This window comes from Mytilus edulis, chromosome 1 (genome assembly GCF_963676685.1).
Source record: "Mytilus edulis chromosome 1, xbMytEdul2.2, whole genome shotgun sequence".
Classification (NCBI taxonomy): Eukaryota; Metazoa; Mollusca; class Bivalvia; order Mytilida; family Mytilidae; genus Mytilus; species Mytilus edulis.
The window spans coordinates 33,742,498-33,862,895 of record NC_092344.1 but is presented as its reverse complement, the minus strand read 5'-3'; the positions used below and the strand labels follow the sequence as shown (position 1 = coordinate 33,862,895).

The window sequence follows — 120,398 nt, the reverse complement described above, 5'->3', positions numbered from 1 at the left end:
TCATCTGATGCGTATTACGAATTTGCATTTTCCTGATTATCTGTTGTAGTTTCAGAAAAAGCATTCACTTGCATTTAACTTTAAGATGCCATTTCAGCTATGGTCGTTTCCGAGCTTCTTGTTTTTTCCAATAATATTTGTCTATCCATCATGGTTACTTAACTATTTGGCCATTACTTTCAAATACATGGTATGATTGCCAATGAGACAACTCCACAAGAGACCAAATGACACAGACATAAACATTAATATATCACCGTACGGCCTTCAATATCAAATCCCATACCGCATAGTCAGCTATAAAAGGCCCCAAGATGACAAATGTAAAACAAACGAGAAACTCAAGGCCTAATTTATGTACAAAAAATGAACGAAACACAAAAATGTAACACATCAACAAAGACTGAATAGCAGCCACAGGCTCCTTACTCGGGACAGGCACATATATACAGAAAGTGTTGGGGTTTTACATGTTAGTGGGATATCAACCCTCCTCTAACATCGTACAGTGGTGTAACAGTACAACATAAGAACGAACTATAGAAATCAGTTGAAAAAGGCTTAACTCATCTGATGGATACAAATAGAAATACATCTAACAAAAAAAAAACCAGAGTGAACGTGGCTGGGTATTTATTTATCCAAACAGCAAAAATGTTAAAGTGCACGCCAGATATACACAACAATTTATACATAAAAAAGTAAAATAACACAAATACAGAAATGCAAGGAAACTTCAAATTGGAAAGTCCCTTATCAATTTTCAAAATCAAAAACTCAACCACACCAAACTACTAGTAATGAAAAACAACTGTCATGTTCCTTAATTGGTACAGACATTCCTTATGATGTAAATGGTGGATTAACTCTGGTTTTATAGCCAGCATAATCTCTCATTTATATGTCAGTAGCATAAAATTCCATATATTGACACAACAATGTGTGAACTAAACAAACAAACCTAATTGATAAAAATGTCAAAAATGGGTTTGAGCAGTGAACATTGTGTTAATCACAATAAACAAAAATAAGTCAACAATGAAATACAAAAAGGCATAAAGACAAAGCACATAAGCAAAAACGAAAGACAAGAATACAAAACTGACCACAACATAACAGCAATTTGCAGGATGCACAAGTACCGATCTACGGCAAAAGGATATAACAAACTGGACTAAACAGTAAAGTTCAATAATTTACAAAGACATATATAAGAACACTATTACATGCATGTTATTAAAAGGATAAACAACGCAGTGCATTGACTATTTACTTCAAGACCATCATGTTTCAGTTGTGAAGTTGATACGGAATATATATTAACAAAGTCTTAGTATTTTCCGATGATCTTTTTAGAAAGAAGACAATATGTTCTTTGACACACTCCTGGTTCATCAACGTTCTGCTCAGACAATATAGGGACGTTTTATAAAGTCTGGATAGCATACCGAATGGGTTGGGAAATGTATATCCAATATACAGGTGAAGTGCGTATATTGCGACTAAGGTGGGGGAATTTGATAAGTTTTAAAATCGAAATCATCTCGTTTGTCATAGATTTTGGTACTGAGATGACTGAATGCCACTGTCAAATGCGAGGTATATAAATGTTAAATGAAGCGGTGTCTACTATTTCTTTTATTTCTGGTTCTGGAGAATACATTAATGGAAACCAATCAGAAAAAAATGGATTGTTAGTAACAAGATGCACTTCGAGATGTATATACCCAAATTAATGGACACCTTAAATTAGTAATGTAACCTCGGTGGCCGCGTGTTTCAAACTAGCCGGTCAGCTCAGATGTTGTGAGTCGAATCAACCGCGACGAGATGTGTTTTCTCCTGTCTTTATTCAAAAGGAGTCGAGTATTGTCAAATTTCGGAGGTGTCCTAGGCGATCCTGCTTCCTTAAACAATAGATATATTGATATAGCAGAAGTAACTGAAAGTAGAATTAAATCGCCAAAAAATAAAAACACATAATCCTTTGAACTACAATTTAAAAGAACCGTTTTGTGCAAACTATCGAACAATTCTAAATTCCATAAATGATCTTACGAACTCAAAGATTGCCCTAATAGTATCGAATAACTTTTACTTTATTATCAAATCTTATTATATACCATCTTGAATTAACTTCATTGTTCAATGCAGTTCGTCACTAATGATTTTTCTAAATAGGAAGGCGATAATGATCGACTCATCGTGCATTTCAGCATATCCGATTATGTCATTGAATGATTACTAGAGTTACGAATGTTGAAAATACAAGACAAGTATTTAACCCCAAAATTTTTTTTGATCAGTGCATAAGGTTCGCAAGACAAAACTCCAAAAGAGCTCCTGTATTGTGAGATTCCGAGGTTTACATAGACACATAACAGATTTGATTTCTACATGAATGGTAAGCTAAAAAGTGTCAAAATCATGTACTCAAATAAGCTAGCAGTCATAAAAATTGAAGTTCGATTTCAATAGGCAAGAAAATCGCAGCAATACATAGTTGAAACACAGTGGGTTTTTTTTTAACTCTTTTTGAAATTCAAAGGCAGCAATTCGCTCATAATTTCGCATCTTTTTGTTTAAAATGCTTCTCGGAAGTTAATCTAAAGTTTAGAATACATTTACTCTAATTTTAAAATTTGGTTCATAACTTTCATCAAATGGCTTTTATTCAATTAACCATTACTTACTTTTGAGCACTAAAGGTTTAATCATCACTTTGATGAAGTTACTTATAAACCCAACTCATTTTATTGAGCTTGATACAACTAAATTCTTGGGACCTTCAATATAAGATTTCATTACACATGTTGGCAATACGTGCAAGGGTGAGATTACAAAAAAAACCTACTCTGTACAATTCAATTTAAAGTAGGCATCTGAAAAATTAATTCTTTTGTTTATGTCACAAGTATAATTTTACTTATATGACAAATAAAGATTATTATTAAAACATGAAAATGTACAAACTTAAAGCAGTCAAATGCCAAAACCACTGTTGCTGTAATTTTTATGGTTATAACAATAATACCCTTCAGTAAAATAACAAAAATACCGAAATCTGAGGAAAATTCAAAAGGAAGAGCTCCATAATATAATGGCAACATCAAAGGCTCACTCTCATCGAACGAATGTATAAAAACTGGCATATTCCTGACTTGGTACAAGCTATAAAGGCTTAAAACTTAAAAACAATGATATCTTAATAATAACAAGGTATTAAAGAAAACTAGAAATCAATATCAAGTTAAAAAAAATACTGCATCACTCCTTACTTAAAATTTATTATTCAAAGGCCTATTGTGCATTATAATTTACATTATTAAATAGATTACAAACACCTGATAGTATGACTGAAACTATATTATGTAAACATGAAAACTTGAAAACTAAGTTTATTCCATGCAGGCATGGACGAAGGCAACAAACGTGAACTTGGTCTATACTTGCAAAGACTAAGTCTGATTGACAAATAGAATAAATTTAAATGTTTATGTAAAAAACTGTTGTGTTAGTCCATGCACGTATGTTAGCATGCAATTATAGGCAATTGTAATGCATTCAAAAATGAGAAAAACCCAAACCTTTAAGTCGGCTTGAAAAGGCCCCGACATAAAAAAAAATATGAAACATTTCAATAAAGAATATTAATAGCCTTAATAATAACAAAACAAAAATGACAATCAATGAACTGCTCCTGACTTGGGACAGGTACATACAGAATATGGCTGGGTTGAAATGTTTGAAGAACAACCCTCAACATAAGTACAAAATTTAAGAAGATTGCACACGCTGAAGTGTACCGTTAAGTCATTCCACACATCACATATTTTGACCTCCTGCTTAGTGTTTGAGAAATGGACCAAATCACGTAACTTTAACCTTGTAGATAACTGATGCATGAAATGAGGTTGAGGTCCGAAAAACCCTGTCTAACGGAAATGAAGACGTCAAAAGGAACCCATACACCAAACACCAAATATGGTTATCCAGTTACTACTGATACGTCAGAACTTATGACAGACGAAAACTTCGTAAAATAAGGTATATGTATATGTTGTGTACAAGTTATCATTTTGTACAAATTATAATTTGTACAAAAATATTGTACAAATTATAATTTGTATTTTTACTTTGTACAAATTGTAATTTGTACAAAAAGTGCTTGTACAAATTACAATTTGTACAAAAATGGACAAAAATTCACTTATAACTTGTACAATTATTTATCATATGGATTTTGGTGAAAAAAGCATCGATACACATTATTGAAATGCTATTAAATGACCACACAATACACCTAAGTTACAAAATCAAACATTAGTTCTTTATCATTCGTTTGAGCAGTTGATCTAGTGATTTATGGAATCAGGTATTACAAACCATCTTTTGTCTCTCAAATCGATGACGTATGTTTTACTGGCATTTTAACTGCTTCACATAGCGAACGTTGAAGCTCAAGAACCGTTCCTGTGAATAAACATGTGTATTTCACTGCTTCAGTTGGACTTTTAGACAAATAAATATCCAAGAAAGAAAGCGAGATTAAACACCCCATTTGGTTAAGGAATATGACTATGCTAAAGTCAGGAATATGTCAGTTGTTTTTCTGCCTTTTTTTTTATCAATGTTTTTTTTTTCAACAAGGATCTTTGTTTTATAAATATCAAACTTAACGGAAATCAGTTGAGACAATCTAAGCTTGAAAAAACAACAGTAAACGTATGCAGAACAGACAGACAGACTTTTATTTTATAGTTGGTGTAGTATTATAAAATCATCAGACCCAATGGCATTGAACAATCAATCTTTTCACAAACAAAAGTGAAGCTGAATAAGTCATATAAATCCAATCTTTTGATGTACCAATTACAAATATAAACTATAACTTGTTTAAAGAAAGATTTGATTGTTTTCATGGACTTTTTGAAATAACGAATAAGTGGCAACATATCTTTTGAGATCCTTTTCACGATCATCAAAATGCTATACACGATCTTTCACGATACAAAATATCAAATTTTACAACTATAATCGTTTTTGCAAACTTTCTAAATAAAACAAAAATCCTCAAAATAACGATAAGAACTAATCAAGCAGTACTATTGAATGATATCTTTTTTTTTTAAGAAAAAGTAGTTTATGTATTAAAAATTTGTATAAAAATCCTATTTGTTTACTTTTTTTCTCTCAAAAATTTCGAAGATCAATCTGCCTTTTGCAGTTGTGAAAAAACGGTGTATTTTGTTAATTGAATTTAGTGTGTGGTCAGTTAATTACAATTCTATCGTGTGAATCAATGCATTTTTCACCAAACTTCATATTTAAAACTGTTGTACAAGTTATAAGTGAATTTTGGTCAAATTTTGTACAAATTGTAATTTGTACAGGCACGTTTTGTACAAATTTAATTTGTACAAAGTCATAATACAAATTATAATTTGTACAATATTTTTGTACACATTATAATTTGTACAAAATGATAACTTGTACACAACATATACAAGATTCGCAGCATTTAGGTATTTTACCTTCTAAGTATAAAGCTTTATACAAGTAGTCTACGCCGCAGCCGCCAAATAGTAATACATGTCTCCTTGCTGCGACAAAATTTGCAAGCGTGACAAAAATCAGTTAAAAAGGGTTCGACTTATCGGATCGATATAAAGCAGAAAATAAGGCAAACAAAAACACAGACCGGACGTCGAAGATTATTAATATACATCCCTAAATAACAAACAGACACAACTACAGATGTAAGATAATTCCAGCATAGCCCAGTTTTGACCCAAAAGTGATACTACAGTGTGTCCATTAAAAATAGCAACTCTAGTTTGGTATTCCATGATTATTTCTCATGTTGTATATATACCGAAATTCTTCTTTAAAACTTTTAGCTTGTGTATTCGGTCAGTGATTGTGTCGGTTTTGTTTATGAGGGGGATCATACATTATACTACGTTTGTGTTAATATTTCTCTATACGTGTATAAGGCAATTATGTCCAGCTTTAACGTTGAGCCAAGGTGTATAATGTATATCGTCTGCGTTAAAATTTCTAGTACTGCAGACGGTATACAAAATCTGAATTTGCATTTTTCTGTTTTTTGAATTCATGATGAACTTCCTTTTGGAAACTATTCAATTCGTGTAGAATCTATAGAACAAATGTATTGTGTTTCATCATCCTCTATAAATTTGAAGTCGCCTCCAAAACTGTTGAAATTCTTATATAGGTCCTCGTATTTGTTAATAGTTTGAATTATTCGAAATACTAAGGATTTTCGTATCAAACGCATAGATAACCTTAGTCGTATTTGGCGCAACATTTTGGAATTTTGGGTCATCGATGCTTTTCAACTTTGTACTTGTTTGTCTTTCTATTTTTATCTGAGCGTCACTGATGAGTTTTATGTAGACGAAACGCGCGACTAGCGTATTAAATTAAAAGCCTGGTACCTTTGATAACGATTTGACATGCTTCTTTCATGCCGGTACATATTATCTTTTACTTCCATTCCATGTTGAATTAAAATCATGTCCGTCACGAAACCGTAAGAAGAGAAAATGTCTTATATTCAACTTTTCTATTCAAAGTCTTGATATTAATTTACCTAGATATCAGGATTATAACTTGGTATGCAAGACGCACATTTCGCCTGCATAAGACTTAGTAAAGGGATCATGAATTTAAGAGTAAAGTGGTGCCAATTTTAGCCTAGGTAATCTATGTCTTGGGGAGGGGGGGGTAGAAAAACCTAAGTGTTTCGAATGATTGCAATATTTTATAAGCACTAAATTAAAAGAAAATATATCAATAATATTTTACGTCATGTGCTGATTTCTTATCTGGTAAAGTACTATCGTCCACCAGCATTGGCTTCGATCCAGTGATTGTAAAATATCACGAAAGCAATTGATAGGCGATATTCTCGATCCACTCCCTAAATAAAATACCATCAGGCTTTACCGAGGTAATTCAAGGAATGAACATATAGTATAACATTTAAATTCAATTGGAACAGTAAAGGGTGTTTTTTTTTCCTTCTTCTTCAAAAATAGATATCCTTAAATGAATCATTTATGAAAAAACGAGTAACAAACTGTACAAAAATAGTTGTTTTATATTAAATTTCGATGAAAGTGATACTAATTCGAAGTGGAAAATGTAAAAAGCGTTAGATTTCTTTAAACATAACTCTTGTTTCAATTCTAAATTAAAACGGATGAAATTGTATGTCGCGAAGTTTCAAAAAACATCTTCCTTTTAGAAATATCTTCCTGTTAATACTCGCATTGTGGTGATACTGACCATACATTAGTATCCATAAATAATTTCAGCTTAATGGCAAAGGGATACAATTGCGAATAACTTAATTGGATCAGTTTAAAATTTAAAGATATATGTAGTAACACATAGGTTGTTATGCCTTCAAACAAAGTTGTGTTGCTATTAAGTCTGAAGATGCATGTATTATATCTCGATAGAACAGGTTCTAGTCTTAAAACAGTGTTGGTCATTTTTATGGCACTTTGTCATACGCGACTTATTTAAACAGGACTGGATTAATACCTTTGCTGCTGGACTAAGTCTGCGAGGGTCTCATCAGCTCAGTAGAAGATTATTCGACACTGGTATGATTTGTGACAAACATTTCTAAGATTTCCTATTTATCAATGAATTATTAGAAGCTAAGGTTCCAACATTCACCAGCAAAGTTGTTATTGATTGTTTTTGGTTATTATTTTGAGCAAGTATTTATACGTAGACCAAGAACGCCTCATTCAGACGCGCGGATTGTATCGTGAAATTTCCATTAATAAGAAACTTTCGACTTAAATGAATCTCGAAATCCTATTTGAATTACATTGTTATGTACATGTAATGTCACGGACTTTTGTTACTACTATAATAGTTTTAAGACTCTTTGTGGGCAGCTGCTCCGTTTGAGATTTTATATTAACTTTTTCCTTATGATTATATTAAGGAATTCACTTTTGTCATAGCCTCACAATGGCGACGTGTATACAACGTGTACAATGTCGTAAAATACAAAACGATTCGTACGAGTTAGCTTTAGAAACTGAACGTTGGTTCGCTGTAAGATCAGATTTTACTATGAGATTTCAGTTGAATATACCTTTTAAAGATGGCCTCATGATATTGAACAATCAACACAAAAAAATAAAATAATAATCTTTTTTCATTCATTTAAAAAATAAAACAATTTAAAAAATTAACAAAGAAAGTTGTCCGTACGGAAACTTTTTCATTCATTAAACAATATGTTTGCTTTTAATACAGTTTGTGTTTCTTGTTTTGGCTGTAAACAATTATCAAAGCAACAATGACAAGATTGAGTGATCCACTTGTAATGTAATTGATAAGAACTGCAACATCAGCTGTTTGCAAGGCTGTTGTAACCACACGAGCTAAAGATATAAAAAGTAAAATAATACATATTTTGGGGGTGTAAAAAGTACGAAAATGTAAACAAAACTATGTTTGCTTCAAAAGCAAATTTTAATATGAAAATATATCAAAATTATTTGCAGAAACTATTTTTTACCTATGACCCTCTCATGGGTGTGATTTTTGCTTAATAAAGAATATTTAAACAAGAGTGCACACGCTGAAATGTCTCGCTTTCTTTACAAACCATTGATATTATGTCGATAGTCCTACATATCAAGCTTACTTCAACTTTAAAATAAACATAACACGATTCAAGAAAATGAAATCAAGGTCAGATAAATTAAACGAGAAATTCATGTACACCTAATAATAATCATGCATTACACTAAATATAGTTGACCTTTTGCTTATAGTTTCTTAGAAACAGATTTAACCAAGAAAACCAAACATTGACCCATAAACCATGAAAATGAGGTCAAGGTCAGATGAACTATGTCAAGCAGACGTCATGTACACTTTACAATCAATCTATGCATTAAAAATAGTTGACATAATGATTATAGTATTTAAGAAACAAACTTAACCATGAAAATTAAACATTGACAAATGAACTACCAAAATGAGGTCAAGGACGTCAGATGATAGCCGCCGGACATACATATACAGCTTACATTCCTTCCATATAACAAATATAATTGAACTATTGTGTATAGTTTAAGACAAACAGACCAAAACACAAAAAAACTTAACACTGAGAAATGAACCGTGAAAACGAGGTCAAGGTCAAATAATACTTGGAAGACTGACATATACATCATAAAATATGTCCATACACCAAATACAGTTGACCTATTGCATATAGTGTTGGAAAAAAGACCAAAACTCAAACACTTAACTTTGACTATTGAACCATGGAAATGACATCAAGGTCAGATGACACCTGTCCGTTGAACATGAACACCTTACAATCATTCCATAAACCACATATAGTAGACCTATTGCACACAGTATAAGAAAAACAGACCAAAACACAAAAAATTAACTTCATCCACTGAACCAAGAAAACGAGATCAAGGTCAGATGACACCTGTCAGTTGGACATGTACACCTTACAATCCTTCCATACACCAAATATACTAGACCTATTGCTTATAATATCTGAGATATGAACTTGACCACAAACACTTAACCTTGTTTCCTGATCCATGAATTGAGGTAATGGTCAAGTGAAAACTGTGTTACGGCCATGTAGACCTTGAAAGTTACGCAAATACAAAATATAGTTATACTATTACTCATAATAAGAGAGAAATAAACATTACAAAACTCTTTTCAAGTAGTCACTGAACCATGAAAATGAGGTCAAGGACAATGGACATGTATCATACAGAAACTTCGTAACATAAGACATCTATATACAAATTATGAAGCATCCATGTCTTCTTGGTGACTATGTGGAACGCATCTATCCCATCGAATTGGAGATAAAGGATACTACAGATACAGTTAAGTCGGCTTCATATCTTGACTTACATCTAGAAATTGACAATGAGGGTCGGTTGAAAACAAAACTTTACGACAAAAGAGATTATTTCAGCTATCTAATTGTGAACTTTCCATTTCTAAGTAGCAACATTCCAGCAGCACCTGCATACGGGGTATATATCTCCCAATTGATACGATATTCCCGTGCTTGCATTTCCTATCATGATTTTCTTGATAGAGGGTTACTGCTTTAGCCTTACAAGGAGGCTATTAAACCAAGAGTTCCAAATGGTGAAGTTGAAATCATCCCTTCGTAAATTTTACGGACGCCATCACGAGTTGGTTGACCGTTATGGAATAACCGTTTCACAAATGATATCGGATATGTTCCTTATGTCGTAACTACAATCCCCTTCCCTTTCATGAATGTGACCTACCGAATTAGACTATTTACCGGATTTGTAATCACATAAGCAACACGACGGGTGCCACATGTGGAGCAGGATCTGCTTACCCTTCCGGAGCACCTGAGATCACCCCTAGTTTTTGGTGGGGTTCGTGTTGTTTATTCTTTAGTTTTCTATGTTGTGTCATGTGTACTATAGTTTTTCTGTTTGTCTTTTTCATTTTTAGCCATGGCGTTGTCAGTTTGTTTTAGATTTATGAGTTTGACTGTCCCTTTGGTATCTTTCGTCCCTCTTTTCTAAAAGCTAAACTACCTAATTTTGGTTATGAATGAAATTATAAAACACATGTGATTTATTTTAATAATGTACAAAACCTCTATATACAAGCACAGATAAACATTTGGACTGTATGGGTACATGTGAAGATGTAGACAAATCTATATATGTATAACATTTAGAATTTCCATTTTTTTTCGGAAAATAAATTAAGAATACCAATTTGTGCCATCTTTAAAATCTACGTGAGTTAATTATGTAAAGTTCCTTGTATAATATCATATATACAATAAACAGGAGTACACTTGCTGAAATGTCTCCCCGTTTACTAATCATTGATATCATATTGATAGTCCTACAAATAAAACTTTACAACTGTCACATAAACTTAATATTTACCAAGAAAACTAAACATTGACCAATGAACCATGAAAATGAGGTCAAGGTCAGATGAACCATGCCAGACAGGCATATACAGCTAACAATTCTTCCATACAACAAATATAGTTGACATATTGCTTATAGTTTTAGAAAAACAGACCAGAACACGAAAACGTAACACTGAGCAATGAACCGTGAAAATTAGGTCAAGGTCAAATAAAAACTCTGCGCGACTGACATATAGATCATAAAATATTTCTATACACGGACACCAAATATAGTTGACCTATTGCATATAGAATAAGAAAAAAAGACCAGAAATCAAAAACTTAATTTTGACCACTGAACCTTGAAAATGAGGTCATGGTCAGATGACACCTGCCAGCTAGAAATACACCTTACAATCATTCCTGGCACCAAATATAGTAGACCCATTGCATACGATATAAGAAAAACATACCAAAACACAAAAAACTTAACTATAACTACTGAACCATCAAAATGAGGTCAAGGTCAGATGACACCTGCCAGTTTTACATATACACCTTACAGTCCTTCCATACACCGAATATACTAGACCTATTGCTTATAAATCTGAGATATGCACTTGGCAACCAAAACTTAACCGTGTTCACTGATACGTGAAACGAGGTCGGGGTCAAGTGAAAACTGTCTGACGGGCATGATGACCTTGCAAGGTACGCACATACCAAATATAGTTATCTATTACTTATAACACGAGAGAATTCAACATTACAAAAAATCTTAACTTTTTTTCAAGTAGTCACTGAACCATGAAAATGAGGTCAAGGACATTGGACATGTGACTGACGGAAACTTCGTAACATGAGGCATCCACATACAAAGTATGAAGCATCCAGGTATTCCACCTTCTAAAATATAAAGCTTTTAAGAAGTTAGCTAACGCCACCGATGCCGCCGGATCACTATCCCTATGTGGATCTTTCTGCGACAAAAGTCGAAGGCTCGACAAAAAGTATATAGGATGGCTGGGTGTGAGGCTCATTGTCAAGTCCAAGATAACAAAAAACGAACTGCACTTTTATTGCTTTCTAGTTTTCAGGTCGATAGTATACACATAAATAATATTTTTCTTTGCTAACTTTGTTTGTTGGAGAACGTTAACATCTGCTTTATTTATGCGTGTATAACTTGTACTTTTCATTAATCCCTATCTATTTTAACCTATTTTGACGACCCTCGAGCCGATTAGCGTCGGCTTAATGAAATCATCCTCTTGAAATAAGATTATTTATTTACTTAACATACAAAACGAAGGTCAAATCCCTCAACCAGTGTTTGATGTGTCTTTCGGTTTCATTTACTTTTAATTTGTTTAGTTTCTTACCTATGCATCCGTATGCTGCTATGGAGTATGTAGTAAGACTAACATGTCCCGAGTCTTTCTTTTCCCATAAGGTTTTGATCTGGGCTGCCTTACTAAATACAGATAACGGTGTTACCAAATTCTGAAACAATTGAATAAAAAGCAAGGTTTACTTGTGAATATGTCTATCTTCTAAAATTTAATTCTATCTTTAGTGGTAAGTTTTCTTCATGCTAAATTTTATTTTATACATACCCGAATACCGAAAAATATATTCAAACATTGACAACAATGACTACCAGGACAACGTACTGGTATGTTGCATATCTATTTTTATTATTCAATGGAGTAAAAGAAGAAGATACAGAAGGCCGCCAAAGGAATATTCAAACACAGTCTAAAACAAACTGACAATACCATGGCAAACTACGAAAACCAACAAAAATACCTTATTTTTTCACAGGACATCATCTATATCGAGGAACCTGAAGTTATAGTATAATGCTTTCTCTTTTCATTTTTCATAAGAAGCAACAGTATGCAGTATGCATGCCTCTTGTGAATAAAGGAACAAGTCGGCAAAAAAAATGGGCACAGTTGGTTTCCAAAACGTCCTCAAAACGTAACAAGTAACAAATATTTGACAATTAAAAAGTCAAACATCTTGGCAATATCGGTTCCAGAGAATTTTTGTTTGTTTGAATTCGTGCGTTCTTCTTCTTTTTTTTGCGGGGGGGGAGGGGGGTAGAATGATTTAATCCTCACTTAAACAAGATTTGTATTGACGTTGGTCATTATCTTTTCTGTGTTTAGGTCAGAAGTGGTGGATCCTTGTATATAGGGTAGAATATATAAATTTCTAAAAACTATTGAAAGCTAAAAGAGACTTAGATTGTATGTTCTCTAACAGATCTTTTATCTTTTATATTTTCAGATCGGAATTACCCCGCCCCTAGTGCAGATAGTTTCATACTGGCTTTTATGGCTGATAAAATGTATGTTAATAGTTTGGAAAGAGGTTTCGTGGAGCACTTCGTCGACTCAACAATATAACGTTGTTTATAATAACACTTAGAACCATAGTATTCAATACAGTGAAGGACGATCAATTTCTAAATCTTTGGTTGAAATTCCAAGGGAAAATAGAACAGACCTATGATTATTCAGGATTTCCTCTGTTGTAAGTGTCTTGGGGATATATGCTGAGTTTCCAAGTGAATATGTCAATGCCAAATTCTTTTATCAAGATGTGTGATGTAATTTGCGTTTTTAATTTCATGTATGAGATAACCGAGTAACATCTTCTTTTCCTAAATTATCGTGGTACGATGTCAGATTTAATTTTCCAAAATTTAGCAATGTCTATGAGGATGAACTACGCATTTTGCTGTCGGGGTAGTTTTTTTTTTTTTTTTTGTTAGTTTGCTTCTATCTATCTCTTTTTAAAGCGCTCTGCAATTATTCCAAGAATGTAAGTGCTTTTTTTCATTTGCGGATTGTTTATGCGTTGTCCGACCATTGCAAACAATTTCAATATTCTATTTTCTTCATTCGAACTTCGATATGCAGTAGATAATTAATCAACTACACATATACAGGATTATGAGGGATGACCATTTGATTGATTTTCGCCACGATTTTAATTGATCTGCATTAACCTGTAATATTCCAGATAGGTCAGAAACGGCTTATTTAAAACATTTTGCTACCAGATATTGTTTTACAAAATTTATTAACTTATTAAAAAGAGTGTGTGCACTGCATGGGTAAATAAAAATAGAGTACGTATTTATATTTTTTTCATACATATGGTTTTAAAATAATTTTTAAACTAAAGTGAAAACTATGTTTATTCAGTATCAATGTGTGTTATAAGACCCTGTTCAGTCAAAAGTTAACAAATACCAGTATTTGATATGGGAAAAAAAAAGTTCCAACGTTAACAGGTTGTTCATTAATTAAATTTAAATATTATTGTGACATTCAAAATCTCATAAACATATTTATAATCTATTGAAATCAATAACTCAAAAATATATATGATAACATTAAAAACGGACATTAATTGCTACAAACTTATGTAATATGATGCTACTAAGCAGATGTAACATACATGCACGTGTGGTTACAAAAACATATCATAGTTAAGTTAATGATTAATTGCTTCCATTATATTTTGTCATTTTTCTTTTACCTTATGGTAAGTTTAAAATTATTTGGATCTATGTTTCTCTTTATATTACGGGACTCAAAACAAGAGTACACCTTCACTATATATATATATGTCCATATCCTGGATCCTTTCACGTTACCAAGAGACGATTTATTCGATATATCGTTTTAAAAAAAATCATGTTTGTTATTATTTATGTTGTAAAGTTTCAGTACTTGTTTCTCCAGTAGGAATTAAATATAAGAGTATGAGGAAAGGCTGGTCATGTTGGGCGTTTTAATTGTCAACGATTATATGGTACCTGCACAATGGCATTTTGAAATATCAGCTAACAAGAATGTGTCCAAAGTACACGGATGCCCCACTCAATCATTTTCCATGTTCCATGGACCGTGAAATAGGGTAAAAATCTAATTTGGCATTAAAATTAGAAGGATTATACTATAGGGAACATGTGTACTAAGTTTCAAGTTGATTTGACTTCAATTTCATCAAAAACTACCTTGACCAAAAACGTTAACCTGAAACTTCCATTTTCATTTTCTATGTTAAGTCGACCGTGAAATTGGGGTCAAAAGTCTAATTTGGCTTTAAAATTAGAAAGATCATACCATAAGCAACAAGTGTACTAAGTTTCAAGTTGATTGGACTTCAGCTTCATCAAAAACTACCTTGACCAAAAACTTTAACCTGAAAGTCCCACTTTCTATTTCTATGTTCAATGGACCGTGAAATTGGGGTCAAAAGTATAATTTGGCTTTAAAATTAGAAAGATCATATCATAAGCAACAGGTGTACCAAGTTATAAGTTGATTGGACTTCAGCTTCATCACAAACTACCTTGACCAAAAACTTTAACCTGAAGCAGGACGAACGAACGAACGAACGGAGCCACAGACCAGAAACCATAATGCTCCTCTACTATCGTAGGTGGGGCATAAAAAGTTTCATTTTTTTTTGTCGAGCGACCGATATATTCTATAATATTTTGAGTACCCTGTAAAATCTTTTCCACGGGTATTGTTTGTAAAGAACAATATACCAGATAATGTCAGTTTTCGAAACCATTTAAATGTTCTAGTTCTGGATATGTCTGACACGTATGCGAGCGGATAATACGCTACCACTATAAATGCATCGCGCACTTTCAGACTGTAATTTACTTTCACATGAAGTTATGTGACGATTAAGACTTTGACAAATTGAGTACTTTCAAATCGTTGTATGAAAAAAAAATCATAATTGAAAGGGTTAGTGAGTTTAGATTAATGGCTTTTGAATTTCTTTCCATCAATGATATGCTTTAATAGAGAAAGATAAACCGAGGAAGATGTTATATTACCTAAATTTTACGTTTCTCTTTCCAATCTTTTGCTCCTCCTCCCCAAAATTTATTTGTATCTACGTATACTGTATTAATTTTTAAGACACGTCCATCGAAATGAAGTCTGATTGATCTCCAGCTAATCTCCCTGTTTTAAAACAAACTTAAATATGACCCCCTTTAAATTCGATTAAAAAATATGGGGAATAGATATTCAAAAAGTCGTTATAAATTCCATTGAGTCTAAAACTAATCAAAATCAGATTGCTTTTATTCGGATATTCTTAGATACATTTCTTTTTTGGCGGAAATTACTAAAAATTGTTTTAACTATATTTCTGACTTTAAAATACTGATTTAAGATTTATGTTGTACGCAAAATATAATAACATTTTATGTTCAAGCTAAGATGGAAAAAAGGAATGAGAAACCTTTCTTTTTTCCTATTTTGAAACTACGATATTTGTACAAAGTTCAATTTTGTCGTAATTTCAAGGCAGATGGTGGATTCGGGGTGGGGATAAACATGTCGTTCACCCTAGGATATGGACAAAGTATCGTGTTTTGCCTTAAAATCGTCAATATCGTTTTAAGTCTCGCTACACTCGGTTATATATTTTTTTAATTTGATAGAATAACGCCCCTTTCAAAAGCTAGGAACCGCCCCTAAAGGTAAAAATTGATTTGAACTGTGCAGTATATCTGAGGTAGTTAATGCACACCTTTGCGGTGCATTATCCAGATTATAGCACAGTAAGAACAAAGAGATTTTACCCATGTCATGTGTTAATATAGCGTTATTTATACACGTAATTAGTATTGAATTTGTTTAAACACTGAACTTACTATAGATGCGTTCACAATGAAGTCTGGAAAAATTCGGAAAGCAATGCAGTTATATACAGCAAAATATCTGTTATGTGTTCAGGATATGTCGTTCTTTTGATTATATTTTTCTTACTGAAATTATTCAAAACCTCATCATAGATTTCATCCTATATGAAAATATCTCAACATGAAGGCAACAGAAAATATCTTAGCATAAGGGCAATAGAAATAGCTTTGCAAAGAAACAACAGAATATACTAACGTTGAGACAACAACATAAAAATAGTTTGACTTGCTCGTTTTATAGAATTTGTATGGCAACAAGTCAAAATTTCAGGGACTGGTTTTAAAAGAGATGCAGATCCCTTCCTAAAATAGTAAAAATCCTATTTTTCAGCATTTGGAACGTTTAAAAAAATAGCCTTACTCCTCTAACCATTACTAGGAATGCGTTGATCCTAGCCTGAAATCCAGATCCGTCCCTGAATTATACAGAAAGATAAACTCTTTGTCAAAGGATACACTACAAACCAAATAATTGACATCAAACTAAATTGGTCGTTATAATGCAAGATAAGCATAATCAGCATAAGATCTGGAAATTAGAAGAAAAAAAAACAATGATAATTCATGAACATAGTTAATATGAGATGTAACAATAGAACTTTCACATTAAAATGCTCCTGATTGTTATTTTTATTTACAAAAATCTTTTGAAAGAGTGCTGCGTCTCTTACAATGTGCAGTTATCAGTCAATTTCTTTTTACTTTTGTTCGTGTATAGACATTTATCAACGCTGTTTCAATACCGGGTGTAAAACAAAACAAAACTACTAATACTAAAATCAAGAGTAAAAGAGAGGCGTAATATGGCAAAGGGACATTCAAACTCATAATTTAGAGTAAGTTATTTCTTAAAATTACACAACGATATGATATGACATTTCTTTCATTTTCTCTACAAGAAGATGTTCACACATACCTTGCAGCACACACACCGTGTACTCTAAGTATGTCATGAGAGGGTAACCAGACGCAAAATGGTATGTCAGCATTATAGAATACCTGCAAATAATTACGTCAACATTATAAAATACCTGTAAATAATTACGTAATAATCATTGAACATATGCAAATAATTAAGTCAGCTTTATAGAACACATGCATATAATTTAAACTAAAATAAAGAATATAATTTATTAATTGCAAACTATCAAAACTTGAAAACCATGCATCTTTCACTACTTTATTTGTCCAGACCATACCTGGTTAACATAGAAACGTGTCGGGGATGCCAACTGGTGCTAACCGAACTGCATGTACAATTATTGAGATAAAACATGTTTGTCTCAAGGGGCAAACAATATTAAAGAACCTTTGTGAGCACGCTCACTAACTGTCAAAGGACACTGAAACAAAAACTCAACAGATGCATAGCTCATACAATACATATTATGTCCTTATTATTTATAAAGTTTCATGAAATTATGTTGTGTGGTTAAACATCCAACCCCCCCCCCCCCCCCCCCCCCCCCCCCGCTGACCTGTTATCTCTGGTGCAAATACAAAATCGCAATCCTGCCGCATCTATGATGAGTTTCACAGGGCCGTAAATTGCCTCCACCGAAAATATTTTTGGACCCTTTTTAGACAAAAAATTTTTCCCGGTTTTTTTCCCTGTATGCAATGTACCTCCCCAGAATCCACCACTTGTTAGAATTTTGTTACATTTGAATACAGTCGTCTGTTCTATGGTCGGGTTGTTGTTGTCTCTTTGACACATTAATAAGTATTATTTTTTTACGCTTTATACTGCTTTTTGACTTCACAAGCCATTTTTACAAAGTTTTAGTGAAAAAATGAAAGACTCCCTGACATTGCCAACTTGAGCATTTTTTTTTTGTGGTTTATCCTGCTTTTTTGTCTGTTCCAATCGAGCTATTTTAACTTCGCTTCACAGACACAATTTACAAATCTTAAACTGAAAATTCATATGTAATTTATTACTCATAAGTTTGATCATAAAATTCAAATTAATATAAAGTAACACTGTTTGTTTATACTGAAAGTTTTATTTGGTTAAGCTTTATCAAATGCCAAGGCGATTTTTCTGTGACCGGATGAATCCCATCTCTTGAGCACTTCTATACCTTCAATATTGCCAACATTGTCACTTCTATGTTTGTGTAGCATAAGCATGACCACACAGTCTGTTTTCCGTCATTGTTGACCTATTCCATGTTTTGAGGCGCCGTAGCGCAGAAAACGATCTTTCACAACTGCAAGACCCAACTGGCAAGGCTAACAGAAGCAGTAGTATTTGCCTTATATTTGGGTAAAACTGCGTGTGTTTGATTGCTTGCTCTATTGTACATTTTGACCCAGTCTCCTTAATCGACGTAAAAGTTTTCCATCTGTGAACTTCTTGTGGCAAGTCATCAGGGTATGGAATATCATTTATATACTCATTAGCAATAGAGCCTATAATGTCATCCGTCAACTTACAAAAGTACCGTGGTAGCAAGTAAAATCCTTCAAGCATTGGCTTAATATCGTCCGGAAATCTGTTATTGAGACGTTTAATTTATTTATGAAATGCACATTTATACCCCTGGGGGTTGAAGGCATATACATTGATGTGATCAATCAGAGGTATAAAAATGTTGATCAAATAATCATTGATAATGCTGTTCTAACTTTTTTTTCAACAAATGATTTGATACCGGGAAATTGGTCAGTGGTCTTACTTTAATTTAAACCATGTCAGCTATCTAGTTTTATTCACAGGCGCTTGAATATATGATACAGTTATTTTTTTTAATTTTGTTGTTGATTAAGATATTCAATTTTCTATATTTATAATACATATCTATCACTTCTGTGCATATCTCACCTACAGAAAATATCTAATTTTGCAATCCATACTAAGAAAAATTGGGTATGGTTTTATATACAAGAAAGGCAGTTTCGTATTCTTTGATATCAATTCTCCATGCAGAAACGACTACTTTTTTCTGTGTCCAGTAGCATTGTATATTCTTAAAATATTTTCTCGCATAATCTTGGACATCGGTGGACATGCAACATTACACAGTGTGACACGTTTACAAATCAACACTCAGACTAGTCATTAAGTAGGACAATAAATGAACAAAAGACAAACCCGGGACACAGAAGTACAAACAATAGACCATCAACTCTGAAAACCAAAAGTAAAATAGAAACATGGATTACGAAAAATATGCAGGGGCGCGTCAGAGAGTGAAGAGAACTTGCTTCTTGCAAGACACTTTAAGTGAAAACAATTTGATATGAAGACAATCATATGAAGACAATGATCTTTTGTTTTAGTTTTTTTTTTTTTTTTTTTAAATTTAAAACATGAGGCATTTGCCTCATTTGCCTCAATGTAGTTACGGCCCTGATATATGTGTCAAAACTGTCCTAGTTTCTTTGATAAGGCCTGAGTAAGGGGGTTAACTATAAGTACTAAACAGGGTTCATAGTCTGTATATCTTATTGTCCTTATTAAAGCAATGAAGGTCATGAATACAAAACATGACAGTACTGTATTCAGTAAGAGATCATAGTCACCAATGTGAACATTTTAGGAAACCCTTTTATGCATTTTTTCTTTTCAGTTATTCGTTATTAAAAAATATTTAAAACAAAAATAATACCGAACTCCAAGGAAAATTCAAAACGGAAAGTCCTTTAACAAAATCATTTGCTAAAACTCATGGAAGAATGGATAAAAACTGCCATATTCCTAAATTAACCTTAAGAATATTTCCAGTTCACAAAACCAATCGATTTAATTTTAACTGGAGATGTTTGACAAATGTTTTGTTTTCTAAACTTTATTTTCGTGACTCGAATCCGGATTATTTTCGTTTCGTTTCCGATTCGTATCTATTTTTACACATTCACAGGGACCGTTTCAAAACACAAAATGCCCACTTACGCACATTCCTCCAGAATTACACCACTGAAACTAAGCCCTCTTGTACTACTGGCTTTCACCACTGAAATGATTTGAGGTATCTTCAACGACAGTCCACCAATGATGACAGTAGTACTCAAAATATTACAAAATATCTCCACCCCACTTGATAAAGTCATGTTGATAACTTCCCTGTAGATCTGTTTATCTAATTAACATCGGAACTAATAATTCTAGAAAATTAAAAATCAACAAAAAGAGGCTATATCATATGAAGGAATTAATTTTAAAAACAATCTAAATTTGCTAAGTATTTTCTCTTTCTAAAAATATTAGTTTCATCCTTAACTGCGTAACTTATGTGTTTACCTTGCCACTTCCGATCAACATGTCAACGAAAGATTCAAAGACAAAAAAGGGGAAAGATGGGGAGAAGAGAAGCGCAAAAAAGAGCGAAGACTGTCTATCTGAACCAGAAAACAAAGCTGAATCCACCATAAATGGAACTGAATCAACACCTTTTGAAGAACAGCTCCAGGAACCTCCTCCAAAAGAGCCTACCCCCGAACCTGTTTATGACGAACCAGTCTTGTCAGAACTAATTATTGAAAGGTTATTGATTTGTAGTATATGGAAGCTTCGCTTTATAAGTCTATTAACTGTTTATGCAACAATTTTATTCGGTTGTAATGTGAAAGTCATTTAAAATATGATTTACAATGTAATATTTCTGGTTACTAAGCAAATTATCTCCCCTTGGCTACAAGTAAAAAGTTTTCCTGTATTAAAAAACCCTGATAAAAATACACTAACAGATCCATTTCATTATTGATGAAGTTATTTGCGGTTTTTTTTTCAATCTTAACACATGACAGAGGCAAAATCCCTTTGATCTTACTGTGGTATAATCTGGATAATGCACGGGTCAGGTGTGCATTAACTACTTCAATTATTGCACAGGTCACGTCCTTGACAGATGTTTATTGTACAGTACTTTACGTTTATTGATTCCATTGCTACTACAGATATTTGTTTTTCTCCATTTTGTAAGAAATATCAAGTGGATACATGTATCTATACTCGGACATAAAAATTACCGTAGTCACTTGATAAAACATCAGAATAGAAAACATACAAAACAAATGTAGTAGCATTACAATCAACAAAATACAAATCTAAATAAGATAAAGAACACAGTTTGATTTAATACTAAAATTATTTTTCCATCAATAAAAAAAAATTGTCATTAAAAAAAAATGAAAATAAATTATCATCGACATCTTCCTATTGTAGTCTTGATATGTAAGTTATCAGTGTCACAACCTGACACAGTGAAAATTACCCGCTTTTCATACATTTCTATGTACGGCTTAAAAACAACTTAAATTAACAATTCAGTGTTAAACATTGAAAAAAAAATCTGTGAGGTTCACATCTTCGTAACAAAATTGAACACACAGTTTTGAAAAGAGCTGTTACTTGGCAGTCCTCGATATTTTCCTTCTGGTTTTGAAACATTAAATGCATTTTCTGTATTTTCAATATCAACTTGTTCAGGAAGGATTGCACGAGTATCGGTTAATGGTTTGGGATCCTCAAGTTTTATCTGCTTATTAGATGGATTCAAAATGTTAGAGACATCTTTTAGCATAGAATCCGCAGGTCTTTTGTAGGTACGAACAGCCTTTTCACTCCTGTGACCTGTTCTATCCATTATCATCTGCTCACTGACTCCTGCTTGGTACAATCTAGTTGCAAGTGTTCTTTTCCCAGAGTGGTTACTAAAATTCCCCTTTAATTCTCCCTTTTGGCATATTGTCTTCATGAGTGACCCTAATCTATTAGCGCCCAGTATGTGGTCAAACTTAACAGAACCATCTGATAAAACAGGTCTTCGATAAAAAGGACTGCTAACAGATTTATCAATTTCGTATATTGCATTCATATAAATCTGATACGATTGAAGGGTCTGACAATCCTTCTCTAAATATTGTCTGACAGATTTTGGTGCAATATAGCGATGGCGTAGCCCTCCATTATACGTTTTATTATCCTTACCCCGGAATTCTATATAGTTTCCGTTATCATCTTCTCCTAACTGTATTTGTGAAATTTGCAGATTACGGTGCTCGTCACGACCACGTAGACCAAAATATTTACAGTTGTAGAAAAAAACAGTATGCAATAAACTTTCGGATGAATGATTACCAAACACAGACTTGTCCCACAAAATTTCTTCCTGTTCAACTGAAATTGGATCTGCTTGTTTAACATTTATACCATACCCATCTGATGTTAATTTTTTCATCTGTGCGTCAAGTATTTGTCTAAACCTCAGAAATCTGTCATCAGACTCGTTCAAAAAGTTAAGATTAGAAACACCTTGTGACCGCATTCCTCTTAGAAGTCCAGTTACAAGAAGATAAAGTGTTTTCGCTGGATATTTCTCTCCATTCTTTTTTCGAACTTCTACTACAAATTTTCCTAAAAAGCTGTTAATATCTTGAACAGACAAATCCTTCAGGTTTGGTATAATTAAACCACTACCAATTTTAGAATTCTTCCAGTCTTCATAGACATTAACTGCCCATTTTGTGGCTTTCTTTGTGTTTTTGTTCTCAGCATCTTCAATAAGTGTATCAATTTCATTGTCTGTCATTTCTGCAAACCTTGATTCGACTCCTAGTTCCTGATCTTTAGGTTCTTCATCCTAAAATGAGATAATATCACATAATTTAACACATGGCAGAGGCAAAATCCGGCAGTGGCAAATATTTCATGAATGTTCCGGATGAGAACAATTAAACAATAAAACTAGTCGGTAGTTTCCGAAAATGATTATATCAAGGGCCTAAGTAGCGGGCCAGAACTTTTTATTAAAGGGGGAGGGCTGACTGACCTAAAAGGAGGGGGCGCGCGTCATGCTTCAGTGATTCCCTATATAATTAACCATTTTTTTCCACAAAAGAGAGACCCGGGACTCCATCCCTTGGATCTGTCTATAGGTCCACACCTCAAATCATGAAATAATGGGAACTTTTTATTAAAGGGGGAGGGCTGACCGACCTAAAAGGAGGGGGCGCGCGTCATGCTTCAATGATTCTCTATATAATTAACCATTTTTTTCCACAAAAGAGGGACCCGTCTATGGGTCCACACCTCAAATCAGATAAATCATGCAATATAATGGGTCTGCGCGAGGCAGATAATTCTAAAAAAAAGACGTACCTTGACATTTTGGATCTTTCCGTTTTCCGAAGGAACTTGCAACCATAGATCTAAGTCTAGTCCTAGGTCAAATGAAACAGCTGAGGTGTTGATTAAATCTCCAGATGCATTCTCATCCATCACATTACTAGGAAACTCTCCAAAAAAGTCCTCTATATTTACATTTCTCAGTTCCATTTCATCCTCCAATGTTTCTAATACTTGTGATAAGATCATATCATCCTCCGATAATTCATGATGAAATCCATCCATTGCAACGTCTTGTTGGGCGAATGTGATTTATGCGGGAAAATTGTTGACGTCGTTGACGTCATGTGTTAAAACAGTTATTGGCCAATCAAATCGGTATATGTTTTAATTTGCACAGCACGAGATGACCCAATAACCCGAACTCCTTCGTCGTTCGGGTTAAACAGGGTCACTCGAGCTGTGCAAATTAAATCCCATATACCGACTTGCTTGGTCAATAACTATAACATATTTTTTCAAATGTCACGAATCAGAATTTGGAACTTCAAAAAATTACATTGGTTCGATCATCATGTTCTGACTAATACAGTTTAAATGTCACTGTCAATCACCGGGTACAAATAATGGTCATATGGAACATTACCTTACTTAAATCCACATAGTCTTATGAATTAACACAAAAGATATATATGACTCATTCAAAGCATATATATGATGCATGAACATGTACCTAATAATTACATATATATATTCAGTTTAAACGCAATTCTGCAACAATTGGCAAATTGATTTTTTTTTAATAAAATTAATCCTTTTAAAGCTATACACAGCATATGCTGTGATGACGTACATGGTCCAACACTGCTTTTTGCGGCATATGCCGCAATGACAATGTTTTTTTCATCAGGACTCTTAAACCATTCGATTTTCATTCGGGTACTCTCTAATTTTTCCCGTATGAATCGATGATATACAAGGTCTCATTTGCGCTTGAAATCCTGGCAATTTTTATTGTAAAATCATGCAGTAGAAGAAAACTGGAAGGAAAATAAAAACAAATATTTTGACAAATGCAAATGGCAGAAATCGGAAACGAAGCTGTAAATATGGAAATATTTCAGCATTTCTATGGGAAAACTGACAACAAGGACTAGTTAAAAAGTTTCTTGTTAACTCAATGTGTTTAATACATGTAATTCGTGCAGGAAATATGATTTTAGCGATCATTACGAGACGTATATAAGGGGAAAAACAGAGGTTGACTGAAAATTTTGAGGACGGCGCAACTTGTTTGTGCCAGGATTACATAATACGTTGTGTATTGTGCAATACGCTACGGAATCGAGCAACTGGTGTCTTCTTTATTATATGGCAGATAAAACAACAAAATAAATGCAGTCGCGTAGCTACGTTTACGTCAAAACGCCCGGGCGTACACTTGAATTTTGATATTAAAAATAAAAATTTTATCTTAAGAAAATTAAAAGAACTTGTTAAAAGCACATTATCCTGGCAATTCTTCTTTCAGTGACTTGTAATAGGGAATAAAAGTTACGAAATTTACATTTTTTAATCAAATGGTATCAAGTTATATTTGTACATTTTTCGTCATAGTCTGAATCTACTGCGAATTCTACTCACTTTCCTTTACTTTAAAGAAATTTTTTATTCCTTATCTGCTGAGACTCAATGTACTTCTTGCATTTTTTTTGAGTCTGTGACATATGAGTTGCAAAAGCAAGACATAAATTTCGTTGGCGACGTAAATAATAAGGTTCAGTATGCACTTAAAAATTCAAATACTAGTATCAATTGCTTTGTCAAATCTTCGTGAAATTATATACGATAGTTGAACAGAAACTGTTTTTTGATCAAAAGAGTATCCAGAGCATAATGATAAAATTATCTGTTTACTTTTCACGAATTTTACAGAAAATGATTTTCTTTTTGCAATTAACTAGTTGATACAGAGAGGGGTTAGTTTGTAACGCATCAATTTCTTTGTCAAAACTTCATTGAATTTTATCAAAGTTTGGGCAGAAGCTTTTTTATGATTAATGTCTGAAGCAAAAAAAAATCAGTATTATATTGACAGAAATTAACAAACAGTCTGTGTTTTTTGTTACATGGAATTTTTTAAAACCTTTATTGATAATGTTGATTGTCATGAAACTTTGACAAAAGTAAACATTACAGCTCAAGAAAGATTATCGAAATAAAATGATTTGATTTTTTTAAATGCTGTAAAGAACTGATAACTTCCAGATTCAGCTATTGCAAAAACGAATACTCGTATTACACCTTAACAACGTTTTTAATGATAGGAATACTATTTCTTTCTCAATAATTCGTTAATATTTCCAGGGTGAATGCTATGAAATAGACCCCCTTGGGACCATTAGAACCCCTCACTGAGGTTTCGGGCGTACAGGTAAAAAAGACCCTAGCTACGCCACTGAAATGAAGACTAAAAGTAGTTTTTACTCAAAATTCAACACAAATGTAATAAATTACATCTTTTACCTGTTAATTGCCTGAAAATGCAGGTAACCTGATAAAAAATTTACTGAAGTAATTGCCTAACATTACAGTTTGTGCTCTTTTGAGCATTTTTCATTCAATACATTTCTCTGTATCTCTTATAATAAAAAAAAAGATACAGCAGTCTGAAAACGAATATACTGTTTTAATGAATGAACACACAAAAAAATGCAGCAGCAGCAGCCATTTTTCATTTTTTTTGTGTAGTGTTGAAAGGGTTAAGGTAAAAAATGACAATTAGTTTTCATCCTACGTATCGATGTCTTGACAGCTCCTATAAATATTGTTGTATGACGTCAGGGGAGTGAAAAAAAAAACATGTTTATTTCACATGTGAAATTATAGGTTTTTATTTCACTGGTGAAAATATGTAATTCGTTGCAACCAATGTAAAAAGTACATAAAATATATTTTTGTTTTCAGTTTTGATGGAGAGAAGGTAAAGGGAATGTACCATGGAGAAGCAGTAGCTTACTACACTGGTGGACATGTTTATAAGGTACTAAAAACAGAAATTAGATTCTAATGTGATAATTAGCAACCTGATGTATAATAGGAGGTAACTTTACAAGACATGTTTATATGGGTTTTAGCAAAATTTCAAAATAATGGCAAAACAAGAATTGGTATCAAACAAACCAGACGTCACGAAAAAAAAAAGTTGATTAAGAAAATAATAAAGTGGTGAAATAATATATAGAAAACAGGATATTCTTTCCCATCTATATAGTATATATACATATCATGATGTAGATAAATCAGTTTATCAATTATTGATTTTGATCTTCCTTCAAAGCAGATGAATGTTGTTGTGTGTAGTTTTAGTGTCTCGCTTGACGGAGTCAAAAAGCGAGACATAGGTATGCTGTTTCCGGCGCCGTCAACAATGTATTAGTTTGTGATTATATTTTTAGGTCTCGTTTATGGTGAACCACTAGTGGTAGGTCAAAGATATTTGGTATGCAGTTGTATTTATTAGTATTGGCAAATCTCATTACTATGGAGATTATTTGGCCTGCCCCCTCAGTTATGGTCTATTGACTGTGAAATTTTAATTGTTTTTCATGTATTAGTTTGTGATTAGGTCACTTTATAAGGAACCATTAGTGGTAGGTAAATGATAATTGGTATGCAGTTGCATAAGCATTGGCATATCTCATTTCCATGAAGATTATTTGGCCCTGTCCCCTCTGTCATGGTTTATTGACTTTGAAATTTTTGCGTAGTTTTCGTGTATTAGTTTGTGATTAGGTCAGTTTATGGAGAACCACTAGTGGTAGGTCAATGATATTTGGTATGCAGTTGTATTAGCATTGGCACATCTCGTTTCCATGGAGATTATTTGGACCCGCTCCCTCAGTTATGGTCTATTGAATTTGAAATTTAATTTTTTTTTGTGTATGTATTAGTTTGTGATTAGTTCACTTTATAAGGAACCACTAGTGGTAGGTCAGTGATAATTGGTATGCAGTTGCATAAGCATTGGCATATCTCGTTTCCATGGAGATTTTTTAGCCATGCACCTTCAGTCATGGTTCATTGACTTTGAATATTTGTAAAACTTTACATGTGTAAATGTTGCTATCTAATTTCAACATTTGCATTATCGAAATTACAAAAAAGCGAGACATATCTCTGTGATAACAGTTTATATTTATCACTTTCTCATTTACAGGGTCAATTTGTTGAAGGTTGTATGCATGGAAAAGGTACTTATACATGGAGTGATGGACTTGAATATGATGTGAGTAGCTAAGTTTAATTTTTATGTTGTGATTGTATGTCATGATTAAAAAAATACAAAAATACAAAAGAACAAAAAAACAAAAAATATTTTTGTGCATTAAGAATTTTCTAGTGTGTTCATTATTAACATTCACATTGACATTCAACACATACAAAGTTGTCCTTCAATTTATTTCTTCAGCTTTGTTTGCATGTTTTTTTATAGAAATGAATGCCTTTTTTTCATCCTTGAATAATTATACAATAATAGAAATATTTCAGTTGTGACATTTTTATTTGAACAGAATAATTTCATACCAATTTTAAAGATGTTAAACATTACGATTTCTAAGAGTACTTCCAGGTTTTTTTTTTTTTTAAATTTGATTTTATGATTTAAAAAATCACTGGCAACAAAACAATATTTTTTAAAATTATTTTTTCATGTTTCTGGAATTTATAATGATAAAATTTGTTACAGGGAGAATTCACACACAACCAAGTTACTGGTAAAGGTCTATACAGATGGAAAGATGGAAGGTATGAAGTCTTCATGATCTTTTCTGTATGCAAAACTGTCATATTTGATGATTTTTCTTTGAGTTAATTGAAAATGCATATTTAGCTTAACCTGTAAATCGTTACTTATTCAGAATCAATTTCATTTTATAGTAGATGCAACTTTGTTGTGAAAGGAGTAGGTTCGATAAGGCCCTAAATTGGCCCCCTTTTTAGGCTAAATTTCAAATTTGGATTTATTGACCAATATCACAATGAATAATAGCTAATATAGTGACAAAATAGAAAATAATAAAATTGAGAATGGAAATGGGGAATGTGTCAAAGAGACAACAACCCAACCAAATAAAAAACAACAGCAGAGGGTCATATAATTATGAATAAAAAATAACAAGATTATCAATAAATGATTAATTCAATCAAATACGAACAAGTTTTTTCATAGATTCATCCAAGAATAGAAGATACGGTTTTGCTCGATAAGGCCCTAAATTGGCCCCCTTTTTTAGGCTAAATTTCAAATTTGGATTTATCGACCAATATCACAATGAATAATAGCTAATATAGTGACAAAATAGAAAATAAGTCTTTTTGTTGCAAAATTATGTTCCAGCGTATTATTCATGATGTCACAAATAGTACTCATTTTGTTTTTCCACGAAAAAACAAGGAAAATGGGTAAATTTCCATTGAATATTTGGACAGGAAACATAGAGCGCATACGTCGACAAAAAAGATCTTTGACAAGAATGTTTGTAAAGACATTTTACATAACTAGCTTGAATATTAAAGTGGTCGACGGCTGCGCTCTATGTTTCCTGATCTTAAATTTGGCTGAAATCCTGCCGATTTTGTAATATTTCACCAAAATCCCTTATTTTGACCTAACTTGGATGTAAAATTCAAGGCTTTAGAATAAAACTATGACAGAAATTGTTCTATAACACTTTCTCACATGTATTTAGGTCAACTTAAAACATTTTTAACCAGATTTTTGTGACAAAAATGTCGGTTATTGATTTGGGGATGTACGGCGGGCGGTCGGGCAGCAATCAAATGTTGTCCGTGCATTAACTCATGAACCATTCAATCAAAGCTATTAAAATTTAAATATGTTATTACTGACAACTATACGAAGGTCAAGTTCAATAATGGCTATTTTGACTTTTACCGTTCAGGAGTTATGGTTCTTGAAAGATTGAAAAATGGAGTTTCCAGTTATGTCCGTGCATTTACGCATGAACTGTTCAACCAAAGCTTCCCAAATTTTAATATGTTGTTACTGATGACAGAATGGAGGTCAAGTTCAATAATGACGGTTTTGACTTTTACCGATCAGGAGTTATGGTTCTTGAAAGATTGAAAAATGGAGTTTCCAGTCGTGTCCGTGCATTTATGCATGAACTGTTCTACCAAAGCTTCCGAAATTTTAATATAAAATATTAAATTCTAAAATTGAGTTATCGTCCTTTTCGCGCCAGACGACTATTAAAAAGGCTACATTATACAGAGTTTTTTTCAAAACCGCTTCAGATATTGGGCTGATCTTTGGAATGTAAGTTCACCATGATGAGTTACAGATCAAGTTTTGAAGTTTTGTTCTGCTCAGCTAATTTTTGCCGAAAATTACGGGCTTTGGACTTTGATAAATTGTTGAAAATCACAGGTATACAGACTTTTTTTCTAAACGCTTTCAGATATTGGGCTGATTTTTGGTTTGTAAGTTACTCATGATGAGTTGTAGATCAAGTGTAAGTTTCTTCCCGCTTGGCCAATTTTTGCTGTAATTTCGGGCTTTGGACTTTGATAAGTTTTTGAAAATCACAGTTATACAGACCTTTTTTCTAATATGCTGTTACTGATGACAAAATGGAGGTCAAGTTCAATAATGACAATTTTGACTTTTACCGTTCAGGAGTTATGGTTCTTGAAAGATTGAAAAATGGTGTTTCCCGTCGTGTCCGTGCATTTTCTCCTGAACCATTCAACCAAAGCTTTTGAAATTTTAATATGTTGTTACTGATGACAAAATAGAGGTCAAGTTCAATAATGACGATTTTGACTTTTACCGTTCAGGAGTTATGGTTCTTGAAAGATCGTAAAATGGTGTTTCCATTCACGTTGTTGCATTTACTCATGAACCATTCAATCTAAGCTTTTCAAATTTTAATATGTTGATACTGATGACAAAATGGAGGTCAAATTTGATATTGACGATTTTCACTTTCACCATTCATCAGTAATGGTTCTTGTGATATTGCCAGGACACAGAAATGTTAATAAATCCGGTTTGCTGTTGTTGTGACAGCCTCTTGTTCATCTTGTAGTAATGAACTTTATAATTGGGGCCAAATATGACCCTTACCGAACTTACTCCTTTAATCTTTAGGAAAGGAAGAGTAGAAAGTCTATTGCAAAATGTCAATTTGTCTTCAATCTACACATATCGCCCATTATAGAATGTTATTTTGTTTGAGACTTTTTAAAGAAAGTTATCATGTATTTTCTCCACCTTTGGTAAATACACAACTAAATTCATAACCATTGAATAGACAAAAACTAAAACTAAATGTCAAAAAATAGAGTGATATAATTATGAATAAAAAATAACATGATTATCAATAAATGATTAATTCAATCAAATACGAACAAGTTTTTTCATAGATTCATCCAAGAATTATAGAAGATACGGTTTTGCTTCCAGTTTTGTATGTCCCATTTATTTAATACAAACAAATCTAAATTGAAAACAACATTCAAACTTGTGATTGCATTGTATATAAATCACAATTTTTATACATGTGTATGCAAAACAAATTTCTAGGTAGAGGGGTCTAAATACAGCACAAACAACATTTCCAAAAGACCAAAAAATTGAAAAAGTATCTTTTTACAAAACTCATTTGACTAGCAGGTCGAACAAAAGATGTTCTCAAACACTGCTAACTGATCACCGGATGTAACCAAATAGTTCTTTTAAATTATTAATTTGTACCAAACAGAAAACAACAAACTTGCAGAAAAGATAGTAAACTGCAAATATGAGATGCAAAAATTGGTACACCATATCTGGATTTTGACAATTCATGTCTCTTCAGTGATGTTGGGAATCAAAATGGTATTTGGAAAGCCATAAATTTATTTATATGATATATTCATTGCTTTATGTTTTATTATTTCAGTACATATGAAGGAGATGTATTAAATGGTAAAAGACATGGAACTGGAACTTTCAGGGCTAAAAATAACAAGATGTCCTACACTGGTGAATGGTGTCTGGGTCAACGGCATGGCAAGGTAGGCTGACAGTAAAACATCTTTTGTTGGACACCAGTGAAGGAAATTGTGTCACATTATCAACTTTATTTTCTCTAACATTCAAAAATAAGTTTGAAGTATTAAAAAGTTTTTAAAAATTCCACACAGAATTTTAAATCAAGATTTGTCCTCCAAAATATGCATTTGTTCTTGCTTGCTTTTTAGCGATCAACAATATTAATATGACTGGATCTAGATATGAAGCATTTATTATATGACTTCAGTTCAAAACTTCCTTGTGCAAGTCCTTTTGTGTATGTCAAGCATTTGTATTGATAACAAACTATAGCAAAACAGGCATTAAAAGTAACCAAGCCTGGTGACTAGAGAAATACAAACAGTTTTTGAACAAGGGCAAACACATCATCAGGAAAGAAAAAAAATTATCATAGAAACAATTTAAAATCAATATCATGTCTTTTATATATATATAATATATATATACGAGTCTAAATTGAAAACTACGTTCAAACCTATGATTGCGTTGGATAAAAACCGCAATTTTTATACGTGTGCATGTAAAACAAATTTCGTTGAAGAAGGGTCTAAATACAGTACAATCAACATTTTCCAAAAGACCAAAAAAGTGAAAAAGTATATTTAAACAAAACACATTTGACTAATTATATATAACAGGTCCAACAACTGATGTTCTTTAACCCTGCTGACTGCCATTGGCGATTGCCAAATAAAATTGATCACAAGAAGTAACAAAATGGATCTTAATATAAATTTGATACTTAACAGAAAACAATTAACTTGTGGCCACGATGTTATGCCACAAACATAAGGTGTCAATATATTTTTTGTACACCAGATCCGGATTTCGACAATAAATGTCTCTTCAGTGATGTTAGGGATCGAAACGGTATTGTTTTAAATTTAGACTCGTTTATATATATATATATATATTACGGATTACAAATGTGTCGAGGTTTGTGATTGGATTACAACACAGAGATGTCAGTATATATTCTGGAAACTGCCGGGGTATATACAACGTTTTTATCCCCAATTGGAACCTCAAAAACGTCATCATAACACCAGTTACTATGTGACGTAGTCTAAAGCTATGGGACTGTCAGAGGCTCACAGAGGGAAACTAATGACATGCTTCAGTCAATAATACATGTTCAATACAAAATAACGCAATTTACACTTTTAATACTTAAATTTAATGTTAAAAGTGTTATTATAAATTATTACACACACGATAAAATTAAGTTCACAGCAAATTAGAAAATCCTTCACTTATGCCAAACATATCAGGTTGGGTTTTTCAAAATATATGTGTTGTCAACAAATACTTGCACTGGAAAATAACATTAAGTCAGGGGTAATCCGTAATATATGTGTAATTCAGGTCTCAGACACGGTATATACTGTGACATTCCCGGCTTAGGTCTTATATCCCCTTCGCCTTCGGCTCAGGGGATATAAACTCTCAGCCGGGAATGTCACAGTATATACCCTGTCTGAGACCTGAATAACATATAATATATATATATATAGATTTCACAATTTCACAATATTTTTGGCAGGGCAAAATGGATTATGATTCTGAAGGCAAATCTTTTTACGATGGTGATTGGGTGAACAATGTAAAACATGGATGGGGAGCAAGACAGTATGCATCTGGAAATGCTTACCAAGGAATGTGGTTTAACAATTGTCGTCATGGAGAAGGTACCATGAAATGGATAGATAAAGATCAGATTTACACAGGAAACTGGGAGAATGGTATACAGGTATACAAATAGAAATAGAGTTATCTCCCTTTTGCCATGAATGGTTCGAATAAAGTCATTAGTTTTGTAATTTTTGTTTTGTTGATAAAGACATAATGATAAGGCAACAAGAGAAAGAACGTTATTATACAACAAGTACATAAATATCCCAATTTCTAATCATTTAGAAAATATGAAAATCAATTATAATACAAAAAGTTGATATGATTTTAAATAGAAATTCCTATAAGCTTAGTTTGAGATTTAATTCCTAATTAGTGATTTATATACATTTAGGATCATTTAGTATCCAAGTATACAAATAGAAAAAGAATTGTCTCCCTTTTGTCTAGAATTTATTTTTTAGATTTACTGTTATTGGTTGCTTAAAATTAAGTCTTTTTTGTGTTTTATTGATAAATACATAATGATGGAGCAACAAGAGAAAGAAATTTGTTATTCAATAAATATATTTATATCCCAATTTGTAACAATTTAGAAAATATGAAAATTAATTAGAATATGAAAGTAGATATGATTTTAGATAAATTATATATCCTATATTATTACATTGGTTGCAATAAATTACATTGATTTCCCAGTTAAATAAAAACCGATAATTTCACATGTGAAATAAACTTGGTTATTTCACTCTCTGACGTCATACAACAATAGGCGTTGTCAAGACATAGATAACGTCGGATCAAAACAAATTGTAAATGCGTAGGAAAAACATATAGTCCCTTACATTTTCTACATTAATTTCATTAAAAAAGCCATTTGACAATGTAATAAAAAGTATAACTAATCGCCGTATTTGAATATAAAAAATAAGACAACTTGTAACCGAACGCCGCTATGGATTAAATTCGTGCTGCGCACTCGTTTAATCCATGCGTCGTTCGGTCACGCGTTGTCTTATTTTTTTATATTCAAATACGGCGATTAGTTATACTATAAAGATTAGTTTCTGATAGGTTAAACCTACTCAGTGATTACTATTATACAATTGGAAAAATGTCTATTATTTTTTTTGTTTAGCATGGTATGGGACAGCATATTTGGATGTTGAGAAGGAAGTTTGGATCACAGTATCCACTACGTAACATGTATGATGGAGAGTTTGTCAATGGCCTCAGACATGGATTTGGAATCTTTTTCTATGCTAATGGAGCTAAGTTTGAGGGAGGATGGAAAAACAACATGAAGCATGGAAAGGTATGATATAAAAGTTATTTATTCTACTGAAGAGCAAAATCTTAATATTATAAGTGTGAGGCTGAAACAATGAAAACTATATTTTTAGGCTGTTAAACAGTGAAGATATAAAAAAATTCAGTGGGACATACTAATTGACTCAAAAGTATGCTAAATTTATGACATATATTTTCTGGCATGATTAAATATATTTCTAGCATTAGATATTCAAAATCTGAAGAGAGGGATTTATGTCAAAGTTTTTTGTAGTAGTTTTTTTTTATTATTTGATTTGTGTTTATTTTTTACAACCATAAAGTAAATAAATTGCAGGGTGAGATTCAAGCATATTGATTCTTTCAGGGAAAATTCACATTTAAGAATGGTAGAATATATGAAGGAATGTTTGAGAGAGACCACATCGTAGAATATCCAGACTTTACTATGGATGGTACTACTACACCAGATATATCAATGATTAGAACTAGAACACCACTACCTAATGGTAAGTTTTATTGTGAATGATCAGTTTAATTTGAGTTTGGACATGACTTTGTGCTCTAAAAGAAATCTACAAGGGGAGACAATTCAGTAAATATTATTTAAATTTTACTAAAAATAAATATTTTGTAGAAAAATAAGTTAGATTTCAATGCTATCAAAATGAAATACCTACCAAATGGTTAGATTTATTGTACCTTGTCAGTTTGATTTGAATTTTACATAAATCTAATAGGACATGTGCTCTGTAAGAAATCTATAAGGGGGAGATAATTCAGTAAATATTATTTAAATTTTACTGAAATGAATATTTCATAGAAAAATTAGTGCGGTTTCAAGGTCAACAATTTGGATACCTAAAATAAATATTTATGAAAGAAAAGACAAAAACAGAATCTTAAGCTCTGTGGTCTCTTGCTTTCAGCCATGATTTCAGATTTTTATTGCCCTGCCACTAAGTGGTCGGGGACATATAGTTTGACCCTTGTCCGAAATTCCGTAATTCCGTCATTCCGCAACAAACCATTATACAGAGTTTTTTTCAAAATTGCTTTAGATTTTGGGCTGATCTTGATGAGTTACAGATCAAGTTTAAGTTTCGTCCCGCTCGGTCAATTTTTGATGTAATTTCGGGTTTTGGACTTTGATAAATTTTTGAAAATCACAGTTATACAGACCTTTTTTCTAAATGCTTTCAGATATTCGGCTGATTTTTGGTATGTGAGCTAACAATGATGAGTTATAGATCAAGTTTAAGTTTCATTCCGCTCCAATAATTTTTTCTAAAATTTAGGGTTTACAACTTTGAAAATTGTTGAAAATGACAGTTATACGGACATTTTTCTATTTTTCCAGATTTTGAGCTGATGTTTTATATGTGAGACTACCATCATGCTTGTGTCCACATGTGTTATTGAAATTGCAAATTTTTCAACTTTTGGAGACGGGGCCATTTGTCTCAATTTGAAACATCTAGTTTTTTTAAATTTCCAAAACTTTCAAACACTTTCAAACACTAATAAAAAATTATGGAAAATATGTTCTTATGATATGATTATATTGTTTATCAGTTAAATAGTTTGTAGTTTCTTCATGAAAAAATTGAGTGATACAATTTATTACTATGGATTTAGGAATTGAAACTTTATCCTTTCAAAACAGAGTTATTTCTCTTTGTATAGTTAAGATATGCACATATCTTGATAGCTTTAAACATTTGATGATGACCAATTTTAAATTTATGTTTTTAGATAATGTGTCGGTGCATAGTAATGAGAGTAGAAATACTGCTACTCCTAGTTTCCAGTTAGATATAGAACATTTGTTGAGTGAGTTTACTGAAACAGACAGAGAGGAGGAAGGGAACCAGGTGAGCTACAAAACAAAAACTAATTCAATCATTTACTAAATCAACGATACTATTATATTACCATATTTCAGTCTTCTTTGGTTGATTTTACATTTAATAAGTGTAACCAATGAACTTGTTTGAAGTCACACACTCATTGCTAGCCTATCAATATCGGGTAATCTAGCTTCAATCATCAATTAAAACTTGCCGCCATGATTTTAGATTTTCTAAACTTTCCTTTACACAACAAAGGTATATTACATTAGAATAAATATCAAAGTTAAGTATTTGCATCTGTGGTCGTATTACTCTTGTAGCTCATCTACAATAAACAGTAGTCTGTTAACATTAATGTGCTCTACTCTAACAGCTCATCTACAATAAACAGTAGTCTGTTAACATTAATGTACTCTACTCTAGCAGCTCATCTACAATAAACAGTAGTCTGTTAACATTAATGTGCTCTACTCTAACAGCTCATCTACAATAAACAGTAGTCTGTTAACATTAATGTACTCTACTCTAGCGGCTCATCTACAATAAACAGTAGTCTGTTAACATTAATGTACTCTTGTAGCTCATCTACAACAAACAGTAGTCTGTTAACATTAATGTACTCTACTGTAGCAGCTCATCTACAACAAACAGTAGTCTGTTAACATTAATGTACTCTACTGTAGCTATTATCATCTACAACAAACAGTAGTCTGTTAACATTAATGTACTCTACTCTAGCAGCTCATCTACAATAAACAGTAGTCTGTTAACATTAATGTACTCTACTCTAGCAGCTCATCTACAATAAACAGTAGTCTGTTAGCATTATTGTACTCTACTCTAGCTAATATCATCAATTAAAACTTGACGCCATGATATAACCAAGTGTGTTGAATATGTTGTTAAACAATAACAATCAATTAATCAAATAGTTGCTTCTGTTACCTGAAAGAAGATAGTTTTAAAATGTGATGTGTTACATATTTCAGGTGTTATTTGTAATAATGAGGCACATCACTCACCTGAGGAAGATTTACAATTATTATAGCTGTCTAGGCCATGATGACAACTCAGATAATACTTACATCATGAACAAGATGCAGTTGTGGAGACTATTGAAGGACTGTAAACTTCATCATCTAGAGAAGACTCTGATGGATATGGATAGATGGCTAGGTACTTAATTAGATTTATTTTATCATTTCAAGTATTGTATAATAACAAGAATTTTTGCACTTTTAAGAAGTCTAGACATTTGGACAAAAAAAATTAAGTGCAGACAAAATAAAAGAAAAGTTTGTATACTTCATCAATTTATTCTGTAGAAAATATAAACAAAACGCTATATATAATTTCATGCGTCAGAAACGGTTTTCTGGATTTACCTTCATCAGGAATGCTCAAAGCCAAATATTTGAAAGCAAAGGATTTATACGAACTGAAACAATTGGAGAGCATCATGACCAAAAATAACCTAATGAAATAGCCAAATCCAACCAAGGCCATCTTTGCCAGAGGGAGTTGAAACCCAAGTTTCTTTATAATTTCAAAATGTATATATTGTTTGTATATAGCAGCATATGAGTAAAGAAACCAATAATCACTACAGCAAAAAATAAAATCATGAATTTCTTATATATTTTGTATTGACATGATTTTTTTATTTTTTTTTACAGCAAACGACAAAGCTATTTACACAATACATAATCCTTATGAGAGAATACTTCAGAGACAGTTCTTCAATGATCTAATTGTGATAGCATTTCATTTGTATCAAGAAGAACATGAGTAAGTATGCAATATTTATGTAAAACATGATATAGGTTTTGATAGGGTCAACTCAACATGGTTAAGATGTGCTTTGATCTTCCTTATGATTTTTTCCATTCATTCCTCTTCAAGTGATAGTTTAATTAAATTTTCTATTTGATATATCTAGAATGAAAATTATTAAACTTTCTATTTGATATATCTAGAATGATAAAAAAGCAAACATAAAATACCGGTTCTGGTTAGTTTTGTTGAAGGCCTATGTTTATGAGGAGAAGATATGTGGGAGGTAGAGATTACATCACTTGTGTAATATTCTATCTAACATGGTTGAAGGTATATCAAATTCATTAATCCATCAATTAAGTATTTTTTTATTCTGCTTGTTCCACTTTTCAAAGTTCTTTTCAATCTTATTGACCAGTGCATGCTAGATTTGTGTTCATATTTTCTATTCTCTAAACTGTATCTTATGTTACCAAGTTGGGTGTTAGGGAATTGTATTTGTATATTCAATCATGGCATTATTTGAGGTTATTATATAATGTTGAACCTGTCCTGGTCTTTCATTTGTAAAAAAATGTGTTTCAGGCATGTGTTTCAAAAATATTTTGCTGCTAAAATTGATCCTATTTATTGTGTAAACCCCTGAGGGTTTACGCAGTATATATTGGACGATGTTCGGTATAAATTGAAGATCATTGGACATTGGGGTCTACCAGTACTACTGAATATGTTTGTCCCGTATTCAGAGAAGGATTCCATTAACATATACCCATCACAGAAGTGAGGTCCAGGACAATTCAAGTATATCTTATGATTATCCTTTGTAATAAATTCCATTTTTGTATGAATGTGTATTTAGAATTATGTTAATTTTTTCTATGAGAATAATGTTCCTTGTTTCCCCTATGAACATATTAAATCAAAACAATTCTTAATACGACAAAAAGGAAAACATATGGCCAGGAATGTCTGACAAGGATCTCAATTAGGGACTAGGTCCTAACAACCACTTAACCTTTTATATAATATGGTACATAGACTCAGCTCTGTGATTCTTTTCAAAGCAAAACCAAATGCATTGTACAATGAAAGTTCCAACCATGTACTTGGGTCCAAAGCTGCACATAACTCATTACAAACAAAGATGTATTTCGTTTCAAGCCATTGTTTCCCAACTAAACTATGTATTCTATTTACTAGTACACTTGGTACAATCAAAAACCTGATAAAAAATTGTTCAAATAAGGCCTTTGAAAATAGCTTTTGGAGTGTAAAAATACGTTCGAAGTACAATGTACTTGATAAATTGCATGCTTACAATTGGTGCTTTTGATTTTTCTACCCTATATAGCACTTTACCTCATAGTCTTATTAAGAAAAATTCACACACCTCATTAGATGGTCATTTAGAAAAAGTCAGAATATTCAAACTCTTTTAGGTCATTTTTTTATTAGCAACATAGAGAGCTTCGGTCAATATATATAAACAATACACCAACGTTTCATGAGAACTGCTGAAAGCATTTCTGAGTTATTTTTGAAAACTAGAAAATACCACCTTTTTCTTATGAATAAAATCCCTTAACCCAATAACATAAAATCTAAAATTAATAAAAATAAAGGGAGTTTACAACAATAGATATAAACATTTCAGCAAAGTTTCATGAGAACTGTTGAAAACATTTTTGTGTTAATGTCTGAAAACTGGAAAATCCCCCCTTTTAATTAATAAAACCTGTTAACTCGGAAACGTAAAATCTAAACTTTATAAAAATTGAAAGTGACCTCATGTTAATAGATATAAACAATTCACCAAAATTCCTTGCTTTGTGAAAGCATTTTTGAGATATTATCAGAAAACTGAAAAAACACCAATTTTATTGAATAAAAACCCAGAAACTTAAAATCTAAAATTTTAAAAAAAAAAGAAAAAAATAAGGAGCTCACGTCAATAGATATAAACAATTTCCAAAAGTTTAATGCAAATTGGTTAAAGAGTTTTTGAGTTAATGTCCGACATGTTGACAACAGACGGACAACAGTATACCATATAATACCTTCCGTTAACAAGCGTATATAAAATATTATAATATATTGAGTAGTAATTTAAACACATTCTAGATACATAAATTAATACTAAAAACATAGTCATAGAAAATGGAATGCATTACAAAGGATTATATCCGTAATAAGAAATACTGATTTGTCAAAGACCATATTATTTTAATATTTCATTTACTGTTATCTGTTTTTGTCCATTTTAATTCCTTGTTATCTGTTATGAGCCAAATCAATTTGCTGTTTTGCTGTTATTGGGACCCCCCTTGCCCCCTTCAAGCAATGACATAACGAATTAAATGTGCCGCTTTAATTACGATTGAACAGCATCCTGCTAAGGGCACCAAAACACTGTTATAAAACAATTTAAACAGGAAAAACAAATATAACTTAACTTCAAACCAGAAACAAAAAGCAAATGTGAACTGCACCAAAAAAAGACAACCACCAAACAACATGCTTCTTACTTGGAAACATTCAGAAAATATCTTCAAAGCGAGTTAAAATTTTTAATAAGTTTTTGTTTTTAACAAAAGCGTTTTGCCATCTAGACTTTTAAGAGCACAAAGGAAACAACTTAAAATTGCCAATGCTTACTACCCTAAGCATCACAAAAACCTTGCAGAGCAGGTGTAGAGATATTAATAATGATCAAAATCAAGCCATTGTTCAAATAACCATAAACATATCAAATTTCATTTAAAAAAAAACCACAGCTATTCACTGGTTCACATACTGCATTTCTTGAACACAAGTAATCATCAATAAATTAAATTTTTTCACATTTGTATTTGAACTTTAGCCTAAAAAAATAACTCTTATAAAAACATCCAGTGGTTGACTCAGCATATTGTCTTTCGGGAGAGAGGAGAAACAAATATTCCTTGGTTGTGGGCAATGATTCCTTAATACGGGGATCACACATTGCCAATTATTGCTCCCGTTTGAGATCAGATGTAGCGATAAGACACGACAAGTGAAAAAGTCGGATTACTATCCTCAATTTTCTGGAATGTCCTATCAATGTTTGAACGCAGTCGTTTAAATTCGTAACAGATACCTACGGGTCGGGAATGGTCTTGATTGTTCGGCAAAGCACCCCGACATTTAGGTGCGTCTCGTAACATTCGGGGAAACTCAGCTGATTTTGTCTAGTCGGATGACAAGCGTGACTATATCGTGACAGATTCTGCTGTATCGGATCAAAATCCTAACATTGTTCTGTGTTTTCTGGACGGTGTCCTGTGGAACGGGGATGATCTGGAAAAATTTTTCATTGATGTTTTTCTGCCGATTGAGTCCAGATTGCATCCAGATCTAGTCGATTTAAAACCGTCTTTGCCGAAATCGTTCCGGAAAAAGTCCTGTTATTAATACGAAATTTGTCAATGATACCCACGTCAGAGTCCCGACAATTACAGAATACAATACGACTGAGACCAGACAAAGACATTTGCAATTGCGATAGAGAGGATCGTTATAGGATTACATTCTGACAGTAACTGATCATCCCGAATATGTCGACAGTTTTCGAACGGATAACTTCCGTCAGCGTAGGTTCACTGTCTGATCTCTGTCGTATTAGATTCGGTAGAATCGGGATGCAGTTGTGACAAATTCGGTCGAATTTTACCATGCGAAAGATACAAATTGGATTAGAAGCGGATTGAGAAGGGGATTATCGTGAAAAAATTCTCTTGGAAACGGTTGAATATCGACTCTTCCTTAACAATATCTGATTGTTGTCGTTTGAATTTCCATCCACGATTCACAGGATCTTGATCAGATTTTGTCAAATTTTAATTGCGAATGGTCCTGTTAAGGACGGCAGTGAAAATCGTGAATGTGTGATCCCAGCTTAAGCGAGAATATATCAACCCACATTGAATTGTAATTTCATTAAGTAAACAATCAATGTCAGTTTTTAATTCTTATACATACCACAATAATTATATAAAACAATACATCTTTATTAAACAATTATCTAATATTTAATACCAAACAAGCATTTGGGTTTACGATTGCATTTCTTTTTTTAAAGAAAGCAACTTGTATTGATCATTGTTCATGACTGACATTCAATTTTAGTCGTAAAATTTTTGTGAAACCCTGAAAGAATACCTGGAGAAATTGAATAATTGTATTAAAATATGGAATCATGAATTTTTTCTACAGTAGATTGTTTTTCTTTAATTTCAGAGGAACAACTCCAATTTTAGCTTGGTGCATGTCCAAATTGATATCAGATATGATGCTTAGAAATGCTTGTAATGTTCAAGGTATGTTCATGCACGATTTGAAAAATAATTTTTTCAGTTTTGAATGATTTAAAGTCATATGAAACCTCAAATTAAAAAAAAATATGCATATGTTTTTTTAAAACTAAATGGATAGTTTTCATTATACAACTTATGTATACTTTTTTCTGAGGAAAATTCTTTAATTTGTCCACATTTCGAAGAAGTTTACTCATTTTTAATTGCTTGCTGCCAGGAAGCAATTCGCCGACATATTTTCCGTATGCATAGTGACCTGAGCGTGACCCTCCTCGTAAAAATCTGGTGATAGCAATACGCATGAATCTATCATTAAAATAAACAATTACCTGATTGTATATGTTAAACACGTGCTAAATACCCATGCTTTTGTTGATTATTTACTATAAGGTGACAATCGGTAAACTTTGGCTTCAAAACACGGCATTTAATGAGTAGCCGTATTTGTTAAATCATAATGGACAGATAGAAAAAAAAATTGACGATTATACGATATATTTGTGTAAAAAATGATAAATTGTGCACAGAGGCCTAAGTTTATGATATATACATGCATTGGTTCAAGAAATGGATAAACATTATTTTTCACCGGTCACTTGTTTCTTATGACTTTAAGTCATGAAAATATATAACCCCTTTTTGTGAAGATCTTTGAGTGTTTGTGGACACAACTATTTGAATTTCTGTGTGTGATAGGGCATTTAAAAAAATGGATATCTATAGAATAAAGTGTAAAAGGACATGTTATATTCAAAGATCTTCAAAGATTATTTTCTGAAACCTCTCATGTAAGAAAGCTTCAGAAGAGAATATACAGTCTTCATATATATCGATTGACTGTTGTTTGATTATTGTCAAACTTTATACATAAGATCACCATTGTAAACAATATTTTGTATTTAAGGCAAACAATTGCAAAGTTGGTATACAATACACCTTATCGCTATTTGTCCGCCATTACTGGATATCACACAGGTTCTCGTAAATTTTTGACGTCACAAAACATAATGTCTGACACCACAATGGAAAAGTGATTGTTGTATGCATAGAAAGTTCAAGCGGCCAGGTCAGCAGGGATTAGCGATAAGGTGTATAAGGTATTGATGATGCATAAGTACCTCCATCACTTTCCAATGTCAAGGTCATCTGAAAATTAGGGTTTCTTGGAAAAACTTTGTGAAGTTAGTACAGACTTATTCTGTTATGAATTATAATTTTGTTCCTTTTTAGGTCAGTTTTATTATGAGACCAGAAGAGCTACAAATGCCTTAGTACATATGGACCAAGCTTATGAGGTGTATCAGTCTATATCTGAACCAAGAAAGGTAAGTATTAAGATAATTCTCAGTGCAAGAACACTTAAGTGTAATTATATTATATTTCATATGTTCTAAACACTGATGCTTCTATATTTCTCAGTAGGAACTCCACAATACATTTGATATTTTAATTAAAATGGAAGGAAGAATCCATTTTTAGGTGTCAGATTTGACCTAGTGAATGATTACATTATAATTTTAATTCTTTCAGAAATTATCTAATAAGTTTGCATATTTATTAATATTTATTTTTTTCCGAAATTTGCTCTTTTTTGCATTGGAAGTCTTGGCCTCTCATGTATCAAACTTATATAAATCAGTTGATTTCAGTAAAAAAAAAAAAAGAGATTGCATAAAGTAGAATTTACTACTATGGGGGTGTTTAACGACCTTGACTGGCTATGAAAAGCTTGCTTGGTTGGTAATAAAATTTAAAATTATCTCACCACCATGTGTGGAATTTAAAAGTATATAAAAAATTATCATATTAATGTAAAAATGTTATTGCAGTCTTTAAACACACTAATAAATCAAATTAACAGAATATTATTTTTTATTATATGAAATTGATAAAACATGATGGCCTGGTGAATTTTAAAGCCACTGACTCATATACAAAAAAAAATCAATTTAGAAAATTTTTAATAATGTGAATGTACAAATGCACCAACATTCATGGGATACCAACTTTTGTTGATTTCATGGGTTCAAGTACACCTGAATTGAGATGTTTAAGTTTAAGGAGGCTTGCGGGTATAAGATTTTCAGAAAAAAAATAAAAATTAATTTTTCATTACAAATTTTATTGATTACCTTGAGTAGCTGTTACTTTATCATATGGTACAAAAATCATTCCAAAAAATCAATTCGTGTTGGCCCCAGCGGACTTTTAAAATGTAGATGTCATTGAAAAAGCTTCAAATTATCTCCCTTTGGTGCAAAAATGCCATTTTTTGGCATAAAAATTGAAATATCTTTTTTAACTCATCGGTGACCTATATTTTTTATTGTTGTTTTCGAATAAGCTGTACATACACTAAATAATTGTAAAATTTTAGCGATTTCTGTAATTTAGTTCTTTTTTTATTTCGATATTGCCGCTATTTCTCCTATTAGTTCAACAAAAAAAAAGGACATTAACAAAAATGTATGCTCCTCTCGAAGGCAGATTGTGAGCGTAAATGAACGGTGACCCCATTTTTTTATTTCATTTTTCTATTAAGTATAAGATAAAGTTCATTTATAGAAAAATATAGAGAAATCCTATATTAAATAAAAAAATTCATTTAGACCCGCGAGCCCCCTTAAATTATCTAAAGATTTTCAGACTTCTGAAAACTGCAAAAACAATATTCAAACATACAAATTTTCTTCAATTCACGAAATATAGGTATCCACTTAAAACGAATCTATAGTATTTCAAACACTTATGATTTTCGACTTTGATTCATATAGAAATTTGTATATTTTTGATAATCCTATGCATATAAATGCCATTGTATTTATTAACAATATTAATATCATTGTAGTATGCTCCTAAGGAACCAGTTTTAAAGATGAGACAGTTTTTGTACATGTTAAAGGTGAGATATTCAGATATATTAAACGAGAATTGAAGACACCTGACCAACTTTTACATACAATGTGTTATTTCATTCAAGAGTATTTTTCTATTAGAGTTTGTATCTTGATATGATGTAATAGTCTATTTATAAGACAGTTCATCACTCTATTAAAGTTTTGAAATAAAATACTTTAAGTATCTAACTTTGACAGGTTCTGTTTAGAATCTACCTAATTAAATTTAATCTTTTTGCGGTATCCATTGATGTATAATCATATTGAATTATTATGCAGTTAAATGCGAGGGACAAATAAATTGCTTATTACATAACTGAAATTGTGCCGTTACCAAAAATTTTCTATATTTAATTGGTAATTAAGATGATATTAAACAGCCAACAGTAAATTATATCAGTTTTTACTTGTTTACACTTTTCAGAAATTTAACTTGATAAACAATGATTTGACACCTACAGTAAAGCTATAATACCAATATTTACTTGTTTACAATTTTCAGGAATTTAAGTTGATAAACAATGATTTGACACCTAAAGCCATTATACAAGTATTAACATCAGATGATCCAAATGTTAGTGATGAAGAAGGCTGCTGTAATCTAGAGCTTGAGGTTTGTTTTCACATTTATGATTTAGGGTTTGTGGTTTAAATCCAAATTACTTTAAACACAGCTAGGTTACTTTTGAAATGATTAGCACAAAACTATGTATGTAGTTTTTAACATATTTTGAAAGAAGAAATGACCAAAAAAATCACCAAGAACAAATGCTTGATCAAACAATAATATTTCCCTACACCTTTTAAAGAAAATATCCATTAGAATTATGAAGTGTTCATACATTATAAAGAAACATATATGAAAATGAATGGGAATGGGCTATAGAAATGAATGAAATAAGAGGTTAGACTAAACTTTTGAAGCATTCTTTAGATCTGTAGCTTTTTAAATAAAATCCTGAATAAAAGTAAATTGGCTTTATGCTCTACTGCATTGTTCATTGCTTACAACAGACTACTCTTATATATAACAAATTTATATTAAGGGGACATATTAAATTTGTAAAGCAATTCTTAATTTTCTTGAACTGATGACAGTATTATTGACTCTTTCTGAATCTACAAACTTTTCTTTTTTCAGATGACCTTTTTAGAGTTTTTTGAAGCTTTGATTGGTTGTGCTGTAGTATTTAGTACTGAAGCTGTTGTAAAGGATCCCACAACGCCTAGACCAAGTACAGCCATAACACCAGACCAGAGTATGTACTCTATACCTCAGTCTCCATCAAGAATGACCAGTCAGGTTGGTTTAGATGGGGGTGAGTCACAGGCTCCAGGAACACCCCACCAGGGGACAGGATCCCCAGAATCAGTCTCACCAACCAGAGCTGTATCCTCTGTTGATGGAACAACAAAAACACTTGATCCTAAACCAGATGGGGTAAGCCATATTAAGCTATATATTTGTGGTTAGTTTCTAATTCATTTTTAGCTTACCTGTCTCAAAAGTCCAAATCAGCTTTTGCCAGCACTTGGTGTCTGTCATTATAAACTATTGCAACGGTCTCCTACTCTGAAAATACTGGATTAATTTAAACTAACTGTATAATCCTTTAATAGGAAATCTAGTATAAAGATTGTGTTTTTTTTTTCTTTCTAGTCAGTCAAAAAAATGGCTGCAATGGCTAAAAATAAAACATAGGGTTAGAATGTATATGATAACCATATAATAGGGGGAAATTATCAGAATGTCCAGATCTACTTCCATAGAGTTTCACTTAAATTCTCAAGACTTTTGGAGTTATTGCCCTTTTCATGTTTTATCTGTTATCTCAGATAGGTAGAACATATTTGGCTATTTAATACAAGGCAAAAATGATAAGTGAAACTATATGTACAAAAACTGCAATATATAAGAAATTACTTATGTTTTGTTATAAGTTTGACATCATTGTGGACTTTTTTATTGATAGTGTTGCAGGATTATAGAATTTCCCTTTTAATATTTTAAGATAAACTTTTAAATGAAGAAAAAAGTTATACTTGTAGATCCCACCATCTTCTCTGGAAATATAAGTTTAATTGTAATTAATAAGGTATGCCATATGTTTGATTCTTGTGAAAATTACATACTTTATGATGTCAGATGTTATATTAAATGATTGTATCTTTAGTGATGTTTCATTAAGATAAAGTAATAAAAATATAATGAAAGGGTATACATAGTAATATTCTGGTAATAGGATTGAAAAGTATATTTTAGTATATCATTATAGATAGGAACAGCAGTATGTGGGTACCCCTTGACATTGTATATATATATGTACAAATGTCTGTCTTAGAACAGCAGTATGTGGGTACCCCTTGACATTGTATATATATATATGTTCTAATGTAATTTACTTTTATGTACAAATGTCTGTCTTTGCAGATTGATATTGGGAAAATAAAAGAATGAAAATCCCTTTTTAAAATTGTTTAACTTTAATTTTCTCAGAAAATGAATTATTTGCGACTTAGAAAAACATATACATCTGCCAACAAAACAAGTTGTTTACAAATAGTAATTTGATTCAAACATTGATAACAATTTCATAAAATCATAAATCATCCTAAATAAATTATTTTCTTTGCTTGCTTTGTGAAATGTGTTTTATTTTAAGGTACAACAGTCGTTGTCTAATGTCACAGGTGTGTCAGAAAATGGAGGAGGGGCTACCAGTAGACAGTCAGTCAAAGGTTAGATTATTTAAACATTAATAAGTTTTAATTTCAATTCCTTAAATTATGTGGGAGGGAGGCATAGTTTTTTACGCATTTATTTATTCCTGCATACTTTAGCTAATTTTCTTTTCTGTGCTACTTACACTTATTGTTTTAAAAAATAGTTTTGACATTGTTAATGGCAGAAGGCAAAACTTCAAGCAAATGAATAAAGTAGTTTGTGTGCAAGTATATATATGTACCAGTTAGTCTGCATGTCAAAAAATAGACATAACCTATTCTGAAACTACTAGAAAGACGTTTGTTTGGAGATGATGTGCGTTATCTTAAATGTGTTTTTTTTCATACAGGTGAACCTTCAATGGACCCACAGAAGAATGGTTCATTTATGAGTACCAACAACACAGAGGATGGATTAGTTCTGATGCAGAGCAGCGTCTCTATGGGTGCTCATACTATTGGAGGTCAGACTGAGGCAGATGAAGAAGGCGATTTAAAAACAGGTATTTGATTGATTTTTGTCAAAAAGTATGTCTTTTATACAGCATAATTTACTATTTAAAGTTGTCAGTTTCTTGAGAAATCAAAAATTTGTAGGATATAAGTCTTTAAACTTATTATACTTAATTTTGCCTAAAGAGAGTTAACAGTGTTTTACTTTATAATTGATTTTAAGAATATACGGTGGATTTTATTTATTTTCATGGGCACAAATTTTCGTTGATTGAGTAATACTGACACCTTTGTGGATATTTGATTTCGTAGTTTTTCTAAAATGAACATTCAACCCTTATAGAAAATTTGCAATTTATTGAACATTTAATTTTGTCGTTCACCTTTAGGCAGCAACCATTTGATTTTCTGGGGGGGGCTATGGTTTTTTTTGGAAAAAAAAGTTTGTTTCCAGGTTTTGGTGAAAAAAATAATTTGTTTTGGACCCTGAGTAAAAAAAATTGTTTGTTTCACCCTCAGCTGCCACTATATGTAATGCTAAAATTGAAAGAAAAAAATTGTCTTCGGTTGGTCGCTAAAAAAATAGATTGTTCTTCGCCGAAGGCGAAAAAAAAAGTTTGCACAGAAAAAAAAACCATAGCCCCCCCCCCCCCCCCCCCCAGAAAATCAAATGGTTGCTGCCTTACCCATTAAATCCATGAAAATTGTTATCCAATGAATACTAATGAATCCACAGTATGTCACTGAACGTTTTTCCGAAGAATTATTTCTAAATTAATTAATTTTGGATTGTTTTTCAGGAATAGTTGACATTATAGAACCACCAGAAGAAGAAGAGGATGAATTAGATGAGGCTACAAGACAATTCAATTTTTGGACACATCAGATACACATATTTTTTGTCAGAAAATTCTTCCCTGCTGCTGAAAAGTTTAACCTTCTGAAACAGATGTCAGAAACTAGGAGAATAAATGAGGCAAGGGAAAGGATTAAAGCTGAACAGTTAGAGGCTGAAGCTTAACTTCTCATCAAATGTCTGCTTTGTCTGTGATAATACTTTTTTTTTTATTTTGAAAACTGAATGTACATGAGAGTGAACTGACAATTTTCCAAGAAAAATTGATATATTGATAAATATGGTATAAAACAAATAGAATGTATTAATTATTTTTCCTTTTATTGCCCTCTCCAGACATGTTGTATAGTTCTGAGTCTAGGTCAGTGGATTCAAGATTCAAAATTTTATTTAGAGTCGATATTCAATAAACTACATAAACACAAGCTCTAGTGAGCTTTTCAAATCAACTTAATAACAAAATACAATACACACATACAAAAGTCATGAAAACAACACAATATTAAACATTTAATGCATAGTAAGATACCATAAATGACATATATAAGTTAAAAGCATATAGTACAATTAAAACATAACACAAGTTAATAATAAGATTGCACAAATCATATAGTCACACAAAAAATAAAAGTAAAATAAAACAGGCATAAACACTATATGCATGCACTGCACTGGTGTGAGCTGTTACTTGGATCCCATGTTTGTACCAATTTTTTTGAATTATCTGAAAAAGCGTTGTAACTTTCTTCAAGGAGAACCACTAGATGCCGTCAGACTTCTTAAAAATTTATATTTATCCCAAGTCAGAATCTATGTTGATGTTGTTTCCTGGTATATCTTATTTTTTTTTAGTTGCTCACCTCACAATTATTTAATGCTTGGAATGAATGACATAAGCACCACAATGTGGTAGTTTTGGGATTCAGTTTTTTTACGAATCTGTCATGTGACTATTCATCACATGACCAAAACTTGGGCATCATCACTTCCAACACATGTTGAGCAAACAGGTAAAAAACTTTGATTTTATACTGCACAAAATATTTTGGAAATTAAAATCTAATAACATGGTCACACTCCCTCAGTCGTACGGGAATCAAGATAACTTCCTTACAGAAAATAAATTATTTCTATACTACCCTACAGAATGACGATTATGACAGTGTTGGAAACTTTTGATAGATCAGGGATACAGTTAAGCCTTCTATCTGATAAATGACGTCATAAAGGTGAAATTGACAATCTTTTCCGTTGAGAGACATGATTCCAGAAATGACATATTCTAGTCGAGTTTGATGCTTCTTTACAAAAATGAATTGATATACACATGTAGTTGTTGAGAAATCCCCTATAAAATAGCAACTGATTGACACAATAACAAAAAGAAAACTGGAAGGAAACCAAGTCTTTAACAAAAGACAGATGTGGATACACTATGTCAAGATCTTATTCATCTCAAGTATCAACAAAAATGTAAAAAAATAAATTTTTGCCATCAACACAAAATCATTAAAATAGCATTGACAAGTTATCTCAACTCTATACATCCTGTATTCATATACTTATCATGAGCAATGCTTGAAAGGTATGATTTTTTATTCAAGCTTAGACTTATATAATATTTAACATTGCCATAACATTCAAGGTTTGTAGCCACAATGTACTGTACCAAGTAAAGAATATGGCAGTTGTTATCTAATAGTTCATTTCTATGTATGTTGCATTGTGGTTTGTTTTTGTTGCTCTTCAGTGTTTCTATTTCATTGTTCTCCTCTTAAAGTTGTTGTATTTCCCTCCGCTTTAGTTTGTAACCCAGGATTATTTTCTCTCAATCAATTTATGACTTTTGAACAGTGATACAGTCAGGATTCTACTTCGTCAAAATTATCTCCCCATTATGCCAGTTCATTTTCATAATCGTAGAACTGGAAGCCATTGTAGGGATGACGCGCTGCCAATTTTGCTCTTGAAAACCGATAAATTTATCCACATAGCAGCGTTACAATCCTAATATGTCAGTTGTATTTTAAAAGACAAATGTATCTACTAGCTAATGAGCATCAGTTAATGATATTGTCTGCATTGATTCAACTTAAAACTATTGTCTGATCGATTGTCAAGTGGAATTTTCGAAAATTCGTAAACATTTAAAAAAAATTGTAATTAAATATTTTATGGAAGGGCAGACTAAAAATTTTCAGTGTTTGAAGATTATCAACGCTAGTAATCACACACAAAAAAAATTATATTTTTTCGAAGATATGCATTTTCATCATCCAACTTAAAAGACTGTCGTCAAGTACTTTTAGTAAAAACAATAGCTATTCGAACTCTGTTTTTGTGATTCATCAGATAGGTATTTCACTTGACCCATATATTTTCGTACTGTGATTTGTTTATGTTATAAAGTAAACCTGTAGCTTTGATATATAATAATGATAGAATCTGAAGCGAGATGATATATCAAATACTCTTGCTTTGTACGTTTTAAAGACAAAATATACACTTCAAACACGCTTTAAAATAAAAAGGTGCACTCGATTTTCTCTTTTCGATACAATTGTTACCCATTTTTGGGATTTTTTTCTTGAGTCGCATAATGGAAGGGCAGACACAAAAATTACTGAACTAATAGATTGATGTGTTCTCCGTCCGTGGTATATTTTTTTTAATCGGAGGTTATGCATTTTCTACATCCAACTTGATAGATACCCATGTCTTTGACTTGATATCTAATTGTTCTGCATAACTATGTAATAGATGAATTGAAAACTTATGGATATGGTGTTTTTAAAATAAAACACTTCGTAATTGAGAAGAAAATTGTCGTTTTATTTGTTTCTATTAACTTTTATAATTTTTGTTACTATAGTAAACATTACAGTAAGCATTTATCGCCTTCTCTAACAAAGAGCTTCGATTCTTTTGTTCTATTTCAACCGGGTTTCCGACTGGATATACTACTGTTGCCTTTATTTACTCATTGAAAATCTTACTCAGTATGATGGTCCAGTACAAAAAAAATCAAATAATATAAACATGGTTTTGTCCATATAATATTTGCAGTAGGACATCCATTAATTATAAAAGTATTTATTTCAGTTGAATGAACACAAACTCTATCTTGTATATTTTATTTAACATCTAATAAGTGACCAGCACTTTATTTATATTTACAAATATTTTACATAAAGTAACAAAACAAGATATGGCAACAATAAAACTAGAATGTGTAAAATATACAATAACATATTTAAACAATAATTAAATACTAAATATACAATAAATATGATTATTAAATACTAAGCAATTAATATTTTTTATGATAACAAACATGATCCAAAGCATGACATCTGTTATAATTGCAAATGATATACCAGTAGTATATTTCTTAATTTTTGAGGTATTTTCTGTAATAGAACACGCAGATATCGCTTTAGACTAACACTATTTCTTCAAAGTTGCATACAAGCTAGAATAGATGTACATCAAAATGATCAAATCAGATTTCGTAATTAGAGTTATTGTATTTTTAACAAATGAAATCTGAAGTTCTGAAAAATATTAAATAATTTCCCATATTTCATGACTTTTATTATAAATAGCTTGTTGATAGCAATCAGTGGCTGAGTGGTCAAAGTAGTTGAATTACTGTATCACTAGCCTGTCAACACTGAGGTTGTGAGTTGAATCGCGCTTCACTACAATTTTAATTACAGAAGGTTGGTGGTTTACTCCAGCTTCCAACATCAATCAAAACTGACTGCTACGAAATAGCCCAAGAGTGTTGAAAGTGGTGTTACACACAAATCAATAATATTGAGCACATAGAGAAGATCTTAACAAAATTGTAAAAATTGTGTCTGATCAATTTTTCTCAACAATACAATACTAATAGCCAGGGAGTTGAGGGGTTTGTAGACCCCTTTAATGGCAAAAAAGACAATTAACGTTGAGATTCAATTAGAAGTTGGACTATCAAATTTAGACTTCATGAATCTTAAACCAAAATAACCCCTCAGAGACCTGGCTAAGGGTCTGATTGCAATATATTTTACTAAAAAATAAAAATGTAAAGGAAAAATAAGTAATATTTTAGCAGAACACAATAGGAAGATTGTTAAATTTCTAGAAAGGATAATGATGGAACTGTTATAGAATGAGATAAACATAATGTTAGTCTTTCTTTGTGAAGAGAAATGATTAACAATGAAAATACTAGTAGAACGAAAATGTTTGCAAAGCTCATAAATATTCTAAATAAGAAATTCTATACAAGCAGTAAATAAATGAATGTCAGAAATTTCAATCAGAAATCTCCATTGTAACATACAATGGTGTCCAGGTTTTAGATTTCTATAATACATTTTGTATAAGATATTAGGTCTATTTTGATGGTCATGTTGAAATACTTGATTCCTTACAGCCAATCCTTGAACAGTCGGACAACTTTGACGCATTCTTTGAACTGTTTATGTGTTGGGTTGTTAACAAAGCTGTATTTCATGTTACTACAGTCGGTCCTGCACTGTTTCATGTACAGCCTGGATGGTAATATTGGTCCATCTATGATAATTGATTTGATAAGCTAGTTTGCTGGACTGTTGTTATTTTATTTCGGCATAATGATTTCCTTCATTTATTTCAATATTCATGTAAACCTTCAAACAGAAATAGACGAAATTAGTCATATTACACAATACAAAAGTCAAAACATACAAAGTAGCATGCCCTTTGTATGTTAAACCAGATATAATCAATGGAGCATTATTTGTTAAGTTGGAAGGCACCAAAGTGTCAATAAGTTTTTTCTACCCATTAAAGCAATTTTGAAATAAGTTTTAACTGGATTACAACCAATATCATACAATTAAACAGAAACAACAAGGAGCATACATAAAATGTTTCACATTCTTTTACCTAATAGGTTTATAAAAAGTAAAATATCAAAAATACCGAACTCAGAGGAGAGTTGTAGAAGTGAAAGTACGTAAACAAATGACAAAATCAAAAGCTCAAACACATCAAGCAAATGGATAATAACTGTCATATTCCTGACACGTGGTGCAGACATTTTCTTATGTAAAAAATTGAGGATTTAAATTGGTTCTATAGCAAGCGAAACCTTTCACTTGTATGACAGTCACTTAAAATTCCATTATAAAGACAACGATGTGTGAACATAATAAACAAACATAATAGGTAAAATGTCAAAAATAGGCGGTGCAGCAGTCGACATTGTGTTATAATACCAATCACTATAAAAACAAACTAAGTATGTAAAAAAATAAAAACACCAAACTTACTTGGCTGTCATCTAACATTCGTTGAAGTCTCATCATTAATTCAGAAAAGCATGGTCGACATTCTGGTTTTTCATTCCAACACTGTAGCATCATGGCATACCTGTTCAAATATATAATGTGAAAATTATTTTCCAGAATTATTGTGTGCAAAACTATTTAAGTACTATAATATTGGCTTTATCTGATGTCATTCCACGATTTCAAAGTTCTGCCAGTTCAAATCTTGGAAGTAGCCACTTGCAAAGTCAAGTGCAATTTCGAATTTGAAAAAATATAAAGGCATATAATTATGTATAAAATATAATGCATAAACATGATTTAAAGTCAGGGTACGTAATGTTATTGTTAAATTTCGATTGAGGTTCTAAATGAAACTATTCCCAAAACTTACAAAATGAGCATATGGCAGTGCCCGAATCTTAAATTGTGTTCAACAATTTAATGGGCTGTTAAACCAGTTCACAACAGTTCAAGCTCATATTGGTCGACATCCATGTTAAGCTTTTGTAAATATGAAATAATGATAGATAGCTTACAATGAAGGATCACAATTTTCTGGTCGTCTCATTCTAAATCCTTGCTTTAACAGGTTACACATTTGTTGTGTATCAAGTCCATGGTATGGTGTTCCTCCCAAAGTAGCTATTTCCCACAATAAAATACCAAAGCCCCAACTGAAAGATAATATGATGCAGTTGTTACCTATGGTAATCAGTTACAATGTACAAGTTACAAATAATATTGGCAATTTCACTTTACAACATGACAGCCGGCGTCTGCATGTGCAACTGTTTAAACAAAAGTTGACGATGTTATGTACTAAGACAGAAAAACGGTAATTGTAATCTTATAGTTCGTTTCTGTGTGTGTTGCATTGTTTGCTGGTGTTTTTTTGCATTTAGTTTTTCTGTTGTTTCGTTGTTTTCTTCTTATATTTGAGATATATATATACCTATTGTATTTATTGTGAACTAGTTGTCGTCCTGAATATGCATGAAATATTTGCCACTGGACGTTAAGCAACCAACAATTAATCAATCAATCTTATATTTGATGTTTCCCTCAGTTTTAGTTTTAACACCGTTTCGACCCTAGTTGTCTCTCAATCGATTAATGACTTCAAACAGCGGTATACTGCTGCTGCCTTTATTTATTATTGATTAAAAACTTTGCTTTTCTTACTGTTCGAAGGACGTTGATCACTATAAGAAAACCAATGTATACAAACAGAAAAATCACTAGCACACATTTTTGAAATATTTGTCAACTTGGTTTAAGAAAAACAGTGGCAATTAAACTTACACATCACTCTGTGTTGTATACAACGCATTGAACAAAGATTCCGGTGCCATCCATCGTACTGGAACTCGTGTCTGAAATATTTAAATATATATCCAGTTTATTGGTTATGATTAATAGAAAACTATATCAAACGAATCTTTGTACATTTCATTTGGTTTGGAAGCTCATTGTATTTTTGTTCATGTTTAGACCTTAGATATGCAGACTTAATTCGACAGTTGTAAGCGTGTCCATATGTTGTTTGTAACAAATCAAGTCAATAGCTCATATCCTCGTCAAAAGCACATGCAAACAGAAAATGCGTTTGAAGAATTTTGGAAAAAGTGAGATCACAAAAATACCAAACTCTGAGGAACTTTCAAAACGGAAAGTCCTTATAATCAAATGACAAAATCAAAAGCTTAAATACATCAAACAAATGGATAGCAACTCATATTTATTAGTTTCTACAAAAAAGTTTGAATTTTAACTATAATAGAAACACTAGAAGTATGCAACCTTTCAATTGCGAGCTGTTACTGTAAATATAACGGAATTTGATGAGACTGTCATCAAAGTGAGAGGGTTAGCCCTATAACACCAGGTTTAATCCACTATTTTCTACAATTGAAAATGCCTGTACCAAGTCAGGAATATGACAGTTCTTGTCCATTCGTTTTTTATGTGTATTGTTATTTGATTTTGTCATGTGATTATAAACTTTCCGAATAAAAATTCTTCTTAGTTCAGTATTTTTTTGATTTTACTTTTTACTATGTAACTGAAAGTTATGTACAAAACGAAAGGTTACATTTCATCTATAAAATCTTTATTCGTTATAACCACATTGCATATGAATTAAACAAGATGTAAGGCATACTTACATTTGAAGTCTTTACATATGTGTCTTCATGTTTGGACAAACCAAAGTCAGCAACCTTTGCAGTCAGGTTTTCATCAAGTAAAACGTTTCGAGCTGCTAGATCTCTATGAATAATCTGCAACAAAAATCAAGGCTTAAAAATACATGTTTAAGTTTTCAGAAGAGAGTACTGGAAAGTTAATACATCAAACTTAAGCGATTGAAGATAAACATGCACGATTTTTAAAATATTAAAATATTTTACTGGCTTGGTGTTGAAGAAAAAGTATGATTTTACTAATTGACATTTGAAATTTAAAGAACAGTACTTTGTTCATATAACCAAATGATACAACGCTTGCTCAGATATATAGTTTGATTGTGTATAGTTTACTACGGTCATTAAGTTCAAAATACTTAAAGCTTTTAAGATAAATATAAAATTGAGAATGGAAAATGAGGAATGTGTCAAAGAGACAACAAGCCGACCAAAGAGCACAAATATACCTGTTTGTCAGCCAAATGATTGAGACCTGATGATACATCTAAAGCGAATTTAAGGAGCATAGTTTGTTGTACTGGAGAAATAATCTTCGTATTAGCATACAGGTTATGTTTAGCTTTTCTTTGTTTCCTCAAGTAGGATCGTAGGTCTCCATTCTTAACAAATTCCATGGCTAAGTACATCGTGCCTGATAAGTAAATTGTTATGTCATTACAAAGGCATTTGATGCTCTTCAAAATCTTAAGCATGAATTTCAATAAAAGTTACCAAGTCTTACTTTTATTAACCAAGGCCAATTATTTTCATATTTTGCCAGTACATGCGCCTTAAATGTACCAAAATGGCCTTTGATTTGTAGGAGATCGCAGTGACATTGTTCAGCTATATTCGCAAAAAGCTCTATTTTTGATTCAGGCCATTATCTTACCAACAGGAATGCTGTTTTAGTTGCATATTTGCTGTTTAAGGTACACATGAAAGCAACTGTAAGTAGTTGGTGCAATAATATTTTGTCAAATAAATGCCAAATGTACTTAACCACCATGTTTACCTTGAGTTTCATAAATTGAAGTACTGAATAACTGTTAGAAATAAGAGTAATAAAAAAAGATAATTTCTTAACTGATAAACTGATTTAAAAAAAAGTAATAATAATGTAATATCACAAAAATGAAACACATACATATGTACTAGAGCACTTTTATCGAATAAAGAGGGAACAAAATTACTTCCTTCATGAAAGTACAAAATATTAAAGCTTTTTATTATAAACCCAGCTGTAATTTCAATTATTAATACCTTGTATATGACAAGCACCAACCAAACAAACGACATTAGGATGTTGTCCAACTTTCTTTAAGATGTTCAATTCATTCATGAAATCGTTTTTGTCTTTCTCCGAGGCATTATCTACAAAGTAACAAAAATATTCATTCACATATGATTATATTTTTCTTATTTGTTACATTTAAAAACAAAATTAAGATCCATTTAAATTTATGACTTAAAAATATTGAATCAAATCGAACAATAACTAACCAAATTAATCAAATACAAATATTTAATAAACATAGAAAATAAGACGGCATCGTGGTTCTTTAAAACCAACTCACCTCTCAAAGATTTGACAGCTACAGGTAATCTGTGCTCTCGATCTTTCTTGAAATAGCCTTTCTTAACCATTCCAAACTGTCCTGTTCCTAGTTTCTCATTGGTCAATACAAGATTATATTTATTAAGTTCCCATGGCCCACATACTACTTGCTCATAAATGTGGCTTTCTGGATCCTGATAGCTTCTCTGTAAAACATGTACGAAAATAAGGTTAGAAATATGAAGGGAAATGTATTGTATACACCACTTTAACTCTTATAACGCAAGTGCTGTGTAAATCTATATTCAAGGTCCTAATATCCTTAAGCTTTTCATATGCGTCTGGCAACAAAACCTATTTCTGTTAGTTACGGCGATATAGAACTGCAGATGATTCAGTAGATAGTTTAGTCTAACGAATATGATGTATGATTAAAAATGTTGGCTCCATATTACTAATAGATGTTTGATTTCACAAAAATATTACTCAATTCAATCTCATTTTATGCACTAATTTAAAGCCTGTTAATATAGGAAAATTTTATAAAACACTGTTAGATATTAACTCTTTTCTTCTGAAAGTTTTTGTTATTCTTTTTAAATGTTTTTTTTTTTTTATTGAAAAAATGAAAATTTTGTGTTTTTAATGAAAAGTGCAAAATTCAAACTATAATAATTTCTTGTAAAGGGAAGGACTAAGAGTTCACACAAATGATAATGGTCCAGTTTAAAAAGAAAAACACTATTTGTTCAAGTACGTTAGTATATGCTTTAAACCATATATATCACTTTAGAAATGAGGGAAGTGGACCCCGGCTCCTCTAAATCCGCATTTGTTGGTGGTAAAACATATTCAAGTTACTGCATTTTTGGTAACCTCTTTTATAAAGTCATCTGGTTAATTTTTGCTTTTATAATTGAAAAATTGTGACGGCTGGCAAATACAGCAATCAATTATCATAAGTAATGTGGAGAAAAAGCGTAATTTTAATGCTTCAATAACAGCACAACTTATCAAAACTTCAAAGACTTTTTAACACTCTTGAAATAGTAACTGCCGTTTACATAAATGTTATTACAAAAATTAATTATACAAACACTTTAACACTTGTAAAAAGCAAAATAAAGATTAAAAGTGGAATTTATGTATATATTATCTTCCTTTTTCGCACATCCATATAATGGTATGGTATTTTTCAATTATTAAAACTTTTAGAACAAAGATACATTTTAAGTATCCATTTGAAGTAAATGAAAGTTTAATTAATTTATGTTTGATATTTTTGACAAAAACATTATGGAATCACGAAAAGGATAACAATAAAATCGTGTCTAATCCTACTTAATAATACAAGACGTTTGGTAGTAGATTTTAATTTATTTATTACTAACCAGGGTCGAAGTTCAAGATGTTAACATATTAACGGATTTTTTTTGCATTGCGATTACATCATTGAGACCATCTATTTGTATTGCGGGGTTTCACATATTTAAATCGGAATTATAGAAAAATGCAATATTGTTAGCAGAATCAAAACAGAAAATGATGAACACTCGATTATTTTCAGCAATACATAAATTGGATTTAGGGTCTGTGTATTCACATTATTTGTAAAACTCTCCTTATTCCTGTGAAGCGTGTGCTTTACATTGAGGCTTGCTATATATATGCTTTACATCGAAGCCACAGTACTTCAACCAATCAGGGAATGTCTATTTGGGGCATTCGACCTATTTTAACTCAGATTTTGGAACATTTGAATCGAAACTATAGAAAAATGGAATATTGTTAGAACATATAAAATAGAAAATGATGAATACTTTTTGCTAAAGATAAATTGGATGGGGGTTCTGTGTATTCACACTATTGGTACAACTCTCCTTACTGAAGCCATATTTTGGAATTTCCGTGACCTAAATGGTTCGCGAAAATTAATATTTTCATATATAGTATAGCAACTACACTATAAGGTCTAAGAATTTTTGGTTACCTCTTTTATAAAGTCATCTGGTTAATTTTTGCTTTTTATAATTGAAAAATTGTGACGGCTGGCAAATACAGCAATCAATTATTATAAGTAATGTGGAGAAAAAGCGTAATTTTAATGCTTCAATAACAGCACAACTTATCAAAACTTCAAAGACTTTTTAACACTCTTGAAATAGTAACTGCCGTTTACATAAATGTTATTACAAAAATTAATTATGCAAACACTTTAACACTTCTAAAAAGCAAAATAAAGATTACAAGTGGAATTTATGTATATATTATCTCCCTTTTTCGCACATCTATATAATGGTATGGTATTTTTCAATTATTAAAACTTTTAGAACAAAGATACATTTTAAGTATCCATTTGAAGTAAATGAAAGTTTAATTAATTTATGTTTGATATTTTTGACAAAAACATTATGGAATCACGAAAAGGATAACAATAAAATCGTGTCTAATCCTATTTAATAATACAAGACGTTTGGTAGTAGATTTTAATTTATTTATTACAAACTAGACTATAAGGTCTAAGAATTTAATAAGCAAACCACTTGTAATTTGATAACATAAAAGTAACAGCAGAATATCATGCATAGTCTATTATAACCCGTTGCAGTCGTCTTGAATCTATTATACATTTTGAGAAAGTACTCTCGCTCTTATACAGGAACAAAACAATTTTCTCTAGTAGAAAGTTTCCCATAGGCAATCAAATCTCTAGTTTGATCAGCACAGTACAAAAACACAGAAAACACGGTTTCAGGTAGTCATTTTGAAAGGTTAATTGTATGTCACCATTCGTCTTTTGATCTCGTCTTAAGATCCATATACATTCTTAAACAACAGACAAGATTTAACACTATGTGTCAAGCTCTTAAATATCCCGAAACCTAAAGACAAACTGTAAATAAGTTAAACAAAATGTACCAAAGGTTGGTCATCAACACAAAATTTAAAAAAATCAAAAATCAAAAAACAACAAGAATGTGTCTAAAGTACACGGATGCCCCACTCGTACTATCCTTTACCATGTTCCATGGACTGTGATATTGGGTAATAATCTAATCTGGCATTAAAATTAGAAAGATTATACTATAGGGAACTTATGTACTTAGTTTCAAGTTGATTGGACTTCAGCTTCATCAAAAACTACCTTGACCAAAAACTTTAACCTGAAACTCCCCCTTTCATTTTCTATGTTCAGTGGACTGTAGATATGGGGTCAAAAGTCTAATTTAAAATTTAAAATTAGAAAGATCGTATTATAAGCAACCGGTGTACTAAGTTTCAAGTTGATTGGACTTCAGCTTCATCAAAAACTACCTTGACCAAAAACTTTAACCTGAACGGACGCACAGACAAACGGACGAACGAACGGAGCCACAGACCAGAAAACATAATGTCCCTCTACTATCGTAGGTGGGGCATACAAAATAAAGATATACGACAAGAAAAATATACGGACGAAGTTCCGGACATTGATCATGAGATCTCGAACCTCCCCATTAAATCTCTATCATTAGAAAAATAAAAGCTGCATAAAGGAAATATAGACTTCTTGCCATGCAAAAAATATTGGCTATACAATCTAGATACAAACCAAGCTTGACAATACCGAACACTTACTGTAGTTAGCCTGTAGAATCTACTGAACAGTCTACCATGGCGTGGACGTATGAATATAAAATACACCAATGTTACTGTGAACAAAACTACAAGGACACCAATACAGGAAACTAAAACTGGTATTATCAAGTTCTTCATCTCTAGTTTGGCTTTCTCTCCAGTTTCTGAAAATAAAAACCAGCGTAATAGACTATTGAATGTTAACCGAAAACGAATACATGATTGAAATATTTTAAATTCCTTCTTAAATATTATATTTCATAATTTTGTACCAAGTGCATTTGAATTTACTTTTACAAACTTATATACGTTGAAATGATATAAAATGAGACATTACAATATGAGCAATTGGTCTAAAGACTCACCATCAAGACAGCGTAAACCAGTGTATCCAACCTCACATCCCTGGTCACATGACCCGTCAGATATGTTACATGTTGTACCTGGGGCACAGAATCCACATCTATATATACAAGCGTTACCATAGTATCCGGCAGGACAACCTGTCAAATAAAATATGAAATTAAACTTTCAACTTTCAACTTTTATTAACACTCTAGACAGTTTACACTGTAACAAGAGGCAGACAAATAATACAAGTAATAATTTACAATGGTGAACAAGATAGAAAGAAATATACATACATAGTTCATTATACCTAATTCTCTGTACACAAGTATACACATACATAACACGTGATAATTATTCAAAGCTATAATAATGGGATCTGAGATAGCCAGTCGATTACATGTAAGTGATAATATATTAAAATTATAGATATTTCATAAGTTTTTTGATAAAAATAGACAAGTTATTTAAGACTTTTACATTACATAAAGACATCAAACCTTTCATTTTATATTCTGAGGGGTTAACAATATAGTAATTTGGGATATATGCACGTCTTAATTTTTTAACCTCGTCATTTTGACATACAAATAAGTAATGAAACTGATTACCAATACAATTATTTTTGCACAAAGTACATAGTCTTTCCTCTTTTGGAATATTATGCCATCGACCAGTTTCTAGTGGAATTTTGATATTTGAGCATCTAAGTTTGGTAATATATATTCTATTTTCTTTTTTTAATCTTACCAAATAATTTTCTAAACAAAAAGCGTGTTTAAACAGTAAATAATATCCACCTCTAGAAGAGTTTTCAGCATCACTAAACCACTTTTGAATAAACTGATCTTGTAAAATTTGCTTAACATATATTTTGATGTCAACATTTCTTAAAATACATTGATTGTTCCATACATAGCTTAAACCTGTGTTGTCTAATGTAGATTTAATACAATTAATCCACTTAGAAACAATATTTCCAGAATTATGCATCTTATACAAAAATTGGTATAATAATCCTGATAATTTCGTGCTGTTTAACAATAATTTTGACCAGAATGATAAAATTCGTAATCGTACTTTAATTTTCAAGGGATACGTTCCAGTTTCACCGTACACCATATAATTAGGAGTACTGCTTCTTAATGAAAGAATTCTTTTCAAAAATTTTAAATGAACTCTTTCTAAAGCATCTATGTTTTCGAAACCCCATATTTCACAAGAGTAAATCAGTATGGGTTCAACCAAAGAATCAAACAATTTTAGTTGCAAATCAATAGGAATATTTAAATTCCTTATTTTTCTGTAGAGAGCATAGAGTGCCTTCTCTGCTTGTTCTATCAATTTTTTTCTGGCATTTGTAAATCTACCGTTACAATTAAACAGCAAGCCTAGATAAGGATAAAAATCTACTATTTCAATATCAGAACCATATAATTTAAAATCATGTAAGTGGTTTCTTTTGCTTTTTCTTTTTGAAAATATCATAATCTTTGTCTTATCTGTGTTCACAGAAAGTTTCCATTGAGTACAATATAATTCAAACATATCTAATGTATTTTGCATATCACTTGCTGTTTCAGCAAGTATGATAGTGTCATCTGCATAAAATAAGATAAAAATTTGTAAATATAGTCCAATATGTTCTTGGCAATGCGTTGATACTGTTTCAAGTCCATTTATGTTATTTTCACACAAAAATTCTTCTAGATCCGAAAGAAACATTATCAGGAAGGTACAAAGTCCAAGTATCCAGAGCACTGCTTTTTGTTTAGTTCACGTGAAGTGATTTTTCGAGGAAAACTAAATACCAGATATGATGGTGATATAAAAACGATTTTGATTGTGTACGTCAGACGCGCGATTCGTCTACAAAAGACTAATCAGTGACGCTTGAAAAAAAGTGAAAAGGCTAATTAAAGTATACAAAGTTGGAGAGAATCAAAATTTCGAAAGGCTTTTCAAAATACAGCTAAGGTAATAATAAGTGCACTCTACCGACAGTAACGCTACATTGCATACTTATAATGTATACCAACAGTAATCACAGAAACACTTGTTAGGGTTTGGCTTTACTTTTTGTCCTTTTTGGTTTTATCTGTTCTACAAGTTTGTATTTTGTTTTGGACATTTAACACGTTTTGGCCTCGAGCATCACTGATTAGACACATCTCTGTTGCAATAAAATTGGTATCATTAATGTTATTGAAAAATGGAGTATGCATGCAGAATGCCGGTCAAAAAAATATTTCAAATAACAAGAACGATTAAATTTCAAACAAAAGCAACTATAGCATGTTTACTTTAGATTGACTCACTTTGCTGACATCTAAGTCCCTGCCACCCTGGATCACATCCAAACGTACACATGCCACTGATAGGATCACAGTCTGCATCATCACGACATTGTCCACATGTACTGCCACAGTTTGCACCATACGTTCCATTAGTACACTCTGGATAGTAAGAAGAATAATAATTTAAGACAAATCTAAAATAATTTAAAGTAATTTCCATCGAAGTTGTACCTCTTTTGTGATCTTAATAGTTTGCCATCTAGAAATTAAAAGAAGTTTCACAAAGGTAAAATATGATAGTTCACAAAAGTTTACAGTTGTTATTGACTGTAAAAGGTGTTATCAAAATCGATAACTATTAAATTTTAAGCAACGATATAAAAAAGCGAAATATATCATAAGGTAAAGTGACAACTACTTTAAACCAAGTTTCCTGCATTGTATCATATTCAGAAAAAAATCTGCTATAAACAATAAAAATATAACTTAATGTACATGCATCATACAAATCTGTAATTATACCATCTATTAAACAGTTTGTGAAAATTTAAACTTGGACTTACTATTGCTGCACATATGGCCATTATAGCCTGCAGAGCACACAGAACCACATTTACCAGTCACGTGATTACAAGTTCCATTGACACACTTTCCACAATGCTGATGACAACTTTTTCCAAAATAACCAGGAGAACACTCTGTTAAAAAATATTGCATTCTTATTATGATTTAGTGTCAGTTACATTAATATTGCTTATATATGAATTTATTCTAATAGTATTTCCATATATTATATAATTATACTGTTTATGGTAAAAATGTTTTTATATAGTATACCTTTTATTGTATTGTTGTGTCATTTTGATGCAAAAAGTAGCCCATTTTTCAAACACACTAGAGTTTAGTGTAATAATAGTATATTGCGTAAGAGAAAATAGTCTTTACTAATTTCATTTGCAATGACTGTTTTCTCTTCATCACTGCAACCTCTTTGACTGCGTCGTTTTAACACTCTTCAGCAATGAGCCTCACTTTGAATTGAAACAAACCGATGTACGCTAAATCAATGTACTTACTTCTATTACATTTAGTTCCTAACCAGCCATCTCTACAACCATTGGTACAGTATCCTGTTTCGTGGTCACATGATCCGTTACCAGAGCAACGCCCACACGTCAAAGCACAATCTATTCCGAAAGTACCAGGTTCACATTCTAAAAGAAAAAAAAATATGTTAAAATGCCAATAGTGTTTTATCCTTAATCTATGTGCTTGGTAGATTTTCCAATAAAATCGCCAAATCGTATGCATTAAACATAAAAGGCATATCAAAAACTGGCAAATTCAACTTTACTATAATGGCCGCTTATTGAATAGTGGCAAGCATGCGGGTGTGTCCATTAGATATTGATAGATCACAAGCAGCTGTACCAATATATATAGACGGGCAGACATAACGTATGTACCAAATTGAATGTTTGTGCTCTATAACACAGTCTCCATAACATATGCAATGCCTTTAACGCTAAACTTTTTAAATTCATGACATTTCAATGGTCTTTCGTATTTTCATTATGATATTTTTCCTTATAGTCAAATTTCAAACAGTTCCACGCTATGTCTGTTTTTAAAACAACTGGTTGCAACGTTTGTCGACGTCTTATGCTAATGCTCTTCAGCTTTGGACGTTCAACTTCTTGGTGAGGTTCTGTCCAGATGAGCTATTTGTGATTTGTATTTACAGTCTTTACTCAGAACTTAGTGACTCTTGTTCTATCAAGCTAATATTTTAGCTAAATAGCCTCCAGTTTTAAAAACATATCTAGATATTGGTAAACGCCAATGGCATAGCATCCTTAACTTATTGAAGTAGTGTGGGTGCCCTGTTCTCGTTTGTTGTTTTATTTAAAATGTTTTATCTTATTATATCTTGTTGTATTATTGTCAGAAATTGTTGTTTTCATCGATAAAACAGATTTTCAAAAAGGTCAGACCTGGCCTTGCGGTCATAAAACTTTCGAGCACGATTTTGTACTCAGACTCGAGAATCAACCAATCAAAATGCTGGATTTTGTGTTTCGAGCACTTATTTTGTACTCGGAGTACTGAGTAAAGTTTTATGACCGAGAGCCCTGAAATTGTGTACGCTAGACGGGAGTCCTTTTCGTTTTCAAAATGACTCATCAGTGACGCTCGAATAGAAAAACTTAAAAGCCAAATAAAATTCCGAAAGAATAACCAAGACTTACCACGGTCACACCTTTCGCCTGTCCACCCCGGTTTACACCCTGAGCTACAATGACCTGTCATCAGATTACATTTCTTGTCCTGTCTACAGTGGCCACATCTTCCCATACAATCAAAACCAAACGTGAACGCTGCACATGCTGATAAAAAAGATAAATCAAAAATATAAAGATCTATAAAGACTCTAAGGCTCCTCATCTATATTTCGGAGAAATTGAGTAATTGTTGATAAAAAATAACCAAGATGCTACCACAGTCATGTATGCATAGTTCTAGACTTAATTGGTAGCCCTCTTTGTACTTAGCATACATAATATTTGATAAGTTAGTTAGATAACATGATAACTTTAATAACCTAGTTTTTCATTTTTTAACATCTCAACAGTGCATATTAAGAAGAAGTGTCCAGTTTGTCAAAATTTTCATGTTATCAAGATATGAAAGATGCATTTAATGTTTATTAATCTATTTTCAGTTTTCCAACAGACAATTTTAGGCAGCAAAATATGTTTTATGTGACAACTGTGTACATTTAACGCGAACATTATCTAATAAACATATATTATAAAATCAGTTTTATTATATTCTGCAGTTAACACGTTATAAATTGCATAATAATTTATCAAGATTGAAATATTAATTACATGCAACTCATAACAGAGTCATTAAGTTTATCTACGTACTAAATATAAGAAAATGGGTTGGGATACTATCATACTAGAAACAGGATTTGACCTATAACACATAAAGCACAACGAAGACAACGCCAAACATCTGATCAAAGACTTAATTCCCTGTAATAGAAGTTCAGACATCGGGACCTTTCGTACAGTTGTCTTGTTCTATTCAAGACGCACTAAACAAAAGAATACAATTGATCCTACTGAAAGATAAAAACTGTCTTATTTTGGGAGTTATATCTTCTATAATGCGAGTTTTTATTTCGTAACAAGGATCATGTTTGCCATTATGATAACATCTGCATAATTTCCCACGATTGTGTAACTTTGTTATTAACACGGACGTACATTCATTAGATATAGGAAGATATGCCAATGAGACAACTCTCCATCCAAGTCAAAATTTATAAAAGTAAACCATTATAGGTCAAGGTACGGTCTTCAACACGGAGCCTTGGCTCCTAATGAACAGCAAGCTATACAGGGCCCAAAAATGACAAGTGTAAAACCATTCAAACGGGAATGCCCATTATTGTGTTACTTTGACGTACATTCATTGCAGAGTTGTCCTCTCCAACCAGCGACACAACCATTCCGACATACACCCGTCCTGACATCGCAAGCCTCGTCGTTACGACAGTGACCACAGCTCCGGCCACAGTTTGGTCCATAGGTATAATCATCACATGCTGTAATAATGAAAAAAATATATATACAATAGGTCAGACAGACACATTTACATTGCAGCAAATGAATCGAATTTTCACATAAATGTAGCAAAAGTACAAATATTATCTTAAAAATAAATTCCCAACAACAACTTTATTATAGAGTTTTATCTGATCCTTTAAAAGATCAACTTTTATCACATTTCGTCAAAAGTATATCTGTATTTTTATTACCAGGAAAAAGTTATACTAAACGACTTACATCTTTAAATATCGTTTAGACACTTAGCTATTGTTGAATATGAATACAGCATCCAAACAATAAACAAAACCAATAACATATAACATATAGAAGACCGTATTTCAACCTTTAGATGTCTTTCGTTGAGTTGTTGTTTACTATTTACCACATCTTTGAAATCATGTTACTTACAAAACAAGAAAAGCTTCTAACTCATGACTTTAGCTAGTGTATGCGTTTGGACAATTAGCTATTGTTGAATATGAATACATAATGATATGAAGTATACGCTAATAGGACAGCAACCAAACAACGGACAAAAACAATTCCTCGCATCTGCTTTTTTAGTCATGCTTTCATTATAATTTAATATAAAAGAAGACTTACAAAACAAAACAAGAAAAGCTTTAAATGAATGATGTTAATTAGTATATACATTAGGCGTACCTTGATCACAACTTAGTCCTTTCCAGCCATGTCGACAACCACCATAGCATTCTCCTGAGTCACTACAGCTCATCATACAGTTCTGTGAACATATCTGTCGACAGTTCTCACTTGTACAAGCTTGAATGAAGAAATATATTTAACTTAATATTCTGGGCGAACCTACAGTTTCAAAACTTAATGTGCATTGAAGAGTCACTTTCAGTTGCTCTTAAACATTTTCATGCATTTTGAAAGACAACAAACAATTCTTTAAAACTCTTATTTGCATATTTGAAAAGAGAATTGTAGCTTACTATTTTATACCAAACTAAAACTGTTTATGCCGTCTAAAAAAAGGTTACGCTAAAGTTAGTTATTATTTGTGTTATGTGTCGTTCTAACGAGTCAAGCATTTTTACAGTTGCTCTTATGTTGCGCTGTCGCACCACTGTGCTGTGTATATGTTATGGGAGGGTTGACCACATGTACATGTTTAATCCCCCGAATTCCGTATATGTGTCTGTTTCAAGTCAATAGTCTACAATGCAGTGGTTTTCGTTTGTCGCTATCCATCACATTTGTATGTGTCTGTTCCAAGTCAATAGTCTACAATGCAGTGGTTGTCGTTTGTCGCTATCCATCACATTTGTTTGTTTTTTTTAGTTTTCTGCTTTGGACATAAATCAGACCATATGTCTTCTCTTTTGAATTGATTAAAATTTCGTCATGTATATGCATTTTATAATAGCTTATGGTAGGATATGGTTTTTGTGCATTGTTGAAGGCTCTGTGCTTACATTTACGTCATTGTATCTGTTGTCTCGTCTGTAATCATCATACACTGTACTGCATCCCTTTCTTTCTTTTTTTTTCACATGAAAGCAAATGCATTAGGCGGGATGACATTACACGGATTTCCAAGGATGCATTTATTTTTATAAAACATGAATAATTTTTATAGCGCGAAATGGACGAAAATTGACACACTTGTGTCATTCTTGATACTGATATGTATATTCCTATGTGAATTCTATTAATTAAAATATTGGAATAAAAAATGTTATCGTTACACCCTGCAGATTGTTGATGTAAGTATTTACGTATTTTATAATTAACAGTAATCAATTGTCTGCACCGTGTTGCGTAAAGTATCATCATACTTGCCGGAGTGGGTGTGTTTAAAAGTTTAGTTTTGTTGTTATAGTAATATATCATCATTATGATTGTGACCATAATGCTCTTTATTATATAAAAAAGGATATAAAAATATATCAATTTGTGAAAACCTCATTTCAACCATTCTTTAAGTCACTGATTGTTTGTTTTTTTTATTATCTTAGAATAATCAAAGAAACCTATGTGGTCATTAAAATAAATGTCTTTTTTGTAATTCAAAATTTGAGAATCGATTCCTTTACTGGAAGGTGCTGTCGTGAGTCGTTTTGTAAATATTTAAGTGTAATTAAAAGAATTGTGTTTCATTGTTAAGCATTCGTATTTTAATAATACATAATAAAATTCTTTAGTTTACGACGGTCTTTTGTTATATAATTCATGCAATTTAGGTTGAGATATAAAACCATATACAGACAGCAGCTGCGAGTAGACATAAATGGTTATTATGACGCGAGTTTCCGCTGTCATGTTTTCGTTGAAGGTATACTCTTGTGTCAATAAACTTCATGCATATGTGATCCCGCAAACTCTCACTCGATATCAAAACCATAAGAAAATCAAAATTATTACACGATATGTTGAAATTGTAATTGCTCAAGATAATGCTGGTAAAGTAAAGTCTTTCGACAATTGCTTAGTCAATTACAGAAGAATATTCAACAACACAACATAGGAGACTCCTACATTTCGTTAACGGTTGAAAATAGTTCTAGTAATGCAGATTTTCTTAAAACCTTATATCAAAAGAATAAACATGATTTCTCTTTCCAATCGCTTAAAACTGATAGAAAAAAAGAATGTGTCCATAGTACACGGATGCCCCACTCGCACTATCATTTCACAAGTTCAGTGGACCATGAAATTGGGGTTAATACTTTAATTTGGCATTAAAATTAGAAAGATCATATCATGGGGAACATGTGTACTAAGTTTCAAGTTGTTTGGACTTCAATTTCATAAAAAAAACTACCTTGACCAAAAACTTTACCCTGAAGCGGGACGAACGGACGCAAGGACGAACGAACGGACGGACGAACGGAAGCACAGACCAGAAAACATAATGCCCCTCTACTATCGTAGGTGAGGCATAAAAATCATTGAAATTGATTACTAGTTAGCAACTTGCTTTTATTGCTATGTTACGAAATTTTTCTTAGCACAGTCGAGTGATATGAAATATTATCACTAGAAAGTAAGGGTGCACATGCCCGTTGTCAATGAAATTAACAACGACGTAATAGATAAAATTGCGATAAACAGATTATCATTGGTCAAAACACGATTATTATTACCCGCCATGTTTTCACATAATAACAGACAGAGAGAGAGAGAAAAAATAACGATTATACGATATGTTTGCGTAAAAAAATGATTAAATCGTGCACAAAAGACTAAGTTTATGATATATGCATGCATTGGTTCAAGAATTGGATAAATATTATTTTTCATCAGTCACTCGTTTCATATGACTTTAATGTTGTCTTACCATCGACAAAACTTTAAGTCATAAGAAACCTCAAATCAAAAAAATTAATGCATATATGTTTTTTTTATAACTCAATGGATAGTTTTCATTATAAAACTTATGTACATAGACTTTTTTCTGAAGGAAATTCTTTAATTTATTCATATTTAGAAGAAGTTTCCAAGAAGCAATTCCCCCGACAAATTTTCCGTATGCAAAGTGACCTCAGTGTGACCCATCTCGTAAAAATCCGGTGATCACAATACGCATGTATGTCCTTAAAATAAACTATTATCTGAATTTACATGTTAAACACGTGCTCAATTTCCATGCTTTTTTGTTGATTTTTTGTCGATTGTTGACAAACAGGTGACAATCGTTAAACTTCGGCTTCAAAACACGAACTTCAATTACCTGCCATTTTTTCACAACACTGACCGATTTAAAAAAAAATGACGACTATACGAAATTTACAAGAAAAAAAATGGAAAATTCGTGAACAGAAGACTAAGTTTATGATGTTTGTATGCATTGGTTCAAGAATTGGAAGAACATTATTTTTCACCGGTCACTCGTTTCTTATGACTTTATAGTGACATATCATACAAATCTCCCTCCAAAAATGTTCCTCTATTTAAGATTTTTTTCAGATGATCAAACTCATCCGATATTGAAATTAGTAGAATTTCAATTCGAATTTAAAAAGAATATGATAAAAATAAAGAACTTTCTATTCGGGAAAAAGTACCAATATTAGATATTAGATATCTATTTAATAAATCATCCTCCTCAAAAATCTCCTATTTTGTTAACTCGTCTATGACTTTTTTAGCAGAAACATTTACATAATTTTGAAGGGAAAAAAGAAGGCGCTATCCCGGCGACAACAAAGTGATGACGAATGGATAGGACTAGTAAAAAAACATCATTAACTTCGCAACTTCGTTGAGTTTGTTTAAATATACTTCATGCGAGTTGGGATTTTAAAAAAGAGAAGAAGAAACGAAGAATGCAATCAATATACAACATTAGACGAAAAAAAGAGACAATTCAGTTTGCATTTGCCTTTACACTTTGAAAAATAAGATGTACATGTCATACAAACCTTTTTAGTTATTTATAGATAAAAGGGCAAATAAAGATTAAAGAGATTAAAATCTTTTATATTGTCTTAGGTTTGGAAAACAGAGGAAACGCCAACTTGAAATCCAATAACTCAATGATACAATTAGTTACTTATGAACTTCCCTTTTCCTGTCCACTGTAACATTGTAAATTAAAAGTCAGAATTAAGTTACAGTGTAAATGGCTTATTATTTAACAGTTTGTTTTTGACATATGTGAGAAATGCTTAGGTTTCACACTTAAACTGGATGTACTATTGAAGTTATTAATACTATTTAAACCAAGTACTGGACTATGAAGGTCAAAGCAATAAGTCAATGTACTTTATAGGAACAAATCAGCATTTTCCAAACAAAATTCAACTACAAATGAAAGGTTTAGTAATACTGGCACAAGTTGAAAGAAATTAGCTTCTGTCTTACGTCAACTTTTACAAATATTTACAAAAAGATTGATGCATATACTAACAAAAGTCATCGCACTCATACAGACATAATTTAGTGCTCATTTTAGAAATTTACCAAACTGTAGTGTAATAAATTGCACGATTATAAAATAAACAAGTAGAACAAATACACATCTTATTGAGTTTATTACAGAAACTCCTACAATGGTATGATTGTTTGGATGAATACTGTTTGTGCGGAAAAACAATAATTGCAGTACAGCTTTCATCTAATGCTGATAAGCAAAGAAATTAATTAGTTCGTATACTTCAACGAAAATCCTTAATTATTGTGTTTTTCATATACATTCATTCATATCTTCTGACAAATCATGTTCCAAGGTGTTAGAAATAGACAAAGGTGGCAAATGAACAAAACATTTATCAACATATAAAAATAATTCGGATAACTGTCAGAAGACTTTTTTTTTAAATGACGTATATTGTAGTGCGTATGACTGCTCAATTTCTAAATTCGTATATTCTGAACAGAGAGCTTTCTTTTAGTGACTACAATGATTCTTTGATACGGTTGTTTTACTTGTGATCTTTGAATTGTGATTATATCAATCTGCAATACCTATACATTGCATGTTCTACGTACATTTTGCTTTTTTTTATAATCGAGATTTCAAACTCGAATTCATATTGTTCCTTCCGTGTGTAGGTTTTTGTTCTATGACAAGAACCTCGACAGTAGTCTTACGTATTGTCTCTCTATTCTTCTTTTTCTTTTTTTTATTAAGTCTTTGAAGAATTTGGTGTTGAGAGCAGATCTTTTATAAAGAAATTTAACAGCCAGATTCATTAAAAAAAGTACACGCATACAGCAACGAACGCCAACCACTGAATAAAAGGTTCCGAACTTTGGACAGTAACTTATTGAATGTATCTGGAGTCCAATCCACTCCTATCTAGACAGTGGCGAAACAGCAAACTATAAAAATCAGTTGAACACTTTTTTTGACTTATCAGATCCCGACATAAATTGAAAAATAAATGAAATAAAAAACTAACAAAAAGACTAAAGATACAAAGTATACAAAGAGATAGCTCACTATTGTTGAAAGTTAGTTCAAATCCAATAACAGCTAAATCAAAGACTAGAATATCAGTATGTACACATCCAGGGATTTAGTGTAAAGACGTCATTAACAATCGAAAAAGAAAGTCATGATCTTGTGAAAAGCCAAAAAAAAAATAGTTTTGACCCAAATGTAGGACCATATCGTCTTGCATCGATGTGTTTAAAGTATCGTATGCTGTCTTTTGGACCAGGAAATTTATCACTTTTCATTAACATTTTCAATTTCAAATTATTGAAATATTTGGAGTAAAGCTTGACAATAATTTAGAGAAAAGATTTGATATAGCACCCATTTTATATATCAAATCGATATAAAATGGGTGTTATAGCAAAAACTTGCAGACGAGTGTAAGCATTAGTAATTAAACCGACATATTTGGGACGTCCGTTTAAAAAAAAACATTTTGAATGACGACTTTTTAATTACGCAAGTGAAAATAGTTTACCATGTCATTTTCTATATTTTGTAAATATCATCTGTAAAAAAAACATAACTGGGTTGTTGCAGTCACGTGAGTAAAGTTAATGTTATCTTTGATTTGTAGTATAAATTTAGCACAAAGTAAGACAGTTTAATACGTCTGTAGAAACTAGTTTTTAAAAATAATTTATTTTTGGATTAAACATAATAACTGTATTATTATATTAGTAAGACATAAAGTCAATATCTATAATCTATGGAAGTAAGTCCTTTCTATGAGTGTTGATCAAACTTTAAGATCTAAAAACTTTTTTATATTTAGAAACGGAAACATTAAATTTGTACTTAAAAATGTAAACCTATTAGTAAAATCATGTCTAAATGTATGAGATATTTATATACATGTGGGTGGGATGCGTGTCACTAGGATGCAATTCACTTATCACAATAATTTTTAAAAAGTTAAAAGTGCAGCTACAAATTATGAACAGCCGTTGTCTGGTTTCTCCGAGACAAACAATATAGTTGAGTTGTCGCAGGTTATGAGGTATGCCATGAAAAAAATAGTGACTTAATTACAAGTATATGCCATGCTTTAAAATTTATTAAAAACAGTTTAATGCTCATTTATACAACTGACGGCTAGCTAATTATATATCTTTCATTTAAACATGGCATTTGCCCTCTCCCCCTCAAAATATTAGAAATGATAAACTTTTATATAATGTTTCTGCAAATGGAATCATTCTTCTACCAAATACTCCTACATTTGTAATAACTTGTTGTTAATGAATAAAGTCAACAGTATTATACTGGTGTTCAAAAGTCATAATAAATCAATTGAGAAAAAAATTATCCGAGTTACAAACCAAAACCGAGGGAAACACATCACTTGTAAGAGGAAAACAAAAGAACAACATGAACACTGAAATACAACAAAAACAAACGCCAACATACATAGAAACAAACTATTTGATAACAACTGCCTTATTCCTGACTTGGTAATGGACATTTTTGGAACAAATAATGGGTTGAAACTGATTTAATGGCCAGCCAAACCTCCCGCTTTATGACAATGTTAAAAAATGTATCGCTAAAATAACAGCACTACGTGACAGAACACGTCACAAACACACGCAAAACTGTTGACAAATTTATAAAAACTATGTCCTTAGTATTCTGCATATAATCGTAATGAAATTATTCTCTTTATTGTAATCTTCGTCTTGACTGCAAATCAAACCAGTATGAAGTATGTAGAAAGCTTAAGAAGAAAAAAAAACCTTGTCGTTAAGTGAGGGAACTTGACGAGTCGCTATTTCTCAGACATTTGTTAATTAGTTTATAGATTACAAAATATAAGTCTAATATTAGATTTGACAAAGGGCATAGATGACTTTTGACGTTGAATTGAGTAAAGGTCATTAAGGTTGGAAAGTTTAATTGGTACATCTGTATTATTTAAAACATACGTTCCTGGTGGGTCTCAGGAAGCAAAGATGCAAATGTAAACCGTCATTTTAAATTAAATCTATTAAGCAATTTCAAAATGAAAAACTACGGCAAATCTATCAAAACGTGTCTCTGCAATCTTTATTGATTTATACTCTAAGTAGAATATGGCACAGCAGTTTATTTAGAAAAAAACTATTAGTTGTCATCTATGTTTTTTCCCTTCCCATTATCATAGCCTAACCGTTTGAGGTTGTAAAATTGTTGAATTCTATACTTACATTAGTGCCATTTTCATTTTTTGCGTAACTTGAAGTGTTGTATGATAAATTTATCATTTTCTGGTCATAAATCTTTCTCATACATGATTATTTTATCGTTAACATCTTTAATGGAAGACTTGCTTCGTTGTTTCAATGTTCTCGATTTAACCGTCGGGATCAAAAAGTTATTGCAATACCGGTTATCATAACAATTTAAAAACAGAAGTAAAGACAATTTGTCATGGGTAATGATATTATGTAACCCAACTTACAATACACCTTTTTGTGTTGATTTTAGAATACGCTACAACCATTCAGCAAACTAGGTTCATTGCAAATTACTTCATACGAAAGACAATGCATAAAGTGAAAGGTGCAACAGAATACTACTAGTATACGATAGAAATACTACTGCATGGTTGATTTCTAGTTCCCAAGTGTATTAACAGCTTAATGCTTTGATAATATTCTGATTTGTTTAATATAAAATTTTGTTAAATGCTAATTTCATCAATTTTTTTTTTTTGACATTTTATAGAAATTTTAGTTTCAATTCTAATAGACAAACAATTTTTAAGCTGTTTTTATCAAAAATCAAAAGCTAGAACACATATGAATATCAACTGTCATATTCCTGACTTGATATAGGCATTTTCTTATGTTGAAAATGGTGGATTAAAACTGGTTTTCTAGCTAATAAACCTCTCACTTGTATGACAGTCGCATCTAATTCCATTATATAGACAACGATTTTGTAAAAAAAAAAACCAGACATAATAGCTAAAAATGTCAAAAATATGGGGTACAGCAGCCCAAATTGTGTTCTAATCTTAATCAATACATAAAAAGAAAAAAATATTTCAACAACAAAAAACAAAAAGGCATATAGTCAAAGCACATTAACAAAAATGAAATACAAAAATTTACAATATAACAATATACAATGACGGGATGTATAAGTACCGAGCCATGTCAAATGAGTAATATCCAAAGTAGACTTTTAAAAGTAAAGTAATAATTTACAAAAGACCCTTGTTTATTATTTATGAAGTTGATACGGAATATTTAACAACAAGATCGTGGTATCTTTCGATAAAATTTCTTTAAAAAAGGACGAGACGTTCTTTAACATACCCCTGGTTCGTCAACTTTCTGCTCAGACACTGGGGACAATTTAACAATTCTGAGTAGCAGCTCGAAAGGACTTCCATGGCTCCCGTGAATTTTTACCTCTTTTTCCAAATAATTAGTATAAGATGTTGATAGCTTTTGATAAATTAAACTATCAGTCCCCGAGGGTATCATCAGCTCAGTAGTCAGTGCTTCGGTACTGACATGATTAAACAAATTTTACTAAATTGTCCGTTTATAAATTTTGAAATTATTATGAAACTAAGGTTTCAACTCCCTCAGGCAAAGTTGGCTTTAGATGAATTTGGCTATTTATTTTAGGTATTTTTAACATATAGCTCTTCAACGATTTTCGGTACTTATACATCTTCGGATTTCAAATGTTTGGCTTTGAGCGTTCCTGATGAAGGTAAATCCAGAAAAGCGCTTCGGACGCAATAAATTATTAAACGTGTTGTTTTATATTTTTTTTAAAAAATACGAATATTTGTATATTGGTGTGAACCTAGCCATTCAGTCACATGACTTCAAATATTTCAATCCTTTAAGGGTAGATTTAAAATACAAAAATAAGTAAGCCATAAAGGTGGTTGTTAAATTTGATATATGCTTTTTGTTAATATTTGTTTGTAGATTGTGACACGGTGATAACTGCTGTACCCCTATTTTGAAAATTTTAACTATTATGTCTGTTTTGATCACGCATCGTTGTAAATATAATGGATTTTTATGCGACTATCATACAAGTGAGGTTTAGCGCTATAAAACCAGGTTCAATACACCATTTTCTACATTTGAAAATGCCTGTACCAAGTCAGGAATATGACAGTTGTTGTCCAGTTGTTTGATGTGTTTTATCTTTTGATCTTGCCTTTTGATCAGGGATTTTCCGTTTTGAATTTTCCTCGGAGTTCAGAATTTTTTGTGATTTTATCTTTTGTCTTACTCAATGTCAGCCTAATAACAATCATTTTGAAAGAATTTACAGTAGGGAAGCCTCACCCCTTATTTATCCATCATTATTTTAATTCATAACTGAAGTTCAGGATATCTTTTATATTAAAACAATGATTTATTTTTCTTTTTCTACACGAAATTACTGACATGGATAAACTAGATTTGTCGAATGATACTAGATCACTATAACTGCTATGGTCTGCATTGGTTATCGAAAAATCTATTGTCTAAAAGAAGATGTGCTTCGTAAATGGAATGGCTATAACTCTTAGTGTTATTTGGTCATTTAGCTTTTCTTTAGTTTCGGCATTTATACTTTCTTAGCTGTCAAATATTTAGCTTAGAGAGTTCCTGATTAAAGTCAATACAATAACATAATTTGTCATGTGAAAATATTGGATAGGTTATGACTTTTGATTATAGATTATTTATTATTATGCTTACACAAAGTACAAAGACATGGCCATATACCAATTGATGTATGACATTCTTAGATAAAAAGACAGTGTCTATTTCATAAGGTGTCAACAACAAAATAATCCTCTATTCTAAATCTCCTACAATTCTAAAAAAAAAATAGTCCGGTAACATTTCATTGTTTATCATAGATGTACAGATGATTTAAAATTTTTCTTTTCGAAAAATTACTCATATACAAAGTTAACTCGTATACGATTTGTATATCCGACGAACCTAATCTAAACTTTTTTCCGTTTTACAAACTCGGTATATAACGATTTTGTAACCTACATTTACCACTAAAACGCTCCTGAGAACGCTTAAACAAATTGTAATATACTATAAAAAGTATAACAAAAATGCTGAACTCAAAGGAAAATCAAAATGATTTAAACCATATATTTTCCCTTATAAATAACGATAATTTCGACCTAATTTCAATGTTTTTGATTTGACAATATGACTGGATATTTACTGTATTTCATAACAAACAATTACAACCATATTTAATTCTTTAATTGTCATCACATTGACACGCTAAAATTATTCAGGAATATTGAACTATTTAACGAAAGTTTTGCTTTCGTGGACGCGCAGCTGGATAACAATATCGTCATGTGTCCAACTATTAACAATAGTTTCTATTAAACAAATAAACAAATATATTGTCTGTATTTTCGAACATAAGTCTAAAGGCGTCGATCTCCCTTCTTTTTATTTCAATATGCTTTCAACTCTATATAAATTTTTTCTTAATTTAGCTAATGAATTCTTCTGAACTTTGACAACAGAAAAAGATCCTTAAAAAAACAATCGAGAAAAATAAAAAACCAAAAAAAATAAATTAAAAAAAAATTACATACCTGTCTCCACAATTAAAACCAAGGACAAATTAATTATAATCCAATACACACAATTCTTCATAGTTGACTGTGGGGTACTAATATTTCAATACACTTCAGTTAGTATTTTTTTAGTCTATATACTTGAAAATAAAATATGACATCAAGTTTAACAGAGAAATAATATGTAAAAGAAAAGTTTTAACGTTTCCTTCCGCTCTAGGATTTTAATTGGACAAGAACTGAAACAGTTTGCGTCACGTTCGCAGTGATCTTCTGTATCAACTGATTAGGCAATGTGTTTAACATTATCCATTGTTGATAAACAGTTTCGATACATACCTCCTATTGTTTCAACATTCTCAGGAAAAGAAAAACATTTATTGTAAGAAATAGCTGAAAAATACTGATAACTTTTGAAAGTTATTACATTTATTGTATTTTGTAGAAAAACAATTTATTGTGTCAGATTATACTATAGGTTGATCTTTAAGGCGCGAAATCGTTAAAATATCATTGAGATTACAATAACTATGTATAATTTTACAAGTTTTTCATAAATAACAGCAATACAGTAAAGAACCAAACAAGAACCGAACACGTCCATCTAGTTGAACCGTTCAAGTAAATGTTGCATGCAAATGCCAATACAGTGAATACTATTGAATTAAGGGACCATGATTTGATTTTCAAATCAAATATATAAATACGTATCTTACAATGATGTTGTTACATGTTATTTTTTTTATCAAGTCTCTCTTGTTACTGTTGTAAGTTTCAAATTAAATAATGCTGCTACAATTCAGGCATGACTTCCATGTGGTAACACACTGACCGTAAATGTAAGAGAAAATGATAATTGAATAGGGTGCTCACAATTTAAGACTTTTTAAAGCTCGATTCTGTTAAATAGATATATTCATTGGCTATTTTGTTATATGCTAAATCTATATTAGGTTTCTTATATTCTAACAACATCCCGTTCCCTTTTAACGAATATGAACTACCGAGTTTTACTATCTACCGGGTTTGTTATAAAATGAGCAACACGACGACTGCCACATGTGGAGCAGGAATTTAAGAAATCGAGAGGAATAAATATTATAAGAAGTTACAGACTGATAGTATCTAAACTAAATAAACTCATCATAGATACCAGGACTAAATTTTGTATATACGCCAGACGCGCGTTTCGTCTACAAAAGACTCATCAGTGACACTCGAATCCAAAAAAGTTAAAAAGGCCAAATAAAGTACGAAGTTGAAGAGCATTGAGGACCAAAATTCCTAAAAGTTTTGCCAAATAAATAAATCGACCCATTGGTAGTAAATAAACTCATCATAGATACCAGGATATACGCCAGAATGATCGGTGGTTTACATTGCACCATAGGTAAATTGAGCTGATTTTTTTTTAACATTATGTACCTAATGTTTTATCATAAAACCAGTGTTGCATAATTTCCTTACGTTCTTCAAAGAGAGACGGGAGATATCAAAGTAATGTTCAAACACATGAGTTGGTGACAAACTAGCACCGTTATGGCAACAGAAAAAAACTAAGAAAAAACGAAAAAAACACAACAACCAAGCAATAGTCTACAAGTCATAAAAATAAAATGAGCTACATAATGAGTATCAACAACTTCACCAAAATCTGGGGGTAATTTCAGTTGCTTCAAAAGGATTAGCACACCAAGTTCCCTTAGTGATACTCGTCGTTTTGCTTATTTCTAAAAGTACAAATAAATTCGGTGATAAATCTTATTTTGCATTACAGGGAAAATGGACAGGGAACCAGTTACAATAAATTGAATGATTTAAACATATTCGTCACCATCTATGAATTTCCGGAGAGATGACTTCAACTAAACCACTTGGAATCCTTGATTTGATATTTGATAGCTTCCTTGTAAGCAGCAACACCATATAAAAGAAAACAATTGGCAGATGATAACTCCATACACAACCGGTACTATTTGTAAATAGAGTTTGCCTCACATAAATTAAGGAAAAGTCCACAATTGATGTCCAAAGGAATGTCCATTGTTTGTTGAAATACACGTTTGAATCAAAATGATTTATTTTTACAAAGTATAATCAATCCCTTCCTTAAAAGATGATTGTATCTACATTGATACAAAAAAACATTAATATGTACTGTAGCATATCTTTTGAGTATCCATATTTAATTAACATACCCCCATCCAGAATTGATAGTTTACAATAAATTTAATCAGATTTTCATGTTTAGTTTAGCACTTAACAGACTAATCAACAGTTATTTGATTGTAAGGATATTGATTTTGCCATTGCGATGTCAGTTCGTTTCGACTTATGAGTTTGAGTGTGCCTTTGGACATTATTCGAGTTGGTTACAGTACGTTTGTATTGGTTTGAATGAAGATTTAAAATAATAGTTTCCTAACATTTGTTGCACAGAGAATGCTAATTTTTGTTAAAAAGTAGTACATAAAACTTCGTGCTGATGTAGTGAATATCCAACAGCTTCTATGTGAATGGCAGAAGGTCTTTTATACAGACATTGAAAATATAACATATGAGATGTGTAATGATGATAGGCGTGCATACAAAGTAAAATCCCAAAAATACTGAACTCCCAGGAAAATTCAAAACGGAAAGTCACTAATCAAATGGCAAATCAAAATATCAAACACATCAAACGAAAGGATTACAACTGTCATATTCCTGACTTGGTACAGCAATTTTCTTGTGGAGAAACTAGTGGAATAAACCTGGTTTTATAGCTATCTAAACCTCTCACTTGCATGACAGTCGTATCATATTCCATTATATTGACTGAATAAAACAAACAGGCATCATAGGTAAAAATGTAAAAAATAGGGTACAACAGTCGACATTGTGTTATAATCTAAATCACTACAAAACAAACAAATACGAAACAATGAAACATAAAAAGGCATTTAGACAAAGCACATCAGCAAAAATGAAAGACAGAATACCAAAATTATCATAGAACAATAAAATAATGCAGGAATTTATAAGAACCGAGCCACATCATTTGTATCAAAGAAACACAAAAAAAGCATATGGACAAAGCACACAAACAAAACCAAAAGAACAATAACACAATGACGGGATGTATAAGTACAGAAAACGTCAAGTGGATATCACAATAAATCAGACTAAACAGTAAAAGTAATATTCATAAAGACAAATAAAAGAACACTATAACACGTTATTAAGATGATAAACAACATCAGAACGTTCCCATAATCTATACTTATTTGTGAAGTTGATACGGAATATTTATCAACAAGGTTTTGGTAGCTTTTTAGAAGGCGGACGATACGTTCTTTGACATAACCCTGAGTCATCAACTTTCTGCTCATACACTGGTGTCGTTTTACAAAGTCTGAATAGGCACTGCAAGCTATTGAAAACCGAATGAGTTGGGAAATGCTGGTGAAGTTGGTATATTGCTACTAAGGTGGGGGAAATTGATTATTTCAAAATTAAAATCGTCTCGTTTGTTATAGATTCTGGTACTGAGATAACTGAAAACACCTTTACCAACAACCATTTAATTTCCATTTCTCTTATTCCAACAGTCCTTTTATTGTTTTCAGCGAGTTGTAGAAAACTGAGAATTGTTAGTCCTGTGATATATCTTTTTTCATATCACGAAATCGCATAGAAAGGTTTAAAAGGATGTTACTTGCTCTTGCTTTTTGTTTTTTGACAGATAGTCGAATTCCTCTGGATAAATCATTGTTGGGCCATTAAAAAGAAATGCCCGATAATCTCTACTTTTTTTCATAACTGCAGTACAAATGGTTTCAAAAGCTTTATCTAAGATTTAAGGAATAACAGTACTATAGTTGAAGAGTTGCCACCGTCAATTGTAAATTTAACGGTCGAAAATGCAGTTTTACTGGCGACGCGTAGCGGAGACAGTAAAACGGACATTTGCGACCGTCAAATCAAAATTGACGGTGGCACATCTTCAACTACAGTACTGTTATTCCGATTCTTATGCATTACAGAAAGACAAAAATAAGATAAAACTTGAAAAAATGTCTAAATTTGACAAATAGAAAAAAATCCGCGAAACTTCATGAATCATTTTGGCAAAAAGATGTCATGGCTTAACGTGACGTCATATTAATGAAAACTTACAAACTAGAGGTTATTACCTTACCTGTACGCTTCAAATTCGGATAAAATTATATTAAAACGGCGAATTAGAGGTAGTTGTTGTTTAATTTTCGATTATATAAGAGTAATCGAACATTTGTTGATTCAATCAATTCAAAATGGTGGGTCTTTCCTTAGTTACTCCTGATCAACTGTGGAGTTGACGGCAACGTTAAGCCAAAGAAAAAAATGTTACAACCAAATTGCATTAGAATCACATATATCCTAGTAATTTTTTCATATGGTAGTTTTTGAAAGGAAAAATATGCCAATTCTAAATGTATAATAATTCTAGAGATAATCATTTCCCACCAAATTTTCAATGGTTATATCTCGAAAACAAGGACACAGACCCTTCATTTTTTTCTGCTACTTTAGTTTCACTATTGAAATACCATCAGTTTATAACAATCTTCTAAAAAGCTTATTATTTTGAAACAGAGAAGCGAACTTCCGATTGATTCAAACGTTAAGTATAGTGTCATTAATATTGTCTATTATCCGATTTACAAAAGATGATATTGGTGTCACAAATAATGATGGCGATTAGATTTCTGAAGGAAGTATATACCACACACTCTTTGCATCCGCTCGATAATTTGTAAATTCTATAAATGTTTGTATGTACCGTGAGAACGCAACATTATCATTAGAAGCAATTCTGCAAATCATTACACTTATAGGATCAACCAAATATCATCAATCACTATTAAAGAAGATAGCATGCAAACTGATGATTAATTAGAAATTATGTGATCAAATTTAGATGGTCAAGACCGATTTGTTCAAATGAATATAGAAACGCCTTTTCACAGCTTGAAACACGATTAAAATGCTTAATTTTCTATTCTGTTTTAATTATGTTTACCTATTTATCAGGGGTTTAGCTGTATTTGGCAAAATCTTTCGAAATGTTGGGTTCATATTGCGCTTCAATTTCGTACTTTATTTATATTTAAGCTTCTCCTATCTTTTGTAGACGAAAAGCGCGTCAAGTGTACACTTTTTTTAAGCCTGATATCAATAAGGAGCTTATTAAGCACAAATCGTGTTTTCTGCACTTTGCATATAACATGGCGTATAAATATACGCGACCGGAAATGCAGTATTCGATATGAAATGAAGGCAGGTGGGCTATATACGCAAACGTTTTACAGTTTATTTGAGTCTGCTGTCAAAACTTGTCCTTTCAGCCAACCGTATCCAAAAGAGCTATAGCCAAAAGAGCCGTTCCTCATTAATTGACGTCCGTCGGCGTAGTCTGTTTACATCATTTGCCTATGGGTATCTTGTTAAAACAATGAGTCCGATAAAAAAAAAAAGATGATAGGAAATACCAGCCCGAGAATATCATATCAATTGGGAGATATATACTCCATATGCAGGCGCTGCTATAATGTTGATACAGAGAAATGGAATGTTCACAATTGGAAAGCTGAAATCGTTTTGTTTTGTTTTTAACTGACCCCTATTGTCAAATTTCAGATGTAAGTCAAGATAAGAGGCAGACTTAACTGTATCTGTTGCATCATTTATCTCTAGTTTGGTGAGATAGAGGCGTTCAACATAGTCACCAAATTTTATTATATTTAGTGATAACGCCATCTTTATAGCGAAAAGTAAAGTTAAAGGATATTGCTCACTTCTTTTGTTTCTTCCTACGACGTTCCAACAATATAATCTGTATCTAATTGGTATATGACCAATGCTCTATATGTCAATAAAATCCGTTATTAATTAGTTTCAGTGTTACTCACTTATCAACTTTGCTTTTAATACACAACAAGGAGAATCTTAAGAGTATCACAATTTCCCGAATATATATGTACATGTATCAACAATAGAAAGTATCACTATACCATCCGACGATGGATATTTCTTACATAAACAAGAATGTGTCCTCAGTACACGAATGCCCCACTCGCACTATCATTTTCCATGTTCAGTGGACCGTGAAATTGGGGTAAAAACTCTAATTTGGCATTAAAATTAGAAAGATCATATCATAGGGGACATGTGTACTAAGTTTGAAGTCGATTGGACTTAAACTTCATCAAAAACTACCTTGACCAAAAACTTTAACCTGAAGCGGGACGGACGGACGGACGAACGGACGCACAGACCAGAAAACATAATGCCCCTCTACTATCGTAGGTGGGGCATAAAAATGGTTAAATTGTCCTTTCCTTTGTCAGGATTGTGACAGTTGTTATCCATTCGTTCCGTGAATTGAAATAGTCCTACGATTTTGTCAGGTTTTATGAACTTCCTCCTATTTTTAATTTACCTTGGAGTTCGTTGATTTGTCAATACTCTTACAAGATTATAAAAGCAGAAACAAAACAACAAAAAGTTGAAAAAACAACGCACAAACACAATCACTGTTTTTTTTTTTTAGAATGAAAGTTGTATGTTGAAAGTTGAAAAGCTTTGATTTTGCCAATTTGATTTTTTTCTTGGAGTTTGGTATTTTTTTTATTAAACTTTTTTTCACAGACACATTAATCGTTTTAATAGTACCACTTAGAATTAGTCTGGAATTTTTCGTGAATCTCTTTGTGACTACTTTTATTGTATACATTTTTTTCTGATGTCGAGTTTATTGAACAAAAAAGACCGAAGCAGACTGTACATAGAATATTGAAGGGTAAAAACATGAATTAGTAATTTGGAATTTGTATTAAATAAACTTTTTTTCTCTCAAAACTATTTCTGGTATCTTTCTATGTAATTACTGTCGCGTTGAATTTGTTCTATCTTAGTCTTGTAGGTGTTGACGTTATATATCTCATTTTATTATCGTTGTCTGTTGAACCTTTTTTGTAATTTGTGGTTTCTTTTAATTTGTGAAGTTCGTATCAAGTTTAACCTTTCGATTACATTCATTAAAAGTGAAAGATGAATCGTTTTCTTACAGGTGTACGTGATTGTAGTCAAATGTTCAATGACATGAGTACGAAATCATAATCCAGAAATAATATCAAAGCTGCAACTTTTCACTAGCGCATCTGTAGCTTTTGATATTTCTTTCTATTTTTACCTATCAATATATATTCTCGATTGATTGATACCATTATGCAATTAATATGGGCGTTTATGCTGTAAAATAATTTATTTACAAACAGAAAGCCAACAAATTGGATTCTGTGCCATCTCAAACACTCATATATGTGACAGTTACAAACATTAATTACAAGTAAAGTTACGAGCTACAAACATTTATTACAAGTACAGAAACGAACTAACTGTAATTTCTTTCTGTGTATTAACAGGTTGCTCTGGCGATTTTCCCCAATTCTTTTTTAACAAAATTTAATGAACAAAAAAAACTTGGAACAATAAATATAATATACTAGTAATTTACAATGGAATTTATATTCGTGAGATCCGATTAACTGATGATCTCCCAAAGTATAAAAAATAAAGAAACTACTACAATTCTTTGAAGCATTTAAAGAAAATTATATAAAAATATAATCCAATTCGACGGCTTTGGACGCTTTCATATAGATAACGCCAGTACCAAGTCAAGACCATGACAGTTGTTTCCCATTCATTTGATGTGTTTTGGCTTTTGATTATGCCATTTAATAAAGGACTTTCCGATTTAAAATTTCTTATAAATTTTTTTTGTTATTTTACTGTTTAACCTTTTCGACTAGACCACTACTTTGCCTTAGAAAATATGTTCTCTAAAACGTTTATAACAGTTGTAATGCATTTGTTTGATGTGTTTGAGCGTATGATTTTGCCATTTCATTAGGACTTTCCTTTTTGAATTTTCCTCCGAGTTCAGTATTTTTGTGATTTTACTTTTTAAGTGTGATCCCCTCTTTTCTTTGCCCTCTGATGTGTGCATCGGGTATATGTATAGCATGATTAAGTAAATTGGAAAGGTACATTATACCATACTTTATATTAAGTGTATTGAAATGAAAATATAAGCACTCACGCCTACTTACTTTTAAGTGTTGTTTAATGAGCATGATTTACATAAAAACAATCATTTTGTAAAAAGGACTGTTTCTGACGCGGGCCATTTGCAATGCTAAAATATTTGTCAATATGATTTCATTTAACCATGTGCATATGTTTTCATCTCTTTTAAGAATCGTTGCACAGTTAAATGTACATATTAGCTCCGTGAAATTTTAATTAATTCTTCTTTGATATGATAGCACCGTCTCTTGTATCGTTGCTAGCGCCCTAGACATCTCGTACTAGTAGGCTATAACCAATTTTTATCGCAACCTTAGGCATTTTTTCATGTTCTTGTTTGGAAAGCTATGAACTGTTGTTCATTCATTCATCAGACAGACAGACAGACAGACAGACAGACAGACAGACAGACAGACAGACAGACAAACATACACCAACACGATTCCATAAGTCACTGTAAGATATAGATCTGTGCAAAGTAATACAAAAAGTAGGTTGGCTTTTAATTAATGACGAATAATCATTATAGCAAGCAGGTGATGTAGGTGGTAAAGATTAGATGGAAATTGGAAAATAAATACACTTTGATATTTCAATTTATTATATTACATTTTGACAATTTGGTTTTGATAATAATCAAGTTATTTTTTCCTGCGCAAATGCATTTACTTCCCAATAACTTTCAGTACCATCGCTGTTTCTATAGTTTAGTATATAACAACTTGAATTACTTCCATAACTTTATTTTACATTAAAGCAAAAAATACTCCGAGTCATCTGCTCTTCAAAAATCTAACTGGATTTCAGTTGGAAGAAACTGTAACATAAGTTAAAAAAGTGTTTATACAACTTATTACTGCAACAAAATGTTAAGAGATACAAACGCAAAACAGTGCCTTTTTAAGGATCTCGTGAAAACTATGGAACTTAATGTACATGAGTTTTTATTGATATGGTCCTAATTATAAATTAACTGTTTACCAGACTTTTCGAAATACTTAGGATGTTCTGCACCATAAATAGATTATCTTAGCTGTAATTGACAATACCTTTGGAATGTTTTATCCTGATTGCTCTGCAACTTCATCTTTATTTTGACATTTAAACTTTTTTTATTCGAGCGCCACTTATGAGTCTTTTATAAACGTAACGAGCGTCTGGCGTACACAATTTTATGCCTGGAATTTATGATGAGTATATCTGAGGCTATTTGAATTATATCTAAATGCACATTAAATTTTAAAACACACAATGAGATGACCAACTTCAGACACATATACATATAAAATTGAGATATAAAAAAACACACTCAGACTAAAACAAAATAATACACACTGCGAATAGAAAATGAAGAATGGGATAAAACATTTGCTGAGGACTTAAAATTACACAATGAGATTCAGTTTTCATGCCGAAACCTAGAGCGTATATTGACATATTTTTGAGATTCAAGTTTTAAAATGAACATGATAGTCGTTGTTTAAAATAAATTTCTCTTTTCGCATTTGGTATTATTCATGCAAGCTCATGCAACGCTAAATGTCGATGTTTTCCAAATAATTTTCAAAACATATATGTTTATCTGTATCATTGTTCATTTTGTGAAGATACACAATGCAGTTATTCCTATATATTTTTTAAAGTATATATCATACCATCAAATCAAATCAATCATAGAGCCTTAAAGTTGACTTCCTTTGACTGAGTAAAGTACACACAATGAAATACTACGCCTGGTATCTTAGATGAGCTGTTTTCACTTACTACTAACAGAGAAGTATGTTAATAAAACACTGGATCTACCAAAGAGCAACACATTGACGGCTATGTTGTATTTCATTAATATATTAAATGATCTTAAATACGTACCACAAAAAGGAGTTTGACTATTAGTTTTTAAGTAGAACGTTCCACGTTGTTGCGTTTTATCCGAGTCGTATCCCATCACTGGACATGGTCCATCCCCGCACGAAGAGCACTGACCTGCATCATATGCTGTATCTGACGTGCATGGGACTGCAGTAAATTTACATGTGTCCAATATCGATTCAGTGAAATAGTAGTAAGCTCGCTGATGGCTACATGCTAACTCATTAAAAGCCACTAAAAAGAAAATTCCATGAATATATTACCTTAAGTAACTGTATTCGGCAACACTTTTAGGAATAATGGGTCCTCAATGCTCTTCAACTTCGTAGTTTATTTGGCCTTTTTAACACTTTTTTGAATCGATCGTCACTGATGAGTCTTTTATAGACGAAATGCGCGTCTGGTGCCTATGTAAAATTATATATCTATCTATGATGACTTTATTTGCATAGTTTTGACGCAATGAGTATAAAGACAAGTATTCTCTAAAAACCCATACCAGAAAAGTGAAGTGTAAGAAGTTCCTCTGCTGTAGCCTTGTATGGTGGTGGACATCCAGGTTGGTGGTGACCACTGTTTGGGAAAAAGTCGATGTGACCACATGGCTTGCTTGTACCAAACCCTGTAAAAAAAAACACGAACATAACCTGAAGCATTTTCATCCACCAGTAACGCAAACAATAAACCATATAAATATATAACAGCTCAGTTTCGAATAACAGAATATGTATTGAATAGACAATTAGTAGATTTAAAAATTAGTATAACATCTTGATATAAGTTATAAAGCTGACTTAAAAAACTTGACGAAACTCCAAAAAGAGTCCTATTAAAGTTATTGCTATAAGTATACTGTTTGATAAATCACTATGTTTCACCACACCAGTTCTTCATATACGGACTAAAATCCGTACAATTATAGACCACTTGATCGTTAAAAAGGCAAGTGCATCGAGAAATAACAATAGGTTCGGTTGAAAACTAGATTTTAGAAGGTAAGAGATGAATTCGATTTTCTGGATATATAGGTATATCTAAAAGTATTCTATGCATGTGAAATTATAAACAGTTAGTTTATAAATAAATTAATGAATATTGTGAATGGTGTTGTTAACGTGGATAATTTTTGATTAACCGCTATGTAAAAATCCTCTATATAAAAGTAGTATCGTCTTTGAAATATGCATTTTCTCTCTACAAAAACGTCTATTCAAGGGTAATACTTTTGTAGAATGGACACTTTCTATATATACAATCTTCTATATATACGATAACGTGTGTGTAAAATGTTCTATGTAAAGGGTAATATATGTGAAAAATGTGCTCTTTTCTCTTCGTAAGAGTAATGTATTACTATAGGTAACATCTTCTCTATTAGGAAACTATATGCAATATCTTCTCTACAAGGAAACTATATGTAAAATTCCCTTGTGTAATTGGAACTACAATTTTCTCTTTTATAAAATTATCATTAAAAACTAATTTGAGTGAACTACCAGTTTGTGTAAGTGGTACAGCATCAGAATGAATGACGTCCACGAATTTGGCATCAGAGGGATCCAATTTGACATCTTCACTGTAATTCTCAAACAATGGTCCAGCAGGGTCCATTCCTGATGTGATGAAAATGAAGAATTTGATATTAAAATGATCTCAAAAATCCAGATTTCATTAAACAGCTAACATAATGTGAAGAAATAGTAATTTCTTCATCGGAATGATTATAGAACAAAACAAATAATCGTAGAAAGCAAATGACGAAGCTGCTTTTCGAGTAGTATTATCAAAATTTGTAATTTGTATAACATGTTATTAATAATCAATTATTTTCGTTAAAATTAATCTCGGGTTTCGTTATCAGCTAATTTAAGAAATCTGTTTAGAAAACGTCTTGATCTATTTGTAATTTTGTACGGTTATTACTTCATTTCAGAAAATAACACGAATTTGAAAATACGTATCTTATAAGTATGTGTCAGCTATTCAGCGTTTTGTGTTTTTTTTTGTGTTTTGTGTTATATCAATCCCTTATATAAAATACGAAGCAACTATTCTTGAAAACCCAAGCATTGGAAACACAAACCTGATATACGTCCTAGACCTGGTACCCTTTGACCTATATACCCTGCAGTCTGTGCACCCAGGCTGTGACCTATGATATGTATTGTGTTTGTATCACACCCAAAGTCATCCTTTAGGACATTCAGCATACGAGCTATTACTGCGCCAACTAATCTGGTATTTGCGGTTGCTTGGTTATAGATTTTGCGAGCTCCTATTCGCCAATCTACAGTCATTACATTAAAGTCACCCTAGCAAGAAAAAAAGGTTCTTTAACATATTCGCTTTAAATACAATATGCCATGTGTATTGGTACTACGCTTTATTAATCTGAATTAAACCTGAACTAATTCACAGTGTAGTATGTTCTAAACTAATTACTACATTGTATATCGTACCAGTTATCTTCAATCATGTTTTTATAATTGTTTTTCTCTCGCCTTTTTACATCAGAGGCCCCTGAGGGGGCCTCGGGTGTATTGCCATCGCCTACTTTTCAAAGATCAAAGAGATGCATATATAATTAGTGTTGGAATAATAACCGACATTATAGACCCGCGGACCTATATAGTGCAGAATAAAATTCCGTATCGCTTCTTTTAAATTCATGTTTTCAATGGATACTCAGTTTTTTTAATTTTGATTCAATTTTTCTTAATGCAAAATTTATAATATGAAAATGTTTTGTCGTTAGAAATATTTGTATATTAAATTAGTTAAATATCAATGACGCGTCGAAAAATTGTTGTTGCGGATGAATACCACGAGTGCGCAAGAGGGCAAGAGCGAGCGTGTAGAAAATCGAGGGGAAATCAATTCATACATTTATACACAGAAAGGTAATTATATTTCAATTATTTGATTTGGAGTCACCTTTTTAAACCGTTTGTAGCATATTTGTCTATAATATTATTTAAACGTAGCAAAACCAGGAAAATTTAATCTGTCATAATATTAAAATAAATTATCAGGTCACGTCCCGGCCCGCAGCCATTTTGAAAATACCAGCAGATTGGGTAGGAGTAACAAGAACCTGCAAGGCCTTTAAAGATAAGGTTACTATTTGTGTATTTTTTATAACAACAATTTGTTTTTATAAAGATCTCAACAATTTTTGGAGTTAAATTTCTTTTCTTCGTAAATAACAAGTAGATTGATCACTTGGACACACACACGGAACTATTTTCTGTTTTTAAGATACTGTTTCGGATTTTCGCTCCTTCTCCGACTTAGTTTGTTGCATTAGTATATGTGAATATGTCCCCTTGACTGGAAAATACGCGGAATTTGTAATGACTTTGACTATGTCTATGTAAGTAATTCTAATATATAATTATTGGTTGAATTTATTGTTTATATATAATAATATTCAGAGAATCTTCGACTTTTTCTTCTTCCAATAGAGTTGGACTCTTTTTGAGTGTATAAAGACTCTTGCTCGTAAAATCAAGAGTCTTACTTTACACTGAAATGTCAGAATTTGGGTTAATCACATTTACTGAATTACTATAGATATATTGGGAGAAACCTTACAGTTTTGGAGATATAAATATAGATTAACTGTCCTGTTTTTTAAGTCTTCCTTAGCTTGTAGTATTGTATTATTTTGACCATACATGACATGTATCGCCAAAATTATATGATAATTTGATGACATACTTGTGCTTATCATACTCTACAGCACTATTTAATTTAAATGTGTAACCATATTCATGTCAAATTTTAGTAACTTATATTAGACATTTGTTCACACATACATGCATATGAGAACTTGAATTGAGCAAATATGATTAGTTATATCTATGAGAAATACAATCAGTTAACTTTATCTATGAGCACCCATGAGATCTTAAATTGAGCAAATATGATCAGTTATATGTTGAGTAAAATTTGAGCTAGATCTACTCAATTGAGTTAGATATATATCAATATTGAGACTAATCTAAATGATTATTTGAGCACACATGAGCCTATTTATACTATTGAGAGCAATATTGGGATACTGCATGAGCAAACTAAGCAAATCTTTATTGAGACAAACCTATGAGTGCTATATTTTTTTATTTGTTGTTGACAATTTGTTTTTGTTTATTTAAAAAAAAAAATATAGGGACAACAGAGTTGGTGTATGTGGGTTCGATTCCCACCCTAGGCATTCATTTATATTGGCTGGTGCAAAGCGGGCAGTTTAGCTTAGTGGCCCCACACTGACTCTGTTGTTCATATGTTACTTAAAAAAATTAGGCGGCATCGTTCAGGTCTTGCCATCTTTATTTTTCTATTCGAAAATCAGACACAACAAAACCATTGAATAATTGTGAAAATTATACCACAGATAACTATGGTAAAACTTTAATTGTTTTTGGCATAATTAAACTTGGCTGCCATCCAAGATCTGAAAAGTTTTTATATTGATGAATTATATATATCAGATTTGGATTCTTTTGGTTACAAAACATTTTGGATGGTACATGTAGGTAGGGGCCAAATCTTTATTCCTGAGGCTTAAAGCTTTCAGGTCTGAAAATTGCCCAAAATCATCACATTTTGACCGTAAAATGTACTTTTATGAAAAGAACTCATTTATTGAGTGTTAAGACTTTTGAAATAGACCCAAATTACGAAGCAAATTGAGAACTTTTTGGAGTTTTATAGTTTAGGCTATTTTGGGCAATAAGTGAAACTTTTCCTTTAAATCAGTGGTTTCACAATAACCATTATATTATACTAAGTATCTGTTAGAAGATAGCTCTTTCACAGTACATTGTTAAACTTAAAGATAAATATATACCAACAATGACCAATATTAATGATGGAATGAGATTATACATGTATATATACTGTTTTATATTGTTACATGTACATACATAAATGAAAATTAAAACCAAACTGTTGTCATTATTCATAAAAAAAGAAAAGGGAGGTATGATTGGTATAAATCAGACACCTGTCTGAGCTCTAGACAAAATGATGAAAAAGAAATAAAGCTTATAACCATACAACATTTTTACAATCAGAAAAAAACTATACATAAATCAGTTAGAAATAGCCATGAAATGTCAAATGTTAAACAATATATACAAGAAAACTAATGGCCACATCAATGTACAATCAGGATCTCAAGATATACACCAAAAAATTACAAGGCCTGTTTTACAGGTTTCTTACAAAGGACCGACACATTCATAATGGTAGTTGTGTTCTATATGTATAGTGCAAAATGTTCTCATTGCTATACCAGTGGTATCCAAAGTATTAAATCCAGAACAAAGTAAAAAAAAACTAACAGTTGAAAAACTATCCAAATGTGATATTCAATTAACAAAAATACCATCATTAGCAAATGGCTATCTACATATAATACATTGTAATATTTACAATGAACCATTTAATAATTAGAAAACAGAACCTAGGCTACAATGTACATGCTGCTGATTAAAAAAAAAAATATAATGGATAAATGATTGACTGTGTTACAATAAAACCAAGATACAAATGTAACTCAGTGAAGCTATTTATGAACATTTAAAGAGTTTGTGTTGACTGCAACAAAAATCTAGAATAAGGGATAGTAATCTTGCTGTGTTAACATCCATTTAATTAGCAATTGATCCAAAAGCTAAATGTTTCAGAAAAAAGACCTGGATACTACATGTACAAACATTGTTAATAAATGCCATTTGTAGAGCAGGATCTGCTTACCCATCCGGAGCACCTGAGATCACCTGTTTTGGTGGGGTTCGTGTTGCTCAGTCTTTAGTTTTCTATGTTGTTTCTAGTGTACTTTTATTTGTATGCATGTCTTTTTCAGTTTTAGTCATGGAATTGTAAGTTTATTTTCCATTTATGAGTTTGCTGTTCATCTGGTATCTTTAGCCCCAGGGTTTCCCCTGGGTCAATTATTTTTTTCGCCACCTCTTTCGCCAAAACAATATATTTTCCCCCACTTTATTTTTCAATTAGCCACAATTACAATTTATCTGTTTTGATATGATTGTCTTGAACCTCTTTTTCATAGTTCAGTGAGTGACTATATAGCTACTCGAAGAATTGTTTGCTATGTTGATTCTCTATTATAAGTTATATGTTAGCGATTTTTGTATGTGTGCAACTATATGGTCATAATGCCAATCTAACAGTTCTCATTTGACCAAGTAATCATTGAATTTGATAATTCACAAAGTTAAGTTTCCTAGTTCAAGTCAGTATCTCAGATATGATAGCAAATTATATTTAATAGTTGTACTATATTGTATGGTGAACATATCTGTCTGGTAGGTATAATATAAACACCTGTCATTTATCAATAATTCAACACAACTTGAGGTCCTCTGATGTTCAGTACTTCAGTACTTTGATTTGTTGTTGCTATCAGATTGGCTTATCGTTTCGTTTCTTTTTCGAATGATTATTTTTATCACATATTTAAAAAGTACTTTTGTTTCTTAAGATTTCTAGCTTAAATGAAATAACTTTATTATTTTCAGACTGAAACCCTGCACAAAGTTTGAAACAATTGTTTAGTCGAAAAAGCGAGACTAAGCGATCCTATATTCCGTCGTCGTCGCGTCGTCCACCAATATTCATTTTGTGGTTAAAGTTTTTGAAATTTTAATAACTTTCTTAAAATATCCTGGATTTCTACCAAACATGGACAGAAGCTTGTTTATGATCATTAGTTAGTATCCAGAAGTAAATTTTGTAAAAATAAAATTCCATTTTTTCCGTATTTTACTTATAAATGGACTTAGTTTTCTACCGGGAAATATTACATTCACTCTGTGGTTAAACTTTTTTTAAATTTTAATAACTTTCTTATACTATTTTGGATTTGCACTTAACTTGGACAGACAGAAGCTTGTTTATGATCAAAAGCTAGTATCTAGAAGGAAATTTTGTAAAATTTTCCCGTATTTAACTTTTAAATAGACTTAGATTTTTTGCCAGGAAACAACACATTCACTCTGTGGTTAAACTTTTTAAATTTTATTAACTTTCTTAAACTATCCTCGATTGGTACTAAACTTGGACAATAGCTTGTTTATGATCACAAGATAGTATCCAGAAGTAAATTTTGTAAAAAAATATAAATTCATTTTTCAGAATTTAATTTTGAATGGACTTAGATTTTCTGCCAGGAAACAACACATTCACTCTGTGGTTAAACTTTTTAAAATTTTAATAACTTTCTTATACTATTTTGGATTTGTACTTAACTTGGACAGACAGAAGCTTGTTTATGATCAAAAGCTAGTATCTAGAAGGAAATTTTGTTTTCTTCCAGTTAACATTACATTCAATCTGCAGTTAAAGTTTTTAAACATTTATTAGATTCATAAACTATCCTGGATTTTTACCAAACTTGGACAGAAGCTTCTTACAATCAAAAGATAGTATCAACAGGAATATTTCATTGATTTATTTCCTCATTTTTGTTGAGCCTGCGATTAACAGAAATAGTAGGCGTGACACTGGGTTCCGCGGAACCCTTACGAATTTTTATTCTATGTACGTTTTGTAAATCTTCCGATTGTCGTACACACATCTTCTTTGATTCGTATTACTGAGTAAAAGACACAGCTTAAATGTTTATCTGCTGGGCTTAATAATTAATACACACCTTTTGTAACAAAGCATCTTTCATATGTATAACCCAATCTGCATCTCCCTGACTCATATACCCATGTATGAGTACTTTGAGAGGTTTGGTTGAATCATATCCAGATTGCTGTACAGACTGTGGATCGTTGTACACTACAGCTCGACCATCTAACTTGTTATTCCTTGTAAACACTAAAAGTTTGATCTGAAGTTCATCCGGTGATTCTGGTAGACTTCCGAATGAATTGGTAAATGGTTCATCCTTGGTAAAGCAGTCAAGATCCTTGTAGCATACTTTGGATTTTCCAAGGAAAAATGCTAAAATTTTATGACAAATGGTGAGTTTACTTTTTAATTTTGGGGAATAGTAGTCGATATGGAATCGTTTCGTGGATAGCAAACTTCATGTTGTTTTGTTGCTTGACCTTACCCAAAATTTGTCTGTATAAAGTCAAGCTTCCTGAACCATGTGTAAAACAGTTGTTTGGTGTTGTTTGTTTGTGTGTGTACGTCTATTTTCCGAAGGAATCGGACGGTATGTCATCAAATTTTTAATTATAACCCCTTTGATATACTTCATCTTAAAAAGTATATTGGAGATTCTGTATGAAAAATTGAATCGTAGTCCCTTTACTATTCAAACTATAGAGTTGGGGTACACCAATTAGTTGTTTTCCTTGCCTGTACTTAACTTATAATAAAAAGAACATGATGACGTTGATAACGTACGTACGTGCCTTAACCCTAATACACATAAAACCTATCCTTATACATAATACAACAAACCTACGAGTATTGCCATTGACATATATGAAGTCATGCAATACTATTGGATGCATTTCCTGTTAGTCTCAAATGATAAACATATATATAGGTTCAATTCGGAAATAATTTGCGGCGACTCAATTCGGAAATAATTTGCGGCGACTCAATTGAAATAACAATGGTTACATCAAAGGAAATATTACACTTAATTAACTTCTTGCACCTACTTATCGACTGAACATAAGCAGGTCCACATATCTTATGTTACGGGGAGAAGGTAGAAACTAAAAGTATTTAATGTGACACGGAAAGGTTTTTTTTAAATAGAAGCAAGAGTTCACAAGCTCAAATGTATCGTCTGCTTTTTTATCATGATCGCATTTATATACGTGTTATATCAAAGTTTTTATAAGAATCACATAAACGTAATATTATCCACGATCCATGTGAATGAGATCAAGGTCCGATGAGCCTTGTGAGACAAACATGTACAACGAACATACCGATACATGTTAGAATATTGCTTATGATACGCTGAAACAGATCGAAATCCGAAAATTGAAATTTCATGGAACAATGAACCATAAGATCGAGGTCAGATGAACATTGATAGACAACATTTACACCATGCAATTATTGAATTTTCATACACAAAATATAGTTGACCCATTGCATAAAGAATCGGAGAAAAAGACACATTAACTTGATATCGAATATTGAACTACCGGTATAAAAATGAAATCAAGGTCGGATGTTCCCTGCCTGACAGACATGTTCACCTTAAAATCATTCAGTACACCAAAATTAGTTGACCTATTGGATATTTGGACAAAACCATGAAAGTAAGCATTGATCGATGAACCATGAAAATGCGGTCAATGATTTTATAAAACCTGTCAGGTGAACATGTATACCTTTCAACCATACGGAAATATGTTATGAGTACCTGATAATAAATTGTAAATGCTAAAATCGGGGATCTATAATGAAGAGTACTGACTAGAGGGAGGGGCTTGAACACCGTGTTCTGTTCTCGAGCACATATGGTTATACCATTGATTTTTATAATTAAAAAGCTTAACCTTCTCAGCGGTAAACTTGACCATTTCATCACATTAAATTTGTTGAATTAGTGGCAAATTTTCCGTGCAAATTCAGTGCAAAATCATATAAACATTAGAACAATTGATAAGTTCTGAAATGAGTCGACATGAATGAAGCGCAAATAAAAGAAGAGGATATGGAGAGTAAAGGAAACAAATCGTATATGTAGAATATATCACCTACGATTCCTCTAAGATTTTTATCCACATTGGGCATGGAAGTAAATATCAAAAATCCGACGGGATAATGATGCAAATTCGTAAAACCGGCTACACAGAACGGCTTAATACCACAGCAAGGCGCATTGTAGTCCAGGCGACTAATTTTCTAAGTCCGACATATGATGTGAATTTACGTTAGATTTGAAATTAAAAAGATAAAAGGACTTGCACAATTTCTTAGCCTTAATGAACGACTCGTGAAAATTTATTAAAAATTTTTGAACGTTTTAAAGTAAAATGTTAGTAACTTTGTGCATTCTATTCTATGGCAGTTACGGATCGAGAGAGGGAGTTCCAAGGCTGGACCCCTCCTTTTTTTTTTATCATCAATGTATTTGAAGTGGGACATATGGTTGAAACCACCATTGTATCCTATGTTGGGACCCCCTTAATAAAATGACTGGATCCACCCCTCTATGGTACGATATGATTTTCATCTCCAGTAAAATAGGTTATTTTGAAATCAGCTCTTTTTCAGGTTTGGGTTTTTTATATAATAATTATCATTAAAGATTTCACTAAATTTTGCAGCTAATTTCAAAAACAAATAAGCTCCTCAACTTTGTCTTGAGTTTAGTATGATGTGATAAGACTAAGAGAGACAATTCAAACACGCAATGTTAAATTGTGTAACAAGACATAAGCTGTTTAGTTAATAGCAAACTAGGTTCTTTGTAATTTGAAAGGCGCTTTCAAGATTTTTTGACATCGGTTGAAGCCGTATGCCTGTGTCCTCTCACAGACCGCCGCCTGCAGTACTTCGCCAAATTAATAACGTTGTATTTTTTTAAACCAAGTTAGAAATGTAAACCACCTCCATGAAGGACATCAAATAACAGAATACAATTGTTTGATTTAGTTGTATTGCTAAATAGTCTGACTCTGGTAAAACTCTTTTCTCCAGACTACATTACCCTGTTAAATACGTTCTAAAAATCTAGTCCGTGTGTATTATGTCGAGATTTGTCTATTATAAATCACACGAACCAAATGTTTGTTTATAAATATGCTATTATTATTTTCACAAACCTTCTAAAGCTACGGTTAAAAATATGACTGTTAAACCAGGTGCCAGTAATAGGGACGCCATGATCACAAATAATGACTTGAGAGATAAGATCAACAGATAACTATCATATGATTTGGTTCACCCAGTCAAGTACATTTAACATGATCAGAGCATGATTTTAACAAACTTCACGTTAAATGAAAGAGAAACAAGTGGCTAAAGAGACAACTGGCCGTGTTTGATATAATTGTCATGTGTAAGAGTGGAATGCATGGTCATAAGCTAAATGTGTTTGAATTGTCGTTGTGTTAGCAAATGCGGATCAGAACTCTATCTATTTGTATTTCAATTTGCCAAGTTAGAAAGTTGGAAAGCTAAACCAATTCAAAATCGCAGAGCATTTAAAACATTGCTGCTGTGTCATATACGTTTATCTATGCATCGGGGTTAGAAAATTCATGTTGTTTCGAATACACCATAACTTTAAAGCACAGTGTGCACATTTTTAAGCAGCGGTTCACCATTTTGAAACTCATCGCCAAAGTATTGTTTTTCGTTAAGAAGAAACTTACTTAAACCAGTAAGGTTGTGTATCTGTGTTAAAGACCCAAGACTTTAATATTATCATAATGTGTTAAATTGAGCTATACAGTACTCCTTATTCGGAATGTTTCGTCAATTTATCTATATTCAAATGCCAACAAATTAAAAACAATGTGAACATAGGTTCTCTAAATAAGCCGGCTGTAAAAATTATGACTTCATTTTGGTAAAACATCTGATTCCATCCGGAAGTCGTTGTGTATTTATACATCCCGCACAACTAAACGGACAAAACGCAAAGATCTTAATGCCGGACAAAAGTCTGGGTAACAAATGTTTAGACCTCAATCACTTTCAACTTTTTAGTAAGCTTTGGATTTTCAAATATTTTGACCTCGAGCATCACTAAAAAGACATTGATTGTCGAAATGCGCACCTGGTGCAGAACGTTGGTACCATCCAAGTTATTCAAAAGGTTAAGAGTTGTAGTTTTGGTTTATTCGGTAATCAATTTGTATGAAAGATCGTTACATATCAACGTATCACAGCACAGAGTGAGTAACAAATTCGAACGATCCAGTATTAATAATCATTATTTACTAAAGTCATAACAACTGTAGGCAATACACGATCGACAGATACACAGACAGAATTCTACCATCAGAACAATGGAAACTTGTAAATGAACAACATTATAGTTTACTTTTTTATACATTGTGACTTGGATGGGAAGTTGTCTCATTGGCACGCATACCCCATCTTCTTATATATTTCAACACTGAAACTACAGCTTTCATAATATCAATTCCTAAAATTGCTGGGAATCATATTTAAATGCTTCGGAAGAGTTTTCATCATATTAAAAATTATGCTGGCATATGTCTTTATAAAGAAAGCTGTGGCGGATCCAGAACTTTTTTGTAAGGAGGCGTTGACTGACCTAAGGGGCCCTCTCCAGGCATGCTACAGTGATTCCCTGATCAACCATTTTTTCCACAAAAGTGGGGGCGGGGCGGACCCCCATCGACCCTGGGTCTGCCTAAGGTGAGGGGAAGGTGTACCAACAGATCAACACTAATATGGTGCATGTTGTTTTAATATAAAAAATGAAGATGTGGTATGTTTATCACTACTATGAATAGGAAATTTCTCTATTTTCGTAAACAATTTTTAATGAAAAGTACAGATACAAATCAAAATATTTTAAGTTCATATGCTCATATTCTTTTCTTTTTTATATAATTTGGGGTAGATTCCGTTACTTAGTTGATATCTTATTAATAAACCATTACTTATATTGAATATATTCTTGTTTGGTCAATACGTTCAGTGGCTAATATTTTAGGCATATTCAGAATTATACAGTGCAAAAATATATATTTAGAGATTCCATATGTTTATATACATGTGTATATTGATCGTAAACAGTATTAACTGGTTAAACCTTGAAAAAAAACTGATGAATGTAACCTTGGGGCGACATAATGTTTAGGTAAATATCATCTAGATATAGTACTATTTTGTCTGCAATTTTCTTACAGATGATGATGTCTCATTTCACAAATACGGATATAAAATAACAATACAGATAATGGAGATTTGTTAAAATAAATTCCATTGTAAAACGATTTTTTTTTTTCATAACTACCGTGTAAACTGACACAAGATTATCATGTAGAGACGTCAAGTATGTGAAAATGTCAGTAGTTGTTATTTCGCCGAATCCGGAAGAAGCCATTGACTAAATTCTACTTAGCAAACAAAATTCCCTCGTCAATTCACAATCTCATCAACAACTGGTAGAAGACGAGGCAAATATGTTTCACCAGTTGATTCTCTTTGGATTGCTAGGACTGGTCTCAGCAAGTATGTAACTTTAAATGAAATATTAATTGAAGAAATGAAAATAATTAAATAAATGAAAAAATTTTAAGCAATTATGATTAATTGAATAAGATAAAAGCAAATTAATAGATTTCTATATATATATATATTGAAAACATGATAGAAATATATGTAAATTTTATCAGATCAGGCCAAACAAAATAATACATGTGTTTCCGCTAACGTGCTGAAAAAAATAGGGTAAGAAGGTAGCAATATCATTTTATTTTCCAAATGTTTTTTAGCTGGTTACTATACTAAGGAATCAGTTTGACTTTAACAGCGCTTTCCAAAATGGCAAAATTTTTTTATAGAGTAGGCACTTAAAATTAGGTATGGTTAGCGGAAACATAATTATGTATTTTTTTAGGCCTGGCATCGATATTCTCCTAGTTTTCTATTTGCATGTCTTTCGATAACTATCTAAATGTATGTGGTTGTTTATTTACACGTGCAGTTGTGTTTAAAGTTTTCAGAAGAAGTAATGTGCTCGTGAAAAGATTAAATAAACAACAGCGGTTGTGTATTAAATTCACATCTCTGATACTTTATACCTGCTGGAAAAAAAATACATCTTCGAACATATTTTTTTCTTAAACTTTGTGTTAAGATAAGCTTGTACTATACCATTGTATACTACGTTGATAATCTAGTAATATATAATGTTACACTCAATACGATTAGTAAAAGAAAGAATAAAATCATAACTTTGAATGATTTCATGGAGTAAATATTCCGAATTTAACCAGCCCAAGATAAGTAATAATCTTTTCAATATTACCTCAGTCTATTAATCTATTCAAATTTGCCAATTAAATAACGACTTGAAACACTTTTTTCAACTGAAAAGTGCACGGCACTCGAACTCGCTCTTTTTGAAATACTGTGACTCTTTCGATTTTTATTTGAAACATCGAATTGTATTTTTTAATCAATATATGAAATTAGAACATCACCAATCTAGTTTTGACTATATTTGAAGAACAATTCTTCTACTTAATCATAACATTATTATTACTTAACATTTAACTAATACTTTATAGCAGCCTGGTCACTATAACATGTAGCTCGGACTTTTATACTAATTATAATTGTCCCAGCTTTTAGCTCTAGTTTTTTTTTTGTGCACTAAAAGTTCAAAGAATATTAAAACCGAGACTATTCAATATTTCCCAATTTGTATTACAGTTGAAACTAACCTCAAGACTGGTTCGAACTTTTGTTAATCAAGGTACATGTACTTATTTTTTCAAATTCAGAAAACACATTGGTATTCCCTTTTTTCTCCACTGAGTCAATGCATTTAATTGTATTAGCCGATTTGGCAAAACGTTTAGGAATTTTTAGTCCTCAATGCTCTTGAATTTCGTATTTTATCTGGCCATTTTACTTTTTTTCTTCGAGCTTCACTGATGAATCTTTTGCATCTATGAAACGCGTATCTGGCGCAAATACAAAATTTCAATCCTAGTATCTATAATGAGTTATTTAACAAAGTTTAACGCGAATAAGGTTCATTCAGAGAGTTACTTCGTACATAAATGGTATCTTTCCGAACACTTTTAACCCAAATATTGATACAGTCACACAAAAAAGTCTTTTCAAACCATCTCTGAACGGTTTAGTTATTAATGAAGAAATGAAAAATGAAAAACAATCATATATACGAGGGTTGACTGAAGAGTTCGTGGAGAAGATGTTTATTATTTATTTATACTAAAGTTGTTTATACATGCAGTGACCAAGATGGCGACGTACTCCAAAGATTGATATTAACAGCATGATAAGAGATCGATTAGTTAATTGATCATTGCATAAGGTCCAGTTGCAAACAGTGGTATATATTTATACCTTTTTTTTTTACCGAAGCAAACCCAGAACAACTTTTTTTAAAGAACAATATTTGTGAATCATGTTTAAAAATTTACAAGTGGCATAGGTGGCCGAGTGGTCTACTGTAATCACTAGTTAGTCAACACTGAGGTTGTGAGTTCGTGCGCTCGACTCCAATCTTAATTGGCTAGGATTGTCAGTTTTCCAATCTAAGGTCGGTGGTTTTCTCCGGGCACTCCGCCTTCCTCCGCCAATAAAATCTGGGGTGCTTAAAAGTGGCGTTAAAACACCAAAAATCAAAACAAATTGAAATTTACATTTTAGGTGGATGGTTCAACGAATTCTTTTGGTGGTTAGGTGAGCGACAGGTGTGCTATGACGGTTATGGGTGTTTTTCCACAGATCATCCGTTCTCCAACACTGAAGGACATTTACCTGAGTCACCGGAATATTTAGATGTTAAGATACTGCTTTACACCAGACAAAACAGACGACAAGCCATTGATGTAACCAAAAATGTCGGGGAAACTTTTGATCCACATAAAGATACTAAGATTATCATACATGGGTATTTCAATACAATTGAAGAAAGATGGGTACCTGAAATGAAAGATGCATTCCTTGAAAAGGTAACATAATAACAAATTCCTTTTAAACTAAAAATCATTTAAGTCAAGGGTGTTGTTGCAATAAGAGAGTGGTTTAGAATAGGGGGGGTGTACACGTTCCTATACCTAGACCACCACGAGGAAATAAAAAAACTTCAATTATCTGTAAAGACACGTGTTAAAAAAACTTGACTATTATTGAAGAATGTATATACTGTTATGTACATAACAAAACAGTTGGGAAATGTAACACACGCAGAAATCATTAAAATAGGTTAAGAGAGAAATCGTCTTAAATTGTTGAAACAGTAATGAACAAACAAACAAGAATTAATTATTTGTTGTTTATGGTTCATAAAAAAACAACATTTCAGCAGTAAAGTTGAAGAATTTTAATTTTATAAAGCAAATGTATAATAAAATTTATGCTAGAGTTGTTTCTTTAAAAGTATATATGACGGGTTTTTATTGTGTCTCGTTCGTAGTTTTGTCTGAAAGAAAATCAGTTAAATCATATATCTTTTGTCACAGAACAGATCCATGTTTTATAAAGTTCTGTATATGAAAGGATCCTCAATATTCGTTTTTATATCACCATCATATCTGGTATTTAGTTTCCTCGAAAAATCTCTTCACGTGAACTAAACAAAAAAGCAGTGCTCTGGATACTTGGACTTTGTACCTTCCTGATAATGTTGCATCTTTAATTGGCGATAACATCTCCAATCAAGTGTATACGTATCGAATGTCACTAAGTGTTTCGGAGAAGTCAGCGCTATAACTTTCCAACGCACAAAATTAATTTTAATATTCGTGTGATTGACTATTTACAAATTTTAATAACAACTTTTGAGCTAAAAATATTTGTACTTTCAATATTCCGCGGACTCGGGTAAAGTTCTTCAATGTCCGCCGGGAGACTCTATTCAGTTCAATTTGAAAAAATCTGATCAAATCCAGAAACAAAATTAGGACGTCACATTTCATGTTCTCATTATAGGAATATTTTTCGAAACACGAGGTGGACACGTTCCTATACCTAGACCACCACGAGGAAATAAAAAAACTTCAATTATCTGTAAAGACACGTGTTAAAAAAACTTGACTATTATTGAAGAATGTATATACTGTTATGTACATAACAAAACAGTTGGGAAATGTAACACACGCAGAAATCATTAAAATAGGTTAAGAGAGAAATCGTCTTAAATTGTTGAAACAGTAATGAACAAACAAACAAGAATTAATTATTTGTTGTTTATGGTTCATAAAAAAACAACATTTCAGCAGTAAAGTTGAAGAATTTTAATTTTATAAAGCAAATGTATAATAAAATTTATGCTAGAGTTGTTTCTTTAAAAGTATATATGACGGGTTTTTATTGTGTCTCGTTCGTAGTTTTGTCTGAAAGAAAATCAGTTAAATCATATATCTTTTGTCACAGAACAGATCCATGTTTTATAAAGTTCTGTATATGAAAGGATCCTCAATATTCGTTTTTATATCACCATCATATCTGGTATTTAGTTTCCTCGAAAAATCTCTTCACGTGAACTAAACAAAAAAGCAGTGCTCTGGATACTTGGACTTTGTACCTTCCTGATAATGTTGCATCTTTAATTGGCGATAACATCTCCAATCAAGTGTATACGTATCGAATGTCACTAAGTGTTTCGGAGAAGTCAGCGCTATAACTTTCCAACGCACAAAATTAATTTTAATATTCGTGTGATTGACTATTTACAAATTTTAATAACAACTTTTGAGCTAAAAATATTTGTACTTTCAATATTCCGCGGACTCGGGTAAAGTTCTTCAATGTCCGCCGGGAGACTCTATTCAGTTCAATTTGAAAAAATCTGATCAAATCCAGAAACAAAATTAGGACGTCACATTTCATGTTCTCATTATAGGAATATTTTTCGAAACACGAGGTGGACACGTTCCTATACCTAGACCACCACGAGGAAATAAAAAAACTTCAATTATCTGTAAAGACACGTGTTAAAAAAACTTGACTATTATTGAAGAATGTATATACTGTTATGTACATAACAAAACAGTTGGGAAATGTAACACACGCAGAAATCATTAAAATAGGTTAAGAGAGAAATCGTCTTAAATTGTTGAAACAGTAATGAACAAACAAACAAGAATTAATTATTTGTTGTTTATGGTTCATAAAAAAACAACATTTCAGCAGTAAAGTTGAAGAATTTTAATTTTATAAAGCAAATGTATAATAAAATTTATGCTAGAGTTGTTTCTTTAAAAGTAGATATGACGGGTTTTTATTGTGTCTCGTTCGTAGTTTTGTCTGAAAGAAAATCAGTTAAATCATATATCTTTTGTCACAGAACAGATCCATGTTTTATAAAGTTCTGTATATGAAAGGATCCTCAATATTCGTTTTTATATCACCATCATATCTGGTATTTAGTTTCCTCGAAAAATCTCTTCACGTGAACTAAACAAAAAAGCAGTGCTCTGGATACTTGGACTTTGTACCTTCCTGATAATGTTGCATCTTTAATTGGCGATAACATCTCCAATCAAGTGTATACGTATCGAATGTCACTAAGTGTTTCGGAGAAGTCAGCGCTATAACTTTCCAACGCACAAAATTAATTTTAATATTCGTGTGATTGACTATTTACAAATTTTAATAACAACTTTTGAGCTAAAAATATTTGCACTTTCAATATTCCGCGGACTCGGGTAAAGTTCTTCATTGTCCGCCGGGAGACTCTATTCAGTTCAATTTGAAAAAATCTGATCAAATCCAGAAACAAAATTAGGACGTCACATTTCATGTTCTCATTATAGGAATATTTTTCGAAACACGAGGTGGACACGTTCCTATACCTAGACCACCACGAGGAAATAAAAAAACTTCAATTATCTGTAAAGACACGTGTTAAAAAAACTTGACTATTATTGAAGAATGTATATACTGTTATGTACATAACAAAACAGTTGGGAAATGTAACACACGCAGAAATCATTAAAATAGGTTAAGAGAGAAATCGTCTTAAATTGTTGAAACAGTAATGAACAAACAAACAAGAATTAATTATTTGTTGTTTATGGTTCACAAAAAAACAACATTTCAGCAGTAAAGTTGAAGAATTTTAATTTTATAAAGCAAATGTATAATAAAATTTATGCTATGAGTTGTTTCTTTAAAAGTAGATATGACGGGTTTTTATTGTGTCTCGTTCGTAGTTTTGCCTGAAAGAAAATCAGTTAAATCATATATCTTTTGTCACAGAACAGATCCATGTTTTATAAAGTTCTGTATATGAAAGGATCCTCGATATTCGTTTTTATATCACCATCATATCTGGTATTTAGTTTTCCTCGAAAAATCTCTTCACGTGAACTAAACAAAAAGCAGTGCTCTGGATACTCGGACTTTGTACCTTCCTGATAATGTTGCATCTTTAATTGGCGATAACATCTCCAATCAAGTGTATACGTATCGAATGTCACTAAGTGTTTCGGAGAAGTCAGCGATATAACTGTCAAACGCACAAAATTAATTTAATATTCGTGTGATTGAGTATTTACAAATTATAATAACAACTAAAAATATTTGTACTTTCAATATTCCGCGGACTCGGGTAAAGTTCTTCATTGTTCGCCGGGAGACTATTCAATTCAATTTGAAAAAATCTGATCAAATCCAGTAACAAGATTTGGAAATGTTCCATGTTCTCATTATAGGAATATTTTTCGAAACATAATTTAGTAGTATCCATTAAAGATAGAATTACTTAAAATTCTGTGATGAGTACTTAGGACTTTGAACTCCTTAGTTGGTGATACCAATTAGGACTTTGAACTTTATTATGTATGTCTGTTATGACGTCTATAGTCCTTGAGAATTGTTCCTTATAAAATATGTCAAGTCAAATAATCTCTTACGTGCGAACACACTAATTATTTATGCTTCCTTAATAACGAGGTCCAATTTGTTAGCCCGCCTTTTACAACAAAACAACACAACTGTATATATATTAAAGTCATACAGGACAATGACTTTGATTGAAAATTAAATTCCTTGGCCATTATATTTTCCACATAATTGATACTACTGATAAATATCAAATCCAGGATCAAATCTGATACCGATTTCAATATGATTCCAATATCATATGTCACATGTAGTTTCAACATGTACAGTAAAAGTTACCACTCTCCAGACCTAGGCATAGATATTTTTTTATGACAAAGTAAAAAATTAAACTAAAGTAGCATCTTGCTATTGTTTAGTGCGTTTAGGAACAAAAAGTTAATGGCGAATAACATTAGACAGATGTTCTATTTCAGGGCGACTTCAATGTTATTATACTAAACTGGGAACGTGCAGCAGGTCGTTTAGTTTATCTCCAATCAGTAGCGAACTCAAGATTAGTTGCTGCAATAACAGCTAAATTTATCAAAGACTTGCAGAAAGTTCACAATATTGATGCATCTACAATACACATAATTGGGTTTAGTCTAGGAGCCCACCTAGCTGGTTATGTAGGCAATGCTGTTGATGGACTTGGCAGAATCACAGGTATTTTTTTCTACTACCAAGACGATGCTTTCAAACCCTTTTTATAGAAATTCTTGCAATTCTTCGAAAAGATTGTTTTTTTTCAATCATAACCCTCTATAGTGACCGTAATTTTTTTTGCTGGACTGTAAGAAGGGTCGCCATACCCGGCTAATGGGAACCCAGGTTACTATTTTTAATGAAACTTGATGGTACCAAACAACTTTTTCCTAGATGATATTCGTTGACATTGATCTTATGTATTTTTAAACAACTTCTGCCATAGAGCTCTATTTGAAGTGAGACCACTTTACATTATTAACACTAGAACACACCCGCGAAATCGCGGGCATTCGGAGCGTGGTTGAAAGTATGTAAAAGAAGAGGAACGAAAGATACCAAAGGGACAGTCAAACTCATAAATCAAAAACAAACTGACAACGCCATGGCTAAAAATGAAAAAGACAAACAGAAAAACAATAGTACACATGACACAACATAGAAAACTAAAGAATAAACAACACGAACCCCACCAAAAACTAGGGGTGATCTCAGGTGCTCCGGAAGGGTAAGCAGATCCTGCTCCACATGTGGCACCCGTCGTGTTGCTTATGTGATTACAAATCCGGTAAATAGTCTAATTCGGTAAGTCACATTCATGAAAGGGAAGGGGATTGTAGTTACGACGTAAGGAACATATCCGATATCATTTGTGAAACGGTTATTCCATAACGGTCAACCAACTCGTAATGGCGTCCGTAAAATTTACGAAGGGATGATTTCAACTTCATCATTTGGAACTCTTGGTTTAATAGCTTCCTTGTGAGCAGTAACCCTCTATCAAGAAAATCATGATAGGAAATGCAAGCACGGGAATATCGTATCAATTGGGAGATATATACCCCGTATGCAGGTGCTGCTGGAATGTTGCTACTTAGAAATGGAAAGTTCACAATTGGAAAGCTGAAATGTAAACTGTTGTAGGAAGAATTTTGACTGGAAAATTTATGCAAAGGTATCAAAAGTCATAGGTGCATGGGGATAGGACAATTGTTCTTGTCCCCCTCCTCCTTTTTTCCAATTTTCCATTGTTGTTTTTGTTTTCTCTTAATTTCAATATGGACATACATTTAGTCTTATTATGAACATGCATTGGTATTTGCTCTTAACTATCAATTCTCAGTTTATAAATCAATGATTATTTGTAAAAGATTTATGACTGGATAACTTCAGAAAAGGTATCAAGTCATAGGCACTTTGGGACAGGACAATTGTTTTTCTTGCCCGGCTCCTCCTTCTCTCCAATGTTCCCATTTTTTTAAATTTTTTTTTATCAATTTTACTAACACAGGAATAATTTTAGCGCTTATCTGTAAATTATGTTCATTCATTTTTATAAAAGGAGTCTCTGACTCATTGGGGGTTTCGATCCCGGATCCCACTTATACTATGTACGTAAGCCATTCTCATTTTTTGTAATTTCCCATGTCCCGCTAGACTTCATATACCGTTTTCACGGCACAATAATTTGTCTTACACGTGTCACGCTGTTACTGCCGTGGATAGTTAACTTGAAAATGATAACAGATAGCAAATACACTTTATTCGTAGCATATGTATGTTCACTGTAAACAGAAAACGCAAACCGATAGTCTGGTCTGACTTAAAATGACGGAAACAATATCCGGAAGCCTTGTTTTTTCCCCCAAAATAGCCCAATCTGATAAATCTTAAGAATGGATGGCAAATGCGACTATGCACTGTACCTAAAGGACACAGAGGCATGATGATTAATTTATTGTGGAAAGAAGAGAAGCGACACACAAAATGATGTATTCTCGTTTAATAGTATAGATTGAAATTGAATTTCTTTGTTTACGTTATTCAGAATACAATTTATTTATTTGTTTTAGGATTAGATCCTGCCGGTCCACAGTTTGAAGGACTACATATAGCAGTTAGACTTGATCCCTCAGACGCTTCATTCGTTGATGTCATTCATACTGACGCTGACAAATTGTTCAATGCTGGTATGTTCTAAATTCAATCAGCATGAATGTGCTACTTTTTTCATATAACCATTATGCAGAGATTTGTCGCAAAATAAATAGTACGTTTTGGTGTAAAAATATTAAACAGGACTATCAAACCAAGAATTTTTAAATTAAGGTGACAATATAGTGGAATACATTTTTTTCTTTCTGACACTTCTTCAACCAGTCAGAGGTTCGTGACATTGGGTAATGATTCATATCTGTTGCATGGTGTGACATTGCACGCAGATAAAACGTAGATCAATTTATGCTAACTTATAGTTTGAACGGTTGCATGTGATTAATTAACGTCATATAAAGCAAAGTTCTGAGTCCTCTTGGTTTCTTTTGTTTTTATAAAATCACAGCCATAAATACGCATTTTTTTTCTGTATTAGCCTTTGCAATCGTTTTTAACGTAATACTTTCTGCAAATGTGTTTAACATTTTGTACAATGGTAACTGGGGTGATGTTACAATTAGTACCAGCGCTTACTCCAGGTATTTTGGATTTATCTTCTTCATGTTTGACTGAGAGTTTGAGAATTAACTATAACATAAAAATTTGGCTATCAAAATCAAACGATAAAAAATCTTCAACGTTTAATCTCCGTTAATGAAATTGCAACCTTTATTTTAGTACAATTTTATGTGTAATCCATATACATGTATAGTATTGTTATGCGTTTACTTTTCTACATTGGTTAGAGGTATAGGGGGAGGGTTGAGATCTCACAAACATGTTTAACCCAGCCGCATTTTTGCGCCTGTCCCAAGTCAGGAGCCTCTGGCCTTTGTTAGTCTTGTATTATTTTAATTTTAGTTTCTTGTGTACAATTTGGAAATTAGTATGGCGTTCATTATCACTGGACTAGTATATATTTGTTTAGGGGCCAGCTGAAGGACGCCTCCGGGTGCGGGAATTTCTCGCTACATTGAAGACCTGTTGGTGACCCTCTGCTGTTGTTTTTTATTTGGTCGGGTTGTTGTCTCTTTGACACATTCCCCATTTCCATTCTCAATTTTATTTATTAAATACCTTTTTTATGTATACACATTGTGTATTTATTAGACATGTCACCAGGATTTGGTACTAAACAGGCTATGGGACACGCAGACTTTTATGTGAATGGAGGATCCGACCAACCAGGATGTGCAAACAATATGAACCAACATCTTTTGCAAATACTTAGAGGAAATTTTAGTAAGAAAATATCTCTACACTTTAGATTAAGAAATGTATCTCCCTCATGCATAGCTCTGAATAATTTCTAGGTTTGGCTTTGTTTTTTGTCCTTTTTTAGTAGTATGTAGCTTTTCAGCGTTTGTATTAGGTTTTATATTTTTTAAATATTTAGTCGTCGTACATCACTGAAGAGACAGTATATTGCTCAAAATATACATACAAGACGACGCTTAACTATATGAATAAATAACATGAGTGAGATTTTAAAAAATGCACTTTGCATTTGTATTTTCTGTTTAAATAAAATTGTTGTCGGTATGAACTAGTTCGAGCATTGTTTTAAAATTAATTCCCCAAAATCAGTAGTAATATAATTATTGTAACTTATTACCTCCTACATGTACGCATGTGTGTACCATGGGTAACAAAACTAAGGGGTTTCTCGATTGATCAAGGATCTAATCCGATCGAAGTGGTCGAACCAATGAAAACTTGCGTTGTAAAACCGATGTATGTTGCTTTTTCTCCCAAATATTATTTTTTTAAGCCAAGAACAGGAATATCACTCTTCAATGTAGATACTCTTGTCTTTCTGTTCTGAAAATATGTTAATTTGCATAGTTTTGTTTTCGAAGACGCCGAATAGTTTTTTTATTTCTAAAAAGGGATTTGTTTATGACATGTTTTACGTATATTTCAAAGAAACGTTTTATAATCACAACGTTCACTTACTCTGCATACAAATGTTTATATATAATCATTCTGCCTATTGTAGATTACAGGCAAAACTTTGGCTGCAGTCACATGCGATCTTTGCACATATTTACAGAGTCTATAAATAGTAACTGTACGTTTCGGTCTTACCCATGTGCATTGGAGAATTTACAACCCGAAAGATGTTCAACTTGTGGAGAATCTGGGTGCAATAATATGGGATACAATGCAATAAACACCAGTTACGGAACTTACCTCACGATGACAAGGGCTGCACGTCCATTTTGCATTTCTTGAAAAGTCTAAATGAATGAAATTACTGAATATGGACAATAAAAGTGTATATGAAATATATGTTCATAGTATTGTGCAACCTTGAGAATATTTTGAAGGAATTCATGTTTTAATAGAATAAAATGCTTCTTTTTTTTTTTAAATGTGTACAATTTATTTGGGACGATGTTTGGGTTAGATAGATATATCTAAGTAATTAAGGTACCCATCAACATACCTTCAAACTCGGTCACATATTACGAAGATCAAGAACTATATCGTCAACTGCGAATCCATTTGATAAACATGATTGCACCCATTTCCAACTCAAAATAGGTAACAAAATGACCAAAGAAGAAATATTTGTAAAGGATTTAAGAAACGTGTAAACAGAATGAAAACTACCAAAAAGTTATGCAAGATACAAATTTACCAGGGGGCGGTCGCGTCGTCTACATAAGACTTATCAAGTGATATTTAGTATATATTTTGAGTATTTTCAAGTTTATATTTTATTTAATGTATAAAATATCCCTTGTCGTAACCCTTTTCGTGATAAAGTAGAAGTTTATTTATATGTCAGTACTTATTGGTCAACTGAGGTAAAAAAAAAATGTTGAATTTTGCACCGTGATGCCTTTGTTCAGACAAAAAGGCCAAAAAAGACCGAAATCAATCATAATATAGCTCAAATTTTAAAAGGTGGTTATTTCATTTTCTAGCACAGGGTGCTTAGAGTTCGGTATTTTTGTTAGAATTCTTTTGTCGATACAGCGGTAAGTGAACTGCTAGTCTGCTAGGATGTCGTCTGCTCAGTATCCAGTGCTTTTGCACTGACGCAATGTATAAACATATTTCTTAAATCTTCTGTTTATATATGTAGAAATAATAATGGAATTAAGATTTCAAATCCCCCAGGAAAATTAGACTGCAGGTAGATTTGTATATCTTTTCAATCGCATAGCTTCTGATGTATTCAAGTATATATACTTGGCTTTCCTTATTTTGATTTTAGGGAACCTGATGAAGGTAGATTCAGAAAAGCGCGTTGATTTCAACAAATTTAGAAAGATTTATTTAAATATAAGTTATAACAAAAGTATTTGATCTGGAAACAAACGAAATGAAGGCAACAGTAGCATACCGCTGTATCAAAGTCATAAATCAATTGAGCGAAAACAAACCTGGGTTACAAACTAAAACTAAGGGAAACACATCACCTATAAATGGAAAACAAATGAACAACAAAAACAATGAATTGCCACAAAAACAAACGGCAACATACACAGAAACGAACTATTTGATAACAACTGCCATAATCCTAACTTGGTACAGGACGTTTTAGGAAAATAAATGGTGGTTTGAACCTGGTTTTATGGCTAGTTACCAGTATAATACTAATCAAAAGTTTAAAACCGTAGATTCACTCGTCCTATAAATTTTAAAACGGAACAACTAAAAATTGTCAACTTGTATATAAACCCTCAGACCATCATTCGAAAATAATTGAAGTTGGAATGACAACCATTCAAAATCTCATTATACAATAAAAAAAAAAAACAGCATGTATTTCTCTGAAGTACAAAATTATCAAAATTGTCAACTAGGAGAATCGGTAATTTATGTTCCAAGTCAGGAATGTTGAAGTTGTTTTTCACTGGCTCCGTTGATTAATAGCGTTTGTATTTGTCTTTTTTAATGGACTTCATATATCTTTATTCTCAATAAACCATATTACATAGGTATAGAGAAGACAAATGAATTATGTACAATATTTACAAGAAGACAGAACAAACAAAATAGTTGCTAATACAATATATGAAGTCCAGTTCAGCCAGGAGCACATACACCTGTGTTAATAATCTTTATGAATTTACATAGTTTAATCAATTCTGATTTGTTTTTTGAAGACATAATCTGATTGTATTTGACAATATTTGCATTTTTTAAATAGTAATTTGACAGACAATGTTTCCTATTTTCTTCAAAGTATTTACATTCTAATATATAATGCATTTCATCACCAATATCATTTTTATTACATAGAAGACAAATTCTATTGTTTCTAGCTATATTGTTCCATCTACCCTGTTCAATAGGGAGCTTGTGATTTGTGGTCCTAAATCTACACAAATCAATAGACAATTTGTTTCCAAGAATTTCAAAATAACCTTCTTTTCCAAAAAAATCTTTAAAAAGTTTGTAATTTATTGCTTTTGGCGAGTTTTCAAGTAAAGAATGCCAGACTTGTACATACTGATCTTTAAGTCTAAGTTTGATGAATGAAACTAACCACTTACAATTTATAAAAGATTGCGTTTCCCATACATTTGGGATACCACATTCGTTCAGAATATTCTTTATTCTGTTTAACCATGAAAAATTCACATTGTCATTAATAGACATGTGATAACACAATTTATATAAAATATATAATAGTTTTGTCTCTTTACCAGAGTTTAATTTCCCCCAAAATGAAATCAATCTAGTTTTTATGTCCAAGTCTATAGGATATCTCCCAAGCTCCCCATAAATCATATAAGAGGGTGTAGATGTTTTCAGACTTAATAACAATTTACAAAATTTTAGATGTACCCTTTCAATCATGTCGTTATTGCCAATACCCCATACTTCACAACCGTACAGTAGTATTGGCTTTACCATTTTATCAAATAAATCCAGCTGGCTACATATAGAAAGATTATGTAGTCGACCTAGTCTTAACACTTCGTACAGAGCCTTGGTAGCTTTTTCTACATTAAACTGTTTTGTTTTATTAAAATTGCCTGTTCTTGTTAGAACTATTCCTAAATAGTTAAATTCATCAACAATATCAAGTTTTTTGCCATTAAATAAAAATTGAAAATCACATGATGGTCGTCTCCTTGAAAAAACCACGACCTTTGTTTTATCAACATTAACTTTTAGCTTCCATACATCTGTGTAATCTTGGAAACAATCGAAGAGTTTTTGGAGTTCAGTTTCTGATTCGGCCATCAAAACAGTATCATCAGCGTACAAAATGATAAAAAGTTTTAAAAAAATGTCAAGTTTTTCCTCAAGCTCTTTTGTCACTGATTTTAGGCCCTCTAGGTTACAATTTTGCAAAAAAGAATCAAGATCATTTAAAAATAAACCCCGTTACTACATGGGAAGAAATCAGATAAGGCATTGTTATATGAAATACATGACTTTGTACCTTGATACATATTTACAATTACATTATACATACATCCATTCATATTATTTAAAAGCATTTTGTACCACAGTGCATCTCGCCAAATCGTGTCAAAAGCCTTTTCGAAATCGACGAATGCACAAAATAGTTTTTTCTTTTTTAGTTTTAAAATTTCAAACAATGTATGAATCATAAATAAATTATCGGTTGTTGAATAACCCTTTCTAAAACCACATTGGTTTTCGTTTAAAATCATGAATTCTTCAGAGAAAAGATTTAGTCTCTCGCATAAAATTGCGGTGAAAAGTTTCCCCATACAACTCAAAATGGTAATTGGTCTAAAATTTTTGGGGTCCAACTTGTTACCTTTATTTTTATAAACAGGCTTAATGTAACCAACTAGCCAACTGTCAGGTATAATACCAGTGCGAAATATAACGTTAAATAATTTTTCGTAAAATTCAATGAATAAACTAGCTGTAGACTTGAAATATTCATTTATTATACGATCATCCCCAAATGCTTTATCATTTTTCAGGTTTTTGATGCCCTTAAGAATTTCGTCTTTAGAAATTCTTCTGTTTAGATTTTCATTAAGCCTATCGACATCATTCGGGTTTAGAGTTGGAATATTGGTATTTTCTTCAATTTCTGGGGCGGCGTTCAGATTTTTGAAAAAATCGAATAATTTGTTGATAGGGATGTCAGGTTGGGCTCTCTTTTTTCTACTGTTAAGTAATTTCCAATACTCTTTTGAGTTATTGGATCTCAATGTGTTTATTTTTTTCGCCATTTTCTTTCTATGAGCAATAATTGCTTTATCTAAAGTTTTTTTGTATTGTTTCTCCGAAGATTTCATAATTTGACGATTTTCTTCAGAACTAATGTTCTTAAATTTTCTTTTGAGTTTGCGATAATTTTGGCGAGCAAATTTACAATCATAATCAAACCATTCTTTATCCAATTTTACAGGCTTGTTTTTATATTTCTTTAACCCGCTAGTTTTGGTTACCCCAAATGTTGCCCTAGCAGAATTCAAAAATAAGTCACACATGTTATTAACAATCAGGTTCATTTCATTTTTGTCCATATTTGCTTCAACTTTATTAATATCTTCAATTAGAGCGTAAATCTCTTCTACATCTATCCCATTTTGAAAATCCACAATTTTATCATTATCCCATTTTTTAATATTTTCTGGACGATTACATGTATCTGTTCCAGTAATTAAACACTGATTGTTTATAACATCTTGCTTAGTGCTCCCCAAAGTTATCTGTAATGGCGAATGAACATCAGAATATAAGGTGCAAAAATCAAGTACATGAAAATTAGTAAAATATTTTAACAACTCAACACTACTAATACAATAATCTACAATACTGCTATTTCTACATGTTAATTTACCATACTGTCTATCATCACCAATTCGACCATTTACAATAAATAAATTGTTTCCTTTACATAAATCTAACAATCGTTTCCCGTATCCATTTTTTACCCTGTCCAAAGACTTTCTTTTCTTTGGGATATTCAATTCTTCAAGCATATACACTTTATTTTCTATAAAATCTGTTAAATTATCTATATGTTTATCATTATGTATAAAAACAAAATCGTCGTCGTCTGCTGTTCGTCCGTTGAAATCGCCAAGTAATGACACATATTTATAATTATTAGAAAAAATAATGTATTCATTTTCTAACTGACTGTAAGCATCTTGAGATGAGTAATTTGTGTATTCCGGAGGAATATATACTATGCCAAATACTATGTCATCATCAATATCAAGTAAATCTGACGATACTTTGAACCAAAGAACAAACTGACTGTCAGTTGGTAAAAATTTGATTTTATTTGCTAGTTCTAATTTGTATCCTAAAGTTATACCACCTGACCTATTTCTTGACACTTTCTTTCTATTTTTCATTTTAAATTCATAACCTGGTAAATCAATAATATCGATATCGTCAGTTTTTGTTTCTACTAAACAAATGATATCGTTATTTTTCAATAATGTTTGGAATTCTGGATAGTTCAATCTTTTTTTAACCCCACAACAATTTAGGCACAAAATATTTATATCATTTTTTATGTTTACAGTTTTTGTAGTCTTTAAAGTATTGTTACAGTTAAAAGTTACATCTATCAAATGTTGGTTATGCTCTCCTTGGCATTCCTATAGGTGAGTTGATTCACTACTTGGGCTTGACCCAAATCTTTGCCGTTTGTAAGGTCGACCGTTAGCATTTGCTGGAGTCATCATTACGTCTCTGAACCCTCCATTCGGTTGCCCTCTGTGCTGATCATCTATATTACTATGTTCTGTGAATGTGAATTGTTCTCCGTTTATGTATAGTTTGTCCCGCACTAATGACACCTGGTTCCCCTCTTGCCTCGCCTGTTTCATAATAGGATAAAGTTTTTTACGGCGAGTTTCAACCTCTGCGGGGAATTGTTCGTTTATAGTGAATGGCTTTCCCTTGAGGCGAAATGCTTTTCGGAGAACGCATTCGAGGTCTTGTCGATACAGAAAACGCGCTACAATTGGTTTAGCTCTATTCATCCCAATTTTCCCAAATCTATGGACGTTGCCAAATTCTATGTGGTGTTCAATTTGCAGCTCCTCGTAGATGAAGTTTCTCAATTTTGCTTGACAGTTTTCATCTTTATTGTATGCTAGGCCAGAAAATATTAAATTGTTTTTCATGGATCTGCACTGGAGGTCTAGTATGTTCGATTCAAGTTTTTGTACCTTTT

The 120,398-nt window shown here is 31.9% G+C and overlaps 6 protein-coding genes across 6 annotated transcripts; 2 read left to right on the top strand and 4 right to left on the bottom strand.

The window, feature by feature from the left end:
* Nucleotides 1-8,188: 8,188 nt before the first annotated feature.
* LOC139481465 (solute carrier family 66 member 3-like) lies at nt 8,189-20,762 on the bottom strand. The gene is made up of 6 exons (XM_071264829.1): nt 20,605-20,762; nt 17,623-17,705; nt 17,163-17,235; nt 16,659-16,725; nt 12,337-12,457; nt 8,189-8,435 (listed from the first exon to the last, which is right to left on the bottom strand). Exons 1-6 carry the CDS (start codon nt 20,760-20,762, stop codon nt 8,299-8,301), a joined length of 639 nt encoding a protein of 212 aa, XP_071120930.1. The 3' UTR covers nt 8,189-8,298.
* Nucleotides 20,763-20,877: 115 nt separating this feature from the next.
* LOC139481449 (radial spoke head 10 homolog B-like) lies at nt 20,878-50,001 on the top strand. Its single transcript, XM_071264805.1, has 19 exons — nt 20,878-21,195; nt 26,746-26,821; nt 27,998-28,066; nt 28,529-28,587; nt 31,749-31,863; nt 33,426-33,632; nt 34,653-34,829; nt 35,172-35,313; nt 36,560-36,678; nt 37,647-37,833; nt 38,334-38,445; nt 42,691-42,770; nt 43,998-44,092; nt 45,616-45,669; nt 46,167-46,277; nt 46,806-47,105; nt 48,328-48,403; nt 48,739-48,891; nt 49,642-50,001. The coding sequence occupies exons 1-19, from the start codon at nt 20,972-20,974 to the stop codon at nt 49,860-49,862; spliced, it is 2,577 nt and encodes an 858-aa protein (XP_071120906.1). The 5' UTR covers nt 20,878-20,971; the 3' UTR covers nt 49,863-50,001.
* On the bottom strand, nt 21,769-24,286 carry LOC139481447 (uncharacterized protein KIAA1958-like). Its single transcript, XM_071264791.1, has 2 exons — nt 23,812-24,286; nt 21,769-23,293 (listed from the first exon to the last, which is right to left on the bottom strand). The coding sequence occupies exons 1-2, from the start codon at nt 24,061-24,063 to the stop codon at nt 22,013-22,015; spliced, it is 1,533 nt and encodes a 510-aa protein (XP_071120892.1). The 5' UTR covers nt 24,064-24,286; the 3' UTR covers nt 21,769-22,012.
* A 2,814-nt stretch (nt 50,002-52,815) lies between the features above and the next one.
* Nucleotides 52,816-80,339, bottom strand: LOC139481458 (angiopoietin-1 receptor-like). Its single transcript, XM_071264818.1, has 17 exons — nt 80,117-80,339; nt 69,291-69,410; nt 68,486-68,623; nt 67,257-67,394; nt 66,084-66,221; nt 65,571-65,705; nt 65,029-65,166; nt 62,728-62,865; nt 62,363-62,526; nt 58,764-58,950; nt 58,450-58,560; nt 57,654-57,838; nt 57,169-57,282; nt 56,306-56,376; nt 55,540-55,677; nt 55,004-55,103; nt 52,816-54,358 (listed from the first exon to the last, which is right to left on the bottom strand). Exons 1-17 carry the CDS (start codon nt 80,175-80,177, stop codon nt 54,305-54,307), a joined length of 2,130 nt encoding a protein of 709 aa, XP_071120919.1. The 5' UTR covers nt 80,178-80,339; the 3' UTR covers nt 52,816-54,304.
* Nucleotides 80,340-88,940: 8,601 nt separating this feature from the next.
* Nucleotides 88,941-100,956, bottom strand: LOC139481432 (inactive pancreatic lipase-related protein 1-like). The gene is made up of 7 exons (XM_071264764.1): nt 100,864-100,956; nt 97,764-98,062; nt 92,166-92,394; nt 91,579-91,695; nt 90,582-90,704; nt 90,083-90,316; nt 88,941-89,030 (listed from the first exon to the last, which is right to left on the bottom strand). Exons 1-7 carry the CDS (start codon nt 100,922-100,924, stop codon nt 89,017-89,019), a joined length of 1,077 nt encoding a protein of 358 aa, XP_071120865.1. The 5' UTR covers nt 100,925-100,956; the 3' UTR covers nt 88,941-89,016.
* Nucleotides 97,258-114,624, top strand: LOC139481442 (inactive pancreatic lipase-related protein 1-like). Its single transcript, XM_071264776.1, has 7 exons — nt 97,258-98,082; nt 102,928-103,252; nt 105,428-105,732; nt 110,044-110,275; nt 112,168-112,284; nt 113,360-113,491; nt 114,249-114,624. Exons 2-7 carry the CDS (start codon nt 103,204-103,206, stop codon nt 114,482-114,484), a joined length of 1,071 nt encoding a protein of 356 aa, XP_071120877.1. The 5' UTR covers nt 97,258-98,082; nt 102,928-103,203; the 3' UTR covers nt 114,485-114,624.
* The last annotated feature ends 5,774 nt before the right edge of the window (nt 114,625-120,398 follow it).

Coding starts and splice junctions, on each gene's coding strand:
- LOC139481465 (XM_071264829.1), bottom strand. CDS start 20,762: ATGACTTTATCAAGTGGGGTGGAGATATTTTGTAATATTTTGAGTACT. Junction 17,706..20,604: donor GTAATTCTGGAGGAATGTGC/GTAAGTGGGCAT, acceptor AATTATTTGCAG/GTATTCTATAATGCTGACAT. Junction 8,436..12,336: donor AGCAGCATACGGATGCATAG/GTAAGAAACTAA, acceptor TTATATCTTTAG/CTCGTGTGGTTACAACAGCC.
- LOC139481449 (XM_071264805.1), top strand. CDS start 20,972: ATGTCAACGAAAGATTCAAAGACAAAAAAGGGGAAAGATGGGGAGAAG. Junction 28,588..31,748: donor TACAGATGGAAAGATGGAAG/GTATGAAGTCTT, acceptor TTATTATTTCAG/TACATATGAAGGAGATGTAT. Junction 46,278..46,805: donor GCTGTAATCTAGAGCTTGAG/GTTTGTTTTCAC, acceptor TTCTTTTTTCAG/ATGACCTTTTTAGAGTTTTT.
- LOC139481447 (XM_071264791.1), bottom strand. CDS start 24,063: ATGGATGGATTTCATCATGAATTATCGGAGGATGATATGATCTTATCA. Junction 23,294..23,811: donor GAAAGATCCAAAATGTCAAG/GTACGTCTTTTT, acceptor ATCTCATTTTAG/GATGAAGAACCTAAAGATCA.
- LOC139481458 (XM_071264818.1), bottom strand. CDS start 80,177: ATGAAGAATTGTGTGTATTGGATTATAATTAATTTGTCCTTGGTTTTA. Junction 57,283..57,653: donor ATCATTTGGCTGACAAACAG/GTATATTTGTGC, acceptor TTTTTGTTGCAG/ATTATTCATAGAGATCTAGC. Junction 55,104..55,539: donor GAAAATTGTGATCCTTCATT/GTAAGCTATCTA, acceptor ATATTTGAACAG/GTATGCCATGATGCTACAGT.
- LOC139481432 (XM_071264764.1), bottom strand. CDS start 100,924: ATGGCGTCCCTATTACTGGCACCTGGTTTAACAGTCATATTTTTAACC. Junction 98,063..100,863: donor TTTAACCGTAGCTTTAGAAG/GTTTGTGAAAAT, acceptor ATAAAATTTTAG/CATTTTTCCTTGGAAAATCC. Junction 92,395..97,763: donor AAGATGCTTTGTTACAAAAG/GTGTGTATTAAT, acceptor TTTTCTTGCTAG/GGTGACTTTAATGTAATGAC.
- LOC139481442 (XM_071264776.1), top strand. CDS start 103,204: ATGTTTCACCAGTTGATTCTCTTTGGATTGCTAGGACTGGTCTCAGCA. Junction 105,733..110,043: donor AAGATGCATTCCTTGAAAAG/GTAACATAATAA, acceptor GTTCTATTTCAG/GGCGACTTCAATGTTATTAT. Junction 112,285..113,359: donor TGACAAATTGTTCAATGCTG/GTATGTTCTAAA, acceptor TGTATTTATTAG/ACATGTCACCAGGATTTGGT.